Source organism: Desmodus rotundus, chromosome 6, assembly GCF_022682495.2.
Source record: "Desmodus rotundus isolate HL8 chromosome 6, HLdesRot8A.1, whole genome shotgun sequence".
Lineage (NCBI taxonomy): Eukaryota > Metazoa > Chordata > Mammalia > Chiroptera > Phyllostomidae > Desmodus > Desmodus rotundus.
Genome location: NC_071392.1, coordinates 114959818 through 115099788, shown reverse-complemented (window position 1 = coordinate 115099788; position 139971 = coordinate 114959818). Strand labels below are relative to the sequence as shown.

Here is a 139971-nt window from a genome sequence, read left to right as displayed (position 1 = left end):
GCACCCACAGAAAGGGGGTTCAAAGGTGCCCAACCTAACCCCACAGCTTTCATCAGGGGCTCTGCAGCTCCTATCATGTGCCCTCCTGTCGGCCCCATGTTGCTCTGCATCAGCACTCACTGCTCTTACCCACATCGACCTAATCTCATCTTCCGTCTCCCCTCAGACACGACCTGCTGATGAATCTCAGCATTACCTTGAACCTGCTTATGAGCATAGGCCACTCTCCCTCCTTGGGCCTCAGTCTCCCCATCTGTGGCATGGGAAGCCAGGGGAAAGCTGCCTAGATCAAAGATTCTCAGCTTTGAGGGCTAGCAGGAATGAAGGAAGTCTGGCAGGGAAATCAGGGGATGGGACCTTATCTCCCAAAGGAACAATCAGAGGGAATTTTCAAAATTTCACATGCCCAGATCCCAAGTTTGGAGATTCGGACACAGGGTTGTGTGTCTTCTGAAAATTCACCGTATCTCAGTGGTGCGTTCCAAGGCCTTACCTCACCTCATCATTACGACACTTCCCGGAGCTGGCTCTGTGTGCCCCGTGTAAAGCAGGGGGGAGGCGTCGTCATACATGCTGTTGGCCGAGTGAATAGGTAAGGCCTCATATCAATTAACTTGGCGGGGACATGAGTGGCTATGTGCGGAGAGGGTAACACCAGACTTCAGGTGTTGGAGAACCCTTGGACTCTCCTCAGACCACCTCCCACGCTATGAAGTCTATGCCTTTTAAGAGCCGCCTACCTGATGAGTGAGGACCCACTTAAGCCCAGGAGCTACTCTGCCTCTTTCCTCACAGTACCAGCCGGAGCCAAATATACCTGAGGCAGTATATCCGGCAGCTCAGAAAGGACCCCACCCTGTTGCACACCTGATACATTAGCCATTTGTGCCCACACCCCAATCCACTCGTGCTCTCAGACGTGAACTCATCATTCATCTATTCCTTCAAGAAACACTCACTAAGTCGCATCTGTGCCAAGCACTGCGCTTGACATCAGGCATGTGGACGTAAGTGAGATGCCTGGTATGTGTATGTTTGGGAGATAAGTGGGAAGCAGGCAGTACCTGAAATAATTACACAATAATGTGATACGAGCCATACCTTTGTAAGAGTGACACTTTGTGAAGCCAATCAGAACTCACTTTGAATCCCTGCTCTACGTTAATATTGTGTGACCTTAGCTACTTATGCCACCTCTCTAGATCTCGGTTGCTTCATCAATAAGGATGGGATGATAAGAGGGTTGTTGTAAAAATGGAATGATTCAAGGCCTACAAACACCAGACACAGTGCTTGACATGTAAGTGTCAATAAGAACTATTATTATAATTTTAAAAAATAGTGAGCTTTGAGAATCAAAGGGCTGCTGGTTCGATTCCCAGTCAGGGCACATGCCTGGATTGCAGCCCAGGTCCCCAGTTGGGGGTGCACAAGAGGTAACCACACATTGCTCTTTCTCTCCCTCTCTTTCTCCCCTCTTTTGTCTAAAAATAAATAAACGAAATATTTTTTTAAAATAGTGAGCTTATGTGAAGTCTTTCATGGGTATGGGCATCAGCTGGGCTTTGAAGGGGGAGAAGGACTTCATCACAGAGGTGAGCCCGCTGACGCAGACAAGGTGGAGGAGGGCCGTGAACAGGTGTAGCTGAAGAGAAAGTCTGTGAGTGGCAGTCGTGGGAGAAAAGCAGAGAGCAACACGGTCAGGTGAATTTCCTAGAAAGAATCCCACTGATAGTAGAGACTAATATGAAGAAAATCTGGAGGCAGGGAAGCCCACGACGTATTCTGGCCTCACCCAAGTCCTCAGGCACTTGTGGCTACAGCCTGGGAGTCCCCAGGCACAGATTGGCCCTGAGGCTGAAGCACAGGTGACGCATCTCTTGCCTCTGAAGTGGGTTTGGAGATGAGTTGTGAGCCGGAGCAGGACCCGAACTCCTGGCACAACCCTAGCATCGTGGGTCCTGGGGCAAATCCAAATGGAGGCTCATAAATTATACGTCTGAATATGGAACAGTTGTGAATCAAGCTCACAAAGAGAATAAGTAAAATGTATCCCAATCGCCTTTTATGAAATATCCTTTCACGATCACCTGAAGGGTCAGGTCTGACTCTACGATTCTTGGATTCTTCAGAGTTCCACGCAGGAATGTGGAAGCACGAGGGGGCCGGCTGAGCCCACAACCTGCCTCTCTTCTCGCCCACCCTGGCTCTGCCCCACACAGTGAGGAGGTTCACACGCACAGACGTGGACACTCCAGCCCGGTCATCCAAGCTCTGCCACAGCCCCTGACGCTCCTCCCGCCTAGGAGTGAAAGGCCCACGCAGTCCCTGGAAGCGGACACAAGGGTTCTTTGGGCAGGAAATTGCAGGTCCCAGCTACTCAAGGCATAGTCTACGAAGTGGGGCGGGGATGTAGGGATGCCACACTTTCTAGGTGAATATATCTCCCTTCTCCCATTAACCCCTCAGCACCTGGGAAGGGACTAAGCCTCGGGGAGGATCACGATTAAAGAAGGGGGAGGAGTCTCTCTCCCCAGAGTCTGAGGGTGGAAATACTGACTTGAGGGCAAATTGTCTGTCCAGGTCAGCGTGAACTCCCTGATCTGTCTCTGCATCATGCACCGGGCTTTACAGAACACTGCGTTCTCTGACCTCACCGCACGGAACACGGCGTTGTTCTCCTGAGTTGGCTAAATAAAGCCTAGAGAATGGGATCTAAGATAACAATGCCTGGGAAGATACTTCTAGAATCCTCTATATGCCCAATCAGAATTCCCAAACATTCCCCATGGGTGAGCCTTCTCCCAGGCGAAATTTTTAGTTCAAGTGAGACACGTTTCTATGGTCCTCGGAGTCTCAGGCCATTGGAAGATGCACAGACACAGTCCTTAAATGCCCGTGAACAAGAGCAACAGCCAGCATTTACTGAGACCTAATGTGTACTGGGCCCTGTGCTCGACGTGTTCCCACTTCGTTCTCACCCCACCCTGGGACAGAGCCTCCTACCCCAGTTGTACGGACGGGGACGCTGACGTTCTGAGAAGTGAATGCGCATGTCCCACATTGGCGAGTGGCAGAGCCGAGTTGAGTGAGTGAATGAATGAGACCATGAAAGAATGTAGAGAATGAAGAATAAGTGCATTTATAAGTTAGTAAATTCATGTATTTTATCTTTTTGTAGTACTGGGAAACTTTCTGATCCTTGGGACTGTGAGCTCTTGAGCATCAAAAGGCATCTCAGGCAGCTTACCCAGAAATCCAAGGATTTGGGCGCTACTCAGTCCCTGTTCACTCCTAGTCCTTTCACTCCCAAGATGGGCCAACTCTCCAAGCCCAGGAGTTCCCCCACCTCTCTAGGCATGAGCTGTGCCTCTCAGGCTCAGCTTCCCACATGTGCTCCTCAGTCCACTCCTGGCCCAATAGCCTTTCCTGCAGCTGGAAGATGAGGAACAATCTTCGAGACTGTAATCATCACTCCATTGTTGCGGCCCAGCCTCAGGGATGTCTCTCAGCTACCAATGAACCCCTATCTGCCATCTTCTCGCCCTCAATCCATCTGGAGCATCATTTCTCATGATCGACAGGCACAAGAAGCAGAATTGTGAGTTTTAGTGGAATGTGGAAACTAAGAAACTTTAAGTAAAGTCATTCCTAGCCACAATTTCCATTTATCTTCCAAGTCTGTGGCCAGGTCTGACCTTATGTTTCGATTGTCTAGTAGGCAGAGGAGTGGTCCAGGGGAGTATTCCATCAATTGTTACTGGTTCCATTGTTAAGTAACGGCTAAGGATACAGCACCGTTTACGATTTGGGCAGCGTATGACGTTCTCTTCATCATCTTTGCACACCAACCGGCACTGTCCATTCATCCAACAGGATACTATTGAGTACAGGAGCAACCATGTTAGTATCCCTCGAGAGGGGGGGCAGGAGGAAGCAGAAAAGGAGCAGAAGGAGCGGGGAGGAGGGCAGAGAGAAGGTTGAGTCAGTGAGGCTGGAACCAGTCCCAGGAAAGGAGAGAGAAGATCTGAAAGGGGAAGAATGGAGACAATTGTTCCAAAATTGGGAGCACCACGGTTTTTTTAAAACTTTTTTCAGACATTCCACCCTTCTGTCCTCCTAGCCCCCAGCCCTCTACTTCTAAGTTTGGGATCAATTGCTGCCATTGAGACTCAAACCGAATGGAGCTTGGGAATAATGGGAAAAGGACAAAAACACCCTATAACATAAGGGGATGAAGGGGACTCACCCACACTTCAACAGAGCCACCTCTCCATCAGTAGCCTGGCCCTATCTAACTTAAGCCCAACAAGCCCCAGCTCTAGCTACAACCCAATCTCCAATTCCCCTTAACCGCATATTCACCTAATTCAAACTCGAAACCCAGTCCAATCTTAATTAGAACTCCCAGCCTTACCCAACTCAATGCCCCTTGAGCCCCAACTCCAAGCCAAACCCAAATCTAAGCAAGTCACCAACCTCACCTCTGAGCAGTAGTCCCTCGCCACACTGCACCTCTAATAAACACCCTGCACCATCCAGCACCAGCTCCCAGCCTCAGGCCAACCCCCAGGCTAATCTCCAACACCAGCTTCACCCACCCAAATCCCATTCTCTCTCCAGCCCACCCCAAACCTTCGGTGCATCCCAGCCCCTCACCTTCAGCTCCTCCAAATCCTGCCTCTTTCTCCCTCCTCACAACTCACCCCCAGCCTTCAATTTAATCTCCCAAAGCCCCCCAAAGTCCCCAGCCTATACCCAGACTTTACCCCCAAGCCCACTCCCAAGATCCCACCAGAACACTACCCTGCCCCCAAGTGCCAGGTGCTCCAAACATTGGTCATCCCACCACCTTGGCCAAAAACATCAGGGAGAGATGTGGACATGAGGTGATAATGGGAAAACCTCCCAAAGCCACATGAAATGAGGAGAAGCTTCATATGCTGCCCACAGCGAGGGGGAAAGGGAAGAAGAGGAGCTCATGACTGGGATCCCAGATACTTGAGAGACCTGAGTTACCTGACACCACTGGTTCGATGGCCAGAAGAACGGCGAGAAACAGGAATAGAGGCTTCATGGCTGGCAGGTCACAGGAGAAGAAGGTGGCTGTGTTGCCGGGGATGGAAACAGAGCTCTGTGCAGTGAGGATGAGCCTTGCTTTTATTGGCAGGGCATGGGCAGTGAAGTATAGCGGGAGAGGACTTATATGAGATCAGCCAGGCCAAAGGACAGCGTGTAGCAAATGTGGCTGCAAAGCACAAGGGGAGCATGTGGGAAACCGGCCAGCCCCCGGGCCGAAGTGACTTTCCCTCCTGATAAGGAGACAGGCAGATTAAAGCGGTTGGGCTTTTGGAGACCCACAGGCACATTATTTGATTGATACTTAAACACATATCAAGAAACATTTAATTTTAAAAAAACAAAAGTATCCTCAGTTTTTTAACAGGAGGATACACCCATGTATCGTTTTTGAAGCTTGAACTTGCCAATGTCACTGGCAGTTCAGGAAATGTGTTCCTCCTGCGGAGTCTGTCCTTCAGCCCTTGCCATGGCTGGCTTCTGCTCATCCCTCATCCCACACGTCACCTCCTTGGAGAGGCTTTTCCTGGTCACCCTGGGTAATGGTGCTCCCACCTGCAGTCACTCTGTCTCATAATCAACTGTGTTGTGACCTTCGCAGATTTGTCAGTTCTTTCCAAATTTAATGTTACATGTTTAACCTTTGTCTCTCTCATTAGAATGTCAGAAATTTGCGTTGGAACCCCAGTGCCCATCACATCAGCTGGTGTAATTAAGTGTAGTTAGAATATAATTAAGATAGTCATTCAACTATTTTAACAAATATTCTTTCCCCAAGCAATAATTCCAAAAGGCAGACTTTGGTTTCTTTTTTTGCTTAAATTTACCATAGTCAACTTTTTAAATCCTCATCTGAGGATATGTTTATTGATTATTTTTTAAGAGAGAGGAACACAGATGTGAGAGAGAAACACTGATCCGTTGCCTCCCGTATGCATCCCGACTGGGGACTGAACCCGCAACCTAGGTGTGTGCCCTGACCGGAAACCAAACCCACACCCTTTTGGTGCAGAGGACGATGCTTCAACCAACCAAGTCACCGAGCCGGGGCCGGCTTGTTTTTTATGTAAAAGCCTGGGCAAGCAGCTAAGTGTAGCAGCTTCACCATTCAGCAGGAGCAAGAATTCTTCTGGCTGGAGGCTCTGCCAACCTCGACAGGCAGCTTCATTTGATGATCCAGAAGGGCTGCTCCATTTCCCACCGTCAAGTCCCCATTGCAGCCGTCGGGGAGGGGACAGAAGGAAACGAAGGGCACACCCTTCCCCCTGAGGGCCCCGCTCAGAATCTGCACCTGTCACTTCCACTCCAGGCCCCCCACCAGGGCTATGCCTCGCTGCACGGTAATATATATAATAAATGTCTTTATTCTGGGCAACCTCGGCTAGCTAAAATTCAGGGGTTGTCTTACTGAGAAGGGGAAGACAGCTACGGAAGAACAGCTAGAGGTTTCTGACACACCTGGCCCATTGCAGGTACTCAGTAAGCGTGTGTAGGCTGAATAAGTAACATACACTTAGTGAGGCTAAGAGAAGTGATCGAACAGGGCGTGACATGAGTCCTTCCAGAGTGTAGAGAAAGCACATGAACTGTGCCCCTTCGGCTGAGCTTCTGAAGAAGCTGAGTAAGGGCTGGACCTCAGGCAGAACTTAAGAGACTTTTTGAGGAAAGACAAAGGAGAGAATTCTAGTATCCTAAAATACCAGGATTAGAGAATAGGTTTTTGGTATCACACAGATTTGAACTTGAGTGTTGGCCCTGACCCTTAGTACCTGTTGACCTTGAATAAGGCAAATTTTCTGAGCTTCCTATGATAAAATACATATCATAGCTGTACCTGATTTACTAAAATGGGATAACTTATGTCAATTGCTTAGTACCTGACACAGAGTTGGTGCTGAATAATTATTAACTATTATTACTGTTGTTCTTCATTATTGTTATTATTGCCATCCTCATGTTTATCATCATTACCTTCAGAACAGTCCTCAGAAGTGGAAATCAGTAACCTCCAACTCCCGTATGATAAAACTGAGACTCAGTCAGGTGAAGCACGCTGCTCGAGGGCTTCCCGGCAGGGAGAAGAAAGGAGAACAGAAAGCGGGTTTCCATAGACGGAGGACCGGACAGCGGTCAGTGGACAGCTGTAGCCATGGCTATTTGTGACAGAAGGGGAGACATCGAGGCAGGTGAGGCAGACCGCGGATCCTCATGGGAAGGAGGGGCCGCCAACCCACGCTCGGGGCTTTGGAGTGCATCCTGTAAGAAACTGGCAGTAGGAAGTTCTTGCAGAGAGGACCATGGTGGCGTGGTCAGAATTTGTATTTTTAACCGAGAAAAATCACTCTGACTGCCGGTGAGGAAGATAATTACCAGGGCAGAGGCACGAGAGGGAAGACTAGTAAGGGCGCTGTTTCCCTGGCGGGAGAAATTGCATGCCTGCTTTGTAGCTGAGAGAGCATAGGTAAAGAATGTCAGAGAAGAAAAGCATCACTAAAAGCTGGAGCCCTCAGGGAGAGCCCTCCCCAGGCTGGGGAAAGTAGCCACAGCAGAGAGCCCGCGAATGAGCGCTGACTCTCTGCTAGGTTAGTGACAAGTATTTCACAGGAAGAGTTTTCCCCTGTTGTACTGATTTGAAAACTAAATTTCTGAAGTTAACCTTTTGCCCAGAGGACCACATGAGGAATCCAGGATTTGAACCCAGGTCCAACTGGCTCCCAGTTATGGTGCTTCTACCCTCAACTCTGTCTCCTGCAGTTTCTTCAGACTTGGGACAGCAGGGGCCTCTAGGGTTTCTTGCCTAGAAAAATGTGAGGAGTCCCCACAGAGAGAAGGGGGTACGACTGCAGTAACCCTGCTTTGTGCCCTTCGTTATTTTATAACGGCTTTATTGCAATATAATTTACATGCCATAAAACCCACTCACGAAGTGGGCAACGCAATGAGCTTTAGTAAACCTACAGAGCTGTACCACCACCCCTACGGTCCAGTCTTGGAACATTTCCATCACCCCAAACACCCCCCACACCAGTCTGTAGTCACCACCCCCTCCCGCCCCAGCTGTGATGGAGCTAGTGTTTATGATAATACCATCGGCTATCTACAGAGCGTTGTCTGGGGTTAAACCGCACCAGGAAATGCGCATGACTAAGCAGGAAACCGTGGCCAGGAGAGGCAGAATGACTGCACCAGGGGCACCGAGCGGGTCAGGATTCAAACCCAAGACTCTCTGGGCCCAGACCAAGGAGAAGGTTCTGAGGAAATGTGCTTGTAAAGATGTGAGAGATGTAACGGTATTGAAGCTGAGGAGAAATACACTGTATCATTAGAGATATTGGAAATATGGAAGAGGGAGGGGTTTGTGGATAGAGAAAAATCCGAGGGAAGCAGAAGGGAGTGGAGTCAAAGAATTACACGGGAACACTGGACTTCAGCAGAGGGGGCTCTCTTTTGAGAGGAAGGGGGTTTTACAGAATGACTGCACAGTGCTGTCCTTAAAACCTCCAACTTTTATGTCAGACAGACCTGAATTCAAATCCCGCCCCTGCTACCTGTGTGGCTGCTGTCGATATTTATCTGTTTTGTCTTGTGGTCTGTCCGCCATCCGTACCCACCTTCCCATTTTGGGGAAGCCCCCTCATCACAGCCACCTTGGGGAGTGGCAGCGCCAACTCGTGAGTTCAAGTACTCTCCCTCAGTCGCAGCTGGGACGTGAGCACAGGGCAGAGGCTCAGCCAATCAGGTGCCCCCATTCTGGTTTTTGAGTCAGGTGCCTGTGATTCCAGGAAGCAGGAACAGTGGAGGATTTATTTCAGCAAAAGAGCCTACAGTGGCATCCAGTGTCCAGGGCCAGCGGAGAAGTCGGGCAAGCAGGGGTGGAGCTCAATGTCCCAAGCAATGGGGTTCTGTGGCAGCTGTACCCTCCCTGAACTGAGTCTTTGGGTGATTTTTCACTCTGGCTCCCAACCCATTTTTTAAAGCCTGGCTGTGCATTCCCTGAGCTGCCATATAGCCAAAGGGTTCCTTTGCTAAGAACTCAAACTGAGACAGTGCCCATGGCCAAGTAGTTTAATTTGGGGGATAATAATAGTATCTGCATCGTGATTTCTTATGACCTTTAAGTGAGAACAAAATGTCTATCCTGTGTTTAGCACAGCGCCTGGAGGTAGCCGGCCCTCGATTCACTTTCGTTACAATTTCTTTGTATTGCAGGGGGAGAGAAGGGAGTGGGAACCTTGCATGGGTTCAACCTCTACTGTCCCAGTGAAAGTGGAACTCGGTTGGTTCCCCTGCTGGGCCAGGGGGTGGGGCTTGGAGAAAATGGACAGTCTAGAAAAGCTGCCATGGGTGACACGAGAGAATCGCAGACACAGACCTGAAAGAGCGAACCCTCTGACTGGGGCTGGGTGGCCCAACAGGGTACCGGAACGCGTGCTCAGGACCCCAGCAAGGCATGGGTCAAAAATAAAATCAGAACATCCCAAGAACTCATTTTAATTTCAGCCTACAAGAATGTTTTGTATCATTTCACAGAGGTGAAAGTTTATTTCAGAGTCGAGTGGTGGTGTGTTTTGAATTCCACTTGGGCAACACTATAAACCTCTCTATGTCAAAGTGCCCCACTGGAGGTGTTCGTGAGGGTTTGCTCTGTGTGCAGCGTTGCTGATCAGGACGGGGGAGTTTGGGGGCACTACCCACAGCGCCATGGAGGTGCCAGAGCCATGTGTCCTTGACAACGTCGTTCAGCGTCTGCAGGACTCAGCAGGGAATGATACAACGTAGCAGAATGTTGGCAAGCCTGTATGTCGAAGTCACTCTCCTACCCTTGTTACCTTGGAAAATTTAATGGACTCTGAAGCTGTTTCCTCAGCTATTTTATGGGGGTGATGATAGTCCTGACTTCCCAGGGTTGTTCACGAGGATCCAGTGAGTGAATACACATACCCAGAACAGCGCCTGACACAGAGAGACTGCAATGTAAGTGTCTGCCGTGATTACTGCAACACACCAGAAAAGACCTGGAGATCTCAGGCCCTTCCTTATCACAACTCTTTGCCATATTCCATAAGCCCCCTTCCAAATTCTTACATACACAGATCACCCAAGGAGTGAGAAATGGCCTTGACTGAGACAAGGAAAAGTGGAAAAAGATGGTTTAATTGCTATAGCACATTTATGTGCCTGGGTTTATATTTGTATGTGTGTAAATTTTTGCATATCTGTGTATGCTCAAATTGTGTGTATCTTATGTATATTTTGTGTACATGTGTTATTTGTATTTGCATATGTATTTCTATGTATGTGTATAAGTATATTTATACTTGCATGTAGCTGTGTGCAGACATGTATTGGTGCATGGGTGTGCGTTTGCATATTTTTGACTCCATAGCTGTGTGTGGTTTTGGTCTGAGATCATCAAATGTCACACAGGGCCTAGAGTTCTGACCAGTTCAGTTCCTTTGCTCCCCTCGAACCCCTACATTCTATGGCTTTGGAACAGGACGGTTGGTGGTGATTTTTCTCTTATGCTGGGAGATCTGGCCTAAAGCAAGGGAAGTGCCTGAAGAGGGAGCAGGGAGCAGGAGCTGCCACGGTGGCCAGTAAGCAGGAGCCACAGTGATAGAAGAGGCCAGGAGATAGGGAAAGCAGCAGACTTGGCCTGAGAGCCAAGCTGTACCCTGGTTACTATGTGATATCTCCGAGACCCGCCGAGACCAGAACAGACTGTAGTCTCCACCTTCGTAGTGCCTCCCACATGGGTACAGCCAGGCCTGGCCAGTTCTCTCAGACCGGCAGCACCCGCCCCTTGAAATCTGTGCAGTGGCATTTTTAAGTTCTTAAGGGGCCACTCACTCTCTGCAGTGTGAACTCCACAGTGGGGTCAGAAACTAGTTATCAAGTTCCCAGGTGTGTTCCACACAGGCCGGGTACTTTTCATTTTTTTAACAAACTTTATTGGGGGAACATCAGTTAAGAACATTATTTAATTTCATGCATTCAACTTTTTAGAAATAATTTTTTGATTTTTCATTTAAAATGGACATTCACTATTGTATTAGTTTCAGGTGTACAGCAGAGTGATTCGAAATTTATAACGTACAGAGTGATCACTCTGATAAATCGAGTGCCTTCCAGACGCCATACATACTTTTTACAATATTATTGAGTATATTGCCTATACGATACTTGACACCCTCTATTTTATAACTACCCATTTGTACTTCTTAATCCCTCCACCTTTTTCACACACTCCCCCAGCACCTTCCCATCTGGCAACCATCCAAATATTTTCTATATCTATTAGTTTGTTTGTTTATTTTGGTTTAGATTCCACATTTTAGTGAAATCATATGACATTTGTCTTTCTCTGTCTTTATCTTTAACCTTCGGCATTTTACTTATGATGTGTCTTGGAGTGGGCCTCTTTGCATCCATCTGGTATGGGACTCTCTGTGCTTCCTGGACTTGAATGTCTATTTCTTTCACCAAATTAGGGAAGTTTTCTTTCATTACTTCTTCAAGTAGATTTCCAATTTCTTGCTCTTTCTCTTCTCCTTTTGGCACCCCATTTATGCGAATGTTGGAATGCTTGAAGTTGCCCCAGAAGCTGCTTACACTATCCTCATTTTTCTGGATTCTTTTTTCTTCTTGTTGTTCTGATCAATTGTTTTTTGCTTCCTTATGCTCCAAATCATTGATTTGATTCTCAGCTTCATCCACTCTACTGTTGGTTCCCTGTAAATTGTTCTTTATTTTAATTATGTACACTTCATTTCTTACTGGATCTTTTTGATTCTGTTGAGATCCTCACTAAGTTCCTTGAGCATTCTTATAATCAGTGTTTTGAACTCTACATCTAATAAATTCCTTATCTCCATTTTGTTTAGTACTTTTTCTGGACTTTTGATCTGTTCTTTCATTTGGGCCATGTTTCTTTGTCTCCCCATTTTGGCTGCCTCCCTGTGTTTGTTTTTATGTGTTAGGTAGAGCTGCTACATCTCCCAGTCTTTGTAGAGTGGCCCTATGTAGTAGGTGTCCTATTGGGCCTAGTGGCACAGTCTCCCTGGTCACCTGAGCTAGGTGCTCCAGGTATGTTTCTTGTGTGTGCCCACCTGTTGCAGTTGAGCCTTGATTGCTGTTGGCACATTAATGGGAGGGACTGACCCTCAGGCTGATTGGTTGAGGACTGACCATGACTATAGCAGAGGAGCTGTTTTTTAGGGGCTCACCCCATGGAGTGGGATTTGCTGTAGTAGGGCTCTGGTGCTTGCTGATTCTGCCCTTTGAGTATGTCATCTGTAGAGGTGGTTGAGTGGTGCTCTGATGTTATCTGAAGTTGGTTCTGGGGCCTCTTGGGAGGTGAAGCCAAGGTCAGCTGCTGCCTGTGTCCTGCTCAGGGTCACCTGGTATGAGCTACAAAGTGATCTACAGATGGTTGCCACTAGTGTTGGACTTGGGGCTGCTTAGCAAGAGGTAAGGGGCATGCTGAGGCCAGATGCTGCTTGTTTGGGGTTTGTGAACCTTTGACAGATTTTAGAAAAATCTGCAGCATGAGCCAACACAGGCCATTTGTATAGAAAGGCCATGGGAAGCAGTTTGAATGGAAGACAAGTACTTTTTATCTCATTTACTCTTCCCTCTAACCTGTGAGGTTAATAATATGACAAGAAGGTAAAGGAAATGAGAACCATTATATCACAGCCTTTTATAGGCTTCTTTAACTTTGATACATTCATGTCATCTCTTCACTTTCCCAGTAAGGTAGGAAAATTATCCAGGTGAGGGTCTGTGGCACAGAGGAAGGTGATACAAAGAGCAAGCTTGTATGAAAGTGTGGTGAGGCTATCACAGAGAGCTGGATGCTAGAGAAACCCCAACATCAATATATCTTCAACTGTGTCATGTTTCAAGCAATGTTCCATGAACGAAATAGATGCTTTTGTATATAATAGCCAAGATATGGAAGCAGCCTAAGTGCCCATTGTTAGATGAGTGGATAAAGAAGAGCTGGTACATATATAAAATGGAATATTACTCAACCACAAAAATGAAATCTTACCACTTTCAACAACATGGGTAGACCTAGAGAGTATTATACTAAGTGAAATAAGTCAATCAGAGAAAGACAAATACCATATGATGTCACTTATATGTGGAATCTAAAAAGCAAAATAAATAAACAAAACAAACTCATAGACACAGAGATCAAATTGACAGTTGCCAGATAGAAGGGGGGCTGTAGGGATGGGTGAAAAAGGTGAAGGGATTAAGAATAAGTTGGCAGTTATAAAGCAGTCATAGGGACGCGAAGTACAGCATAGGGAATGCAGTCAGTCAATAATGTTGGAATAACTGTGTGGTGCCGGATGGGTACGAGACTTATCAGAGTGATCGCTTTGTGAAGCATGTAAATGTCTAATCACTATGTTGTACACCGGAAGCTAATATAATATTGTATGTCAACTATAACTGAAAATTAAAAAAAAAATTAAATAGATGCTAATGAGTGTATTTCTTATAAAATTCTTTGAAATTTTTCTGAAAGATTATTTATTTGTTTATTTTTAGAGAGGGGAAGAGAGGGAGAAAAATAGAGAGACAAACATCAATGTGTGGTTGCCTCTGGCATACTCCCTTCTGGGTCCTGGCCCACAACCCAGACATGTGCCCTGACTGGGAATCTAACCTGTGACCCTCTGGTTCACAGTCTAGCGCTCAATTTACTCAGCCACACCAGCCAGGGAAAGAATTCATTGAAATATTAATAGTCATATACCAGTGCTCCACCACACTCAAGCCTCGGGAAATGGAAATACCATATTCATTTGTATTTATTTTAACTTATCCTCCAAGATACCACTTGCAAAGTTGATGAGATATCTAATGTCAGTTATTGGGGCTTCCTGCTTTCCTCCACTTGATCCTACTAGGACCCCATGGCTCTGGAAAATGAGGCAAGGAAGAAACCGATCCTTATTCCAGAACAGTGATCCTCATGGCTCTTGCTCCTCATGGTCAGGACGTTGCTGATGGACTCCATCAGCTGTTCATGGAGTAATTCTGGGCAGCTGGAGAATTGCTCGTCACCATGACTCCACCACCCACAGGTCCAGCCATGGAGGTCTCTGCTTGCTTCTGCCAGGACCACAGCCATGGTGGCTCTCTCCACAGTGGATGTCTTCCATGCTGGCAACCCCATCCCAGCACCTGTCGCCTCGGGGTGCTTTCTCTAACACCCTTGGAAACAACCTCCCACCTCCTCTTGGAGTTGTGTGGAGACTCAACACCTCCTCTCTTGACCTTAAAGCAAAAAATCTTCATCCTGCTCCTTCTGAGACAATTCAGTCTAACTGCCCTACTCGCACCTAAGCCTCTCTAAGGAAAATGGGGTGGGAGGATAGGAAGTGTTGGAGAAAAGTTTCATAAAGTCTTACGTCTCAGACAATGGTAAAGTGGGAGCATTTGGGAAAAGAGACCTGCCTGGGAGGGAAAGTAACCTTCTTGGACTGTAAATATCCATGGAGTTAACAAGTCTGCATTCCATCCCTACTCTGTTCCAGGCACCAAGGGCGGGATGGTGAGCAGAACTGGTAAGGACCCTGCTGTCATGAAATCCAAATTCTCCTGGGCAGGTGGACAACAAATAAGTAAGTGAACATAATAATTACTGGTTTTTGAGAAGTGCTAAGAGAGAAGTTGGCAGAGTGATATAAAGGATGTCATTGTTAGATGTGATGATCAAGGATAACGTTTAAATCAGGGCCTGGAGGATGGGAGAAAACACCCATACAGATATCAGAGGAAGAGCCCTCCTAGGCAGCAGGAATGGCATGCAGCAACAGGCCGAAGCAAGAAAGGCTGTTGACAAGAACAGAAAGGATGCTCTCATGACCTATGCATAAGGAGGAAGGGAGATGCCACAGAGGTAAACACGGCCAGGCCGGCCAGGGCCTCACAGGTCATGGCAGGGAATCTAGACTTTATCCCTGGGGAAACAGGAAGCCATCATTGGGTGTTAGACAGAGTAGCAACAGTACGTAATTTACCTTTTGGCTGCTGTATGGGAAATTAATTAGAAGATTAAATGAAAAACCTGCTAGGAGACTATTGTAAGAATTTAGATTAAGAGAGCAGTGGCTTGAACTACATGGAAAGAAGTGGATGGGCCCGAGATGTATTTTGAAAGCAGAGCCACAGGCCATGCTGATAGATTGAATGGAATGAGGCAAAGGAAGGAACCAAAGATGACTTCTAGGTTTGGAGCAACTGGGTTCATGTCGTTAACTGTTTTCTGAAAAGGGAAATAACAAAGTAGTAACAAGGATTGGGAAGTTAGGGCTCCGCCAGGAATTCCATTCTGAATACATTAGCCATCCAAATGGAGATGTCACTTAAGAAGGTAAATATATCAGTCTAGAGGTTTGAGAAAATCTGGGGTTAGAGATAGTAATTTGTTCAAAGCATCTAGTGAGACAAAAAAAAAGAGAGAGAGAGAGAGCAAAGAGCCTGAAAACAAGTCCTGGAGATTAAAAAGGGAAGGAAGGGCTTGGCTGGAACCTGGAAAAGAGTGGCCTTGCCAATCAGAAGAAAACTATGAGTGTCTGGTAATTTAGAAGACAAGGGAAGGAAGCATTTCATGAAAGCTAGTGGCCCTATGTCAAATACCGCTCACAAATTAATGAGAGGAAAACAGGAGTTCTCTGTTGGGTTTGGCAATGTTGGACACAGTTGGTGACATTTACAAGAGAAGTTTCAATGGCAGAGTCAAAGCCAAATTGTACTGAATTGAAAAATGACGGGAAATGAGAAATAGGGAGAGTGAAGGCAGACAACGTGTTGAGAAATTTTTCTCTGAAGAATTGCAAAGAAATGGGGCATTGTCCAGAGAAGGATGTGGAATTAAGGGATGTTTTATTTTAAGATGGGAGGTACTAGAGCATCTTTACATAATAATAAAACTGGTCCAGTAGAGAATGGTCCAGTAGAGAAGTGGAAAAAGTAATTGAAGGTAAAGTCCTTGAGTAGAGGAGAGGCGAGGGAATGTGGACAAGTGGAGGGGCTGGTTTCTCTGGAGGAGGCACCGTTCTCGCTGGGTAAACGAAAGGAAGGCAGGAGTTGTAGGACCCGATGCAAGAGTATGTAAGGAGAAGGTGGAGTGGTTTCTGTTTTCTGAAATAGGAGGCTAGGAGTGCTACTTTAGAGAGGGGAAGCGATAGAAGATTAATGAGAAAGGAAACAGCATGCAATAGTCATTTCAGAGAGTGAGAAATCAATCTTCCGTGAAGAAAACAGGAGATTCAGCTGGGCAGTGTTGAATGCTGCTTGAGGTGTGAGGCCCTGAATTGCAGTGAAATCAGTGAAGCCAGTTAGATAATTTTCTCCAGAATAATTGGCTGCTAAAGTGTGCAAATGGAGAAGGCAAGCACTCCACCGGGTTGGGACTTTGACAGGCGGATACCGTGCAGTGCGGAGCATGGAAACTGAGAGCGTCTGCAAGAGAACTGTTATGGGGCTGGCTCGTGATGCGGCAGGCTGCGTAAAGAGGGAGGCAGAATCAGGAGGTTGAGATGATTCGTGGAAAAGCAGTGGGATCAAGGGCTTCGTTTCAATTTTAAGAATAATTAACTCTGGGAAGTAGGAGTGGGAGCAAAGTGGGAAAGGGATTCTTGACTTTGTACAGGCAGGGTTTCAAAGGAGAAAATTAGGGAGTGAGATCAGTCTAGATCCAATTTACATTTTTCAGGAATTGAATGTGTGCTAGACTCTGTACCGAGCACCTTCCTGTGTGTTATTTCATTCAATCCTTATGAAAACCCTGTGCCCTGGGTAACATACACCCTCATTTTACAGCTGAGAAAACAAAGCAAAGACTAAATGGCTTGTCGAGGGTCATGCAGTTGGTATGTGATCAAGCACACATCAACCCCGATCTTTTGATCCCAAGTTCAATGTTCTTCTTTGACAGCTTCAGCCACACTGAGACCTTGAGGCTGGAGGGTTTCATCAAAAACGTGTGCCGGGAATGACTGAGTGAAGCCACAAGGTTCAGCGTTTCCATGTGAAGGGACTGGATAGTAGGCAGGTGACACCAAACAAAACTTTCCAACTCAGGATGAAGAATCAAGTTCTTGTTGATTAGGCGGATGAATAGCAAGGGCTGGGAATACGTGGGTCCACGACCAAAGTCGTGGGGCCTGTGACGGTGAAATCCTGTTGTCCCTTTTCAGGATCTGTCCTGGGAAAGGACTAGCCAACAGTTCAATATGACGTGGCCCGACTAGGGGGCAAAGATAGAGATGGAGCAGGAATCCACACAGGGTCTGACGCCAGTTCTCTCCAAGAAAACTTACGGGATGGAATCCTGGAGTTTCTAACAGGACAGGGCCGCAGGTCTCACCAAGGGAGCACTGCAGCCTTCGGTGTGGAAGTAGAGATAGAGAGGCAGCAGGCTGATGGGTTCTCGTGTTCCTCACACAGTCTATCTGGCCACCTCGACCTCCCCTAAAATACTCAGACATTGAACCTCACAGCCTATCTCAGCCTCAGAGCTCCAGACCATAAACCTACACTGTCCAATCCAATAACCACTAGCCACAATTAGCTATGTAAATTTAAATATAAGTTAAATTAAATAAAAATTCAGTTTGCAGTCATACTAGCCACATGTCAAGTGCTCATTAGCCACACGTGGCTAGCAGGTACTATACAGGACAACACGGATGTGGAACACTTCCCTCATTGCAGCAAGTTCTGTTGTACTGGACTAGAAAACAAGAATCAAATGGATAGAATGAACTTTTTTTATTTCTATCATCTGGGACCAGCTGCAGGGGGCCTGCAGGCTAGGAGCTATGGGAAAGACTGAGATTATTACCTCCCACTGATCCGTCCTGTTCTCCTTAGTGCCCCCATACACCCTTCTTCCTTCTTATGTATTTATTGTGTCTGGATCTGCCAGACAGAAACAAGGTACAGCCGAGAATGATTTAATAGAACCGCGGGACCCAGAGATGTTAGACTCAAGGTTGCACGAGAGCCGTCAGACTGCAGAAGGTTATCTCTGGCTTCCAGTCGAGTTTGAGGGTTTAGTGTTGACAGGCACATGCTTCGGATCCACACAGCACTTAGCCTCAGCATTGCATAATATGTAGAATACCTCGCTCTCTTTACATATGACTCTGCATGTTCCCAGTTTACTCCAACACTTCTTCCCTGAAATTAAAAGGAAAGGAGGGGACAAGCTTAGTCTTGAAATAAAGCAGAGGGCTGGGGAATCGGAAGGCCAAAGTAGAGAAGTCGTAGGGGAAATAAGGAGACGTGTGAGACCTCACGAGGTGTCCTCCAGGTTTAGGAGAGACTATAGGTCACTATCCTTTCTTTTCCCACTTGTGTCCCCAGTCACAACCTTGAAGTCCTCCCAATTCAGAGTCCTGGAACCTACTAGGCAGCTTCTCCTGGCCAGGCTCCCTTGGATGAGGCAAGAGATGCCCCACTCTCTCTAGGGTTTCATCTCTCCCAGATTATAATGTGCCCAGTGTCAACTAGTTACCTTTTCCCTTTGTCCTCAGTACCCTTTCTGACCATGTCAATGAAAAAGGACAGGAATCTGAAATACACCCATCTGAACATTGGCCAGTCTTCTAGGGTATGTCTAAAACTCCCAAGAATGTCACACTTGCTTCTCCATAGCATCCTGGGGCTTTTTGCTGGTTTCAACAGCCAAGATAATTAGGAACAGTTGTTCTGGGAAGCCTACTACTTAAAGGAGCCCGGATAAACTGAGGCTGCATGAAAAGAGTGGAATCAGAATCCTCCAATAATCAGAAATTCAGGAACCATTTTCACAGAGACAATGAGAGATCAAAATTTAAATCCCCCAAGGAATGTTTTGGAAAAACTCCCATTGTCTCTGTACTCCATGCCCAAGTCTCTCTCCTCCTTGTACCCTGTCCCCAAGGTCATGTTCAACTTTTGCTAAGCCAACCAGAGAGAGTAGTTCAGGGTGGTCAAGTAAACAGCACTAGAAAGATTGGGACCAGAACTCAAACTTCCTCTTGGCTAGAGAGGTCATCCAAAGGTCTCTGGGAGCCCACCCCAGCCCGAGGTGTGAGAGCCCCCAGCACTCCCTGAAAAGGCATTAGTTTCCCTGGCCAACTGCCCATTGGGAGAGGTCCTGGTTACCTTTGGCGACCTGCACCAGTGGCAGGATAACAGTCAAAACCAGAAGAATGAGCTTCATGAATGATGGGAGAAGCTAGGAGGCTTCTGGTCTGGCAAGTTAGGAAAGGGTCTCCATTCCCAGCAGTGCAGACTGGTATTTATTGTCCCAAGGATCATGGTAGAGCCATGATCAGTGAACCAGAAAGGGAACAGTCATTTAAGATTAGATGGGCAGGGGCGTAAGCAACCACACTGCTTGAATGGCTGGTATCCAGACACCTCACCCTCTTCTGCACTTCCAGGGGAGGCTGAGAGCAGGGGAAGAGAAGTGATCCAAAAGAAGACACAGCCTTGTCTTTGAAGAGTTTTATAATACAATTGGAGAGCCAAGGAGGGGAGAAATGTGTTTATTATTAATTCATATCTGGTAGATAAGGAGGGGGAAAGAGAGAGAGACAGGAAGAGAGAGATGATACTTCTGTGTTCCTTGGGTTCTTTCTAGCAGTAAGGATATCTTAAGACCTCCCAAATGTTGGTGGTTCATTCTAAGAATACTAAAGGGCAGAAGCAGAGGGAAATACCCTGAGAGCTCCATAGCCATCACCACTGGAAACTGATTTCAGCATTTGTGGAGTCAGATGCGCAGGGAGGCCATTCGCTTTTCACGGCGCATGCTTATTAAAAACAGGTAGCATCCTCCTAGATGGCAAAGGAAAAGCCTTTTACTGCTATTGTGGCATTTCTCATAATGGATGGTGGACTGCATTATTGACTTCAGTTCTTCACCCTGCTGGATTCCACACTGAGGCCACTGTCTCATCCTAGGAGGAATGTCCTTCACTATCCCTTCGATTTTGTCGGGGCTGTGTGACTTCCTTTAGCCCGTGATATATGGGCGGAAGTGACAGAAGTGACCGCATGCCAGTTCTGAGCCCAGGTTTTAAGAGGTGATGACTGTTTTCACTTGCCCATTTGTGCCTCTGCCACCACCAGGAAAAGAACAGGCCCCAGGGGTCCAAAGACAAGGAGAGACACGTGGAGCAGAGCCATCCCAGACGACCTGCAGGTCTGCAATGAGAAGCAGACTTGCCCCGACACCCCAGCCTCAAACAGGGCAATCCAGCTAGACGCTGGTGTACCTGCGGGCACAGGAGCCACAGTAAAGCATTGCTATTTCAAGCCACTGAGTTTTGGAGTGGACTGTTACCCTGCGGTGGCATAAAGCCAGCAGGTGGGTCAGAAAAGAGCCAAACGCTTCTTTAGCACAACAATGGCAAGGTCTGTTATTCCAAAATGGGCCAAAACAAAGGCTTACTAACAGGAGGGATACCTTATTTCCGATATAGAAGATTATTGTCTCCAAGAAAAATAATGCTTTATACCAAGGGTCCTCCGACTTTCTCTGTAAATACCCAGATATTCAATATTTTAGGGTCTGGGCCATTCAGTCTCTGTCACAGCAGCTCAGGGCTGCATCTGCAGCATGAAAGCGCCATAGACAGCACATGACACGTGACATGGCTGTGTGTTCCAATCAAACTTTTATAGACACTGAAATTCGAATTTCACATAATTTTCACATGTCACTAAATAGTTTTCTTTTGGGTTTCTTTTCAACTATTTAAAAATGCAAAAAAATGTTCTTAGCTCCTGGGCCACACAAAATCAGGTGGCAAGCATCAGAAAGCTGAACAGCGCTCATGGCATCCGGAACAAGGGGACAGAGAAACGTTCGGTGCTGCTGGTGGGGTACAGATCAGAGGCAGAATGACTGGGGAGCTCTCACGAAGGCTCAGTGTTCCTCACTCGCGTGGACCCTTGTAAGTGCTGGGAATTCTAGAATGTTCTAGGTAAGGAGAGGAAGCCACGTTTCAATCAGGAAGCAATAGTAAGAGAGCATTTCCGGTAAATTGTCTTGAGAGATCCCAGCAATCTATTGTCATTCCTTAGCTCATTTTAAATAAATATTCACTTTGGGACTGTTGGAACTTTTGGGATGATGAAAACGTCCTGTACACAGATGTCAAAACTCATCAAAATGTACACCTTAAAATCAGTGCATCTTATTTTATGTGAATTATATCTCAGTAAGTCGACTTCCTGAAACACTAGTGCTGATTTAAAAAAAAATAAGCAACCGAATGAGGTATAAAACATAAAACAAATTATATGAAATAGAAGCACATGTTAAAAGGTACAAACTAAAACATTGGAAAAGTTGTCTGTGCAGGAGTTGGGAGTTGATTGTAGGGATAAAACTCAAGAAATCAGTAAAATAAAACGAGAGAAAGGCTTTGCATCAGACCAGTGGAGACAAATTTGCCATAAATCATTAACTCAACCCTCGGCTACAGAAGACTAAAGAGAAAACGAAGTGTTCTATCGCCAGGGGCTCACTTCTCAGGACTGCCAGCGGGGAAGCCAGCCCTCTGGACTGGAACTCATTCCTCTCCTTCCAGAAAGGGCTGCGGAAAACAAACCTGATGTGCACTTGAGTTCACACAGCCCAGAGCAAGACCAGAGGGCATACTGCATTCACTCTTGAGGAAGGAGATCATTCTAATTAGGAAAGCAGGGTACTGGGCTGAAGGTGTTGAAAGGCTGGAGAGAAAGAAGGGAGCAACTCACAGGGGCATGTGGCTTGCAGAAGCCTTAGTCTGGAAGGGACTCCTTTGCACGGCCAAGGAACCCTCAGCAGCCCGAGATTCTCCTGCATGAACTCCTACTCGGAGATCTACTTCGCCTCCAGTACAGAACTCCATCATAGCTCTCTGCCTGCTTCTTCTTGTGGATGCTAATTACCAGGATAAAGTGGCCTAATGAAAGGAGGGCCTGATTCCATTATGTGCAGTATTTTGCAGAATCAACGATGGTTTTAAATAGTAGAGGAAACTCCTTCCCATCTGGCACAAGGTACCACTGCAAGACACAATTCCTTGCTTGCTCTATAAGCTAAAACAGGCTTCCCCCACGCCTGAGCTATATTTATCTGCATCTTTGGGGTGTCTGAAGATTTGGCATCTCCTCCTCAATTGTACTTCTACTGATAGTCAACTGTTTTGCCACGGCTGTCCTTCAAAGCTCTCAAAGAAAATAATAGAATGGGCTAAAAAGAATCTGATTCATTAGCTAACAGAGGTAAACCTTTGTAAAAAGACAGAAGACTTTGGAATGGTCTACCTCACTGATACCTGCGAACTTGAGCTTTTGTTGTTGTTGCCACACACGAGCTATGAACTGGGTGAGGGGGTGAGCACCTGTCATTCAGAACAGAAAAAGAGCACAGGAAGTTATGGAAGCAGAGCCAGAAGAATAAGAAAGGAGTAGAGAATTGAGGAGGGAAGGTGTGCTTTTCAGCAAGATTGCAGAACTGGAAAGGAAGAGTCTGCAAGTAGCCCATTAGGAGAATAATCTGAGGATGTGGAAATGTTGGAGACATTTGGCAGAAAGGATTCGCAGCGATGAGGGGACTTTGTTTGTGAAGTGTCCAGGAGCCGAGGGCCCCGAAACTGACGGTGTGCTCAGTAACCTGGCCCTGAGGCCAGTCAAACACGCTCAACCCCTTTAAACAGGCTCCTGAAGTGCTGTGGCCCTTTGCGGAACACCGTTTACCTCTCCCTGAGCCTGAAGTGGGGACCACTACCGTCTCTGGCCTAGTGGCGGATAGGATGGTTCCCTATATTCAGACAGCTCCCAGTCTGTTCCCTGCCTGGCCATCGCTCTTGCTTTGACCCAGCGTTAACCATAAGCCTCCCTGGTTGAAGGATGCCTCACCTAGAAAACAAGCCTTCTTATGCTTCCGGTGGATTTAACCCATCTTGGCCAGCACCTTCCACGCCCTTCTTAGGGTTCTGCCACCCACTGCTTCCAGCATGGCAGCAGAGGAAAGGAAACACATCCACCTGTCACTTCTCTGTCGTCTTTGGGAGTGGGGAACATTGGAGGGTGTTGGGGAAAGGGGCGAAACTACTGGCCCAAATAAGCTTGGAATTTTGGGGGCTTTCTGTTACATTCCCACTCTCTGGCTCCTGGTGCTACATGCAGTTAGCAATGGCGATGAGTGCGCTGAGGCTTTTTCTTCAAGTTATTTGAAATAACTTCTAACCGTCTACCACCAAATCACATAAGCTTTGAAGCTAAACAAATTTGGATTAAAATCATGTTTGGATCAAAACCACTTATAAACCAAGTGACTGTGAACTAGTCAATGTCTCTGGACCTCAGTTTTTTCTTCTGTAATATGGACACAATACCACTAACCTCAGAGATTTGCTGTGAAGATTCAAGGGGGCAGTGCTTGTAAAGCACACAGACCAGAGCCTGCCGAAGTGGAGGCCCCGATGACTGGCAGCTCCTGTTATTACTATGAATCTCACCTTCTTTGACTCTTGGAGCACTTGACTGTTGACTTCTTTCCTCCCCGAAGCTCTCCTGACTGTCCTTCCGTGCCAATGCAGGCGATACTCAATAAAAGAGACAAGGACTGTCAGTGACTTAGAGACTCCTCTGCTCACTGTGTGTCTTCAGGTCAAAGTTGGAAATTTCAAAACTTTGAGTCTCCAGTCTGAGACCCAGAGTGCTCCCCCCGAATCCAAGCTCAAGGACAGACCTCTCTCCTCTGTGTCTGGAGTGCCCACAGTGTAACTCCACTTGAGCTCTGGTGAGAGCTGATAAAGAAGGTTCCTCACTTTTTATCAGCTTATCCCTGCTCCTAGCTGTCCTTGTGCCTCCCCAGGATGTCCTCACAGGCTTCTTATTTTACAGTAGTCTGAACTTCCCAGAAGCTGTTTTTTCCCTGAGTCCTTCTTTTCATGTGTCTACTTTCCCAGGAACCAGCCACTGCTCGGTCTGTGTCGGTCATGTTCTCATCCTTCTCGAATGCCCTTCTCTAACCTCCCCCTCCACTTCCAAAACCACCCAGGCCATTTTAAGTTTCCTGTGGACTGAAGATTAAGGTGCCAGGGAGGTGGTAGCAGAAGAACTGTCTACAAGGGTTTCAGTCCTTAAAACGCTTACAGCTTCCACCCTGGCTGGTGTGGCTCAGTGGAGTGAGCACCAGCCTGTGAACCAAAGGGTTGCCAGTTCAATTCCCAGTTAGGGCATGTACGTGGGTTGAGGACAAGGTCCCCAGTAGGGGGCGCACGAGAGGCAACCACACATATGTTTCTCTCACTTTCTCCCTCTCATCCCTTCTGTCTATAAATAAATCATCTTTAAAAAAAACTTTGAAAAAACACTTATAACTTCCCTAGAAAAATAAAAAGTAGGCATTTTTAAATAAACTTAATATCCTTCTAAAAACACTCAAGAAGTGTTGGCTAAATAAATTGAATCTTGATTAAGTACCTCCTAAGTGCAGGTGCTCTGTCGAGCCCCAGAAATAGAGAGGATGGTGGGTACAGTCCCCTAACAGTCCGCTATACTAGGACAACCAAGTCGTGCTCCAGCAGCAAAGGATCTCCGTGGGTTATAAGAACAAAGGTTTACTCTTCACGCGTGCTGCGTGTTCACCGCAGGCTGGCTGGAGACACCGCTCCCTAGCTTCTCATTCTGGAGCTCAGACTGACTCAGCAGCCACTCAGCTGTCACTCATCACCATGGGAGAGGAAAGGAGAGCCCTGGAGGGTCTTGAACTGGCCATTATATAAGCCCTGACCTTGGAAGTAGCGTGTAGCTCAGAACTCACTGGCTCCAACAGTGACATGGCCTCATTCTCCCACAAGAGGGCCAGGAAGTGCAATCCTGCCACAGGTCCAGAAAGCAGAAAGCCAGAAATACTGGATGAATAGCATGAATGATCTCCAAATATACAAGTACAGTGGTCAGGCGGAAAGGCCACATGAGTAAAAACAACTCAAAGTCACCTACGATGAATCAGAATTAAAAAACATATTGCGATAGAAGGAAACGTGGGGATAATCACCAAAGGCCAGGGTGGGTCAAAGAAGGCAGGTGGGTCAATGGAGGACCTTCCCCGAACCTTGAACGAAGATAGATTTCAGAGAAATGGCAAAGAGGGGGAAGGCATGAGAGCATATTCCGGTTAGAGGAGCAGTGTGACCAGAGGAGTGATGGAAGAAATGTTTGTAAACCGCTTGGGAACGAAGAAAATACCGCATGGCTACAGTTGGGTGTCCGTGCACCGTATGAAGTTGGAGAATTGACAGTGATAAAGTTTTTAAAGTCCCTGAGTGCAAACCTAAGCTACTTAGACAAGTCTCAGGTCAAAGTCAGGGGATTAAGGGAGCCAGTGGTGACCCCAGCAGCAACACCCACAGCAGCCGGGGGTGGGTGCCCGGGCCCATGCAGGAGTCTGGTCACGGCATCCACTACTTTTAATAACAATGGTGATAATAAAATTATAGTGTACATTGCAAACAATTATCATATCAGTTACATAAAGTAACAAAGCTTCTCTCCTTGACTAAACTCTATTCAGGCTGCTCTGAGCTCCTTTTCAACTATGTCTCAAGTTTGGGGCTTCTGTGTTTGTCTCTGCATTATCCAATGTGAGCAAGAATCCTGGAAATCGAGTTACTAATCAATCATGCCTGCATGATGAACCTCCCTAAAAACCTCTAAACTATGGAGTTCAGAGAACTTCCAGGTTAGTGAGCATATCCACGTGCCAGAAAGGTGGCATACCCCAGCTCCATGGAGACAAAAGTCCCTGCACCTCAGATCCTGCCAGACCTTTCCCTACACAGCTCTTCCATGTGGCTGCTCATCTGTACCTTTACTGTACCCTTTATTTTATAATACGCTGGTAAATGTATAATAAGTAGGTGTTGCCCTGAGTTCTGTGGGCCATTCGAGCAAATTGTCACACCCAAAGGAGAGGTCATGGGGGCCTTGATTCAGAGCTATTTGGTCAGAAGTGCAGATAACATCCTGGGACTTGCATTTGGTATCTGAAGTCGGTAGCCTGGTGGGCCTGGGGCCTTACCTTGTGCGGAGTCTTACACTGGCTCCAGGTGGATAGCATCAGAACTGAATTGAACTGTAGCACACCCACTGGCGTTGGAGAATTGGTCAGTGTGGGCAAAACCCACACATTTGGAGAGCAGAAGTGAAGCTGTATGACTTACACAGAGAAGAAACAGGGCTTTTTCTGTCAGCACTGCTGTTGATGTGAAGGTAAGCATTGTTCTCTTCAGTCTTGTCTCCCATTCCGTAGGTTGCCTTTCCATTTTGTTGATGATTCTTTGGCTGTGCAGAGGCTTTCTAGTTTAGTGTAGCCCCACTTGTTAATTTTTGCTTTTGTTGCTGGTGCTTTTGCTGTCATATCCATAAAATCAAGGCCATGACCAATGTCAAGGAGATTTAGCCTTAGGTTTTCTTCTAGAAGTTTCATGGGTTCAGGTCTTACATGTAAGTCTTTAATCCATTTTGAGTTAATTTTTAAAAATTTATCAGAAAACCTGCTAAACAGACTCAAAAAGCCATACGACCCTGAATGTTCCCGATCTCATCCGAGTTGACTTTTGCGCGTGGTGACAGATGGTGGTCGGTTTCATCTTTTGCATCTGACTATCCAGTTTTCCCAGCACAGACAGCCTTTTTTCCATTGAGCATTCTTGGCTCTTTCATCAAATATTAGTTAACCATTTTTGTGTGGGTTTATTTCTGGGCTCTTAATTCTGTTCCATTGGTCCATGTGTCTGTTTTTATACCAGTAGCATACCATTTTGATTACGATAGCTTTGTAATATAGTTTGAAATCAAAATGCAATGCTTCCATCTTTGTTCTTTCTTGGGATTGCTCTGAATATTTGGGATCTTTTGTGGATTCATATGAATTTCTACATCTGTAAAAAATGTAAAAAAATGGGCCCAGCCAGTGTGGCTCCGTTGGTTGGAGCATCATCCCATGCACCAAAAGGTCACAGGTTCCATTCCTGGTCAGGGCACACTCCTAGGTTGCAGGTTTGGTTCCCAGTTGAGGCATGTGCAGGAGGCAAACCAATGGATGTTTCTCTCACATCAATGTTTCTGTCCCTTCCTCTCTGTCTCTCAGGAATCAATAAATGTATATATTTTGTAAATGTCATTGGAATCTTGATAGGATTACACCTACTCTGTAGATGGCTTTGGGGAGTGCAGACACTCTTGCAATGCTAATTCTTCCGATCCATGAACACAAGATAGCTTTCCATTTCTTTGTGTCTCCTTCAACTTCCTTCATCACAAAGTCTTGTAGGTTTTCGTGTACAGATTTTTTACCTTATTGGTTAAATTTATTTCTAAATATTTCTTTGCTTTGATCCTATTGTAAATTGTGTTTTTTAAATTTCTCTTTCAGATAATTCATTGTTAGTATATAAAAACATAACTGATTTTTGTATGTTGCAACTTTGCTGAATCCGTTTATTAGTTCTAACAATGTTTTGCTGAGGCTTTAGAGTTTACTATATATAAGATCATGTCATCAGCAAATAAAATTATAATACTTCGTTTTTATGCCTCTTATTTATTTTTCTTCCAGATTGCTCCAGCTAGTGCTTCCTGTACTATGTTAAATAGAAGTGGTGAATGTGGGCACCCTTGTGATGTTACTGATTCCTGCAGGAAAGCTTTCCACCTTTCACAGCTGAGCATGACATGCTCTGAGGTCCGGGTTGGGGGGCTGCTTCTGACTGGGTTCCAATGTTGGATGGACCTGCAGTCTGGGCTCTGCATTCAAGCAGGGCTCCATGGGCAGATGGTACCACCAGAAGGCTCCGCAGTCCCCTCTGGTTGCAGAAGGTCTCAGGCTGCATTCCTTGGTGAGGTGGTACCACTGGTTTTACGCCACAATTGAGCACGGCTACACACTATGCTCCACACTTGCTCTTAACCAGGTAGAGGTCCCAGACTGCTCCCCAACCAGATGGTGCCACCATCTAGAGTCTGTGTTTCGGTGAGGCTGCAGGCAAGGCTTCACAGTCCAATGAGGCCTCAGGCTGTGCTCGGCAGTCAAGCAGGAGCAAGGCTGTGTCCCGAAGTTCAGTGGACCTAGAGGCTGGGCTTCACGATCAGGTAGGCCACTGGCTGTGCTCCACTGTTGGGCAAGGTTGCTGGCCAAGCTCTCTGGTCAGGAGAGGGCTCCAGAAGGGCCACAGTTGGGTGGGACTGGGACTGGGTGGGACTGTGCTTCATGGTGGGGTGGGGTTGCTGTTTGGGCTCACTTGTGGGACTACAGGCTGTGCTCTGCTTTGGGGTGGGGTCACTGGCTAGATCCTCTGCCTAGATGAGGCCACAGTCTGTGTTCAGCAATTGGGCAAGGCCATAGGCTTGGCTAGACTTCAGGGCAGGACTGTAGGCTGGGCTCCACTGTTGGGTGGTAACATAGGCTGAATTCCAAGGCTGTCCAGGGTCACTGTTTGGGCTGTCTGGTTATTTGGGGCCAGAGCCTACACTTAATAGCTGGACAGGGCAGCTGCTTTGGCTGCCAGGATGAGCTCTGGCTGACCAGGTTCTCTGGTTAGGCTTCCTGGTCAACAGGACTGTAGGCTCTACTCAAAATTTATGCAAGGCTGCAAATTTGCTTCCCTGCCTGGGCAGCCATAAAGTAGGCTTCCCAACTCGTTGTCTATGGACCTAAATCTGCCCCCTGAGCTCCCTGGCCAGATGGGGTCACCAGCTCAGCTCTGCAGGTGAGCTGCGCTGATGGCTAAGATCTCTGCCCAGGCTACATTGCAGTAAGGAGCATGGTCCACCAGGATCTGAACACTGGTTGCTGTAAGCCCTGTCTCCCTTCTCTATCTCTATCTGAACCCTGTAGTCAATCCCAGTGGATTCCCCCAGTGATTTCTGTGGTCCCTCTCCTATCCCAGCAGATAACTAGAGCTTTTTTTGTCTAAGGAGGCTCATTCAAAGAGTGTCTGGATAGAGGGACAAGGGACCAGATACCTCTGAGAACAGAGGCATTATATTGAACACAGAAGAGTTAAACGAAGATTTATATACTTAATGTTAACACCCAGCCTTGTTTCCCATCTCAGCTTTGAGGAGAGCAACAAGCAGGATGGTGGAGGATTCCTCCCAGGGAAATCTCAGAGGAAATGCCTGAAGGCACAGGTAGATATGTCTTCATCTGTTTGGGCTGTTATAATAAACTAGCGTAGACTTGGTGGCTTAAACAATAAACATTTATTTCTCACAGTTCTGGAGCCCAGTCCAAGATCACGGTACCAGCAGATTCAGTGTCTGGTGTGAGCTCTTCCTGGTTCATCTTCTCACTGTGTCTTCACTTTTTGGAAGGGGCAAGAGAGCTCTGTGGGGTCTCTTTTAGAAGGGCACTAATCCCACTTAGCAGGGCTCCATCCTCATGACCTAAGCACCTCCCCAAAGCGCCCCCTCCTAATACATTGGGAATTAGGATTTCAACATACCTTCAATCCAAAAGGCTTGTAGAGGATTCTTCCCCAAAATCTGATCAGTCCAAGGGAAAAAAAAAACCCTGAAGACGCAGGTGCTGTATGTTCTCTGATACAATAAACCAGTTAGTCATGGCCCTCTCCAAAATCTAAGCATGTAACCAGGAACTACTAACCAGATAAGGAAAGCTCTGACACTAAAAGGAGAGGGTGGGGGGAAGCAACTGAAAAGAAATAAATTATGCAGGAGATAATATCATCAGAAAAACTTGAAATTCTCAGAAAAATAAGAGAAGATATTGAAATAAGAACAAGATGCTATTTTCTTTTTTCTTTTTTTTTAAGATTTTAGTTATTTATTTTTAGAAAGAGAGAAAGAGAGGCAGAAAGAGAGGGAAATATCAATGTGTGGTTGCCTCTCACGTCCCCCAATGGGGACCTGGCCTGCAACCCAGGCATGTGCCCTGACTGGGGATCAAACCGGCAACCCCTTGGTTCACAGGCCAGCTCTCAATCCATTGAGCCACACCAGCCAGGGCCAAGATGCTATTTTCAAAAAAAGAAGAAAAATAAGGAATGAGAAAAACTTTAGAAAACAAAAGGACAAAGATGGAATTTCTAGAAATTAGAATAAAATTACAGAGATAAAAGTGGTTGAGAAAGTATAAGAAAATTAGAGAATAGGCTAAGGAACCCGACATTTGAAAAATATGAGTTCCAGAAATAGGGGACAGGAAAAACTAAGAGCAGGATATTACCAAAGAAATAAATCAAGAAAAAAAAATGTCTTCGAATTGAAGGACATGAGTTTCCGGATTGGCAGAGCCCATTGAATACTCAGTGAAATTGATTAAAAGAATCCTACAGGAAATTTAAGCGCAGGGTGTATGAGTTAACACCCTGTAGAGGAAGAGACAAATCTTATAAGCTTCCAGAGAGAAATAACAAGTCACATGCAAAGAGACAAGATTCAGAATGACTTTAGATTTCTCCAGCGTGACACTAGATGTTGGAAGACAGTGGAACAATGACCTCAACATTCGGAGAGAAAATCATTTGCAATGCAGAATGATCTACCAAACTACTAACCAATTGTGAGATTAGTACATCGACGTCAGACATTTTCAGGAAGCTGCCAGCAGGTGCTCTGCCACAATAAGGGAGTGTGTCAAGAAACACCCAGGATCCAGAAAGCAGGGCATTTCTCCCAGGAGAGAATCAAAGAGAATCTTCTAGATGATGTGACGAGACCTAGCACGGCAGCAGGTCACCAGGTGTAGAGATGACCAGTTCAGAGTGGAGCAGGTCCAGGTGCCCAAGAAGAGAGTCCTCCAACAAGATAAAAGTGACAAAGTGCCTAGTGGTTCTGAACATATTTAAAGGAGCCGAAAGAACCAAATTCTCATCTTCCATGGTAGGAATTTAATGGGTAATACCTCAAACTGAAAAACAAAAATTAAGAAGTTTAAGTTAGCACATTATTTATAGATATGGAAGTAAAATCCAAAGAAACAACCAAAAGATGTGAAAATGGTTTTCTTTGGAAAGCAAGAAATGGAGGAATGGAAATGGGTGACTCCTACATTTTATTATACTCATTTATTCAAAGTTGACCCTTAAAGCCATGTGGGTATATTGTCTTGAGGGAAATTTAAACTAAATGTGAAAAATTAAAATAATGTATAGAAAAACAACAGAGTAAGAATTAGGCCTAGGGAGAAACACAGTTTTCTGCTTAACTTTTCAGCTTCTGTAACAATCCCAGAAAATAGGGCCCCAGTGTAATGCTGTTTACCCCTGGCTTCTCATTTGAGAGACTCAAATGACTATAATACGCATTTCTATTTATATTAGCAATGGCCCAGGAGGCAAGGAGATAATTGCAGGTTTATATGCAGAGTGATACTTAATCCCAGCACCCCCTCAGGCTAGTTTTGTGACAGTGGGTAAATTGCCTCATGTCAAAACGTCACCCATCAAATCAGTGATGACAATATTGACCCCTCAGATCAGCTGAAAGAAATAGATGAGGTGACACAGGTGTAGGTCCAGTCTCCTCTCCTGCAAATCCTTTTTTACCCACACCTCTTCTGCTTGAGTTTGATTAGGTACACTGAGAGACACACACAGAAGTCAGCCAGAGGTGTTTTAATGAAACACAGGAATCTACGAGATCACTCAGGCCAGGGTTATCTTCATTTTTGTGCCCTCGGCCTTCAAACTTTAATCGGTTGCGGTGACTTATCTGGCTGGAACTTGGGCTTCACGCAGCAAAGTTTACCACTCAAGCAGAAAACATAGACCTTTTCGTTCTTGATGCATTTCTCACGGCAGCGGCCATGAAGTTTCCAGCATTTTTCAGTGCTGCCTGATACAAAGAGAAAAAAAGAAGGAAGCCAAAATCAGTCCTGAGGGGACCAAAGTCCTGGTTGGAGAAGACTAATGGCCAGGCCAAAGGTGGACCACAGAAGACGGAGGAGTCACCAGGCCTTCCTGAATGCTTCCTGTCACAGGTTCCGCGGGTCACAATGGCTGGGAGCGCAGAATGTTGGGACTCGTAGGCCTGGATTTGAAATCTGTCTACCCCACAAGCCAACGGAAGACCTTAAGCGGGTCATCACCCTTCTCAGAGTATCAATTTCCTCTTCTCTAAAAAGAAGACGTAGCACCTGCCTCAGAGAGTTGTTGCGGGCGTTAAATGAAATGGCCTATAAAAACCACCAACGAAATTCAGACGTGACGTGAGAGGACCTCAAAAAGAATTATACCCTTGAAAATCCATTCCATTAAGACTAACTTAGGAGGAACACAGGAGCAAATAAATGCAACAGATCATGGCTTAACAGGAATTCAAGGTGAGAAAGAGGACACTTTCATCGAAGAGGTAAAAAGAAATCAATAGGAAGTTACAAATATTGATGAGAAACAGAAGAAAGCCAACATACAAATAACAGGAAGCACTAAAGACGAAAACAAGATCGCAGCAACAGAATACTACAAAGCGTTCACTAAATTTTCCCAAAAGAGAAAAAGCTTTAAAAACACATACTGAAAAAGTATACAGCATACCTGAGAATATTGACCCAAAGCAAGGTATTTTCTAGTAAAATTCCTGGACATCAAAGAAAAATAACAACAAAAAAATGCTTTGAGTATTGAGGTTAAAAAAAAAAAACCCCACACAGTGATGTATGAGGGGGAAAATAAATTAGACTTTTTAATAACTTCTTTATGGCAGAAGAAGAGTGATGTCAGATATGCGAGATACTCGAGGAACGAAAAAGGAAACAATGTTGTGTTTGGCAAAACTGACTTTTAAGACAAAGGACAAAAGCAAAATATTACCAACAAAGTGAAACTCAAGAAACAGTGTTCCCATGAGCCCTATCTAAGGAATCTACTAGGGAAAGAGCTCTTTTTGGACAACCCGATGAGAGAGGCTAGGAATGAATGTGAAATATATAGTTGCTTGTAGAGCTAGAATTAAATGAGGGTGAAAAAGGAGGGAGCAGAGTGTGGAATGGAGACAATTCTGACAATAAGACAACATGAAAATGAGAGAATAATGGTGAGAGTGTGTGCAGAGATGTTTTTATTACTTATGTTAATTTATTTTTTTATTGTTGTTCTATTACAGTTGTCCCAATATCCACCCCCCCGCCATTGCTCTCTGCTGCCTCACCCAATCCCCATTCCCACAGTCAATCCCCCCAAATTTTTATTTTAGCTACCTTGAGTAATCATGTTTTTGTGGAAGTATTGGTATTATTATGCTGAAACTGTTGTATATGTAACGAGGGATAAATCAAATGAGTAATTAAGGGAGAGTTTAATTCTATCATGCTCTATGACCTTGAGAACCAGAAATCTCAGTACAAGAAAGAAAATACTGATGCGACATAAAAAAATTTGGTTCTGAATTGAGTCCTTCATTGAAATTGAAAGTAGACAGGTATTTCGACAGATAAAGAATTTTTTCCAACTCTGGTCATTGAAAAACCCTAGAAACACCGAACAGCTGGTAGAAATTATTATCCCTAGCACCCATATGGTAGTCTTAAAATACCACTCCCCAATAAAATAAGAGAAACCAGGGCCTCTTAGACATGTGGCTTATTTCAGTGCTTGGCCAGGAAACTGCAACATGAGTGTAAACACGTTGTCATACGAGAAGCCTGAACTGAAGAATCCCTCCCCTGTCAAGAATAGGAAACGTTGAACTTCACTAGTGATCATTGCAATAAATTGGCCTCCTGGCTTAGAACCGTGAGTTCAAAATAATATTCAGGGGAAAACTAATTGCTCGCCCTCAGAGACTGACAGAAAACAAATTCATTCTCTTGTAAGCTGATAAGCACGGATAGAGTCAAGCATTTATCCTTCCCTGTCCAAACTTCTAAACCCCAAGGTAACCAAGGAGATGAAGGGAAGCATCTCTTTTATAAATAGTGCAGCTGATAAATGAATGCTGTTCCCAAGACATCTGCACGGCTCACCCCCTCACTTTCTTCAAGGCTTTGTTCAAATGCCACCTTCTCTGTGAGCTATTCCCTTTTCAGATTGTACACTCATCTCCCCTGGTACTTGCTCTTCCTTTCTTGCTTACTCTGCTCATTGCCTGCCCCCAGATTTTGTTTGTTTGTTTGGTTGGATGGCTTGGTGAGGGGGTGGGAAGGGGGATGGGTAGGTGGTTGGTTGGTTGGCTCACTGCGCTATCTCCAGCACCTATCACAGTGCCTGGCACATGGAATCCACTCAACAATATTTACTGAATCAATGAATTACTTAACTAAGCAATGACATATCCACCGTGCCCTAAAGCCGGCTGCCATCAGTGGAGGAGAATGGGATGGGGTGGAAGGAAAAACACTGAGAAACTAAACATTTACCCAAAGCAAAATGAATTTGTCAAAAAGACTGTTTCAAACCAGAAAAGATTAATATAATTATCTGTGGAGTCTATGTATAGCCCTGTGCCCTTTCCAACCTCCAACTTCCCGCCAGCAGGACAGAAATTCCTGGAAAAGTTCAGATGAGGTCTAGAGAAGCTACATTTTTGCACACCAAAAACTTCAGTGTATTCAATGTTGACTCCTCAAGCTAACATCCTATTCCAAATTGGGACATGAATAAAGCGGGACTCATAGTAACCAAAGAGAACAGGTCTAACCCCAGGCTTGGAGGTTCTTCTCTGCTCCCCAGGCGGATGGTGCTTTATGCCTGTGTCTACCGTGAGCAGGCACAGGGTGGGAGGCCAGAGTGTTTCCAAGCAATCCACTCACGTCCTCAACTGTGGAAAGGTTAGAGAGATGTCTGAGCAGGGGCTGGTGTTAGAACATTGGCCTGGGCAAGTATGATGAGGGCCCTTCTCTACTTAAAACTCTTCCGTGGCTCTGACGCAGGGTCTGGTGCAAACAGGTGACTGCAATGGTGAGATTCTGTCTCCCTAAGGCTGCTGTGAATAGCAAAATCCAATTGATTCCAGGGGCTATTGGCAGAAACGGTCACTATTTCCTCCCCTCTGTCCCGTTTTCCCTGCCCATCCCCACTCTTCCCCCACACCCAACCTCCTGTTTCTGATCCCTGGTGCCGACCGAAGAAACAGGGTCAGGGCGGGTAGCTGAGGGAAGGGCTTGGGGGGCACAGCTGGTTCCTAAAATCTGGCACCTGCTCCTGGCTAAGATGGCTGTCTGGGTGCCACGTTCCTTCTCATGTGAACTTGGAAACTAAAGAAGCTACGTTTGTTACACACCAAAATTCCAGTGTGCTTATGTGGATCCCCCAACCTGATTTATTATTTCAAACTGATAAACGGGTAAATCAAAACCAGTTGGAGCCAAGTCATTTCTGAGGCATCACAGAGCTAATACACGGTGGGACAGACTCTAACCCAGGACTCGGGGCCCTTCCCTCTCCCCTCGATGAATGGTGGTACCCATTGCTGCCTGCCAGCCTGTCCTCCTAGGCCCTGGAATGCCCTGACCAAGACCCACACTCCACCCCCATCCCTCCCCTGGAGAGGTCCAGGTTACCTGGAATGACCTGGGACAAGAGCACCAGCACAGCCAAAGTTAGCAAAAAAAGCTTCATGACTTCTGGTGGCCAAAGGAGTAGTCTCAGGGCTGGCGAGGTGGCAAGCAAGGGGTTGAAAGCTCTAGACTCTGCTCACTCTAATCAACCAGGACACAATCAACGGAGTCACGTGTGACTTCAGCTGCCCACGGGTACAGCCTGGCCTGAGGCAGCCTGCCTCCCTCACACTCCTCAGTCCCTGTCCCAATGCCTCCGCACCCACCCGCCACGCCCCTGTGCTGATGTATCTCCCTTTACCCACCTTCAGCTTTTAAGGACCAGCAGGGAGAAGTCATACAACAGCCAGAGGGATTAAAAAAAATGTTTTAGCCCTTATTATAACTCAAAACCCTCCAAGACTTCACATCACACATTGAAAAAACACGTGCACTCTTTACTATGCCCTACAAAGCCCTACCTTATCTGGTCTAGAGGTCCACCATTATTGTGCTGTTAGTGTACGTTAGGCAAACTCCTTTTCGAAATACAATTTTCCGTTCTGAGAGCGGAGTAGTGAAAGGAAGACATTCACTCAGACCTTGGGAAGCATGTGCCTATCTGGTTATTTCCTCTCTAAGAGAAAAGTCCCTGCTGTCCGTGTAAAACACTCAGCTTTAGGAAGGATTTTGTCACTGAGAGAGGGAAAAGTTGAAAACACTCGGCTCCTTCTGCTAGCTGTGCCGCTCACTTGCTGTGCGACCTTAGGAGACTCACTTTCCCTCTCTGGGCTTTGCACCTCACCAGTGAAGCAGACTGGAACAGATGGGCTATAGCATGTTATGGTTCTTTGGATGCTGAAAAGGCACAGAACGTGGAGTGCTGCAGACCTCCACATTTTCGCCACCAACACGAGTGAGGCCACTTGAGTCTATACCTAATGATTCTCAAGGCTGCCCTCATCAGGCTCCAACTCCCTTTACATGCTGAGGTCAGAGGCCCCTGCCCTCGGCACTGACATCCGATACGCTGTCTGGCACTTGCAGACCCCAGTCGCACTCTGGGGCTGCGCCTTGTGCAGTCAATGCATGAAGACCTGCTCTGGTTGTTATAAAACCTTAATATTCCCTCCAGGACCCTTGGATGGGTCCCACCACACCAGGCCGTTTTGGGGTAGGGTCCGTGGGACACCAGTGAGGAATCAGAGAAGACCCTGTTTCCAGGTAAGTCACATTCACCAGTCCTTGGGGTTAGGGTTTGAACATGTCTTTTGGCCGGGGGGGTGGGGAGATACAATTCAACCCACAACAGATAGTTTTTTTAATTCCCTAATAGGAGTGAAAATGAACATTTTTGTCATATGTTTAAGAACCTTTATCTTTTTGTGAATTGTCAGTTTATATCTTTTCTTCATCGTTCTACAGGATTTCTTTGGTATTTCTTCTCCTTTGTCCTATTTTCTCTTTTCCATTTCTGCAATTCTTATCTTGCAGTTGTGGGGCTCCCTGGACTGATTCCCTAATTGTTTTTAGAGAATCACTTTCTCTCCTGATTTCCATTCCTTTGGATTTTTTTTCCTTCAAGTTTTTGAGAAATTTTAACAAATATATCTTCCAACCTTTCTTTTAATCTTTATTTTCTTTATTTTGCTGTTGTATTTTTAATTTCTAAGAGATCTTACTTATTCCTTGACTTTTCCTTTTTATAGCCTCTTATTCTTGTTTCATGGTTGGACTAGCTTCTCTAATTGCTCTGAGGATTTGAGTGACATTTTGCTCCCTGCGTAATCTATTTCCTATAAGATGTTGGTTGGTCATTTTTAAATGAAATGTTTTTCTCTAACTAAGGATCCCATGACTAAGGATCCCTGACTATGTACTCCTGTTTAAGAGTGTGTCCCTGCAGAGCTTATGAGATACCCCATGAGTGTTTCGTTCTGTTGGTTTTGGTCTCTATTTTTTATAAGAGAGACTTGGATGATAATATGTATTTGTTAATATTTAAAAGTGAGGAGTATCCAACATGGTGACAGAATAGGTGGATATTACACTCGCCTCCTCCCAGGACCAAACTGTAATCGCAACTAAAATATGGAACAATCAAGCTGAATAACCAACTGAAGACTAGCTGAGCAGAGGTCTTGTAACCAGGGACTTACAGAAACCACATCGAGACTGGTAGGAAGGGCAGAGAGGTGAGAAGGGCCAGCCCTGCTCCCACAGGAGGCAGCTGAGATTCCAGAGGATATCTCAGATGGAAAAGTTTCCCCCTGAGGAGCTGGGGCCTCAACCTCGCGCCAGGCTTCCCAGCCCGTATAACATATGGCTGTGAATATCAGCAGGGAGTCTGTCTGCCACCAAGGGACAGGAGTCTTCTAGAGACACAGGTGCCCTCTTAAACAGCCAACACACAAAATCTCATTCACAGCCACTCACCCTACGCTCCAAGTGGAGCGAGGGTGGAGTGGACTAGAGTTGTGTGAGGAGAGACTGGAATTTATGGCTCTGGGGAGAGAGCTGAAGGGACAGCAACCAGGACCTCTGTGCTGTGTCCCCTTTCCACACTGAAGATATTATCTTTCTTGGGTGGAGCACTGGCATCAGCCTGGGAGAATACAATAGCACCACCCTTTGCACTCCCTGTCACCCCACCCTGCAGAGCTCACACCCCACTGAGTCAGCTGCCTGGGTTGGAGTGTAGTGGTCTGGCAGACTCAGGAGGTGTTAATGATTGAATGCTGTGGTTTGGGGATGGAGCCATTCCCCTCACTTTATCATGAACCTGACTGGTGCCTCCCCGTCATGGGAGAACCTGTAGCCCTACCGCTAAGCTCCCAGTGGCCCCACCTTCTGGACACCTGGTGGTCCTGCCCTGCTGCGGTCTGGGGAGAATCTGGGACAGACTAAATTGTGTGGCTCTGGGGCAGGAGCTACTCCTCCCACATTCCCCCAGCTTGACTGACACCTCCCCCTCATGGGAGACCCACTTGCCCCACCCTCTTGATTTCTAACACCCCACTGACATCAATGGATAGATATTCCAGACAGAAAATCAAGAAGGAAATTTTTTGTTGATACACTAGATCAAATGGATTTAATTGATAACTTCAGCAACAGAATATACATTTTCACATGAACATGGTCTATCTTAGGAACTGTTCCTAAGATAGGAATGTGTTAGGACATAAAACAAGTCTCAATAAATTTAAGAAGACTGAAAGACTATCAAGCATCTTCACTGACCATAATAGTATGAATCTAGAAATCAATCACAAGAAACAAACTGAAAAAGACACAAACGCATGGAAACTAAATAACATGATACTAAACAATGAATGGGTTAACAATGAGATCAAAGCAGAAATCAAAAGATACCTTGGAACAAATGAAAATGAAAACCCAACAACCCCAAATTTTGGGGGCACAGCAAAAGCAGTCCTAAGAGGGAAATTCATAGCATCACAGGCCTATCTCAATAAACAAGAAAAATCTCAAATAAACAACCTAACTTTATACTTAAAGGAACTAGAAAAAGAACAACAAAGCCCAAAATGAGTAGAAAAAAGGAAGTAAAGATCAGAGTGAAATAAACAAAATAGAAGCTAAAAAAAGTACAAAAGATCAATGAAACCAAAACCCAGTTCTTTGAAAAGCTAAAAAAGATTCACAAACCTTTATCCAGACTCACCAAGAAAAAAAGAGGGAGGACCCAAATCAAAAAATCAGAAATGAAAGAGGGGAAGTTATGACTCCACAGAAATACAAGATAAACTGTAAAAATAATTATGAACAACTATACGCCAACAAATTGGATAATCTGGATGAAATGGATAAATTCCTAGAAACATACAATCTTCCAAAACTGAATTAGGAAGAATTAGAAAATCTGAATATACAGATTATAAGTAATGAAATTAAATCAGTAATCAAAAAACTCCCAATAAACAAAAGTCCTGGACCGGATGGCTTCACAGGTGAATTTTACCAAACATTCAAAAGAACTAACATCTATTCTTCTCAAACTATCCCAAAAAATAGAGAAGAGGGAGACTCCCAAGCTCATTTTATGAGGCCAGCATTATCCTAATTCCAAAACCAGATAAAGACACTACAAAGAAAGAAAATTATAGGCCGCTCTCCCTGACGAACATAAATGCAAAAATCCTTAACAAAATATTAGCAAACTGGATCCAGAAATACATGAAAAAGATCATACACCATGACCAAGTGGGATTTATACCATGGGTGCAAGGAAGGTACAATATATGCAAATCAATAAACATGATGCACCACATAAACAGAATGAAAGCTAAAAATCACATGATCATATCAATAGATGCAGAAAAAGCATTTGATAAAATCCAGCATCCACTTATGATAAAAGCTCTAAACAAAATGGGAGTAGAGGGAACATACCTCAACATAATAAAGGCCATATATGACAAACCCACAGCCAACATCATACTCAATGAGTAAAAAGAAAAACATTTCCCTTAAGATCAGGAACAAGACAGGGATGTCTGCTTTCTCCTCTGTTATTCAACACAGTACTGAGAGTCCCAACCACAGCCATCAGACAAGAAGAAATAAAAGGCATCCAAATTGGAAAGGAAGAAGTAAAACTGTCATTATTTGCAGGAGAAATGGTACTGTATATAGAAAACCCTAAAGAGTCCACCAAAAAACTACTGGAACTGATAAATGAATTCCGGAAAATAGCAAGATGCAAAATAAATATCCAGAAATTAGTTTCACTGTTTTGTTTTTTTTTAAATCCTCACCCAATTTTTTCATTGCTTTTAGAGAGAGGATGAGGGAGAGGAAGAGAGGGAGAGAAACATAAACTGGTTGCCTTCCATACATGCTGGGACCAGGAACAAACCTGCAACGTAGGTGTGTGCCCTGACTGTGACCGAACCCACAACCTTTTGATTATAGGAAAACACTACAACCGACTGGCCCACACCAGCCAGGGTGAAATTAGTTGCATTTTAATATTTTTATTTGTTTTTATTTTTTTATTTTTTAATCCTCACTCAAGGGTATGCTTACTGATTTCAGAGAGAGAGGAAGGTAGAGAAAGAGAGAAATGTCTGTTTGTTATCTCTCATATGCACCCCGACTGGAGACCGACCCCGCAACCTAGGTGTGTGCCCTAAGGATCAAATCCGCAGCCTTTTGGTGTACAGGACGATGCTCCAAACAACTGAACCACCTGGCCAGGGCCAGTCGAATTTGTACATACCCATTATTAACTATCAGAAAGGGAAACTAAGAAAACAATCCCATTTACAATTGCATCAAAAATAAAATAAATAAAATACCTAGGAATAAATTTAACCAAGGAGGTAAAAGAACAGCACTTGGAAAATTGTAAGACACTGAAGAAAGAAACTGAAGATACAAATAAGTGGAAGCATATACTGTGTTCATGGAGGGGAAAAATTAACATCATTAAAATGTGCATGCTACCCAAAGCAATTTGTAAACTCAATGCAATTCCTATCAAGATACCAATGGCATATTTCACAGAACTAGAACAAATAATCCAAAATTTATGTGGAGCCACAAAAGATCCTGAAAAGCCACAGCAATATTGAGAAAGAAGAACAAAGTTAGAGGAATCACGCAACCTGGTATCAAACTATACTACAAGGCCATGGTAATCAAAACAGCATGGTACTGGCATAAAAACAGACACATAGATCAATGGGACAGAATAGAGAGCCCAGAAATAAACCCACATCTTCATGCTCAGTTAATATTTGTCAAAGAAGGCAAGATCACACAACGGGGTAAAGATAATCTATTCAATAAATGGTGTTGGTAAAACTGGACAGATGCATGCAAAAAAATTAAGTTAGACTACCTTCTTACACCATACACAAGAATAAACTAAAAAATGGATTAAAGATTTAAACATAAGGCTTGAAACCATAAAACTCCCAGAAGAAAACTTAGTAAAACCTCAGGCATTTCTCACAGCAATTTTTTTCTGATATATCATCTCAGGCAAGGGAAACAAAACAAAAAATAAACAAATGGGAGAATGCATCAAATTAAAAAGGTTTTGCACAGTGAAGGAAACCATCAACAAAATGAAAATACAACCCATCAAATGGGAGAATATCATCGCCAATGATACAGCTGATAAAGGATTAATACCCAAAATTTATAAAGAACTTGTAAAACTCAACATCAGAAAAACCAACAATCCAATTACAAAATGGGCAAAGGACCTGAATAAGACACCTTTCCAAAGAAGACATACACATGGCCAGTAGACATATGAAAAGATGCTCGATGTCACTAATCACCAGAGAAATGCAAATGGAAACCACAATGAAATATCACCTCATACCTGTCAGAATGGCTATCATTAATAAGTCAACAAAAAACAAACGTCAGCAAGGATGTGGAGAAAAGGGAACCCTTGGGCACTGTTGGTGGGAATGCAGGTTGGTGCAACCACTACGGAAAACAGTATAGAGTTACCTCAAAAAATTAAAAATGGAACTGCCTTATGACCCAGTGATTCCACTCTGGGAATATATCTGAAGAAACCTGAAACACTGATTTGAAAGAACATGTGCACTCCCATGTTCAGTGCAGCGTTATTTACGACAGCCAAGATATGGAAGCAGCTCAAGTGCCCATCAGCAGATGAATGGATAAAAAAGCTGTGGTACATGTATACAATGGAATACTACTTGGCTATAAAAAAAGAAGGGAATCTTGCCTTTTGCAACAGCATGGACGGACATGGAAGGTAGTATGCTAAGTGAAATAAGCCAGTCAGTGAAGGACAAATAACATACGATTTCATCTTATGTGGAATCTAATGAATAAAATAAACTAACAAAATAGAAATAGATTCATAGATACAGAGAACAGACTGACAGCTGTCAGAGAGGAGGGTTGTTGGAGGCTAGGAGAAAAAGGCGAAGGGATTAAGCTAAAAAAATTCATAGGCAGATAACAGCATGGTGATTGCCAGAGGAAAGGGGGTTGGGGGGACATAGAAGAAGGTAAAGGGGGATAAATGGTGATGGAAGGAGACTTGACTTTGGGTGGTGAACACACAATACAGATGATCTAGTATAGAACTCTACACCTGAAACCTATATAATTTTATTAACCAATGTCACCCCAATAAATTCAATAAAAAAGAATAAATAAATAAATAAAAATAATAAAATCTTCTACATAATCATTTTAAAAATCTGTAGCTGCTATAGCTTAAGTGGGATTTGGGAAGTGAATTATTAAAGGTGTATGTATTTTACCCACTATTTTTACCCAAAAGTTCAATAGTGTGTTTTTTAAATTATTTTTTTTTACTTCTGATGCCCAAAAATGCTATTAATTTTTGTATTTGATTTTTAACCAAAACTATTAATTTTAAATCAAACCTGCATTCCTGGTTTAAACTCAATTTAATCACGAAGTGTTAACATTTTTATATATTTCCTGATTTTCTTTGCCAAAATTGTGTCTAAGAGTGCACCTGTTTACCCTTCCCCATGCCCTTCTCGTCTGACAACCATCAGTTTGTGGTTTTCGAGTCTGTTTCAGTTGGGTTTTGTTTGTGCCTTTGTTTTATATTTAGATTCCGCACATAAGTGAAATCATGCAGTATTTGTCCTTCTCTGACTTATTTTACTTGGCAGTACACCCTCCAGGTCCGCCCATAGTGTGGCAAATGGCAAGATTTCATTGTTTTTAGGGCTGGGTAGCGTTCTATCGTGTGTATGTACCGCATCTTCTTTACCCGATTTTCTATGGAGGGACACGGAGGTTGCTTCTATATATTTTTTGTCTTAAACATATCATTTCATTTGCTAAATTTCTTCTCGAACCTAAGACCTTTCAGATATGATTATTTTTCCTTCTGCATAAGGTCCATCTTTTAATGTTTCTTTTAGTAAAGGTATGTCTGTACCAGTCTTGATCAATTTTTGTTTGCTGAGAAATGTCTTTATTTTACTGTGATTCTTAAAAGATTTTTTTTCTCATTATATAGCTCTAGGTGGACATGTATTTTATCTCAGCATGCTGAACATATCATTCTACTCTCTTCCGGGTTCCATTGTTACTGTCTCTAAAAAGGCAACTGTCAGCCTAACTGTTGCTTCCTGAGGGTTATCTGTCTCTTCCCTCCGGCTGCTTTCAAGATGTTTTTATTGGGGGGGCGGGGGTGCACGCATGCGCTCTACAACTTCAGAATGGTATGTCTAAAGGTTATTTTCTTTTTATTTATTCTGCTTGAGATTCATCGAGCTTCTCGAATCTGTGAATCTATGTACTTCAGCAGTGCTATAAAATTCTCAGCCATTGACTCTCCAGAATAACCTTGGAGCCCTTCTCTCTCCACCCCTTCTGGGAGTATGATTAAATGTTACATTAAATGTCTCTCTCACACACAACCTGACCATTCTAGTAACTGAAGTTTGTATGCCTGGTTCCTAGGGCTCTTGGTGATGGCACCGTGTTTCTCTGTGTGCTTCATAATCTTCGAACACGTACTATTACTTGTCCTTGAACTCATTTGTGATGTGTGGGGGATGTAGACAAGCTGCCTTCCTTTAGAGGGCATTTGCATCGCTTCTGTTGGATGCCGGGAACATCACCAGTTTGGGAACATTTTCAAACAAATTCACAATTCGAAGGCTTGGGATTTTTTGTCTTGTTTGTTGTTTTACGATTCATTTGATACTGTACTGGAGCTACAAAAACCCTTGAAAACTAGCTAGTAGTTATGGCATCCTGATGACTTTTCTGTCCTGCTGTGCTTAACAACAAGAACAGCACCCAAGTCGGGGTAGGCAGGCGTGCCTGTGGCTCAGCCTGACTTTCAGCGTGTGGGCCTGTGTAGTCCCAGCTCAATGTGAGGGCCCTGAGTGGGCCCTGGCTTTTGAATTCTCTTCCTCTCACCTCAAGACCATCCAAACAGCAAGATTGCGGGTGCCCCCAGGGCAAAAGCAGCTTCAGGGTTCTACCCACCTTTCCAGGCTCCCATTGTCCCTTCAGTGTGGGTGGGCTCTCCTTGCCAATTGCCAGCCCCGCTGGGCAGTGGCCCCAGGCCGGGGCCTCCCACTAAACACTTCTCTGCTAAGTCTTAAAGAGACACCAGCCTCTCCGACTTCCAAGTCAGCCACCTCAGCAACCCCAGCACGGCCCATGATAGATCGTTACCCTCCAGCTCTTCACAATTGACTGGAGTCTGAATCTCATAAAGTCCTCATTCTTTAATACTGAGCGTGGCTTTTCCAATTGAGCCTTAACTAACACACGTTTGAAAAAATGAGCCTCCCTCAGGAAAATGAACAACCCCATGAGGGCAGATGTCTAGGCCCCGAGTCCCTTCCTAGCCGCTGTCTCTTCTTCATCCTGAAGGTTTTAGAAAGGACTGTTGACACGTGGCAGCCTCACTCTTTCACTTACCGCTCAGTCTTCAACCTCCTCCATGTATTATCTGCACCTACAGAGACGGTGCTCGACGTTATTTTGTCTCATAAATCCTAACGCATTTATACCCTTGACCTCTGAGTCAAGTAGGGTCCAGTCAGGAAGTGGAAGCCACACAGGAGACTTAATATACAAAACGGGTTACATTGTTGTTGGAAAACTGAAAGAGCAAAACGAGGACCCGAGGAAACAGAAACTGGTGACTGTGGGATGGGCTTACCACCTTCGGGTTGCGGGAGCTAAAGGGAAGAGAATAGATTTTCGAAACCTGAGTTCCGAGGAGAAGCCCCGATAGCTGGTTTTTGGATCTCTGAGAAGGGGCGCCGCCTGGTGCCCAGAAGGCAGGACCCTGAGGGTACGTCCGTCTAGGGCGGGGTTAGTACCCAGACGGTAGGGGGCTGTGGCGGCTGGTACTGAGAGGGCACACGGCCAGGCTGGTGCTGGGAGCTTCATCCCTCACCATCATTTTCCTTCCAGTTTTAGCTCGTTACCCACATTTCTCATTTTCAACAACACAAGCCTTTGTCTAGACCTTCCTCTGCCTGGAAAACCACCGTTGGTTCATCTGGCTGGTGCTTTGGCATTTATTCCTCAAAACACTGCTCGGGTACCTTCTCTGTGAGGTCTACACCCACCCTACCCCACCCTACCCCACCATCACCCTAGATTCCGTGTACATAGCGCCCCCTTGTGGTCCCTTCGTTTAGAGCTGGGTGGAAGGAGGTGTGCAAATGTTGCACCCAGGATACTGTTTGTGGCCCGACCTCTCCCAGCTGAGCTAAATGACAAAAGAAGGAGGGCCAGCTGAGGAACAGGGCTGCGCATGTGCGCTCAGGGGGTGCGGGGGCTGTGCCCGTGGGCAGCTGAGGGCACGTGTGGGTGGCAGCTGTTAGGATTGGTCAAAGGGAGCGCACGCCAGAGAGGCCAGAGCGCTCCCCCATTAGCTTTGCCTTCACATCGGACTCACCTTGGGCCGCTTCCAGTCATGAAGCTCCTTTGGGTGATTTTGACCACGCTGTTGCTCTTGTCGCAGCTCACTCCAGGTAACCTGGGGATAGAGGCCTGATCACGGAATCCCAAGGGTAGGGAGGACAGGCTGCCAGGCCGCAGGTCCCATTTCGGAGCCATGCAGAGAGGGCACTCCCACCAGCAGCAGGCGCCAGATCTGGGGTACCGGCTCTGACATCCAGAACTTCTGGCCAGCCACCCCATCTCTGCTGGCCCAGGGAGCGTGCCCAGGAGGCCTAGGACCCTGAGAAAGCATGGGAGAGGTGGCCAAGAGAAGCAGGAAGAGGAGAGGACAGTTGTGACCCTTTTACAAAATAGTCCCCAGAAAAATCTAGGCTGTGTTAAGGTCACAACTGCCCCAACAGGAGAGAAAAGCTCCGTTTACTATTGTTGTCTGTGTGCCAGACGCCGAGTTGGGAGCCGGGATCACGGAGATAAGTGACATTTACAACCCAGAGTGACGCGAGCTGTGCTAGAGGGGAGGCGGGAGGCTGGGGTGCACATGGTGGGGACCAGCCCAGCCTGAGGGCCAGGGGAGTCCTCCCGGGGGGGTACTGGGCGTCCTGAAAAGTGTGTGGAAGTTAGAAGGGGAAGGGAAAGAGCTGGAAATAGAAAGGGGGTCCCAGGCAGACATCAGCAAATGCGAAGGTCCAGATGTGGGAGAGACCATGGTGCCTTCAGCACAAAATGGAAGTGTGGGTTCAGGGTGTGGGTCGGAGGCCCAGCGAGGGCTAAAGCTGAGGATGGGCCCTGAATGCCGGGCGAGGGAGCCATGGGGAGGCTTAAGCAGAGAAGGACCATAATCAGACTTGCCTGTTCCTCCAACTCCAACAGGAGCTACCTGGCCCCTCCTGCTCAACTGCCAGAAGCTTCTGCCCACCCCCAGGCTTTCGTCTAACTTTTCCAGGGTGTCAGTGTGTGAATTTCATTAAACAAGCCAACCTCAGCCCTTGTGTATCTGCCTGTGGGAAATGCCTGAAACTGTTCTTCTGGGGTGGAGAGGAAAGTCAAGTCCCAGAGCCTGGGTTAGAAACCGCCCCAGCATTTTCTAACTCTGTGAACCCCACCCCGCCCCCGCCCCCCACCCTGACCCGGCAAGCAGCTCCGCTGCTCAGAGTTTCAATCTCCTCATTCCTCAAACTGCTACAGCAATAACTGGTTAAGGGGAAAACAAAGAACACATTGAGATTTTGGTGTGAAAAAAAATGTAGCTTCTCTATTTTGTATAGCTCATCTGAATTTTCCCAGGAACTTTCATCCTGCTGCGGGTGGGACACAGGAACTGTGGGTAAACTCAACAGTTAAATAGTCATCTTTTCTGGTTTAAAATGGTTACCAAGTTCATTCTGTCTCTTTTGAATAAATATTCAGCCTTTTAGCATTTCCTCTTTGTCATGCTCCCCTTCTCCTTCCAGGATAGCAGCTGGGTTTAAGAGAAAGTGACTTGATATATCGTAATTTCATTAACTGATTCATTCAATAAACACGGTTGAATGGATTTCATGTTCCAAGTGCCGTGATGGGTGCAGGAGGTAGAGCTGTGAACACATCCAAACAAAACGACATAAGCAAAACCTCTGTCCTCTTGGAGCTTACATTCTATTGAAGGAGACAGAAAAAATTAAAATAAATGAAACATATGCAGTGTCATATGACGAGTATAATGAACAGAATAGACAGGAAATGGGGACAGCAAATATGGAGGGGTAGATTTGCTATTTTAAAGGTATGCTCACGAGTGGTTCATTGTGATCTGAGCGAGGATAAGGGGTGAGCCGTGTGGATTTGTGGGGAAGAATATTCAAGCTGGAGGAAACATCAGGTGCAAAGGCCCTGGGGCAGGAGCATAAGGAAGTGGGATAGAGCCCTGTGCTGGACCTGCACTAGCTTTTGGGACAATGTGCCTCATTGCATCAACATGTGGTCAGTGAGTGTCCTTCTGGCACCTGCTACTGGGTCCCATGGCTAATGAGATCTCAGTCTTGTCGAGAGTCCCACTGACTTCGCCTTTTTTTCTCAGCCAAATCTTCCATCTGGCCCTTAGGTTTAGGCTGTTCACACACCTTCCCGCCGTCTTATGCATGGGGGTCTACTCTTGGCAACTCCCTCTGACCCTTAGTTTCACAGTGCTTTTCCTACCTCCACCAGAGACGCAGGGAACTCAGGGATCTTCTGGATCGAGTTTATGCCACAGGAGGGCAGAGGGAGATGCTCAGTTCTAATTATTATTATTTTTTTATCCTCACCCAAGGACATTTTTTTCAGTACTTCTCGGGGGCGGGGGGCATGGAGAGACAGACAGAGAGAAACAGTGATGTAACAGAAAAACACCAATTGGTTGCTTCTGGTAGGCTCCCTGACTGAGGATTGAACCTGCAACCTAGGCATGTGCCCTGACCAGGAATCAAACCTACAACCCATCAGTGTCTGGGGTGGCACTCCAACCAACTGAGCCACAGTGGCCAGGGCCCCAGAGCCACTTCTAGTCCTCCTCCAGGGGGCACCATGGTGCGCTGTGTTCTGGCTATCAGCAGTTGCTGTGCTATACTCTAAGAGGCAAGGGGTAAAATGCTGGCAGTTTGTCCAGACCTATCTGGGTGTTTGTAGCAAAATACTCTCTTGCCCCTGCTTTTCTCATATTAGTTAGCCATACATCCTAGGCCGACCAGCAGGCCAAGAGTGGAGAAGGGGTGGAAAGCCTTGGTTCCTAGCTTGCTGGTGGGTCCACCACCAGCCTGGTTGGCCAGGGTGAGGCATGAGGTTCTAGTGGAGCCTCAGGCCTGCAGCTGCTGCTGTTGCTGCAGGAAGTGATTTAAGCGCCCAGTTTCCCCTAGGGAGAGCGTCTCCTTTCTCCTTTCTGTTGGGTGTGATGCTGGTAACAGAGATTGAATGGAAGTTTCTTGAGTCTCATCTGATTCTATCGGGCTCACCTAATAATAGGTAAAGGAGCTCTTTGACATTGGAAATCCTGGCTCTTCTTGATACATTTTGGTTCTTAAAAATTTTCTTGCTATAATAGAAGAAAAAAGCAAACAACCAGAGACATTGAGGTTGGGAACAGTCTAGCAGTGGCCAGGGGGGATGGGGTGGGGACAGTGGGAAGAGGGGATTGCAGGAACTATTATAAAGGACACATGGACAAAATCGGGGGGGGCATGGTGGAGGAGGGGGAGGGAGGTGGGTTCAGCTAGGGTGGGAGGGAGGGAAGGGGAGAAAAGGCATACAACTGTAATTGAATAACAATAAAAATTTAAAAAAAATAGAGACAGAGAAGAAAAAAGAAAGAAAAAAAATTTTTTCTTGCTATAAACTAAATCCACTCAGCTCATTTAAGCTGAGCAATGAGTTTGTCATTCTAACTGTTCTTTACCACTTCTCCAAAGCCCAGAAACAGCCCAGTTTTGGTTTTTGGCAACCAAAGTTAAAGGGGAATGAAATATATATTACTTTAATGCTTTGAAAATATTAAAGTTGGGTTAATAGTGGAAATTCTGGACATGTAGGTGAAGCCCAAGAACCCAGAAGGTATTAGGCTTAGGTGGGACGTGTCACCTACTTTTCCATTGTACCTCCTCGTACAGCACCCAGAGTCCTTCCTTTATAGCACTCATTATAACTAGTCAACCAAATGTCTGGGAAGCTGTTTCTTTCACAGCTGTTTCTCCCCCTCTCTCCCTTCCCCCACCACTAGACTGGAAATTCTCTGAGGGCAGTGTCCACCACGAACTTGTTTCTAGTTGTATCTCCAGTGCAACTATATTCTCAGCCTATGCATGTATTTCTCTAGGATAGACACCTACAACGAATTGCTAGGTAAATTCGGTGCCCGATTTTAAAATGTGTGCATCAGTGCTAGGGAGCCTCCAAAGAGGCCGAACAAGGTGTATGAGGCCATCTTTCCTGCACCCTCACCCACAATTCATCTTGACATTCTTGAATTTAAAGTTGAGATTTTATTGTTAAATGGTGAGGGGGCTTTCTTTTGTTTGTTTTTTTTGTTGTTGTTGTAAAATAAAATGCAGCATTACAGATTAGGAAAATCCCATGAGACAAATGCACAGCTTAGTACACTGTTATAAAGCACACAACCTTGTAACCATCCTCAAGGTCAATAAATAGAATGTCGACAATCACCAAAAACCAAAAAACCCACCTACCGCCCATCACAACTGTATCCCTCCCCCAAATTAAGCAGCATCCTGGCTTTTATAGCAATCAGTTCTTTGCATTTCTTTGTAGTCTCATTGCTAAGGGTGCATCCATAGGCACCCGATTTTTGTCATGTCTGCTTTTAAAGTCTGACATCGTTAAGATTTTTTAACTTATTGGTTACATCTTCATCCCTTTCTTGTCTTTATAAGGTATCTGGTTTTCTGGTGTGACAAGATATTCTAGGATCATCTTGTACAGTCCTTGCCACAGATCTCGAAAGCCATTTCTTTAAGAAGCTGGGGGTTTTTTCAGTTGGAAAGTGGTATTGCAAGACTATGGTCTAGTTGCTAGAGATATTCACTGCTCCTAAATTGGTCCTTTCCTCATCTTTCAGTCGTCAGAGCTAGGAGGGAAAATCAATATATTTAAATGTCTATAAAATACCTCATGAATTCATATTGACAGTTTCTATTGCATTACAAGATTTGTACTTAAAATATTCCATATTCCTTCTACATTTTCCTTCTTCCGTACCAGCATTCCCAGGGACGCTGTGCACGCTGGCATTTTCAACTCGTCTTTCATTTAAAGAACTTCTTAAATTATGGTTTGAGTATTTTTCTGATATCTTGCTCTGTTTTTACCTCCTCTGGGTATCTCGTTGTCTGTGTGTCGAATCTCCTTTGCCAGCTTCAATATTTGTCACTTGCTATTGAATTTTTCTCTTATTTCTTTTTTTTTGATCAGTTTTCCTGAGTTAAAACTTATGTAAAATGAATGCCCACATTTTAAGCATACAGTATGAGCTTCAACCAACGCGTCCATTCGTGTAACCACCACCACAATCAGTATAATTCATTTCCGTCATCCCCAAAAGGACACCTCGTTCCCCTTTGCAATCAGTCACCTCCCGGTCCCCCCAGCCACCAGCAACCACGAGTCTATATTCTGTCACTTTAGTTTGGCCTTTTCTAGAATTAGGAAAGGCAAACAACAATCGCTTTTTAGCCACAGGAAATGCTGTTGCTTTCCAGCAAGGAAAAGCATCTAGTCCTTCACAGAAAAGGCAGAGAGTAGGAGAGAATATTCAAGTGCTTGAGATTTAGGGGGATGGTGGTTCTTTTCCATGTGCCTCCTTCACTGTTTTTCCAGAGTAATTAAATAGCTGCTGGGGCAAATACTGGAACTAGCCTCATGGCTCCATTAAAGCTTTTCCACCAATGTTTTCTGAGAATAGTTTTCTAAGTGTTCTTCACTGTGATGGGTCAGATTTTTCACCACACTCCATTTCGGAAAGTCCAGAAATACCAAGTGTCTTTATAATACATCTGATGGAAGTAAGCACCCCAATTTCCCTCGATATATTCTTTCAGAGTCTAGTGCTTATGATTTCAGTTTGCAAGGTTCCAAAGGAGTTTTAAAGGTAATTAAAAAAAAAAAGTAAACCCCTGGCTCTCACAACTATATAAAAATAAACACGTGTTAAAGATCCCGCTAACTCATAGTGAGAGTCCAAGGCAGATCTTACAGCGGGGTCAAAGCACAAATGTATACGTGGAGGGAAGGAATGGTGCAATGAATTTACCCATAGGTTTTTAAAAACTGTCTTCCCCACCCCCATGCCGACGGGGAGGAAGCCTATCCAACCTTATGGAGCACGGCATCCTTGCATAGATGTAGAGAGTCATTATTTCGCATCACTATCATTTATCAACAGTTCATGAAGGTATAAAATAATTCCCACAAGATCAAAATCGGATAACTCTGGAGGCTGTAATGTATCTAGACCAGGGCCTCACGCCACTGTTGGCACATCGTGACATTTGGGTAAGTCAGTCTTGGTTGTGGCTGTCCTGTGCGTGGCAGGATGTCCAGGAGAGTCCTTGGCCTCCACCCCTCCACCAGCTGTGACACCTAAACCTGCCTCCCGATATTTCATTGCCAAGCATCCCCTGGGGATCGAGATCGCCCCAGTTGCAAGCACTGCTCCGGACAACGCATGGTTTTCCACTGAGCACAGATATTGGTCAAAAGATAACCTCAAAGAAAACTTATTCCTGATCACAAAATAAACCTGGTCTAAACCTCTAGCAGAAAGAAGGAAACAACAAAGAGTAAATGACAAATTACTGAAATAAAGAATGGCCACGGCACTAACCCGTCTAAAGAAGACAGTTTAACAGAGACAAACAGGGGTTACCGTCTTTGTGCAGCTAGAGGACATCAGCGAGCACCTGCAGGCCTGGAGTTTCTACAGAACAGAGAAAGCGGGACGATGCCATCGTTTGGCTCCAGTAGCAGATTGCACCTTCAACTGCTGCAAGACTTGTGGTTGGAATAGTCGGGGACTGTCCCAGACGTTCGGGCCTCTTGGTTGATGCCGTTGGTGCAATCCCACCCCCAAAACTGTCAGAACAGTTCTTTCGAAAGCTGTTTCTGCAAGCCTTGTAGGTTGTCGGTTAGTCAAGATTCTGGGACAGGAAAAGAATAAAAAACAATATGGGTGGGTTGTTCCCTGGGGCTGGGGGAAGCGGGAATGGGGAGTTATCGTTTAATGGATACAGAGTTTCAGGTTTACAGGATGAAATAAGTTATGGGGATGCATGGTGGTGGTGGATGCAGAACAGTGTGAATGTATTTAATACCACTAAACTGTCCACTTAAAAATGGTTAAGATGGTAAATTTTATGGTAAGTGTATTTTACCACAGTTTAAAAAAAAAAAAAAAAAACCCCTAAGTACAGCCACCTTCTTGAAAGACCTTGGCAAAAATAAATAAATAAATAAAAATAAAATTATGAAGAGTGATGGAATGTTAACAAAAAAACCCAAAAACTTAAAAAAAAAAAACAGTATGGTCCTGACCAGTGTGGCTCAGTTGGTTGGGCATCGTCCCATAAAGCGAAGGGTTGCCAGTTCAATGGTTCGATTCCCAGTCAAAGCAGATGCCTGGGTTGCAGCCCTGGTCCCTGGTTGGGACATATGCGAGTCAACCAATCAATATTTCTCTTACACATTGATGTTTCTCTCCTCTCTTTCTCCCTCTCCTCCTCTCTCCCTAAAAAAATAAATAAATAAATACAATCTTAAAAATATAATACGGATGAACCTTAAAACCATTATGCTAAGTGAAAGGAGACCCAAAAGGTCACATATTTTATTATATGATTCCATTGGCATAAAATATCCAGAGTAGGGCAGTCTGTAGAAAGGAGGGCGAACTGGTGGTTGCCCAGAGCTGGGGGGCGGGGGCTGGGGGAGGAAATGAGAATACAGAGTGACAGGGTTTCTGTCTGGGATGACTTTGAACGAGACAGTGATGATGGTCACACAACATTGTGAATGTACTTAACGCCTCTGAACTACATGCTCTAAAATGCCTAAACTGGTCAATTTTATAGTATTTGCATTTTACCACATTTCTTTAAAAAGAGGGGAAGAAAAAGAAAGAAAGGAGGCCAGGGACGAAGGCCAGGGAGACTGAGGGTCCTGTATCACACCTGTTTTAACCTTTTTCTAAGCCTTTCAAGTCCAGAACCTGCCTCTTCTCAGGACTGACATTGTCTCCACTCTGCTGTCTTTTTTCGTGTCAGGTGGCACCCAAAAATGCTGGAATCTTCATGGGAAATGCCGCCGCGCATGCTCCAAGAAGGAAAAGATGTACGTTTACTGCACAAATAGTAAACCATGCTGTGTGAAGTTCAAGTTCCAGCCCAAATTACCAAGGCCATGGTCACTCTGAGTTCTCTGAAGCCTGAAGCCATAATAAAAATGCAGATGAAGCTATTCTGCGTCTGACCCACCCCCTAGAATTCCTCAGTTCTATCAATAAACACCTCTGGCCCTGAACCAGTGCGACTTGGCTGGTTAGAGCGTTATCGTGTGGCCGAGGGGTTTTGGTTCGGTTCCTGGTTGGGGCACAGGCCCGGATTGCAGGTTCAGTGCCTGGTCTGGGCAAGTGTGGGAGGCAACAAATCGATGCTTCTCTCTCACATCGATGTTTCGATGTTTTTCTCTCTCCCTTCCTCTCTCTGTAAAAGCAATGAGAAAAATGTCTTCCAGTGAGGATAAAAAAAAAAGAAGAAAATTAAAAATAAATACTAAGCTTTGATCGGTTGGGTGTCCTCTGGCAAGGTGAAAGGTCACAGGTTCAATTACGGGTCAGGGCACATGCCGGGGTTGCAGTTCCCTCCCTGGTTGAGGTGGGTAAGAGAGGCAACCCATATTTCTCTCTCACATCGAGGTTTCTCTCCTTCCCTTTCTCCCTCCCTTCCCCTCTCTCTAAAAAAATAAATAAAATATTTTTAAAAAATAAAAATTGAAAATAAATAACATAAACACCTCTAGCTGATTCCCGTGTTAGCCTGTCAATCTACCCGTCCCTCCCACTCCAGTTCCATGGAGGTCCCCTTTGAAGTGGTTGGTGAAGTCCAAACTATTTTCATAATACAAATAAAACCTTATTCACCTCTTTCAATCTCACTCTCTCACAAGGGTGCAGTGGGATTTTCGGGACTCTGCATGACGTATGATGATGCCATTGTTCTGGCAGCTAATGAAATGTGTGCTTACACATTCTTACGTTTCTGGGATTTTTTAAGGTAGAGAAGGCTAGCAGGGGTGTCCAGCCTGTGGCCCGCAGGCCGCATGCAGCCCAGGATGGCTGTGAATGCGGCCCAACACAAAGTCGTAAATTTACTGAAAACATTGTGAGATTTTTTTTTGTGATCACTTGTCACAGCGTATTTAATGTGTGGCCCTAGACAACTCTCCCTCTTCCCGTGTGACGCAGAGACGCCAAAAGTTTGGGCTCCCTGGGCTTAAAGTATATACGTGTTCACTTGCAGAGATTAACTCGGTTGTTCTCAGGAACTCTGCTGCGCTCTCACTAGCTGTCTTTAGTTACGTTATTCGTCTCTGTACCCTCATTACCATCAAAGAAATTACTACTTCGGAATTTTAAAATTTACCTCCTATCTCTCTGACACACTACGAGAACCAGGAACATTTTGTTGTCTAGGTTTGCGGAGGTATATTCACAGCCAGCACCAACTAACAGAGGAAGGAGGGTATGCTCTCCCTGAGTGAAAACAGTCATTATTCTACTCTCTACGGTTCTTTTAAATACAATTTATGGCACACAAGAATGAAAGGCACGCACAGAAGGTAAATGTTGTTAAAAGACATCAATCGCAGGCTCAAGAGGCTTAGGGAACTCCAGGCAGGGTGAACGCAAAGAAAACCCAGTCCAAGTGCAGCTACGTCAGACCGCGGACTGAAAAACAAACAGTGTGCCCCGCGCCTGTGAGTATTTCAAACGAGACACGTCCAAAACCGGGATGGAGGAGATGAGAAGCCCTTATTGAAAGACAATAAAGAAAGCCTAAATTAATAGAGATACGTGCCGTGTTCATGAATTAGAAGACTCGGTATCTTAAAGACGTCAAGTTTATACCGTTTGTTCGCAAGATTCAGTGAAATGCCAACCGCCAAAACTGTGCACATAGGAACAAGTACTTTGTTAGGGACATAGACATAGATGACAAAACCACCAATAAAGCACAAATTTAGGCTAATGGCTAACTCTGAGAATGCCGGATTGGAGGAAGCAGTGCTGATATCGTATTTCTTTATCTGGATGGTAGAATTAGAGATATTTGTTGTCTTATTGTCATTTATACTTTATATTTAAAATATCTTTGCCTTCTCAGTATATAAAAATCAAACTTTAAAAAAAAAAAGAGAGATGAAAGCTATGCACATTACATGCCTTAAGAATTGTGAGACCAGAAAAAATGAAAAAGCTAAATCAGTCAAAAAGGCCTAGAAAAGAAAATATTTGAAAATTTCATGTCCTATACAGGATATTTTCTTCAAAACATGTACAAGACCCTCAAAATACAGTAAAACAAATAAATAAACAACAACCCAGTAACAACATGAGCAAAAAGCATCGAACTGACACTTCACCTAAAAAGCTCCCTATGTGGCAAATAAAAACATGACTTCATAGATGTTAGAGAAACGCAAGTTAAAATTACAGTCAAATACTACTGCGCTCCCATTAGAGGATCTAAGTTAAAACAATTAACCGTAACAATAGTTGGTGAGGAACAGTCAGGGACTGGAATTCTCACACGTTGCGGGTGGGACTGTGCAGTAGAACAGCCGCTTGGAAACAACGGGGCGGTTTCTGAAAGAGTTTAACCCACCATGTGTTCTAACCACAACTGCACTCCGACGTCTGCGCCACGACAAAACCATTTGATGGCCCATTCCTCAGAACGCGTCCGCATTCTTAAGTGACGCGCGACTATTGGGAAGCTAAGGATTTGTTTACCATGTCCTAAGGTCTACTGAACCATAGTAAAATATACATTCACTTGTTCATTCAGTCATCAACAAATTTGTATGGATCATCTATTATGTGCTAGGCACCATGTTTTTCTCTAGGTATGCAATGTTAAATGAAGCAAACCTGGGTGTTGCCATTGTGGAGGAAACTATGGAGGAAAAGCATTAAACAAGAAATAATTCCATGATGTGAAAAGGCTATGGAGAGTATAGTAATTCAGAACAGGGTGGGGGATGATGAGAGAGGTAGATCTCCATGAGCTACCAGGATAACACTCTCTGAGGAGATGGCATTTGACCTGGGATTTGTAGGGTGACAACTCATGTTTGCGAAGAGTTGAGAGGGAGTTTGCAGAATATTCCAGGTAGCATGTGCATAGGCTTTTTCAGGGGAAGATGCCTTGTTCCAGAGACGGAAGGAATGGGGTGTGGCTAAACCTGGTGTGCAAAGGGAGAGGGACCCAGGACGAGATTTGCGAGGCAGCGAGTGGGGTAGACCCACTACACTTGGGCGTTTGGATTGAAACACTTCATACTTTATGCATTAAAGTAGAGGACGGTCCGCCTCACCTCTGATCGCTTCTATTTACTCAGAGCTTCTGCTTCCTCAAATTGTACTTTCCGCCACCCCTCCTCCCACCACCCACCAAAGTCTTCAACCTTGACTTTTACTAAAGCAACTTTTCAGGTTCGACTCCAGTTATGACCTACTTTATTCTGTCTATTTCCCAATTCAGATCCTCATAACAGAGAATCTCATTGATCAAGTTCAACATTTTGTACCAACCCATCTTGTGTGTAGGTCACCAGCCAACCTACGGGATTAGCTTGGTTTGGAGAAGTGCCCACCTCTTTTCCAATCCACTGTGTCTGGGGCATAGGGGAGAAGAGGTTCTGGGGTGCATATACCTGTCATTTCAGCCAAGGCTGTTCGCAGGGCTAGAAGACTATAAATGGAAGGGACATGCACAGTGTCCTGTGTATCACTCTTCCGTGTACCCTTGCCATGAACTCCTACAGGGAGGAAAAGTCTGCTCCCCACCTCAGGAAACCCTGAGCTCCTATACCTAGAGGGAAGTGGACCTCAGTAAAGCCTGGGCCCTCTTGGTGGAATTCTGAGGAAGGGGACAGCCCCTCTCTCCATCTCCTCATGTCCCACTAATCTGTTGGCGAGAGCTTGACATTCACTGGGTCCTACTGGACCCAGCGCTTCCTTTTCATAACAAATATTTTAATGCCCCCTTTTGGTCTCAGAATGAGATTCATAAATATTGTAACCAATCTACTCACATAATTTCAAGAAAAAAAAACAAATGAAAAGCTAACCGTAATAGAAGGGAGAAAATAAACTTTTATAATAATATGTGTGCTGACCTGTAAGTCCACTTAAAGACTGAATGAATAGTGAGATCTCACGCACAGCAGGGGAGTAGCAGCTTACGAATGCAGGCCTGGAAGGGCGTGAGGTGGGCACAAGTCAGATGTTACCCGAAGTGTTTGCTGTCTGTGGCCTGACTTTCCACACCAGCGGGCATCTTGGGGAAAGTTCTAACCAGAACAAAGTGTAATCACCCCTGGATTTACAGTTTCATTTCAGGAAAATTCAATGTGCAACAAATACTTGCAAAACAACCTTAGATTCTGGGCTCAAAGAATGTTAAATGGGTTTCTCACCTATATAACTGTCTAGCAAGACATTTGAATCTTGTTTGGGAGAAAAATCAATACTTCATTTTCCAGGACAGTCACACATTGCATGCCACCTAGCATCCCGGGTCCCCAACCTACTAAATTCCAGTAGGGGTCCCATTAATTTTGACAATTAAAAAAAAAGGCTTGGCTGGTATGATTCAGTGGATTGAACACCAGCCAGAGAACCCCAGAGAACCAAAAGGTCGCCGGTTTGATTCCCAGTCAGGGCACATGCCTGGGTTGCGGACCAGGTCCCCGGTTGGGGGTACGCTAAAGGCAACCACACACTGATGTTTCTCTCCCTTTCTTTCTCCCTCACTTCCCCTCTCTCTAAAAATAAAATCTTTTCTAAAACAAATGCCACCAGCAAATTCCCAAAATAACCCCTAGATGGCAGTATCTCCCCTTTGATTGAGCCTTTAGCACACTCGGGTCTTTCTGGACAGTAGTATTCTTTCTGAGACGGGAGATGCTGCATCACCAGCACCGATAATTTACCCAAATTCAACTATATGTGCTGAGAAAAATAAAGAGAGAGAGAAAAATTTTCAGAAAATTTAAAAACTTTTTTCTCATTTTTAAAATCAACTTAGTTTTGCCTTTCTTAAACTTCATGTAAATGGAGTGATTCGGTGTGTACACATTTATATTTGGCTTCTTTGATTTAACATAATGTTTTTTAGATTAATTCATGTTGCGTATCAGTAAATTGTTATTGTTGTTTATTGAATAGGATTGTACTGTATGAATGTAACTCAATTTATCCATTTACTTGTTGGACCTTTGAGTTGTTTCCCGTTACGGGATATTATAAATAAAACTGCTATAAGCATTAATGAAGAAATGTTTGTATATCTGCATTTCTACTTCATTTTATAAATAACTCTGCAACTTTTTTCCCAAAGTGGTTGTCCACGTTCCATTTCCATTGCGCTGTGTGAACATCAGTCCAAATAAGCCAACGCAGTCCCTCCTCGAGCCCCTGCCTGCGGAGCGCAGATGGGAGTCGTCCCGGTTCCCGGTGTAGCAGAAGCACCTGGCAATGAAGGCATCACACTTCACTGTGGGCTATTCCACTGTGGAGAGAGATTTGCTCGTCACAGAAATGGCCCCTACCGGTAACCAATCAGTGCCTTTGCTTTGATGCGCTCCATTAATGGAGGGAAGCTTGCTGTGTATGTCAGTCTCCATCAAAGCACATTCCTGAGCAATTTTCTAGGGTAATTCGAGCCGTAGGTGATTGTTGCCTGGCTCTCAAACATAGATACAGCCCTGGTGCAATGAACAAGTCCACTCAACCCTCTGCCATCAAAAACCCAGGTGGGAAGGATGTGAGCAGTCGCCACACCCTACCCGGAACCTCCTATGCTAACCACTGTCGTAGCCCCCTTGTTCTTTTCTTGTGAGCCCAAAGGGATCCCCCTGATTAGCAGAACGAGAAATTCTCCTAATCTCCAACAGAAAATGCCTCAATGCATGTGAAAAATGCAATAATAGATATATATGTAAAATATGTCTCTAGAGAGACATCGATATATGAGTATATCTGTATAAGTATAGACACCTATATCCATATAGATATATTACACGTACACACACAACAGTTTGTACATTTAAAATGTATCTGCATATGCATATACAAAGTCAAAATTTGAGTCAAAAATTTACTACAATTATTGACTCCCTCAAAATATAACTACTAATAGCCTACTGTTGGCCAGAGTCTTACCGACAACATAAACAGTCGATCGACACATATTTTGTATGTTGTGTTATTATATACTGTATCCATATGTAAAATAACCTAGAAAAATGTTATTAAGAAAATCATAAGAAAAAATATATATTTACATATTTATTATCAAAAATCCACATATAGCCCTGACTGTTGGGGCTCAGTTGGTCGAGCACCATCCCACAAAGCTGAAGGTCACTGGTTCAATTCCTGGTCAGGGCAAATGCCTGGGTTGCAGGTTTGGTTCCAGGTTAGGGGTGTGAATGAGAGGCAACCAATCAATGTTTCTCTCTCACATCAATGTTTCTCACCTGTCTTTCTCCCTCCCTTCCCCTCTCTCTAAAAATAAAAAATAATATCTTTTAAAAAATAAATAAAAATAAGAATCCACATATAAGTGGACTTGTGCAGTTCAAACCATGTTGTTCAAGAGTGAACTGTATATTTGATTGTACAATTATTAATTGTCTAATTGTATAATTATTAATTGCATAACTGTATAGTTAGAGATTAGAGATAGAGCTAGAGACAGCTAGATCCACCCTGACAAATATGTGCTAAAAGCTAACAGGAATTACGAGACCGTGGTGAATATTTTGAAGCTTATCTATGTTTTATTCTGCACAATGTGTTCTAAATGTATTACTCAAGTAATAAAAATTGGAAACTTTAAAAGAAATTTCAAGAGATAGTTTAGGGCTGAAAATCTTGTGTTGGAAGAAGTATAGAAAAAATATAGAGTTTGATTCCATTTTATTTGTAAGTGACATTTCACATAATTTTTTATTTGTGGGCATGTATGTGGAGTGAAAGTACTGATGACTTTTGCTTTCTTAGTTGTGCTTCTCTGTCTTCTAACTTTTCTCCAGTGAACATGGATTGCTTTTAAAATTAGAAAAAACGTTACTTTAAAACAAAGGTGAGTGTGAAAGACAAAGTCAAGTGCCCAAGGACAGCAGTGGTGTCCCAGTGCCTCCACTTACTGAGCATATGACCCAGGCACCTCACTTAACTGAAAACTTCAGTTGCCTTCTGGGAAAGGAGGGGATAATATTATTACATGATAATGTAATACTATTACATTATGGTATCACATAACTATAATGTAATAGTATTATATTATACTATGAGTAATATAGTATATGTTGTTTAACTTGTTGAATTAGACCAAGCAGTAGGTGAGTAATAGGTGAGATGATATATGTAAAGCAGTTAGTGCTTACTAAATGCTAACTGATATGATTATTATCACTAGCTCGGCCATTCACCAACTCTTCGGGGAATGTCTGTGCCCTGAAACAGGACCTCTGAGCACCTCTGCAGAGTCCCTCCTCCAGCATCCTGCACCCCGGTGCCAGGGAGCTCCCTCTCCCCCAAAGCTTCCCCTGTCCTCCCAACTCGAGACTATTGCTATCCCTCAGAAAAAGCCTTGACCTGAGACCCAAAGATGTAAGTCCACGTCCTGGCTGTGTCTCAGGCACTCGGTGGCCTTGGACAAGTCCCTCTCTGGGCTCGGGAGCCTGATCTGTGAAGTATGTTGAGGAACCTTCCAACCTAGGGTTGCCTTGTCTTGTTGGCATGTTAGGCACAGACTTAGGACTTCGGAGGTTGGCTACAGACTTAGGTGAGGGTCTGTTGGGGCACTGGGCGGAAACAACCCTTCCCATGGGAGGCTTGCGCTTCAGAAAACTGTCTGGCCGGTTATGTCTGGGTTCTGCCCGCAGAAGGACAGCGGCTGCCTCGGCCATGATGCGCTGGGAGGAACACGGCCTCACAGCTGTAGTATCCCGCCCAAAACGCCTAAGTGAACCCAGTCACGAGGACACATCAGACAAGCTCACACCGGGGACAGTCCACAAAGTCGCTGACCTGGGCCCCTCGCAAATGTCAGTGTCATGAAAGACCGAAGAACTCTTTGAGAGTGAAAGAGATCAAAGACACGTGGCCACTGAAGGGAGTGCTTGTCCCGGGGATTTTCTGTTGCTGAGAAGGACTTCAGAACGGCTGGTAGAATCTGAATAAGGTCTGAAGATGAGATAATAGAATTTTGTCGGCCGTAATGCCCTGTTTTTTATCATTGTACTGCGGTTCTATCTTTTTTAAATGCCTTTGTGTTCAGGAAAAACTACTGAAGTATTTAGGCATGAAGGGATCGTGTCTGCAATATATGTTACTACATTTTAATGTAATTTTATATATATATATAACTACATATATATAGACTACATATACTATAAACTATATACACATATAAACAAATATAAACTACATGTATAGATAGAGAGAGAGAAATGGTCTTGTAAAAGTGGTGAAATGTCAATATTTGGAAAAACTGGATGAAAGGTCTACGGGATTCTTTGTATTGTGCTTACGGGTTTTCTCGAAGTCCGAAGTCACACACAGAAGGCTAGTGGCACGCCTGTTGCTCAGACGTGGCAGCAGGTGCGCACTTCACTTACCGAACACTTACAAAGCCCCGATGATCTCATCGGCCCCACGGCTGCCCTAGTAAGAGCTGTCATTGTGCCCATTTTGCAGAGAATCCCGACATCAGACACAGGAAGTGACTGGCCCTGACTGCATGGCCTGTGGCCTGTAAGTGGCAGAGCTGGAGTGTGAACTGGAGTCTGTCTGACTCCTCAGTCCCGGAAATCATCACCATCTTCCCTGCAACAAGGTCACACATTTCCTCGAACTACGTCTGAGACTGCGCAAAGAAAACCTAGCTTCTCTGCTCTCTGTAAAACAGCTGACAGGGGAGGGGTCAGAGGGCAGAGCTAAATTTAGTTCAATCCAGTTTAAAACTTGGTCTAATTCAACAAGTTCAACATTCTCTTGAGGCTTCTTGAGTTCAGAGAGACTTGGTCTCTGGTGTAATTGCTCTGTCTTTCAGATTCCTCCTGTCTTCTTCCGGCCCCTCTCAGTATGCAGGCTGGGGTAAGGGTGGGCACACTCAGTGGCCGGGTGCAGCTGGCATCTGCCGGGATCTGGGTGGCGTGGGCCTGTCACTGGCTTTTAGCTATGGCTGGTTGCTGGCGAACTGGCCTGGTCTCCTGTGGACTCACTGAGGACTAGTGGAGATACCAGACTAATGTCACCGCGTGTTGGGTCTCTGTGATTCTGTGTCCGTCTCTTGTCCTGTTTCTAGGCTCCAGATATCATGACCACCTCGCCCCGACCAGGTGGGGTCCTAAAACAAGGCCCCTGGCTCTCAGCTCAATGTCTGCTCCCCACTTCAGAACCTAAGGGAGGTTCAAAAGTAGGATTAATATGCAGGTGCACGCTTTGTTATTAAAATAATTGAATGCTTTCCTCTTGGCTGGTAAAGGGCAGCGGCCCAAGCCCCTTGCGTCTCCCTTCCTCTGTTCCAGATGTCTCTGGCATATGCCCAGGTCCCTCTCATAACAGAAACTGAAGGGTTAACACCTGGCACAGCAGGTCACCTCCAAAACTCTGCTCCAGCCTCAGGCTCATCATCCCTCCTGATGGTAAGTATTTGGAACTTCACCATTCCTTTCTTTGCCTGGCCATGTAGGGTCCATTCTCTTACTCCAAGGCAACCCCAAACTTCTCCAAAAAGTCTCAAAGGACAGTGGACATGAGCCCCTCTGCCCTTGGAGTTCCTCTCAACTTCTCCCACACACTTGCCCCCTTCTGCGCTCAACCCCAGGGGGAAGGGGGGCCAACTCTGAGGGTTTCTCAACTCCCTTCCTCCCAAGCTCAAGTCTATGGTGGAGGCTGGGACAGCTACGTACTTTCTTTCCCAGCCTTCCTTACATCAGGAGTAGCCACGTGCCACCATCTGGCCCATGGAAGGTAAGTGGAAGTCTGCTGAGGGAGCTTCCAGGGCAAGCTTTGCTTTCCTGATCAAAGTGAAAAGCTAGCCCATGCCAACCCTCCCCACTTCTTGCTTTAAACAATTATGAGAGGCCTGACGTTACGAGATCCAAGAGGACCCATGAGACACTTGCCCTGACATGCTTGCTACCGACCTCCCGACTTCTTTTTACATGAGAAAAGTAAGTTCCTGAAAATTGGGTTTTCTATCTTTTCAGCCAAGCACGATCCTGACACAGGGCAATCAGAACGCTTGCCTGTCTACCTACCTCACCAGCTCTGCTCATGATTTCTCCCCGACTCGCTGTTCGCACGGGTCCTTGGGCTTGGAAGGGGCTGAGTTTTCCTCTCTCACTCCTCCCTGTTGATACGAAAACTTTGCTTTCATGAAATCCTTACTTTCCACCTATGCAGGCTGTTAAAATGCTGACATAAGAGATAAAGGAACATAGAAAAATTCTTTCACTCTTAATGGGGTCTGCCTATCAAGCCCCATGCATCTCTTTCTCAATGCCAGAAATGTGTGTTTAACTCTATTATTATTAATTCTTATTACGATGAACTCATTATCAATTCTCATGCTTATTACAATTAACTCCTATCATTAACTCTACCTTCTATAAAGTCCTAATCTCCTGATATTATAACTTCCCCATTTTATGGAGGAGGAGACTGGGGAGGCTGACGGAAATTGAGCAATTTTTCTGGAGTTGGATACACAGCAAAAGTGATAGAGGCAGGACCGGAACCAATTGCAATGGTCATGAATGCCCACTCTCTTCAGGTAACTTCACTCCCTCCACCAGCCCTCCCTCCACCTCCCCCACACCGTGGACCTCCCCACCCTCCCCTCCCTAGCCCTGGGAGACTCTGGAGTAGAGGGACTTTGAGCAAACGGCAAGAGGAGATGAGGGGCAGCAGGTATTTTATTGGAGAGCAAGTGTGCCAGCCCCACAATCAGCTACACATTCTCTGGCTTAACAGACGCTGAAGACTTGAGTCCATAGGGGAGGCAGCAGAGGGAGCCATCTGGGCACAGGTGCATGTAGGTTTCCTGCCTCGTGCAGTAAGTCCGGCAGGCTCCTTGGCCCTTCCAGCACCGTTTGAACTCACTTCCCCCTGTGCAGGGCATGCAGAGGAAGACTGCAGGTCACACTGCAGCCCAGGGGCTCCAGGTGAGACCGCTGGTCACAGATTTAACCACAGATCCATCTGTTGGGTTCTCTACTACTTTTTGTTTAGGTTTGAAATTTTCTCTAATAAAAAGGTTTCTTTTCACCACTCACATCATTGCATGATTCTCGATTTTTGCATGCTTCAATTCTTCCATAATAAAAAGTGTTTTAACGGCTCATCTTGTTCCTTATTCTCTCTACTTTCATGTGCATTTGAAATAAAACTTTTTAAAAATCTTATCAGAAACCTTTCAGCTCTCCCACCACCCCCTGCACACACAACACTAACCCCTTGCCCCGCTTTTATTCTTCTTAGCACTCTGATCACCTGCAATATCATGTTTATTTGGTTAGTTTCTGTCTCCAATAACTGAAATATCAACTCCAAGAAAGCAGGGACCTTCTTTTCTTCCCCTACTGGGCCCCCAGCAATTGTAACAGTGCCTGGCACACGGTATATATTTCCCGATTGAACATTTGTTGAATGAATCCCATTGTAAAGCTTAGGAAACCGAGGTGCAGGCTGATCTATCAGCTCGCTCTAACCTGCCCAGAAAGCCAGTGATGGGGCCAGAATTTAAACACTGGTCTAGGCCTCCTCTGTCTCCCCGGAGCTGAGCACCTATGTCTCATTCTCTCCTCTCTCTCTCTCTCTCTCTCACACACACACACACACACGTGCGTGCGCGCGCACACACACACACACACACATGAGATTACCTGGCGGCACGTGACCCAGGACCAGGAGAGACACAATGAGCAGAAGCAGCTGTGCCATGCTCACGGGGCTCCTGGGAGGCCACTGGGGGACAGAACACAGAGAAGCGGAGCCAAACGCATCAAGCCCAGCTGCCTGCAGCCCAGCCTTTATTGAGCTTCAGGTCACAGCAGGGGTGTGGGCAGCGGGAGACTTAGTGGGAGTCTGGGGCCCTGTGGTCCCAGGGATGCAGCTGGACCTCAGCCAGCCCTGTGGGGAACTGGCTGCCCACACCACCCAGACTTCGCTGAGCCCTGAAACTGAGGGCAGAATTTCCTGAAGCGACGCCTGGGGTTGGAAACTGGACAGCGTCTCCACCTGAGAGGATTGGGAACGTCTTGGCTTCAGAGAGACCTGCTTCAATGCCAGCGACTCCCTAATGCCTTGTGATACCTTGGACAAGTCACTTAGCCTCTCTGAGCCCCAGGCTGTAATCTAGAAAATGATGACAAGCCCCTCTTGCAAGCTAAATACATGGAAGATTCCCTTCCTGATGCCAAGGAGATGAAACCACTGGCCTGTTCAAACAGCATGCATCTAGACCTTCACAGAAAATGAGTAAAAGTAGCCTGCCACGCCCCCCGGCCCCCACCCCTGCTCCGAACAGACAGTGATGGCAACCTAGCTCATTCAGAAGATGAAACAAAATAACACAAAGTGTGCTACCCAGACCGCAAGCAGCAGCAATAAACACCTGGGGCTTGTTAAAAGCAAAACTTCTCAAGCGCTACCCGAACCTACTGAATCAAAAGCTCAGGAGTGGGTCCCAGCAAGCTGTGGTTTCAGAAGCCCTCCCACTGATTCAAACACACTGCTGAAGGTTGAGAACCGCTGAGATCGTGCGTGTACAGAGCCTAGAACAGTGTCTGCTGCACTGGCATGTGAACGGCATCTTGAAGGATGAGCAGAGGAAAGGGTATTCCAGGCAGAAGAAACAGAATGTGCCTGAAAGTGTGGGGCACGCCCACAGCAGGGAATTTGTGGGGAGGAGATTGGAAATGACCCTGCAGAGGACAGTTTCTTCTTAAAACTCATACCATTACATTATTCTGTATTTTTGGTTCTTTACATTTTTTCTGTAATAAAAAGTTTTTTAAAAGCTCGCCTTGTTCCTTATATCATTCACTGATTTTCATGTCCATTTGAAATAAAAACTTTTTAGCCCTGGCTGGTGTGGCTCAGTGGATTGAGTGCCGGCCTACAAACCAAAGGGTCACCAGTTCAATTCCCAGTCAGGGCACATGCCTGGGTTGCGGACTGGGTCCCCAGTAGGGAGCATGCAAGAGGCAACCACACATTGATGTTTCCCTCCCTCTCTTTCTCCCTCCCTTCCCCTCTCTCTAAAAATAAATAAAATCTTTTTTAAATGTTTTTTAAAAACTTTATCAAAAACCTTTCGGCTCTCCCGCCACCGCACGATGCCCACACCACACTCACCCCTTGCCCTGCTTTTATTCACAATGGGCCTTGAATGCCAAGTTCAGGCTTTTGTGTTGCAGACAATTGTAAGTGTTGTAGCAAGGGTGTAATCTGTTTAAATTTCAGTTTTAAATGAAAAAACTGAAACCCAAAGAACAGAGGTGACTTGCCTGGAGTCATACAGCAACTGGGTTGCAGAGCCCACCCCAAACAAAGCATGACGCTGCCCCACTCCCAGCGCATCCTGTAGGTGGGGAGGGGAAGCTCAGAGGGCCAAGCCACAGAAGGAAACCAGGCGTGAAGGGGTTCAGCTAGTCGACCAGGCTGCCGTGGGAGTTGCTCTGAACTGGACACCTGGACCCTCTCAGCCAAGACAATGAGCCCCGCCCACAGGTACAGCCTGGTCTCGGGGGGGGCCCCACATGCAACCTGCCCCAGTCCCTCATGACCTAACAGGAAGCAGCCTCCTCCAGAGCCCGGATCCTGGCCTCGTGGACTGCCGAACTCAGCAGTTCCCTAAAGCCAACTTCTCTTCTGTAACTAAGCTCAAGGTGTCTCTCTCATTCTCCAGGAAGATAAAAGATTAAAAACCAGACAAACGAACACGGGTTGTGATAGAAAGGGCCAGTGGCAGGCTGAGAGGCAGAGACCCTGAGACCAGGCCCAGGTAAGCCTCAGTTCATCATCATGTTGTGTCAGGACTAAGTGAGCTACTGATCCGGGCAAAGCGCGCAGACCACGCCGGGCACAGCACAAGCACTCCATAAATATTAACCGAAGCGTGTACAGCCGTTCTTCCAGGCACAGGACAGCCCTAGCTGCGTAAACGGGGCTTAGCCTGGAATGTGGTGAATGACTGAACGATGCTAAAATAAGATATTCAGAACGCTTCAGTGCTGACTTCCTGGACTCCCCTCCTCCCCTCAAGCTACACCCCCCCCCACCAAATTAATTCTCCATCCATTCGAAGCAGAGTTTCTCGAAGTGGAGTCCACGAAGTCCACCTCAGGATCGCTTGGGCCCTTGTTTAAAACGCAGATGCCGAACCCCTCCCTCTCCCAGGACTGCTGAATCCGCCTCTCTCGGAGGGGAGGATCTGGGAGTCTGACATTCAACGAGCTCCCCAAGTGGTTTCTGTAAGGACCAAGGTCGTTGGGGCGCCCTGTTGCTGGAATGGATAGATGTGGGTGCACAGGTGGTCCAGCCCCAGGAATTCTCAGTCCCCTTTCTTCCTCCTTCTGGCCCCCCACCCTAGACAAAGGACGTGAGCAGGCAGGTCAGCTGACCCCTGCGCGAAGTCTTTCAGCAGCCAAGGCCTTGGGGCGGGACCCCGGGGCTGCCCTGCTGGGGCGGGGCTGGACGGGGCGGGGTCGCGGCTCCTCCCCCGCCGGGGCGGCGGGGCGGGACGGGCCAGAGGGGTGCGCGCCGAGGCGGTGCGAGGCGGTGGTACAGCTTGGAGCACCCGGCAGCTGCGGGCCGGGGACGCAGGACCCCTCTCCACGCCGAGGTAAAGGCCCGCGCAGCCCGCTGCCAACTTAGTCAAGTTGGAGCGGAGTTTGCCGGGCGCGTGCATGGTGGAGGGAGGGGGTCTGCGACACAGGCAGGGGCGAGGAGGTCCTCGGACTCGCATCCCAGGGATTAGAGCCCTTCACCTGGGTCTCCGGAAGGCAAGGTAGCTCCCGACAGAGAACCCGCCCGGATCAGGGGTCTCACGGCCGAGACCCCGGGCTGGGCAAGTTCGGACTCTGACTCCGGGAATGGGGCATGCGCTCCCAGGCCCCGTAGGTGTCCTCCCCGTCCCTTGCCGGGACCCGGTCGGGTCACCAAACCTGGCGCGTCTGCCTCAAAGCCCCCGCCCCGCAACAGCCGCGGGAGGCAGCGCCAGCCGCTGCTGAATTTTTCACGTAGGGGGCGGGCGGGACACGCCGTTCCCATGGCGCCGCGGTGCTCAGGTTACCGCGGAGGGAACCCCCAGACCCCCGTGCCCTTCCGGGTTCCACCCCACGCATTCCTCCTTTTTCCTCAGCCCTCTTGAGATGGGGCAGCGGAAGCGACCCCCCAGGGACTCTTAACCCTACTCCACATCCCCCAACCCGCCGATGGTGGGGAAGAGACCTGTGGGGAAGGGGAGGACGCGGTAATTCAGATGCCTTTCAGAACGTGCGTGGGTTTGAGTTGTGAATGGGAGGGGCAGGTGTGGCACACAAGTGCGTGCGTGCTTGTGTGGACATCCCACCTCGCGGCTGCCCCTCTGTCTGTCTGTGTGTCCTGGGGGAGTGAGTCACCCCCAAGGCCCAGGAGCCAACCTCTGGTGTGCAGGCACGTGTGTGTTCACAGCTTACCCCCTCACCCTCCCAGCCCGGCCGGGGCAGGCCCTGGGCCTGAAGCCAGAAAGCCCTCGCCCCAGGGACCCGAGGCACCTCCTCCTCGCATCTGAACAAGAGGAGCTCTGGAGGAAGCTATCTCAGCAACTCATCCGGACCCTACAGAAGAAAGGGCTCAAAGCACCTGGCTCACCACCCATCCCCCTTCTTACTCACAGAAAGAAGGGAACAAGGAAGAAGCCAAGTCCCCCCACCCAAGGATGACACTAAACACCCAGCAAGAAGCAAAGACCCCCCTGCGTCGGCGAGCCAGCACCCCACTGCCCCTGTCCGCCCGGGGCCCCCAGCCTGGCCTGAGCGCAGTACCTTCCACTGCCACGCAAGCCCAGCATCCACGGCTGGGCCAATCAGCCTCGCTCAACTCTCCCACCCGGCAGCCTTCACCTGCCCCCAACGGTTGGTCCTCTGACTCCAGCGACTCTGAAGGCTCCTGGGAGGCCCTCTACCGCGTGGTACTGCTCGGAGATCCTGGTGTAGGGAAGACCAGCCTGGCCAGCCTCTTCGCAGGGAAGCAAGAACGGGAGCTCCAGGAACAGCTGGGAGGTAGGGACCCTGTGGGCTGGGCTGGAATGTGGCCGGAGTGGAAGCTGTGTCATCCGGGGCACAAGGCTGTCCAGATCAGAAGTACAACTCAGGCACTGCTCAACTCAGAGGGGCATCATTCTCACAGACTGTGAAGTGAATAGACCCCCTAGGGCTGGGCAGGGCACCGCCTGCACAATCGTCTGTGGGAGGGGAATTCCTGGAATAGTGAGAGTCTTGCCAATTTTTCGTGGGTGAGAAGTATGGGATTCAGTGTCAAATGTAAAGATGTGGTGGACTTCCACCTAGCTCACTCCCCCAGACTCTTGGATCATCCCAGCTCCACAGACAACCATCCACGGCCACCACGACCTGCAGCAAAACTAAGATCCTGCCTGAAATGGAGACTCTCAGACTCAAGTTCTAGGCCCTGGGTCCCTTTATTCCCAAGAGACGCAGTGAACTGAGAGGGTCGGGGGCCCTAGGATGATGGGGGATGGGGACAGGACAAAAGAAAAGGAAGGTGGGTTTTTGCAGGACCAGCTGAGAGGACACAGGTGAATGGGTTGGGAGCTGGTTAAAAGCAGAGAGAAGTGGGGACACACTGGCCAGGCTCTTTCACCAGGCCTCGCCCCTCTAAGAGTGAGAACCCATGCAGGAGGTGTGACGAATGGGGAGGCTGAGGCCCAGAGAGCGTAACTGGACCTGCCTGAAGTATACGCTAAGCCAGGCACAGAACAGGACTGGAGCACTCCCGGCCCAACGTTAACCTCACCACCTCACACTCATTCATTCAATCAACCAAAAAAACAAAAGCTTCCTCAGTACCTACTGTGTACCACATACTAAGCTGGCAGCTGGGGACACATGGGCTCCTCATGGAGCTTCTTGACCTGTCAGGGGAGACAGACATCACACAGCGTGGTGAACACTTCAAGGAGAAGTGGAGGGATGCAGTGGCCCTAAAGAGGGACTAGGGAAACCCACGCCCTCCCCAGGCCTGCCCCTCCTCCCTGAGATCCAGCTCTCCCTCCCTTACAGAAGATGTGTACGAGAGGACTCTCACAGTGGATGGAGAAGACACCACGCTGGTGGTCATGGACACCTGGGAGGCTGAGAGACTGGTATGGCACAGCAAGCAGAATCTGGGGGCACGGGTGCTGAGCCTAGTACCAGGTTCCTGTCTCTTTCTAGGACACTGCAGAGCAGGGGCCCTTCTGAGCACCCACCAAGCCTTTCCAACCAGAGACAGAGCCTCACGACCCTCACCCCCTTTTCTCACCCCGCTGGTCCCCTCTCCACAGCCATCGCAGGGTGCGCTTCTTTCCCTGCAAACCTCCCCTCTTCTTAGCGCCTGCATCCCACTCCACCCCCCCACACTGTGCAGAGGAGGGGACACCGAATTTAGCATCAAAATGCCTGAGGTTGAGCCCCCCTTTCTTTTTCTTACCAGTTGTGTGGCTTTGTGCAGTTGACTTACCCACGCTGAGCTTCAGTTTTCTCACCTGACAAATGGGTCGATCATTCCTGCCTTCCTTGCCAACTGTTTTATTTTTTTTTAAGTTCTTATGCAATTTCACAGAGTTGAGCACAATTTGGAGCATGAAAAAAAATGCTGAACACAGGTGCAGAATCGTAAATAATGATAATTGTCATTCATCGGAACTTGGTAGCTAGTAGCAAAGGAAACCGAAGGGTGTCCTTCCCTAGCCCCCACCAGAGCAGGAAGAGAGCAGCAGGCAGGGACATGTCCCTACTGTGTTTTTCTCATCTTAAGTGAGTCTTCTTTGTTTTTCTTGCTATACAAGTAATACATGCTCACTACAGAACTTTGAAGAAATACAACTAAGCAAAGAGAAGGATCTAAAAATCACCTGAGATCCATCTCTCCAGGCGTAGGTCCTCCCTAACACAGGAAGGCTCAGGGGGCAGTGCAGTGTTGGCGGTGACAGCTCCAGTGACAGGCCCAGAGGCTAGGGATGAATGAGCTGTGTAGCCCAGTCTTTTACACAAGCTTTAAAGGAACCCCAAGTCCAAATGAGCATAACAATGGTGATGATGATTCTCTTAACAGCCACTGACATTTAGGGACACCCTCTTCCTAAGTGCCAGCCCCTGTGCTAAGCACTGGGCATTTATTACGGCATTCAGTCAAGAAAAAAACTATACACTGAGTGTTCCTCTGATTCCTATTCTATGAAATCAGAGCTCAGAGAGGTTAAGTGATGTGTCTAAAGTTCTCAGCAAATGAGATTCAAACCCAGATCTGTAAGACCCCAGAGTCTGTACTTTCATGTACTAGGATTACCCCTTCACCCTCCCTGGGAACCCCACCTTCTGAACCTCCAGCTGAGGTTCCACCGCTTCACCCATTTGTTCATTAAGAAACACTTGCCGGGTGTGTATCATGGGCCAAGACACTGGAGACCCAGAAGTGAATAAGGCAGCCATGTTTTCTGGAATTCACAGGCTGGTAAGGGAAGGGCTGCTTTTTGGATGCAGTTGAGAATCCTGTGGGGAGGAGTCCAGTGAATTAAGAAGAGTGATCAGCCTGGGAGTCCCATTAGGGAGAGTAGACGGCAGGAACTGCAATTCTGTGCTCATCTGGCTGTGTGGCCTTGAGAAAATTTTCTCTTCTCTGGCCCTTGTTTTTCCTACAAGTGAGGTAACCAAACCAGTTTCCCCGGTCAGTGACTGTGAAGGCAGTTCTCAAACAGCGCCCACTCGGTAGCAGCCTGTTGGAATAAGCCTCCATCCCTTCCATCCTTAGCCTAGATGGTTAGATGTCCGAGAGGAGCATCTGACCAAACTGTGTGGACCTTTGTCATCCAGTCATGCTCTAGCTTGGCTGACCACCAGGTCACCTAGAGAGAGTTAAAAATCAAATTCTCAGGCCTTGCCCAAAACCTAATGAATAAGAACCTGTATAAGTGGAATCCTGGAATTATATTTTTAATCACTCCCCCAAGAGACACTTGCCCACCAATCATGCACCAACCTACTTTTGTGATCCTATCGGTAGCAAACCCTCCATAAATATTTGTGCAATGAATGAATGCATGCTCAAGACCCACCCTCTCATTCTGCAATTGAGGAAACTGAGGCCCACAGGGAGGAACCTGGCCATAGTCAAGGTTGAGGACCCAGAGTGGGCACCTACAATTGTCTGGCTCAGCCCACAGTTGTTCGGCCTGAGGAGGGATCGCTATGACTGTTGAGAACCTGCTCCCGTTGACAATGATGTTGACCATGGATCCGATGCTCTCCTATTCATCTATATTATTTGGTCGTCAGATAACATTTCTGGCTTCTTTTCCCCTCCCAAACAATTCTTCCAGTACAGTCAGTATTTCCCACTCCTGGCCCACTCCCTTCTCTCCTTTTCCACCTGCTCATCCTTTCAAAACCCACCCACAGGTGCGCTGTGAAGCCTCCCAAACTCTGCCAGGTTGAGTTCTTCTGGCCTCCCTCCCTCACCCCCATGGCTTCTCCGAACACTTGCATGTGGGTGCTCATCACACTGCACGGTATCTCTCCATTTCCATAGTATCCCTTCCAGACCACGAGCTTTTGGAGGGCGAGAACTGTGTCTCATTAAACACTTAGAAGGTTGTTACCCAGGTGGTCCAGGCTCAGAGTGCTGTCCCTGACAACAAATCACCATCTTAATGGATTATCAAAATCACTCCAGTTCTTTCCATTCCTTGGTCAGTTTGCAAGGACTTCACTTTCTAAAATGGCCCAAGCCTCCGCCACCCACTTCCCTTGCTCCCCACAGTTGCTCCTTTATCTCTCTCTTTAAAACCGTCCTGAAAAATGCCTCCCCTTGAAATCAGCCTCCGTCTCACTTTTCTCCCTTCCTCTTTTCTCTTTTGAGAAGACTGCAGAAGACCAAAAGAACTGTCCGATAGGAGTGAACCTGCTAAGCAGGCAAAGCCAGAACAGCTGAACAGCAAACCTCCTTAGCAGGAAGAGGAACCACATAATTTTGGGGGGGGGGGGGTCTCCAGTGCCCAGCCAACAGAAGGAATCAATGAATGAGAGAATGTAGTGAAGTAATGAGCCCGTTTTCTCAAGCAGAAAAACAGGCCCAGAGAGGGTCAGAGTGTCACTACTTTGAGAGGAGAACAGGGAACGATGGCAGAATTTGTCCCCCAAACCTGCCCCAAGCATAGATGTCAGCCCCATCCGAGACCACCCCAGCCCCTTTCTCAACCAGGGCCTAGGTGTCCTCTGAGCATGGGCCTGGGTGCCTCCCCCACAGGACGAGAGCTGGAGCCAGGAGCCGAGCCTGCAGGCGGGCAGTGCCTACGTCATCGTGTACTCCATCGCGGACAGAGGCAGCTTCGAGAGCGCCTCCGAGCTCCGAATACAGCTGCGGCGCGCACATCAGGCGGACCATGTGCCCATCATCCTGGTGGGCAACAAGGCGGACCTGGCACGCTGCCGGGAAGTCTCCGTGGAAGGTGAGCCCTCCAGTCCACCCCACTTCTCCACATTCCTCCCAGGCCCCTGTCACTGCCCCTCCTCCAGGGCTCTTCATCTCAGGACTGCCAGCCCCCCGCCCCATGCCTAAGCTGCCTCTGCTGGCCTGCGTGGGAAAGCCAGGGACCATTCCTGCCTCCTCCCTCTGTCCCCAAACCAGTCCCCAAATCCCATCAGGCACACCTCCCTTATCGCCACATTCCCTTTCCTCCGTTTGACAGCCGCTGCCCCATCCCGCCATCTCCAGTTTAGCCTGGGCCAGCCCCGCTGTACTTCTGTGTCCCCCCTCAATCGGTTCTCCTCAACGGCTGCCAGAGTTTCCCAGAACCACACCTGTCCTCGGCACTTCTTTGCTTAAAAGTTCCCCTTTGGCTCCCCCATACCCCTAGTCGGGGTCACTTTATCCAGCGGGCCCCACGGGCCTAGTCCTAAGGGCTTGTCTTTCCTTACTGAGTTTATCGGGCTGACGTTCGTTCCCAAAACCACACAGGCTTCAAGTGCACAGCTCAACAAAGCGTCGTCTATGTGCACGCTGCATCGGGTGCCCGTCGCCCCAGCAAAGTCTCCTTCCATCCCCATTTCCCCCGCCTGTGCCCACCTCCCCCTCCCCCCCTTCCCTCTGGCTCTCACCACACTGCTGTCTGTGTCTTTGCATTACATTTTGTTTTATTTTTATTTATTTATCTTTTTGCTTAATACTTCGCTTTCCTTCATCAGTTCCTCAATCCTCCTCCCCTCTGACGGCGATCAGTCTGTTCCATGTATCCACGCCTGTTTCAATTTTGTTTGTCAGTTCAATTTATTCGCTAGATGCCACATATAAGTGAAATCATATGGTGTGTGTCTTTCTCTGACTGGCTTAGTTCACTTAGCATCATGCTCTCCAGGTCCATCCATGCTGTCACAAAGGGTAAGATTTCCTTTTTTTATGGCCATCTGAGAAATTATTGTCACCAGCCTATATGAGAAATTTTTACCTTCCTAAAGCTTTAATTGTCTACAAAACATGATAGTGTGCCATCTAGCAGCTGCAAACCAAAACGTTTAAAGTTAGTATATATAAATTATATGTAAAGTGGGATGGGGAATATTTTAGTATATTTGACACATCAAGTGGGACCCAAAAAGATCTTGAAATGGCCCTACTTACAAGGAACAATCCAAAAATTGTGGAATCGGAGACCCAACAAGGGTAAGCAGCTCCACAGGGTCACTGAGGACTAGAACCCCAGTCCCTGCCCCCCAGCCCAGTGGCTTCCTGGAGATGGGAGACCATATGAGCAGGCATCCCAAAATTCCACAGCATAATCCCAGGAACCTGTGTTAAACTGCAGGTTCCCGGACCACATCCCAAACCTACCAAATCAGAATCTTTCCCCAGGTTATTCTGATGCACACACATTGGACCCCTTACTTGGCATTCAAGGCCCTTCCCTGCCTAGTGCCAGCTTCCCTGTCTTCCCAGCCTCATTCTGAACCAGTATCAGTCCCCAACCTGTGAACTAATTCCTCAAGGCCAGATCCGGTTTATTTCTGAGTCCCCTGGCACCCCGCACAATACAGTGAGAGAGGAAAAGGTGCTTCCAGTTGAGACTGAACATGCCCTTTCCTACCTGTGTCTCCTCCTCTGCCCCGCCACCCCAGAGGGACGCGCCTGCGCTGTGGTGTTCGACTGCAAGTTCATCGAGACCTCAGCCACGCTGCAGCACAACGTGGCCGAACTCTTCGAGGGCGTGGTGCGCCAGCTGCGCCTGCGCCGCGGAGACAGCAGCGCCCGCGAATCGCCCGCGCCCCGACGGCGGGCGAGCTTGGGTCAGCGAGCCCGTCGCTTCCTGGCCCGCCTGACAACCCGCAGCGCCCGCCGCCGGGAGCTCAAGGCCCGCTCCAAGTCCTGCCACAACCTGGCCGTGCTCTGAGGCTGCCCTCCCTCCCTGAGGTGGTGGGACACTGGGGTGCGCTATGAGCTCCACCGAGGGGCGAAGGCACAGTGACCTGGGGTGCGCATCGTGGGCCTTACCTACCCGCTGCCCAGAGGACCAGAGCACCTCCCGGGAAGCAATGTACAGACTATGCGGCCGAAGCCCAAGCTGGACAGAGAGTAGGGTTTTTTACACCACGCGTACCTTTTTGTAAGACCTTTCCTCGTTCTTGGGCTCTGGCCAACCCTCAGAAACACTCCCTGCCCCCGCTCCGCCTCACCTCCCCCTCCTGCCCCCCTCCAATAAACCAGACCAGAAGAATGTCACGTCCGAATGTCTAGACTGCTTCTTTTGGGTTCATGCAGGCGGCTCCACCCCCTACTCTCCCACCCACACTGGCTACAGACCGGGTTAGCCTGCTGCCCTGCGTCAGGGTCAGTCAGTGAAATCATGGAACAATTTCGTGTCTGGGCCTTCTCCCAGCCGCTGGGCAGGAGCCCTGCCCCAGGGTTGAGGGCGACCCAGTGGGGCACAACCACAGTGAAGTGTGACGACCCCTATTTTCTTGGTGGCCCATTTTTTTAGATGATAGATTCATATGTTATCCGGAAAGAATTTTAGCGCTCATCCCAGCAATAAAATAGCCAGGGTTTGTTGGAAGCTGACTGTGTACTAAGCTGCAGCAACTATTAATTAATCTTCACAACCCCTATTTACTAATTAGAACACTGAGGCACAGGGCAGCTGAGGCTTGCTGCTGGAGACCACACCGTTGCTGTGACTGAGGTTGCCAGGGTTCCAGTCCAGGCTTGTCAGGCGGGACAGTGTACCCAACTTATCCAGTCCTCTTGGAGAATGTGACAAAGAGCTATAGGGTCCAGGGGCAAATGGACTTTCAAGAACAATTTTGCACACAATTTAAAGAAGGGGGGTAGACTTCATAAAACTCAATCCATTTTTCCCCAGGATGGACCCCCAATGTAGTCTAACTCATTCATTTTTCTGAATGTAGAAACTGAAGTCCAGAGAGGGGACGGGAACACCCCAGAGACGCCCAGCCAGTGAGGATGAGGACTAGACCCCGGGGCCCAGCCCCCGTCTGTCTGTGCAGGAAGTAGGAGGCAGTGAGGCGTCCAGGCTGGCTGGGGATGAGGCCTTGGGGTCAGGTCAGGAGTTTCCAGCCTAAGGTGAAGGGGTGTCACTAATAGGAGGACAAGATGCAAGCGGTTTGGACTGTCATGTCCCTGATGCCTGACACAGTGCCCCCAAACAGCTGCCCTTCCAGATGCCAGAGCCTTCCACGGGTCCCTGTCCCTGCCGCCGGGAACGTGGTGCCGAAGAAGAGTAAAGCACAGGCAGGCAAGTCACAGCCTCCAGCTGTGACCCCCCCAACCTTGCCAGCCAGGCACGGATGGCACTTCTCTCCCCATCCCAGCTCTAGCCAGGGGAAGGGAAGAGGGGGAGGGTCTTCCCCCACCCCAAGCTGTCCTCGGCCCGTGGTCGTGGGGGAAGGGCTACAGTTGTGGAAAGTTGGCAGAGGCAGCCTGCAGCAGCCGGGAGAGTGGAAAAAATGATATCAAACCCGGAAAAATGCAGGCCGGATGGAGGGCCTGAGTCGGCCCTGGGAGGTGAGAGGGAGGGAGGGAAGGAGGGAGGGAAGGAGGGGGCCCCCCAGGCTGAGAAAGGAAGAGGGGCCAGGGAGAGAGCACAGGAGCCATTTCTGAGGAAACCGAGGACTACCGTGTCGTTTCTTTCTCCATTCACAAATATTTATCAAGAGCCTACTAAGTGCACAGCGCAGCGCCAGGCTCTGGGGACAAAACCGTGAATAGATGGAGTAGGGTGCTGCCTCTGGAGCTCACAGTCTGGGCGGGGGAAGGGGAAGGGGAAACAGACTGGAAAGAAAGTAAATAAATAAAATAATTACAAACTTAAAAGGGAGCTAAAATCAGGGTGGTAGTGGAGGGCCCTGAAGACAATCCAATCCAATCCATTCCATTCACAGATGGGGAAACTGAGGCCCAGAGAGGCAGAGGGCTTCTCTGAGGTTCCTCGGAGTGTGAAAGAAATCCTTGTTCCAGGATTGGGGGGGTGGGGGGTGGAAGAGAGGAAGGGAAGAAAGAAATAGTGCAGATCAGGGTAGGAGAAAGAGTATGTAGCCGGCACAGCAGGGCAGCACCCTGCTTGAGGTCCAGGGCATCTGCTGTGTTCACGCCTTGCTCCCCCTCCCCCTCCCCCTCTGTGTGCCTTAGTTTCCCCGTGTATAAAATAGGATTCATGAACAATTCCCTCCTCGGGGCTGATGTGAGGATTAAATGACTTGCAGTGTGTAAAGTACTTAAAACAGTTCCTGCGTCTAGGAAGACTCAGTGAGCGTTTGCTCCTGCGATCACACAGTGAGACCTTGGGGGAAACTGGGGCTTGTTAAGGGTGGGATATTCTGAGACAGTGATGAAGCCTTTGGCCCTGCTGTGGCACTGGAGGACTTTGGGAAAATGTCCTTCCCTCTTGGGCCTCAGTTTCCCCTTCTGTAAGACAAAGGGGTTGAATCTGAACTTGTCTCATCTATTCCTGTGCTCATGGTCAATGTCTGCCTCCCCCATAGGAAGGAAAGCTCGCTGAGGGCAGGGGGCCCAGTGTTGCCCCCGACCCCCGGGCACCTACAGCAGCGCCTGGCTCGTTACACGTGATCGGTAAAGGTTTGTTGAACCGATCAATTCACCAGTCCATACGAGGCCCTTCCACTCCTGACCTCCCTGATTCTAGGGATCTGTGAATAAGGCATGGCTGGGAAAGCATGTGAGAAAACCACAATATTCCTCCCAGGGACACAGCCAATTATAGTTTAAGAAGTTCTTTCTCATCCATAAAAACAAACTGGAAAAAGAAAAAGCTGACTTTGTTTTAGCTCTTTCCCTGTGCTAGGCCCCTGGCCACGTGCTTGGTTCACATTCTCATTTCATCGTCGCCACGGCCAGCAACTTAACAGGTACCATTTAACAGGTGAGCAGATCGAGGCCAAGAGAACTCACGAAATTTGTCCCAGGCCACACAGCAGGAAAGGGTAGTCAGTGTTTCCTCTCAGATCATGTAGAAACTACTATCTTCATTACTTTCTTGTACAATATTCTTGGGATATTGTACAACTGGGGAAACTGAGGCCCAGAGAAAGGAGATGAATTGCCCAAGGTCACGTAATAATAACAGCAAAAAGTTACATCAATGTATCAGTTGCTGTGCTAAGCGCTTTTCAGATATTAAACCCTCAGAACTGGTGCATGGTATCACCATGCCAGTTTTCGGAGGGAGAAAGAGCAGAGAGAGGTTCAGTACCCTGCCAGGACTGCACAGTTAGCGAGCAGCACAGCCAGGATTCGAAACAGAGAAATCTAATCCCACAGTATTAAGGGCTCGTCTCTGTCGCACTGGTATAAAGAGGGAGGTGTCCTTTGCCCAGCAGCCTGCTGCCTGCGCTGGGGGCAGGGTGGAGAACAAAAGCACTTTGAGAGGATCCTCAGCCAGCAGCTGGGACTTTCCACCTTGAAGGGAGAGTCGTGTTATGGAAAAAATGATAAAGCTCTGGAAAGATGAACGTCTCCCAGGGGCCCCAAGTTTCCTTACAGTCCTCCCCCCTTCCCCAGCTGTGAGGGAGTGCCACAAACTGTGCCGGCCTGATCCAGCTGAGATGAAGGACACCTGGGTCCCGACGCACCCCCGCCAGGCTGCTCCCCCTCCCTGAGGATCACGGACCTTGATGGAAAGCTCCAATTTCTCAGCCAGGGACACGAAGCTTCCACTCGGGGACCCCCACGGGTTCAGGCTGGGACTCCCTGTCCTTGGATGGCGGGAAATTCACATCTCACAGGACAGCTCAGTCCCGCCTTCACTCAGCAAGGGAAGGGAAGGAAGGTAGAGAGGGTCACAGCTGGCTGTTCATAAAGATTAAGAATCTCTCAGCTCCACCGTGAATGTGTGAGATTAGGCAAATCAAAATACAGAGTGGAGGAGTGAAGGTAGATTTCTCTATGTGATGCCCTCCGTCCCAAGAATATTTGAATACTCCAGTTCAACAGCTTGAAAAGATATACAAGTTCAGTTTCAGTTTCAGCAGTGGTCCCTTCTGTTCGGTTCAGGGTTCAATTAAAAATAATACTAATGATGGGAGGGGACCTCTGGGTTCAGCAGTGTGTACAGTTTTCCCCAGTTCCATCTGGTTCAAGTTCAAGGCTTGAAGAGATGGCTGTTTCAGTTACTATGCTGCCAAACAAACCACCCCAAAGCTTAGTGGCATAAACACAATAATTTTATTACCCTTACATATTTTGAGAGTCAGGAATTTGGGCAGAGCAAGATGGGTACAGCTTCTCTCTGGGGCCTCAGCTGGAGCGACTAGGATTACCCCACAAGTCTGGTGCCCACACTCACAGGTCTGGGGGGCGATATTGGCAGTAAGCTGAAGTGTCACCGGCACACGGCTCCTCCGGGTGGCCTGGTGTATTTATTTCCTCCGGCTGCTGTAACAAATTGCCATCGATTTAGGGGCTTAAAACGGCACAAATTTATCATTTTACAGCTCTGTCTCACCGGGCTAACATCAGGGTGTCCGCAGGGCTGCATTTCTTTCTGGAGGCTCTAGAGAAGACTCGATTTCCTTGCCTGTCCCAGCTTCTGGAGGCCACCGACTATCCTTGGCCCATGACCCCTTCCTGCATCTTCAAAGCCAACGACGTCAGGCTGAGTCCGTGTCATGCAGCCACCTCTCGGGTTCTCCCCTCTCCTGCCTCCTTCTTCCACCCTGGTGATTACATTGAGCCCACTCAGTTAATTCAAGATAACTTCCCTATTTTAAAGTCAGGTGTTAGCACCCCGGCTGGTGTGGCTCAGTAGATTGAGTGCGGGCCTGTAAGTTGATAGGGCTGCCAGTTCGATCCCTGGTCAGGGCGCATGCCTGGGTTGTGGGCCAGGTCCCCAGTTGGGGGTGCACATTGATGTTTCTCTCCCTCTCTCTGTCCCTTCTCCTCTCTCTATAAATAAACAAAGTCTTTTTAAAAAATAACTCAGGTATTAGCAACCTTAATTCCATTTACGACCTTAATCCCCCTTTGCCATGTAACAGAACACTTTTGCAGGTTCCAGGGATTCTGACATGGACCTCTGCGGGGTTGCTCTTCTGCCTACCATTGCAGGACAGAGTGAAGGATGGGCGGGGTCATGGCTGGGTCTTCTCTCTCCACACACACACATACTCCATCTTGCTCTAATGAATGGAAAGGGCCCTAAATTAAAGGGTGAGCCCCTGGTGCGGGGTCAGGAGCTCTGGGAGGCTACCGCAGAGTCTGACCTGACTTCCTGACTTCTCTTCCTCAAGCCCACGCTTCTCTGCAAGGCACCAGCTTCTTCCGACCTCCAGCGGGCAAACCTCCGCCTGCCTTTCAGGAAACCCTACTCCCTACCCACAAGTGTAAGCCTTGCCTCCGAGTTATCTCCCTCCCCCAGCAGGACATCTTCACAAGTCCAGGGCAGTGAAGCTGGAGTTAGACTCCAAGTGACCCAGCAGGGCAGCCAAGGGCGCTCTTAGCTCTTCTAGTCTTACACAACAGTCCAGAGTGAGTGTGACACTCCAAATCCAGTCCTCTTCAAGGTTTGCCCACCCATGGATGAGGTCAGTGGCCCTTGTACATGGCCACTCGTCTGGAATGTAACTGTCGAATGTTACACACAAATGCACACATGCATTGATTCTAAAACCTAAACCAGGGGACACTAACCCAGATGCTCACAGTATCAGACAGGTACTAGAAATCGGTGAGGTAGACCGGGTGAAGGGCATTAGGGAGCGTCAAGGTCTATGGCAAATTGGAAGCACCTGTCCTGCCCGTTAGGACAGCAACAGAACTAAGCTGCCCATTTCTGCTGTTAGGATGTGAACCCAGTGTTGCCAAATAGTTTGGGTTTGTTTGGGTTTTTTTTTAAAGGCTGCAAGCCAGATATTTATGTGAAGTGTCCCAATTCTTAAATCATTATTGCTAATTCCAACTTTTAAAAACCCTGAACAGGAGAAACAAAATATTTCCTCCAGCCAAATTCTGACCAGAGGCTGACAGTTTGGAACCTCTGATCGAAACCCAGATAGTAAGAGAGAAATGTATTCTCGGTCACCCCCCAAGTCTTCAAGGCTGCCCCTCATACCGTGAAGTCAGTACTTAATTATACAGAACAGCTTGTTCCTTTCGTCCACCTCCTCCCAGTCCCCTTTCCAAGAGCCCCTCTTCAGGCCTATTGGGATTCCCAAGGCGCCCATGCCTGGTGATATATTTTTTTTAATTGAATTTTGAATTACAGAAATAATACATTTATAAGAATATGTAAAAAACAATGGGAAATGTATGGTACGAAGTAAAGATGCATTTGTCTGTTAAGCTGCTCTCAGCTACACATGACAGAAATCCTTATAAGGATATTTTCTACAAGAGCCCAGAGGTCGGCGATTTTACGGTTGATTCATCAGCCTTAAAATGCCAGGATACAGGGCGTGCATTTGCATCATTCTCTAGGCTTTTCCCCATGGTTGCATATGGCTGCAACAATTTCATATATCACATCCTCACACCAGTATCCCAAGTAAGAATGGAAGGGGAGCCCTGGCTTGTGTGGCTCAGTTGGTTGGGCATCGTTCTGCAAAGTGAAACACTGCCTGTTCGATTCCTATTGAGGGCACATGCCTGGGTTGCTGATTCCGTCCCCACTCGGGTTGCGTATGAGAGGCAACCAATTGATGTTTCTCTCTCATATCGATGATTCTCTCCCTCTCTTTCTCCCTCCCTTCCCCTCTCTCTAAAAATAAAATAAATGGTTTTTAAAAAAAGAAGGAAAGGGGAAAGGTTGAAAAGAAGTTTTCTTTTTATCAATGAGGAAATTGTTCTCCCAGAAGTATCCCCTCATAATTCACTGGCCAGGCTGAGTTCCGTGGCCTCCTCTAGCTGCAAGAGAAGCAGGAAAAGCAATTACCTGGCAAAAATGAGTGAGACTGCCACACCTGGCTTGGGCCAATTAGGATTCATCCCTTGTTGCCCTAACAAGATGGCTTTTGTGAGCAACAGAGAAGTGGGTAAGGGTCTTTGGAGAGGCAGCTTGGGTATTTGCCACAGAAGTCCTTCCGTTCCCTCCGACCCCCAAGTCCCACTCCTCTCCCTGGAGTTGCCTGCCATTAGCATTTCAGGGTCACAGCTGCTGTTTTGCTGTCGTTCTCTTTTTCATGGGTCAAGAATAAACCTGATTGCTCTAAGCCAGAGATTGGCTTAAAGATGGACCTACCACCCAGCTATGGTCAAGAGGCGTGAGGGAAGTTGGCTGGAAAGTTCTAGAAAAAGTTTCTTTGCTCTCACAAAAGTGAGAAACTTTTTCTTCTACTGGTCATTGAAATGTATGGTTTTGATGCCTGGAACTGTAGCCAACATCTTGCAATTATGACAGAATCTAGTCAGGAGATAGCAAAGCAGAGAAATGAGAAGTACCTGAGTCACTGATGATGAAGTCAAGCACTGAATTAACCATCCATGAAGCTGCCCCACCTCTGAACTTATGGTTTTGCAAGGTAATATGTTTTCAATGCTGAGCAAATTATCTTGGAGATTTCTGTACCAAAGTCAAAATCATCTATCTGACATGTGTGTATATAGGCTTATATTTTGTTTGTTTGTTTGTTTGTTTGTTTGTTTTTTCCCATAAATGGGATCACAGTTATATGCATTGGGATTGAGTTTAGTTGCAAAAGATAAAGCTCAAAATAGCAGTGATTGAAACAAGATAGAAGTATGTTTCTCTCTCATGGAAAAGAGATTCAGAAGCAAGCAGTCCAGGGGTGGCATGGCACTCCACAGTGCAGGGATCACGGCTCCTTCTGTCTTTTCAGTCTACCGTCTTCCATCCAATATGCTGCTCAGGCCGCAGCCGCCACATCCACATTCCAGCCAGCAGGGGGTGGTGAGGAGCCAACCTCGCAGAAGATGCACACAGTACTGCTGCGTACAACTCATTAGTCACATCACCACACTTAATCGCAAAGGGGTCTAGGATACTTTATTCTGAACAGCCATGTGCCAACTCAAAATCAGGGATTCCATGTTCAAGGAAAGATAGAATGGACACTGAGGGGCAGCAAGCATTATATGTCTGCCACAATACTGTAAATACTAGACATATTTTGCTTTTTTTTTCACTCAGTTTACTCTTTCTATCCAGGCCAGTGCATACAAATTTACCTTGTTATTTTGTTCTTCTTTTTTTAAATCACATGAGAACTTTCTTCTTTTTTAATATACACATTTAAAGCTATATCAGAAAAAAAAGCTATATAATTTATATAAAGCTATAAATTTCCCTCTAGGTACTGCTCTAGATGCATCCCATTCATTGTGGTGTGTTGTAGCTTCACTATCATTCAATTTTAAATATTTCCTAATTCCCCCCGTGATTTCTTCTTCCCATAGGTTACTCAGACATATATTGTTTAATTGCCAAATATTTGGGGTTCTATATGTCTTTTTTTCATTATTGATTTCTAACTTAATTTTATTGCAAATTTGAGACCTGTCTTATAGTTCAACACACAGTCCATCGTGATCCATGTCCCATGTGTACTTGAGGCTAATATGCATTCTGCCATTATTGGTTACAGTGTTCTAAAAATGTTAATTAGACCAGACTGTTCAAGTCTTTCATACACTAAGTGGTTTTACGCTTTCTTGTTTGATCAGTTGCTGAGAAAAGAGTGTTGAAACCTCCAATTGTAATTATGATGTGCCTATTTCTCCTTTCAGTCTGTCCATGTTTTTTCTTTTTCTTGTTCTTTTTCATTGCTGCAAAATATTCCTCGGTGTGGATCTACATTATTTCCATAATGTAAAAGGACTGCTTTTGTTTATATTCACACCAATAGTGCCCTGAGGGACATTTAGGTGACTGTAAATGGTCTGCCCTGACAGTGTGGCACTGAGTATTCTTGCACATTTAGAAATTACCAGATTGAAAATTACTAGGTCAAAGGGCATATGCATGTTACATTTTGATGAATACTGCAAAATTGCCCTCCAAAAGGGCTGCTTTTTTAAAAGATTTTATTTATTTATTTTTAGACAGAGGTCGGGGGGAGAAAGAGAGGGAGAAACAGCAATGTGTGGTTGCTTCTTGTGCACCCCCTACTGGGGACCTGGCCCACAGCCCAGGCACGTGTCCTGACTGGGAATCGAGGTGGTGACCCTTTGGTTCGCAGGCTGCTGCCCAGTCCACTGAGCCACACTGGGCAAAAGGACTGTTTTTGTTTATATTCACGCCAATAGTGCCCTATTCCCCACACCATGACCCACATTAGGTATTACTAGCTGCAATATTATAATTTATAAGAAATATATATATGTATTTGGTCACTCAGATGACCAAAATATATTTCTCAGATATATTTGGTCTTCCCCCACACAGTTCCTGGCTCACTCCCTGAAATTTCCTGAGTGATAAAGTAATGGGAGCATCTTTTAATATAATAATTTGGCCTCTTGTCCTCAGTTCCTAAAGTCACTTCTGAGTCACAAAGGTGAAATGGGTGTCTTGTTTTTCATAACAAGTCCTTTTCCACTGCCCCTGGATTTATGGTAGTGAAACTGATTTTTTGGAAAGCACGTGAGGAGGGGCTCTGGTGGCCAGAGGAACCAACCATGAATTTCAGGGAGGGAAGAAAGTCTTAGAAGTGAATCAATCACCAATGGCCAACGAGTTAATCAATCATGCTTCTGTAATGACGCCTCCACAAAAACCCAAAAAGGAGGGGTGTAGAGAGCTTCCAGGGTGGGGAGTCAGAACACTTCCATAAGCCACCATACAGGGCCCCAAGCTCCACAAGCACAGAAGCTCTTTTGCTTGGGACCTCACCCTATGCATCACCAATCTAGTCAGTAGAGGGTTTTCCTGAGTTCCGGGAGCCGTTCTAGCAAATTAATCGAACCCAGGGAGAGGGTCATGAGAACCTCTAATTAATAGCCAGGCTGGCCAGAAGTACAGGTAACAACCTGGACCTGCAATTGGCATCCTGAGTTGGAGGGGGTCATTGGAACCCCCTATTCGTACCTGACCAGGCAGAAGCACAGGTAACCACCTCAGCTTGCAGCTGGTGTCTGAACTGAAGGGCAGTCTTGTGGGACTGAGCGCTTCACCTGTGGAGTCTGTTGCTATCTCCAGGTAGCTAGTCTGAGAATTTCTGGTTAGTGTAGGGATGCCTACACACACACACACACCCCTCTGCAGGAACTGGGCTCAGGAGACCAAAGACCAGTCTTATCTCATTGGATATTCTCTTGGAAACGGGATGAGGGAATGTTGGGGAAGAAGTGCCTCATTGCTTACTTTTCATTCCCCTAATTGTAACAACGTTGAGCAATACTCCTCTCAATGACTGTGCCCCTTAGCTGCCCCAAATCCCAGCAAAGCACTGAAATTACAGTTTCTAGGGTCTGGATTAAATTCTTAGCCTAGGCTATTCCACTCTTCATTATCTGCCTAGAGCAGACGGGTGGTTTTTTTTCTTCCAGTTACCAGAGCCTTGGTTGGAACAGGAAGTCTGGAATCAGCCAAACCTAAGTTGGAATCCCTCTGCCTCAGCCGTTTGACAGCTGTGTGACGGAGGGCAAGTCACGTAGCCTCTCTGAATCTTTGGACCCTCAGCTTTACAAAACAGAAGACAAACATTTTGCGCAGGTGTTGGATGGATTAGGAAGGAGGTATGTAAAGAATTTAGCACAACATCTGGCCCCGAGTAGACACTAGTAACATATATTAATTTTTTTAATAGGTATTCACTGAGCACTTGCCATGAGCAGAGCGCTGAGTGAAGCCCTTTTCTCAGATTACTTCCTTGGTCCTCACAGCAGCAAGAGACAACATCGTCTTAGAGATGAGGGAAACTGAGGCTCCAACTTGTCAAGTATCACATCCAAAGCCACACAGTGGTCAACAGAGCTAAGAATTAAATAAAAAATGGCTGACTCCTCAGCCTGCTTCCCAGGGTAGCTAGCTCATTCCATAGATTAAGAAACTGAGGCCCTCCCTGGCCAGGTGGCTCAGCTGGTTGAAGCATCACACTGTACACCAAAAGGCTGCCAGTTCGATTCCTGGTCAGGGCACATGCCTTGGTTGTGGGTTCAGGTCACGGGTGCACGGGAGGCAACCAATCAATGTTTCTCTCTCTCTTTCTCTCTCTCTCTCTCTTCTTCTTCTAAAAACCAAAGGAAACCTGTCTGTCCCTGAGTGGATATCAAAAAAGAAAGACAGACCTTGAGGCCCAGGGAGATAAAATTACATATAAAATTAAATGGTGAGTAAGCTGCAACCAGTTGACCAAGTATTTTCCTTCCTGGGACTGGGTGACCCGCTGCAGAAGAGACTGGCGGGAGTGGAGGCAGGGACAGCCACCCAGCAGAGGAGTCAAGAGCATGGAAAATGTCTCTTTCAGCCAACTTTCCTGAGGAGCCCTGGCTGAGGCTCAGGGCTGGGAATGGAAAGTGTGTGGGGAGGAGGCAGCAGCCGTGTCCATCCGGAGAAGCTGTTTGCAAAGTCCTGCTGAGAAAAGCAAGGAGGGTGGGGCATGCAAGAGGAGGGGTGCTGGGCCTGGAGGTAGGGCAAGAGGAGTAGATCTGGGAGGCTGAGGGTTCTGGCAACTGCCCAGGGCCTGGTCTCCTGGGAGAAGAGGAGCAGGCATCCCCAAGCTTCCTGTTTCCTCCTTGGGCTCCCCTGCTCTGCCAGCTCCTGCTGTGCCCTGCCCACTTGTCTGGGCATCAGCCATCCTGAAACTGAGATGCTGGCAAATCTGACTCTCTGGGGACTGTGCACAGCTGACTCAGGGAAGTACAGTGGCCAGGAAGAAGGATTGATCCTTCTCTTGGAGATCTTGACCAGGGCCAGGCTTGAGAGCCATCTCTCTGCTTCTTCAGCAGCTGGATCTCTGTGAGCTCAGTGTGGTCCCTGTGCTCAGAAAATCCCCCTTCACTACCCGCAGTGCCTGTAATTCCACTATGGTACACACAGACAAGGCTAGCGTTCTGCCACTGTGCAAAGGTATAGCCATACCAGTTGGCCAAATGTTTAGACACACTCTAACCACTTGTTAATAATCCTTGTTCCAAGTTTCCTCTAAGCATCCTCCCAGCATCATGGCCACTGCTGCCCCTCCCTCTGGGACCACCCAGACCTCCTCACTAACAGGCATTAAAAAATTAACAGCTGCCAGAGCAGGGCAGTCCAGGTCTTGTAGATAGGTCCGTGAATGACAGTCATAACAGCTGTCATATTTTCTTGGAAACAACCCTTTGGCTTAAAACTTTGCCTCTTGTTTCAAGGCAAATTAGTAGAAATTTAGAGGTGAAAGGGCCTTGTGCACGCTCTTAATTTTCCAGATGAGGAAACTGGGGCCTAGAGAAGAGCAGAGACTTGCCCAAGATCACCATGCCTGTCCGTATAAGAAAACACTTGTCCTTGACACCTGACACTTCCCTTGGGTGTCAATTTGTCTGGCCTCACAAACACTGAACTTTAGTGGGTGATGGAAGGAGGTAACCAGGAGGAATCTGTCTCAATGCAGAACTGATAGCCAATCACTTGGGTCCTGTACCTTGTCATTGTAGTCATGGCAACAATTGCCCTGGTCACTAGCTCCACTGAGATGGTTGTCCAGGCAACCACTACTGGGTGAGGGAGTGCCAACTTCCTGACACTGAGAGCTTCAAGATAAACCCAGACATGAGTCTGTTCCATAGGGCTGACCCAGATCAGAGCTCCGAGTAGGAAAGAGACTTGCCCGGCACCACGCAGCAGGTTGGTGGTGAAACCAAGCTTCCTGAGTCCCCAGCCCAAGGCTCTCACAGCTGCGTCACCCTTTCCAGGGCTGACACTGCCCCCATTCTGCTGCCTGCCTCGGTGCTTCCCACATTCCTCCAGCCCTCCGCCAGGATCTCCTCCTTCCCACGGCATCTCACCCTTGGCTGCCTGTCAGCCAGTTCATCCTCCTGGGAACCGGCTGACATGAGCTGAGCAGAGGACTTGTCCCGGGGGTTTTCACCATCGACTGGGGCTCCCTGAAGACCAAAAAGCCTTCAACACCCTTTACCCCCAAAAGAAATGATCTCCAGTGGTGGAATTTCAGGCACTGAAATTAGTTCAGGCCGGAGGGGCCCTTTTGGGCAGTCAGGCCGTGTTCTCTGTGTAATGTCAAAGACAGCAGCTGCCTGTTGTGGAAAGGGCTCTGGGCTAGGAGGCCAGCGGCCTGGATTCTGGCCCTGCTGAATCTGATCAAGAGTTTTGCTTTCATCAAGTCCCTTCTCCTCTCTGGGACTCGGTATCCCCACCAGAGAGACTACGATGAGAACACTTCACTGCCGCACCACCATCATCGCTGCTGGAGACCAGATATGACCTAGCATTTTAGCATTATTAAACAGAGGAGAGCTGTGGTTTAAAGACCTGGCCTACCTTTCTGGTATCTCCTTTTAGAATAACAGAACCTCAGGATTGGTAGGGTGGTTTTTACACAGGAAGAGCTTGAGCAAAAACAGGGAGGCTGAGAAGACTCTAGGAACTTATGAGTACTCAGTGCACTGAAGCGCAGGGTGTAATGCTGGAAAAACCAGGCTAGAAAGAGAGGCTAGAGGTAATTGAAAAGGATCGCTCACCGGTCCCAGGGGTGAGGACATTGTCCCATGGGCCTCAGGGACTCACTGAAGGCTCTAAGACAGCCTCCTGCCTGGGTCTGACCCATGCAATTTTATACTGCGGCACGCCACTCTGAAAGATGAGGGGCGGCCTGGTGGCAGGAAAACACAGTACGTGCCAGGGAATCATTCACTCATCCAGTCATTCAATCAATATTTATTAGAGCCCTGGCTGGTGTGGCTCAGTGGCTTGAGCGCCGGCCTGAGAACCAAAGGGTCGTCGGTTCAATTCCCAGTCAGGGCACTTGCCCGGGTTGCAGGCCAGGTCCTCTGTAGGGGGCACAAAAGAGGCAACGACACATTGATGTTTCTCTCCCTCTCTTTCTCCCTCCCTTCCCCTCTATGAAAATAAATAAATTAAATCTTTAAATAAATAAATAAATATTAGATACAACCCAAACTGTGTGGCTTTGGACGGCTTATTTAGCCTCTCTGTACCTCAGATTCCTCACGTGTAAAATGGGGGAGAAAAGATGCCTGCCCGTAGGTGGGGGGTGTGAGGGTCAGATGAGCTGGTTAATGCATGTAAATGGTAAGCGCCGTGCATGGGACTAAGTGCTCCATGAATGCATGTGGTAATTACCATGCTGATTATTGAGCATCTACTATGTGCCTGGTGTTCTGTAGATGGTACCTAGACAGTGTGAACATTGGGGAACAATGTACATCGTTTTGTCCTCAAGGGGTTCAAGTTCTAATAGGGGAGAAAAACCTAAAAAAAGACAATGAAAAGAACAGAAATAATAAAAATAATTACAAATGTGTTATAGCAAGTGTAAATCTTAGCCCATCCTCCCTAAAAAACATTCTCAAAAAACAAATTAAATTCTGCCCCCATCCTCCATCCTTCTGGACCAGAGGGAAACTCAATCTCCATCCTCACTGGAAGCTACTCCCCATCCGGGGACGCGGAGGGAAACCAGGGGCTCTCCCGGCACTGGACCGTGGGAGGCCTCTAACCACAGTGCCCAAGCCCTCAACAGCCCCTGAAGTCTAGTAGCCCCCACTTCCAAGCCAAGAGAGGGGCTTGGGACTCTTGCTGGAAGTTAGGATCACTGAGCCCGGGTCCAGCCTCCCTAAGTACATCATCCATCCATCCATCCCCACAGAGTCGGACCACCCCTTGGGGCACTGCCAAGAAAGGGATAGAAGACCCCCCAATCCCAGATTCCTCCAACATTCCTTCCCTTCTAAATCTCCAAGAGCTCCTTTCTCTCCCCTGTCCTTCCCCCAGAAGCAATGAGCAGCCTCTTTACACCAAGGGTTGGCAAACTCAGAGTCTCCAGGACCCAAGAAGGTAACAAAAAAGTGTGAGGCTTGGTGACCAGAGAGCACATGACCCACGTGTAGGGGTCAACACAGCCCAGCTCACCAAAATGCTATCAGACAGTGTTTCTTCCTGGTTAGAAGCCCACACTGTAGACCTATGCTGCCTGGGTTCAAATTCTGGTGCTGTTCTTTACTGCCTGTGAGTTCTTAGGCAAGTCACTTCACCACTCTGTGCCCGTTTCCTTAACCACGAAAAGGAATAACACTTGTGTCTACCTGCATGACTTCACGTAAGAAAGCACTCTGAGCAGCGCCTGACCTTAGTAGGCACTCAATACACACTAGCGCTCATCACATGAAAATGTAGGGCTCAGACTGCCAGACCCTCTAAAAAATTCAGGAGAACACCAAGAGCCAGCATTGTATTTTGAAATTGCTTTTTTCTTTTCCTTTAGCAACCGAGTGAAAACGGTTGTAAAACCACATCTGTGAGCAGGATTGGGCCCATGAAACTGGCAGTTTGCAATATCTGTTCTATTGAGACTTATTGAAGATGGAAGCCAGAAAGGAAATGGAGGCAGCCTTTGCTTTGAACCCTACGACCAAACCTCCCCTAGGCAATAGTTACACAAAGGGAAAGAGAAAATAGAGAGAAAAAACACGAATGACATATCAAATTATCTTGGTATATTGCACATCGAAGTGCTATGAGGATGTTTTTAAGTAACTGAGATAAAGAATAGAAAAAGCAGTTAGGGAAGGTGACATTTAAGCAGAGACCCATGAGAAGGAGCTAACTTAACAACAACAACAACAACAAACAAACAGGGAGAGAGAAGACCAGTCGAGGAGGAAGAGCCTATGCAAAGGGCCTGAGGCAAAAAAGAGCTTGGTGCAAAAGAAGTGAGCAGTAATGGCTGAGCTGGATAGTTAGGCAGGTGCAGCACATATAGGGCCTCGAAGATCATAAAATTATCTTGACGGCAACGTGGAGCCATGGAAGGGTTTCAAGCAAAGAGGTGTGAGGTGGAGCTGACTTTAGGAGCTAATTAGGAAGCTGTTGAAATAGCCCAGGAGAGAGGCTGTGGCCTGGATTGACCAGCAGCCTTGGACATAGACAGCCTCACATTTCTGTGTTTTGATCGACCTCTAAGTCAAAGGCTGGGTTTAAGCCCCAGAGCTTTTCTGTAAGGCCTGCAGCAGCCTTCCCATTGCCAGTGTTCCTAGGCCCATCTTAGACATGCCACCAGGTCTGTCTGTTGACTGGCCTAGGCTGCCCTCTGCTGGCAGAAGAGGGCCGTCCTCCCAGGGCAAGGGGAACAGCAGCCTCTGAAAGAACACAATTCCAGATTGAAAGAGAGAGGAGCACCTGGCTCCCACCAATCTTCCCCATCTTAGATTATGGCATTGCCATCATCCAGTAGCTCAATTCAGAAACCCAGGACTCAGCTCCTCTTCTTCCCTGACTCCCCATCAGGGAGTCCCGTTGATTCTATTTTCTAAATAAAATCCTAAATCAGAAATTTCCTGAATAGATATTAATCCCATCCACTTCTTCCCACTCGCACTGGGCCCACTTTAGCCGAAGCCACCACCATCTCTTCTTTGCTCTATTTAGTCATTTTTACTCTTGTCTTGACCAATCCGTGTCCCACTCAGCAGCCAGAGTGCTCACAGCATCCTCTGATTCCACAATCCTCGCTCCTCACACCAACCAGTGTTGGACCAAACGTCCGCACAGCCCCACCCACCCAGGGCACTCTGCAAGCATGGAGAACTACAAAGATGCGGGAGAGCAGGGGAGCTCCCATCAGAGCCTCACAAACAAGGCACTTGGCCTCCCCACCCCTCTCCCCCTGTGGTGTCCCAGCCTCCTCACACCCTCTCACTGGCTCCTCTCCTTCCTCTCTCCTCCCTCATTTTTATCTGTCTCATTCCCCCCTCCCGCAAAGTCCAGTTCATTTCTAATGCAAAGCAGATTGGCTATTTCTGTTTCTTTGACACCTGCCATCCAGACATCTTAAGGAATCACATTCCCCTCAGGCAGATTGTTGAGATATCATTCATATATATATATGGTTCCCTCCCTAGAAAAAAATACCAATGACAAGACAGTAAAGTTTTTCACCCTTGAGTACACTGTGGTGCTGACATCCTATGCCTCTAACGTTCCATTGTTTCAATATCCTATGGACTGGCCCGAGATCACAGAAACCCTCACTGACCCCAGACTCAGACTGTGTAACGGAAACCTCACCCACCCAGAGGCCTTGAGACAGTGAGCTGGACACCCTGACCACACTGAGCCAAGGAGGCTCATGAACACAGGAGCCTCAGGGTTTCTGATGTGACGGAACCCAAGCAGTGGGGATGGGGAGGGGGTCCTGATGCTCGCCACCTTCCAGGCAAATCTCCAAAGATGGAGTGCGGTGGGAAAAAAGAGAGTATTTTATTTAATGGCAAGTTTCTGCCTCAAATATCTGGGTAAAGGAAGTAAGGAAAAAACTCAGAGAATGACATCAAAAATAGCTATTTAAATCTTTCTTATTGCAACTACTACATAGGTTCAGAACTGAAAATAACACAAGAACAAAAAGTCTGTGCACAGTGCTGACTGTTATCACCCAAAGAAACACCGCCCTGTTGCCGTCTGCCAGCTCAGTTCAGGTTGCACCAGGAACCCCTTTTCCCACCCAGAAGTGTCACAAACGTGGGTGGTTTAACTGGTCTCCAGTCGCTGTCCAGCTTCAGGCATCTTTCAGAGTCTGTGCCCCCAGGTCTCCATTCACAGGCCCACACTAGCCACGGTTGGTGGCCTGCTGGCAACGACACGCCCCCTTCTGCGGGAGGGGAAAGAACCACCTGAAGTTTTGCTTCCCGAGGAGAGCTCAGATTCCAAAGTCCTCTCCCAGGATCCCTTGCGTGCGGAGAGCCAGTGGGAGGGTCCAACCTTCCAACCAATGAGGGCCAGTGTCAGCCATATTTGCGGCTTCTGCTTTTCTGGCTGCGTCATGTAGCTCTCGGGGGCGCAGCTTCTAGTCCCACACGCTCAACTGAAACCCTACCCCCAGTGGAGGCCCGTCCTCCGTTGTACGGAGGCAAATCATAACTTGTTAACTCAGATCACGAAGACTGCCATTTGTAGCGCGCAGGTTTTCTGGGAAGGAGCGTACAGACGGTGTGCAGAGAAGAGCAGAGGACGTGTAGAGAGAGGATCCTGGCGGCGTGGACGCCATGGCTTTGCGGGGTAACTGAGGCCCAGCTCCGTCCCTATCCCTGCCTGTCCTTTGCAGGCATTTGGTTGTTCACCTCTTTCTTGGAGTTCAAGAGCTGATACATTCCCACCTTTGCCAATGCAGCCCGTCCCCAACCCAGCAAAGACAAAGGGAACTCTGAAATGACAACTTTGTTTTCAAGTCTTCAAAGATTTTTGTTTACTTTTTCTAATGTCAGGAGCAGAAGGATGCGTCCGCGATTCTTATTCCTACTTGGTAGACTGTCATTGCTATTTTCTGCATATTTTTAGGTTTTAATTTCCAGTTCCCATGCTCATCACCGTCCCTCTATAGCAGCAATTTTCAACCGACTTGCAACAACATTTTTTAAAACATGCAACAACCTGACTATTAGTCAGGGGCACTGACCTCTTTTTTTCTTAGATGGTCAAATTAAAAAATGATAACAGCCAACAAAACAATAGCCGTCTGATGTAAGTGAATGAAAATTATACCTATTTTTTGTCAGATCAGCAAAAAATCTATTTTTTGGTGTGCTGCGGAATTTTAGTAATGAGTTTCTGTGTGCCATGAGATGAAAAAGGTTGAAAATCACTGCTCTGTAGGCAACCATTGTAATGGACTTGATATGTATTCTTTGTTATGTAAATATTCTTCTTAGCCTTGCGATGTTGCCGTGTGATATGTACTGTTAATTTATATAAATCATATAGCACATTTTTCTTAATGCTCAGCTCTATGTTTGAAACATCTATACATGTTGATGAGGGTTAGGGGGATCATGAGTGATGCCTCACCCAGATCCCTTTTACCAGACACAGTGGCTGGCCTGAGCCCCCCTTGTGAGTGGTGGCTGCAAGCCACTCACAGCTGTCACCTTCTCTGGAGAATTGCTCTTGGTCAAACAGAAGTCAACCAGCCAGGGACACAACCCCACTCCGCCTCCCCTAGACGGAGACCAGACAGGTCCAGGGGTAGGAGAGGACTAGCCTCAAGGTGGGAACAACTGTGGGCTGCACTGTGAGCCCCAGAGCTCCCCCTGGGGTCAGGCTGAAGTCAGTCTCTGGCTAGACCCCCTCCTCACTTAGCCTTTTAGTTCCTTAGCCATTCCTTCCTTCAAACCAAGGCAGGAAGGGGAGGGAGACATGTCTCACCCATTAATTCCGCAGTCCTGAGCCCAGTCAGAGAAGATTGCCAGGTAAAGATTTCTGAAAGGCACAAGAAAAACCATGGTAGTGCAGAAGGAGGGGAGCCTTTGAAGTTCTGTGTGTATCATTTCTACTGTCTAGGACAGAAAGCCTTTGAAACTGCATATTAATCCCAGGGTCCAGAGAAGGGAGGACGAGGGGGATCCTAGAAGCTAGCTACAAGCATAAAACCCCTAAAACCTCAATAAGGGGGGCACTCAGACTAGCTGGGTGCCCACTTGCCGCTTCGTGCTCAAGTGTATTTCATAAACTTAATGTCTCATTTCCACTATATATGTGGTCTCGCGCCTGAATTCATCTGTCAAAGCGAGACAAGAACTGAGGAGGGGGAGCCTCCTGACTTGTATCTCCCCAGTAACACTCCTAAGTACACTTTCCCCCCAAATCACTGAAACAAGAATCCCCACCTCAGGCTCTGCTTCTAGGGAACCTGACCTATGATGGTGATGGTACATTCTCATCCAAACTGGTACGCTTTTAAGAGTGCAAGAGGTTCTGTTAATAATTAAGCCAGGACAAAGGGCAGAAGCCACAGTCCTCCTGCCCAACCGGGACGTGCACGCACTTGAGCACGCACTGGGCTTGCGCTTCCTGTTGCTACCTAGTGTCTGTCCCACGGTGCACATCCAGCACGTTCTGTCAACTTGTTGCCCAGGGACACGCACCTGGGTTTGCTCTAACTCCCCGCTAACAAACAACAACCACAAAAAACTGTTCGGGAAATCCTTGGATATGCCCTCTAGTAGACCTGTTTGAGAATTTCTCCAGGGTTGTGGAGCCAAAGGCACAGAGCACCTGAGCTGTTTTGGCCTCCAAAAACATTTTCCCAAACGAGGATTCCAGCCCTGATGCAAGGAGGTACGGGGCTGAAAAAGTGTTTCCGCCTGTTTCTTCTACCTTAGTAAAAGCACCTTGGCATTTAGTGGGGGCTCCGCCCTGCCAGAAACGCAGGCGTTCCCTGAGGTTCCCTGAGGAGAGGACGTCTGACTCAGGCTCTGAGGGGTGAGTTGGGGTTCACCAGGGTTGTGGGGTGAGAAAAAGGTTAAGTGGAGGAAACAATCCTTTCATTCATTTACATATAAATATTTATTGACCACGTATATTGAAAGGTCCTGTGGCCTCAACAGATAAAAGAACAGTAAATATTTGTATTGAGTTTTACTTCTTTCAAGCCCATTCTCTCACAAGAACCAAAAACCCAGGAACCCCCGGGCTCATGAGTCAGAATACACCTTCGGCGAATAAGGAAGTTCTGCACTGGCGTTGCTCAAACTAAACGTGCGTGTGGATCACCTGGATATCTGGTGGGTGTTGGGGGGAGCCTGAAATTATGCATGTATTACGGGCTCCCGGGTGATGCTGACGCTGGCGGTCTGGGGACCACGCCTGGATTAAAAAGGGCCTACAGAACCACCATGCCATTGTCACATCCAAACAATCCATATTCTAATTTTCCCGCCTGTCTGAGCATTTTCTTTCTAAAAATGCTGTGATCTAGGATCCAATCAAGGATGATACATTACATTTGGTTTTCCCCTCTCTCCAATCTCCATTCATCTACAACAATCTCATGGAGTTTTCTTTTCTTTCATGGCCCTGACATTTTCTAAGAATCAGGCCAGCTGTTGTGTAGAAGATGCCGCAATGCTGATTTTTCTGATGTTTCCTCACTAGTAGATGCAGGTTAAACACGTTTGGCAAGATCGCACAGGTAATCTGTCCTTCACATTGCGTTCATCTTGCCATTTTGTTCCATCCTCTCTGCTGATGCTAAGTTTGATCATTCTGTTAAGGGAGTGCCCACCGGATCACTCCATTGTAAAGGAAACGTCTTCCTTTTATAATTAATAAGTAATCTGTGGGGCAACACTTTAAGACTGTGAATATCCTGTTCCTTAACAACAGCCTTTCCCTCAATAGTTTTATCCATCCATGATCTTTGCTTCTTATTTTCAGAACTATTTAAACATGTAGCCCTGGCCGGTGTGGCTCAGTGGATTGACTGCCAGCCTGCGAACCAGAAGATTGCTGGTTCGATTCCCAATCAGGGCACATGCCTGGGTTGCGGTCCAGGTCCTCAGATGGGAGCGTGTGAGAAGCAACCTATCGATGTATCTCTTGTACATTGATGTTTCTCTCTCCTTCTCCCTCCCTTCCCCTCTCTCTGAAAATAAATAAATAAAATCTTTTTTTAATTTTAAAAAGAACTATTTAAGCATGTGATACTGTGTGCCGAGTATGTGTGTATATGTGTGTGAACACATGAGGAAAAAACTGGAAAATGCTAAATCTATTCACAGTGACTGGATACAATATTAAGTGAAAAGATGTGGGAAAGAACTGCATATTTCTTTAAAATTTGTATTTATATATTTATTTATTTTTAGAAAGATAGGAAGGGGAAAGGAGGGAGAAAGAGAGAGAAACATCAGTGTGAGAGAGAAACATTGATTGGTTGCCTCTCACATGCCCCAAACTGGGGACCTGGCCCACAACCCAGGCATGTGCCCTCACTGGAAACCAAACCAGTGACCTTTCAGCTCGCAGGCCGGCACTCAATCCACTGAGCCACAGCAGCCAGGGCTGCATATTTCATTAGAACAAATATTTGGCAATTTAACTACCCCAGGCTCTAAACAACCTCCATTCCTGATATCAGTTCAGATCTCTTGGAAAAGTAGCCTCCAACAGGAGACTTTGTCAGATAAGCCTCAGGCGCCCACCCTCAGACTGCCCTGTCCTTATCTCTGGACAATATCAGGACAGGTAGACTCTAAGCCAGAAATCCAACCCCTGACAAGAGCTTTCTGAACTTGGGTCAACCCCTCAATTCTCTGGGTCAGATGCACAATCTCCCACTCTGGAGTGTAAAGGGAGATGGCCGGATCAGCCCTAGGCCAAACTAAATCAAGGGCTCAGCCTAGCATGAAGCAGGGGAGTCTCTGATTTCCAGCCATTTGCTCTCAGATGAGGAGGCTCAGAGCCGCCAGGACTGGTTGCTGAGTGAATCCAACAGCCTGAATTATTGATGGATGAATTCATCAGGCACACTGCCTTCACCCCCTGACTCAGGTCACATCCAGCTTATTGGGAAACAGAGCCTGAAAGTGTACACCATCTGCCCAGAACTAAGGTGCCCTGGTCCAAACTCCTTAGCCTTCTATGTAGCTGGAGTGTTGGAAAAAGCAGTCTTTGGAGTCTTACAGGCCTGAGTTCAAATCTCTGCTCTCCCACTGCCAACTGTTATGACCTGGACTGGCTAGTTTACTTCTGTGAGGCTTAGTTTCCTCATCTGTAAAATTGGACCAGTCATCCCTTACAAGTATTATGAGATGAAAGAAAACACACATAACGTTATTAGTACAGTGGCTGGAGTATACTAAGCAAACACCTCTATTATTCAAACGTGTATAAACTGACTTCATGTCTTTGTTTCCCCTTACCGTGAATCCCATGCTCCAGCTCCACCTCACCACCTGCTAAGCTTGGACCAAGACATGTGATTTTACACCATCTGTGCCATTTTATTGCCTCTCAGTTCTAAATCCACTTTTTGCCAGCTCTGTGATAATGGAGCTGAGCCTTGTAAATATTTCTCCTTTGCCAGCTGACATATGTTAAGCCTTTTCAGTAAGGTCTACTAGAGGGACACAGGAAGAGAATGGACCTTTCCTTCCTGGTTCCAGGTTGCCTCACTCTCTGGGTTCCTGGAAAGCATGCTTTCTTCTCCACTGCTTGGCTCAAAGGTTCTCAGTGCAAAGTGCCTTCAAGGTGCAACTTTCTCTAGTTTGTCTGACACACACTTTCTCCAGCTCTTAACTAGGGCAGCAGTAACATAGCCAGGAGCCCCAGACAGCATGGGCCTGCACCCAAGTCCAGGTCACTCCTGCCCCCACCCTCTCCTCACCCCTGGGCACACGTACACTGGGAGACCCACAGGGCTGCTCGTCTGCAGAGCCAGCCACCTGCACTTCATCTTGTGGAACTGGCTGGAACCACCCTGGCCCAAGCCATAAACAGAAGTGCGCTGGGTTCCCAGAGAGGTGTCTCTAAATTACCAATCTCCATCAGCTTATGCTATGTAACATAAAACTACACACTAGCACCCTATAGACTTTATATTTTATTTTTGTTCATTTTATTTATTGTCTTCCCAACACCCCCCATTCCACCACACTAATGAGGGCACGAACGGACTTTTGCTTGCATTGCCCCTCTTCTCTGTCCTCAGAGCCTCGGACAGTGCCTGGCATATAATGGGACACTCAAGTACTTAAGGAGTGAAGGAACGATGGAATATTGGATAAATGTATGCATGAGTAAACAAATTCTTAGTCATGAGGATGAGGATCTGTGGGACAGCCTAGGAGGAGGCGACTGGGTCTGAGAATAGGATCCTTCGACTGCCTCCGGACGGATGCCCACTGCAGTGGTGGTGGTTCTCTCCCGACCTCTTCCAGCAGGTTGCTTAGCAACCGGCCGAGGAGGGGCCCTCCGCCACCGCTAGAGGGCGTGCGGGCGGGGAGACGTGAACGCGCACGCGTGCGCGGCTCGGGCCGGCTAGGGAGGAACGTCACTTCCTGTTTCTTTAGGGGAACGTGGCTTTCCCCGCTGCTGCTGTCTTCCCTTCTGCGACTCTGTTGCAGTGGCCGGAACTGGAATTGGACTCTGAGCGCAGCGTGGTGATGGACTCGGCCCTCAGCGACCCACATAACGGCAGCGCCGAGGCTGGCAGCCCAGCCAGCAACACGACGCGGCCGCCTTCCACGCCGGAGGGCATCGCGCTGGCCTACGGCAGCCTCCTGCTCATGGCGCTGCTGCCCATCTTCTTCGGCGCCCTGCGCTCGGTGCGCTGCGCCCGCGGCAAGGTAGGGTCAGCGGCAAAACCGGGTGCTTTCCACCTCCCTCCTGGGAAACGGCTGACACGGACTCGCCCCCGCCCGCCCTAGAAGGAGCCGACACCTCCCTTCCCTGGACTGACCCTTCCCAGCCTCCATCACCACCGCTTCCCCACCCCAGGCTCACATCCCTCGACTAGCCTTAGGTGGTCCAGGATCGGGGCACCGACTCGCGAACCAGCTACTGACATCTTCCTCTAATAGGGCTTGGTCACTACCCGCTCTCAGACCCTGACACATCCCTCCTTCTCTTCATCGAACTGGTAACACTGTCAGCTGACCCTTACACTGTGATTCCCGCACTAATTGTTCTAAGCCAGCTGGACCCAGCCAGACCAACCCCACCCTCAGCTCTGGCTGTTCATCTGGTCTGAGACAGTCACCCCTTCCCAGGCTCTGGGTTAACACCAGTCTGTCTGTACCCGATGGGGTAGTGGTCCTCACTACTCCTGAATGGTACAATCTTGTGCCATCCCTCCATTAGAAACCCTGCCTCACCCCATCCCAGGGCAGATTCTGGCATCCAGGCCCATCCCTAGACTCTGGCACCTGTCTGACTGGAATCTATGGCTTGTAGTGTGCTCCTCCAGAATCCCCAGAACAGGCCCTTGCCCCTGCATTAAAAAATAAAAATTAAAATTAACCCAGGAATATAGCCTCCAGTTTTTCACCTCACTTTCTGGAACCAGTTTCAATCAGCTAGCCTCTCAGTACCTGGCACCTTGGTGCCTCCCTTCTGAACCAGGCATAGGCCCCTTATTTAGCTGGTTTCCTCTATCTGACAGTCAGCCAACTTTATCTTACCTGTTCTACTCTTGAGTCCAGACCCTGTTCTAATCCCTAACCCTATTCCCACTGCAGCCTGTGAACCTACCTCAAAGTCACCTTTCTTCCTATGCCCCCAAGACAGTCTCCCCCAAATTGGTCCTTCCAGCCAGTAACTGAGCTGTTTTGGCCTCTCGGGTGACACTGGGCCAGGCCCCATCCCTGGCCTTCCTCAACATCTGTCCCATTGGATGCCAAAGAGAACTCTAGCACCTTCCACCTCTCCACTTCCTCCCCCCGTCCTTCTTCCCTATATTAAGCCCTCTCTAGCCCATTGTAACAATGGCTTCTCACTTGCTGGCACCCAGTCGCCTCCTCCACAACCTCCTGATCTGCAGCTCCCTGTGGCGCCTCCCCACCCAAACCTGAAGTTGAACCTGAACGGAAGCTGTGTTACCCAAAGAGGGCTGGCCCACAAAGCAGCTGCCACTTTTGAAACTGCTCAAACCCTCGTTCTCACAACATTACCCAACTTGAGCAGTGGCTGAGGCCTGCCACCTTCCTTCCCCAAAATCAGAGAACTGAACAGCTGGCTCTCTCTATGGTCAGGCGCAGAGAGGAGTAGTCAGGAAGGGCTTGGGTGGCCCCACTTACCTTTCTGTTCTGCCTCTTCTAAGCAGAACTCAGGTGGCCTTCAGCCTCCCTGCCATACCACTCGGGCAGACACTTGGTGCAGGGAGAAATTCTGGAACAGATCAGAACAGAGGAGGTGAGGGGCAGCAGGTGTAAGCCGGGCAGTTTCTCTGAGGGGCTCCCAAAACTGAGTAATTCTTGGCACCTCCTGCATATGGATCACTGATCTCTTCAGAAAACACCTTCCAGGCGGCAGAGTTTCCTGAACCTGCACTACTGTCTCCGGTGTGGGGACGCTACAGACATGAGCGGGTCAGAGCTCTGTCACCGGGGAGTGTAGGTGTCTGGATGAGGGTGGTGAGCAGATCTGCGATTGTAATACAGGTAGTGCTCAGGGTTTAGAGAGAAAGGCTGAGCACACCCAGGGCAGCACAGGGCGATTTTGTGCTGGAGGGGGGCTTGAGCCTCGATGTGGGAGACATTCCAGGAATGAGGAAACCAGGTAAGCAGGGGTGTGAGGCAGAGCAGAAGATGATGCTGGAGCAGAGGGCCTGGACAGAAGAGAGCTTTAGATCCACTGTTGCCTCTAAATACCTCCCCCCCGCCAATCCTACCCCCAGCATCTCCTGGGGGACAGCAGGGTTGGAAGACTGCAGGAAGTTGCAAAGGGCCTGGTCCCTAGTAGCCTCCTGCCACTAGGAGAGCATAACATTTACAAAGCCTTCACCCTCTTCGATTCTCCCAGCAACCAAGTGTGACGGGCAGAGCCAACTTTATTATACCCGTTGTAGAGAGAAAGGAACTGAGGGTCACAGAGATGACTTCTCAGGATCACTCTGCCAATTAGGGATAGAACCAGGTGTCAGTCCTAGTCTGGGGCGCTCTTCTTGATATACAGGTGCCCTATGTGATACACAAGTGACATAGTGACCTAGGGAGAGGACAGGCCAGATGACTTCCTTTTTCTGCCCTCAGCCGTGCTTCCCTGGTCCGTTGGCAAGAAGAGGGAAAAGTCAGCACGGGGGCCCGAGAGTTTGGATTTTCCCACCAGTGTTAAACCCCAAAGCCCGTTGAAAGGGCATGTGAGGACAGAATTCTCCCTGGGGCCCACTTGTCCATGACGGGCAGGAAGAATTGTGAAATCACGGGGAGAAGAAACTGGCGTATCCAGGAGTGTGTTAAGAAGAAGTAGCACAGGAGGAGAAGTCTTAGAGGGCACCCAACCCTGCCAGAGACTCGTGTTCCCAGAAAGAAGAAGATCGCAGGTCCAGCAGCAGCTGCACAGCCCATTGCTTCAAAGGCCCTTGGCGTGTAACTCAGAGGAGCCCCTCAGCCAACAGGACTGGGCTGCTGGGCTGGTACCGGGGTGCCGGGACAAAGAAGGCCAAGCCCTGCCCTTGCAGAGTTCAGTCACCAGGGAGAAACCGATGTGTGACCGGCCACCCAAACTGCATGCTGATGTGCCTCCTGGAGTTGGCAGCAGTTGTCTTTGTGTGGGTGGGGGAGAGTTCAGCAGGCGGAACTGGAAGCAGGGGCGGGGCCGGGGGGGGGGGGGGGGGTGCCTGGGACCACAAGGTGTGTTCAGGGAGGCTGGGAGCAGTGTGATGTGAGCCCAGGACAGGGGCTTGGATGCGGCGACAAGAAGATGCTCGGGGCTTTCTGAGGTACTGAATCCTGAAGGCAACACGACAGTTCGTCTTCATAATGACAAAATTACCGCACACCTGCCCTGGGAAAATAGCAGGCGGTGCAGAAGTATGAAGGAAAAGCCTCCCCAGTACCACTCCTTGGAGCTAATGCTGTTTGGTGTGTAAGCTTCCAGAAGTTTTTCTGTGTTTATACAAACACATGTATGTGCCCATGTGTGTACCCATAATGTAAATTTGTTTTTATGAAAGTGAGGCTTTATGGGCATACTGCTCTGCAGTCTGGTTTTTCCCTGTAGCAGTGTCTTGCTTGTCTCCCTGGGTCAGCACACGTGGATCTACTCATCGCTTTATGGCAGGGAGGGCGGGTAGTGCCTGCCCGTGTGTGGAATTCCCGAGGCACGAGGGGTGTGCAGGGAGTCGTCCTCCCGCCCTGGCTGCCCAGTCCCTCCGCAGAGGCAGGCCCTGGTATCTGCCTCTCGGATGACCATCCGGGAGACCTGTGCCTTTACAAATACATAACCGTGCTCTTCCCCACCTGTGCTGTACAGCTGTTCTATTTTGTTGTATATGTGCACTTCTTTTTCACACCTTTCTTTTTTTCATCAAATGGATGTTGGCGATAAATATGTCGATACTTACGGAGCGGTCGTGTTCTCCTCTGATAGCTGTTCCATGTCCCACCTGTGCCCCCAAAGTGTGGCTCCTGGACCAGCGGCATCGGCATCCGGGAACTTGTGAGAAATGCAAAACCTGAGTGAGAGACTCAGGTGGGCCCGTTGCCCTGGCTGCTCTGACAGTGCGCTCCCTCGGGAGAGCCCTGGCTCTGAGTCCTCCGCTGGGCGTGCAGGTCGTGCGCACGGTCTTTTGCCATTGTGAGCCATGCTGAAATTAGTCTCGTACAGTTATTTCACACTTGTCTGTGTATTCGTAGGATAAATTCCTTGAAATGGATTTACTGGGCCCAAGGCGATGGGAGTGTTTTAACTGCACCAAATTATCCACTATAGGGGTGGTATCAGTTTCGCTCCTACCAGCAGTGACCTCGATTCCCGTGTAGTAGCTGCTTAGTAGCTCATTCTCCAGAGGGTTTTGAGCGGGTGTGTGATACCGTCGGTTCTAAGCTTCAGAAGGCACTCCTGGCAGGAGGGAGGGAGAAAAGGGGCCAGGGCAGACGACTGAGGTGTGGGATTAGCTCAGGGAATGCTTAGGAAGCAGAACTGCAGCCCGCCGGGCGAACGATCGAATGCTATGGTAAGGAGAGGAGACCCCGGGATCTCCAGCTGGAGCCACAGAGTCGGAAAACAGTCCCCAAATCCAGAGCGTTTCTGGGGCATGGCCTGGAAGCCGCACTCCCCGAGCTCGCGCCGAACCAGTCGCTTGCAGCCTGGCCTCCATCTTCCCCCACTGCTTTTGCTTCTGCCCTGGTAATGAGCATCCAGAGTGTCACTGGAAGCTGAATTCATTTCTGCTGTTCGTGTCAGCTTCCCCCCACTCTGTGATTACGTTCCGTGTGTCAGAAGCTATTGCATTAGCACAGGAGCATCTGGTTTTAAAAAAAAAAAATCCAAATTGAATTAGGAGAGAATCCTAACATTTAGTATTTTTGTAACTATGAAGAGTAACTGTTCTGTGATCAGGAGTCTATTCCTCGGAAAGGTCCCAGGCTCCCTGAGCATCTTGTCACAACTGTCCAGCAGAAATTTCCAGATAGGAAAAGTAGAGGGAGTCCAGGGGATAGTAGCCTAGAGGTTGAGCCCTGGGACCAGACAGCCTCGGTGTGAATCCTGGCACCGCCGCTTGCCAGCTGTGTGACCTTAAAGCAAGTGACTGCGCCTCTCTGAGCCTCAGTGTTCTCGTGTATAAAGTGGAGCTGCTGGAAGTACCTGCTCCGGTGGGTTTCTGCAAGGGTGAAATCGTGTAAAGCGCCTGGAACAGTGCTCGGCCCCTAGGAAGCTCTCGGTAAATGTCATCCTCATTACTGTTATTGTCAGGCGGATTTCAGGTCTCCCGTTCTGACTCAGCATCCCAGCGTCGGGTATTTATAACAGTCGCCCACGGAGGGGACCCGATTGCTTTGTGTGCCAGCGCATCTGTTCAGCCTTGGTTGGTCATCAAATAATATTAAGCCTCTTCCGCCTGGGGTACTGGGCTGGAGCGAAAGGAATGTGTGGCGGTGAGCCCTAACATTGATCGGCAGGTGAAGCTGGAGTCCCCCGTGTGCTTTCACACCTGTGTGCTTGGCCTCCGAAGTTTTGCTGAGAGGGCGTCTGCGCAGCCACCTCTGGCACTCCCCTAGTTCCCCGCGGGAGTGCGTCCTGTTGGCCACTCGTGATTCCCATGTGCGTCGTCATAATACAGCTCGTTCATACAGCTGGAATGTCGTGTTCAAGGCCCAGCACTAACTGCTTCCAGGGCAGGAATCGTAGACGCTTGACAACTGACATTGCAGCTGAGGAAATTGAGGCCCCGAGAGAGAATCACCCCCAGCCCCACCCCCACCGCTGGGGAGGCAGGCCCGGCTTTCTGACACCGTAGCCCTTTCTCAGCCCTGTGGCACCCGTACCGTGTACCCCACCAGTAGACGTGTCTTATTTGTCATGTGTCCCGGTGTACTGTGATGTTCTGTTTGCTCTCAAGGTTTTGGCCTGCCTGCCTGTGAACTCTTCGAGGTCAGGAGCGAGTTTGGGGGGGTTGTGTTTTGTTTGCTCTTTGTGCTCACACTACCACTACACTGGGAACAGAAATTGTGCAGGTGCACATAGGGGGTGAGGAACCTGCCCAAGTCCCCCTGCACACTCCTGCCAAAAGCAGAAACCAAGGGCTGGGAGAGGAGAGGGGAGGAAGATAGCCCAACCTCTCAGTGTCATCGTTGCCCACACCCCCCCCCCCCCCCCCCCCCCGCCACCTCCCCGCAGAGCTGCTCGAGACTGACTCACGCGGAGCTGCTCCTCCCTGTGCCTGGGCCTCTCAGCCGTGCCTGCGTGGGGCTGTGATGGAGGGGGACTGCCTCCCTGATAATCACAGCCCCTCAGAGGTCACAGCGCTGCACAGTTTGCAGGCTCTTCGACATCCGCATCTCGTTTGGTTTAAGGCCCTTGGCCCTCTCAGATGTAAGTAAAACTAGAGGTTGTCATCTGTTTGACAGGTGAGTAAATGATTTGTCTCAGTCTCCCAGCAGGCCATTGAGAGAGCAGCAGATACCTTGGCTATGCTGTATATGCATCATTTTCACGAGTATGAATTATGTCTGTAGGGAAGACTCCCAGGAGTGGAATTGTTTGGTCAGAGGGTACGTGCGTTTGTGATTCTGACAGCTACTGCCAACGTGCTGTCCACAGCAAGACCAGAGTGCCCTGCTGACGGCGTGTGGGTCAGCTCCTGTGCCCCACCGCCTCGCCAGCTCAGCGCGTTGTCAGGCGTGGGTGTCTGCTGTTCTGATGATGGAAAGTGGAATCTCAGTGTACTGTAATTTGAGCTTCTCTTGTTAAGAGTGAGGATGAACATCTTTCCTGTGGTTAAGAGCCACTAGCAGTTCCTGTTCTATGAATCTCTGTGTATCTGGAGCATGTGCGGGCTATGGCTTGGCACACCTGCCACGTGGTCCTCCCCAAAAGGCTGGACCAGTTTGTACACAGTCGCATGCCATGCAGGCAAGCACCCCAGTTCCCCACCTCTCCGTCTCCTACCGACCATTCATGGGCCTCCTGCACTAAGCCCCCGTCTCCCTCCGCTTCCGCAGCCTTCCACCGTGGTGCACGAGGGCCTCCCCAGGCCAAAATCGACCTCTCCAGGCAGCTTCCCCCTTAGCTTGTTTTGTCCTGTTGGTTTTTAGGAGGCAGCTGTGAGCTAAAATATTAATGGACTCTGCGGCTGAACATGACCCCTTCTCTCGGGGGTGCTGATTCACAGGATGGACGTGATGGCGGAATCTCCGGCACTGTGACGAGTCTGTGGCTCTGGGGAGAGAACTGCTCTTTGGCTTCAGCAGAAGTCTGACCTGGTGTTGGTAGGGCTTTCGGAAGCTACAGTATGAAATAGGATTAGACATAAAATGTGGTGAGAATTGCAGTTGTGAAGTAGGCTTATCCCGGTGGGGGAATCTGGAAAAGCTTTGGGAAAGCTTCGTGGTGGTGACGCTCGCCAAGTCCTTGAGGACAGACGGCTCTGCCTAGCAGGGGGGGGGGGGGGGGGGGGAACCTCATGGTCCTGGAAGCTTCCCGCTCTGGGTTCTCAGTGCACTGCTACTGATGGGTTTTCATTAGCAAGTCTGTTGCTGTGAATTCTGTGAAGAGTTCCCATGTTTAATTCCTGTGTTGCACTATCAGTCCATTTCCGATTCTTTCCGTGTTTATAATGCTGAAATTGTTTTGATTGCATTCGGTTCTTTTTCATGTAAATATCCTCTGTCAGCTCCCTACCCAGACCACATTGTTACCAACCACAGCATCTCCCATTGTAAATGTAGGTGTGGCTTTCACTCTTAACCAGATTCAGTTTTCCCAAATTTCTTAAGTTTTAAGTGTCGTTAGGACTTGCTTCTCGCTGTTGGTGCCTTCCGCTGTGCAGGTTCAGCCATTGCCAGTTTTGTTTGTCGTTGGTTTATTTCCCCTCAGTGTTCACCACCTACTGGGTATAAAAGATTAACCATATTTACCTCTTAGCTAATCCGCAAGAAAATTGGAAAGAGTTCTCATGAGTTCTGGGACAGCTCTGTTGTTACCAGTTTCCGGGGTGGTTTTGTTTTTGTCTTTTCAGTTACTCTACACCCTGACTGTCATAGCCCTCTCTGCCATAGCTCTTCTCCCTAGCCATGCCACCCACGCCTGAGGTCCTCCCTGGGGGTGAGAATATCCTCAGTTGCACGACAGTAGGATCAAGGGTCTCACCCCAGGGTGATTGGGCAGCACCCTTGGCCGAGGGAACAGCCTCGAGACAAAGCCTCGAGTTACCAAAACTTGGGACCCCCTGAGGCACCAAATTGAACTGGGGCTTAGAGCGGGTGGAGCTGTAGGGGCGTCCAGTTCTCATCAGGGTCCAGCCCTCGGAGGCCAGAATCACACCGCTGCTCAGTAGGCGCCTTTCTTCTCCCCTCCAGAACGCCTCGGACGTGCCCGAGACGATCACCAGCCGGGACGCCGCCCGCTTCCCCATCATCGCCAGCTGCACGCTCTTGGGGCTCTACCTCTTTTTCAAAGTAAGTCTTTGCCGCCTGTTGTGTCATTGTGTTTCAGTAACTTTTTCTTTTATTTTTGCCATCACAGGAGACATGCATGTTGGTTTATAGCAAACAGAGCAGAAAGAAAATCATAACAATTCACCCCTCGACCTACTACCCAGAGACCACCGCTGCTGGTGCCTGGGCCTCTACCCCTGTCTTCTCTGGGGCGTGGAGCTTTGTGTTTTGTTTCCGTAATGCCCGGCTGGTCTCATGGTACTCTTCATGTTGGGATGGGGTGCAGCTTGTGTCTCAGACATACCTTGGCTATACTAATCGCTTTATGTGTTTTTAATTTATCGAGGTTGAGGTTTATTTTCCCAATAAAAGTTACACAGGCACAGTGTTGAGAACCTGGAAAACACAGAAAAGTAAAAAGGGGAAAACAGCAGTCATCCAAAACCCCACTACGAGAGGCAGCCACAGACTCCCTTTGGAGGTGTGTCCTTCCTCTCTTCCTCCTGGTGCATGGGTTTCATTTCCCATTCATAACCTCATTAGCATCTTCTCATGTTACTGCAAACTCTCCTTAAACCTCTTTTTAATATAATATGTCTTATTTTTTTATTTTATTAAAGATTTTATTTATTTTTAGAGAACGGGGAAAGGAGGGAGAAAGAGAGGGAGGGAAACATCGATGTGTGGTTGCCTCTCGCACACCCCCTGCTGAGGACCTGGCCTGCAACCTAGGCATGTGCCCTGACTGGGAATCGAACCAATGACCCTTTGGTTCACAGGCCAGCGCTCAATCCACTGAGGTACACCAGCCAGGGCTAACATGTCTTATTTTTTAATTATGAAAGTAGTGTACACAGAATACTTAAAGAAAAGGAGGGGAAAATATCAAGAGAGGGAAAAATGCACAAAGGTAATCCCTTACGACATTTTGGCCATCTCCTTTTGGGCTTCTAATAAGCATTTTTTAGCATAATTATAATAATCATTTTAACGGTAGTGTGTCTTTTTTTTTTTTTTTGATAGTACGTCACAAGCACTTTTTTCCTGATCAAATAAAATTCCTCAAGGACAACCTTTATTTTACATTTTAAAAATATTATGTACATGGTTAAAAACGTTTTTCATTCTAAGGAAAGGCGCAAGTGAGCTGTAACCCTGTCCCCAGTGTAGTGTCTATAGTGTATATGTTAAAATTTAAAAATGAATACATGTCTCAAACATACAACTCTCACCACGGAGGTATTTTTGTATCGAGACAGTTAAATCTGCCCCAGCCTTTCTCACAGCCACTCGTGGTTCTGTTTTACGGATGTGCCCTGAGGGGGGCGGGGTCAGTGCTGAGGCATCACAGCGGTGCTGCCGGACCCTGTTCGTGCGCATGGGTGGGCACGCACACGTATTTACAAGTGTATCTGCAGCATCAGGTAGCGTCTCCATCTGTAATTTGGGCACATGGCGCCACGTCCCTCCGAAGGGATCATACAGCTGACACCCCTCTAACAGCCACAGGTGTGCTGGCTGCCCTGGGTTCCCGCCCACACTGGGCTGCGTCCCGAATCTTTGTTCTTACCAGGCTGCCCGTGAGTTGGAAATGCAATTGCTAGTGCCCGTTTCCCATTCCTTCGCTCCTTCATGGCTGGGTCAGAACCACTCTTCTTTATGGTTTCGGTCTCTCCCCGCAAGCCGAGAAGCTGTGGTTGACTTACATCATCCCCCGTGCTTTACACAGAAAAAAATCATTCTGATTTTTCACTCTTATCAATGAATAAGAGTGCATCGAGTAACATTAGATATTCGTTGGTTGTTTTTTATTTTTTTTCCCTGGACCTCGGGGGAAGAGTTGACTTTACTAAATGCTTTGGCTCATAAGCACACCATCATCAGTCCATGCCAGGCCCCCCTCCCTGTTTTTTCTCCTGTCTGCCCCTGCTGCCCACCTCCATCTTTCGCCTCGACTTCCCTCTGTGCCAGAGGCGCCTGCCCCAGTGGTTTGGTTTATGTCTGTAGACGTGTCTCCGTATAAAATACATGGTGTTGGTGCATCTGTGTGTATTGAACGAGGGTCCGGTTCCCAAAACTAGAATTGTGCAATGCCTCTCCTCTGTTTCCTTTTTCTTTCCCCTGTACTTTTGAGATCTCCTTGTGGCTGTGCGTGAATTGAGCCCGTTGCCTCTGACTTGGCCTTTAGCGGGTATTTCTCAAGTCTTTGCTGTGCTAATTGCCAGGAATACACACACACCCAGGCCCTTGCCTCAAGATCTTCTAACATTTTTAGTATTTAGGATTCCTTCCTTAGGCTAGATGCCGCAGAAAGGAATTTCTGGCAACAGAGGGTATGCACATTTTTATTTAAGGCATTGGATGCCTATTACTCAGCCTGCCGTCCTCTCCTGGCAGGTGAGGCCCAGCCTGCCTTGAGCCAGAGGACACAGCATTCCTCTTCCCCACGTCTCCAGAACGGCCGCATTGACATTGCTGAAAGGCAGCTGCCTGGGCGACAAAGCCACCAGACTCCCCCTGAGCTCCAGACCGACGGCTGGTCGGTTGGTCTGCCTGACAGTGGCCTGTCTGCCTCTCCTCCTGAGTGCAGCACTGGAGTTTGTACCGTTTCTTAAAGTCATGAGGTTTACTTTAGCCCTTCTCCTCTAGAACTGAGTGCTTTGGGCAGCTCATAAAAACTAATCTTTCCAGCAGTCGCGGCACAAAGAAAGTGAGACTTGGTGCGCAAGGGCAGGCCCGCCAGATGCTCGAAGGGGCGGCCAGAGAGCAATTTCCCGAGGGCCCACGTTGCAAAGCACTATGTGAGAGGCACCCCACATCATCATGAGGAAAACACAGTCCACAAGCCTGTGTTCGTAGGTCTTTTTCTCTGTAGGCAACAGATTTGCTCATCCGTTCATTCACTCTTCCCATAAACATTTATTGAGTGCCTGCTACACACCAGGCCCTGCGCTGGGTGCTGGGGACACCAGAGTGAGAAAAACAGCCCACCCGTTCCCACCCTCAAGGAGTTTGTGTTAAATGGTGGCGACAGACCCTCATTAAATAATCACATAGGTAAATGGCAAGGTACAGTCCTGGGTAGTGCTGTGAAGGCAAAATCTGTCGCACCAGAAAAGAACAGAAGAACCATGCTGGAGTGAACCCCCTCTCCTGCCCAGACCCCCCCATATTAGACAGCAGCGCCTCCGTCCACCTCACTGCTCAGCCAAACACCCCGGGGGCCATCCTGCTCCCTGCTGCTTCTCAGCCTTCACAGCCAGCCCCTTGCACACCCTGCATGTCCAGTTCCAGACAGATCTGGAGTCTGACTGCTGCTCGTCACTTCCCTCCCTCCCTCCAGCCCAAGGCACCGTCCTCCCTCCACTGGATTTACACAGTGCCCTCCCCACTGGCCCTGCTTCCACTTCTACCCTGCACGGGGCAGCAGACAGACCCTCCCAGCCATTGCATCATAGCCCCCCAATCCCAGCCTGTCTCCCCCAGATGAATCCAAAGCCTTTCCACAGCTCTGCAGAGTCTGTCTCCCTCCCACCTTCCCAGCCTCATCTCCTGGCACCCTCCCCTTGCTCTCTCAGCTCCAGACTCAGGCCCTGACTATTCTTTGCACACATAAGCATGTACCCACCTCAGGACCTTTGCTCTCACCCATCCCTCTGTCTCAAATGCTCTTCCCCCACACACCCTCACAGCTGCTCCCTTTGTTAGGGGTTCTGTCCTGAATGAAGTGTCGGGCTGTTGGGGGGCTTTCCCTGGCCACCTGTCTGAGTAGCAGCGCTCCCCGTTTCTCTCTCTCTCTCCACTTGCCCTGCTTGCTTTTCTTCTTGACACCCTCACCACCTGACAATATATTGCATATTCATTTCTTTGGAGATTTCTTTTTCCGCCACTGGCACATGAAATCCATGAAGGCAGGGACTTTTCTGCCTTATTCCTTGCTGAATCCCCCACGGTTAGCACACTTCCCTGCATGTAGTAGGTGGTAGGCAGTAAAAATGAGCCGCGAGCAGGAGCATGGTGAGTAGGGTTGGCCTGGGTGAGGAGAGGAGAGCGTGCAGGCAGCATTAGAGCGAGCACAGCACGGTACGAGCTACAGCTGAGGAGACCCGCAGTGGTCACTGCGAGGGCCGGAGAAGCCGACTGAGGATGGAGGCCGTGAGCTGTGAGATCAGAGGGGAGCGGCTGAGAGGCTTTAAGCAGAGGAGCAAGGTGATCAGTTGGGCAGATTTAAACAGACTCCAGAACAGCCCTACCTGGGAGTACCCAGTGTCCCTGTGGCCCATCCATCAGCACCTGACTGCCTCCCAGTTAGAGACCCCCGTGATAGCAATGTCAGAAGACAATGCAGTGAACATGGCAGAGCGTGGCAGAGCCTTCCCAAAGCCTAGAACTAACAGCAGGTGACAGCTGGCCCTGGAACACTGAGAGAGCGTTTCTCAGTTTCACCTGACAACACACGGTAAGGCCAAGAAGCAGCTGTCAGGCTGGCTGTCATAACTTCCAGCTGGGAGGGCTGTCCAGAAGAGCGGGGTGTGGAGAGTGGGGCAGGGTGCAGATGACTTGTCACCAGCGTGCTCAGGGCCTTGGAGAAGGACGCTGTGAAGCGTGCGTTCTTAGGTCCAGACAGCTGTATTTGGACTCTGCAGTCCAGGCCCCCCTGCCCCACGAACCACAGCATTGCCCATCCCCAGGATCCGAGCCGCCAAGCGCAAACCCACCGACTCCTTGGGGAGGTGCATCTGGTGGTCCTCTCTTTCTTCCCTGTAGCCACAGAAACCAGGAGGCCTCTGTGCTGTCGGAGATTCTTCCTGACACTGTGCGCCAACTCCGGAGGGGGGCGACTGACCTCCAGAAGAGGAAGAGTGGGAACTCTGGTTTCCTCACAGCCACCGGCAACCCTGACTTTCTGTTTCTCTTTGTATTTCTGCCTCAGATATTCTCCCAGGAGTACATCAACCTCTTGCTGTCCATGTATTTCTTCGTGCTGGGGATCCTGGCCCTGTCCCACACCATCAGGTCAGAAGGCAGCTTTTTCAGGAGCCAGTACAGGGTCCTGGATGAGAGCATGACCTTTGGCATCATTCAGAGCCAGGTTTGAACCCTGGCTGTAAAACCCAAGGGAGTCTTTCCTCTGTGTCACACCGTGGGTGACCTGGGACACGAAGCGTGACCTCTCTGGGCCACAGTTCCCTTGCAGGGAGTGAGAAGAGTGTTCCCGGTTGTTGGGAAGGTAATACTTGTGAGCAGTGCTGAGCTGAGTAGCTCCAGTGCCCCCTGCCAGGTGCTGCAGCCCGCTGCGCCAGGCGCCGTGCGAGGCACCTCACGTGTGGTCTTAGTTCATGAGAGAGGGGTGGTGCCGTGAGGAGTTAGGAGGGCAGGCCCTGGAATTCGGCTACCTGACTCTGACTCCAGACTCTGCCATTCAATAGCCCTGTGACTCTGGGCAAGTTACTTAATCCGTCTGGCCTCAATTGCCTCCCTGAATGTGGAGGAGAATGCTAGCACCTTTCCTCATGGGTCATGTGGAAAGCATTTAGCACAGTGTCTGCTACTGAACGCGCTCAGTAACTGCTAACTCTTGTTGTTATCATCATTGTGTTAACCTGCCAGATAGCCTATTAGGTTAGCTTCTGCTTTAATTCCTGCGTCACACTGGAAACTGAAGCTCAGAGAGGTTAACAAGTTTGCTAATATCACACAGCCGATAAGCAGCAGAGCCAAGATTCAACGGCAGGTCTGTGTGGCCCCAGGGCCCATCCTTTTTTCCACTGTCACCTGGTCAGATTGCCACGTCTTCTGTCGGTTCAGTGGGAGTGAAGGACCCAGACCAGAGACCCTCAGGTAGGACTGCTGGTGGCATTTTGGACCTGCTGGTTCTCTGTGCACAGTAAACACTCGGCGTCCCTAGCCCACTCACCACGTGGGCGTTGTGCCCCCAGCCCAGCTACGAAAGTACCCCCATCTGTTTCAATCTGGCCTCTTGAAGTGCTGCAGTCTCAGGCCGAGGACAACTGACAGAACAACCTTGAGATGGCCAGCAGACCAGGGAAAGTTCCCAAAACGGAAGAATGCAACTTGAACTCAGCCTGGAAGGGTAGGAAACCTGGAAGAGGCAAGGAGAGAAAGGCCAGGCCAGGAGCCGGAGGGTTGTGCATGTCGAGGGGCAGTCAGAATCTTCCCGTAGCAGTCAGAGAGCAATCTAGAGAGAAGGAGCAGGGTCTGCTCACAGAGGCATTGAAAGCCGAGGTGAGTTGGCCTCATCCCTCTAGGCATGCTGGCAGGCAGGCGTGTGAGCTCGAGAGGCAGATGGCCCTGGAACTGAGGCTGGCTGGGCCGGCTCCATATTTGTGTTAGCTACTCAATCTCCGCACACCAGCTTTTTTACTCACCAGGTGGAGATCCTCCAAGTACCGCGGGTCGGGGCGCCGGGCAGATCTAGGCACGTTGCAGACCTGAGCACAGTGCCGAGTGTGCCATGGGTGAGCTGCTGGCCCGAGGCCACAGCTGGGACTTGAATTGTCTTCTGACTGAGTTCAGTGTTGTTCAGCTCTACCTGCCTTCAGTCTAGCCACCTGGGGAGTTCTCATCCAGCTCCCGTCCTACAAAATCAAAGGCACCTCTGATTTGGCCCTAGCAAGATAGTGACAGACCCAGTCACCCTTCCTGAAAGACGGATCTCTCCCTTCCTCATGGACCCAGGGTGGGGCGGGGTCCAGAAAGTCACTGCCAGACACTGGGACCCACCCTTTCCCGTCCTGAGTAGGGTCTTCCCCCAACCCAGCCCCCACTCCAGTGCTCAGTTATTCCACCCCGGAATCTTTGAGAGGCTTGAGACCCCTCCCCATCCCCACAGCCCAACCTCCCTCAGAGAGTGAAAGAACCCAGTACATACTGAAAGCTGGTGTCACCTGGTGGCTCGGTAGGCCCTGTGCTGGGCGTAGGTTGATTCACTTGTTCCCTAACAACCGCGCAAGAGCTGCATCCAGCTGCCCAAGCAGAATGTTTTGAACCTGTCGTTTTGACGCCAAAGACATTTTTTTTTTTACTTTAGTACAGTAACTGAGGGACCTAATCCCAAATTTGTCATGGATTAGCTAAGAAACAGTTGTTCGTCTGCCTTTTAACAAATTCATAGTTTTTACTGATAGAAATTAACAAAACAGAACCAACAGCAGCTAAAACTGCACATGGCGATGTTTGCGAGTGACTGAAAACTATCAGAAGAACCATTTTCTTGGTAAAATTCAGAGCACAAAACTTGACCCAGGAAGATTAGACCTTATAAAAATAATGGCTAGTCACAGGCAAGAAGAGCTGTCCGCCATGCAGGGTCAGAGCTGTCCTCTGAAAAATACGAAATGGACTAGAAACTGTGAGATGAAGGAAATTGTTATTGTAAAACTTACATGGAAAAGAACTGGCTGAGTATAATTTTAATTTAAAAAAGAGGAGGAGGAAGAGGGCATAATTTGATCATGCTATTTAAAAAGTTGGTCCAAGGATTAAATATACCTTTATTCTTCAGTCAAATTGAGTTGTGTAAAATACTTTCTCATAGGAGGTCTATGGGGGTGGAATTCTGGTGAGCTGATTGAGAGCCAGACCCTCCTCAGGATCCGACAAGGTCTGAAGGTTTGATACGGAGAGACCGGGACTCAGAGACCACCAGGGTCCACAGCTGGTGGGAGCAGAGTTGGTTTCTCAGCCCAGATCTGTCTGATTCTGTGGCCAGTACTCTTCCCAATTGTGGCAAAAGTGAAGGGGGGAAGAGAGAGCTTAAAGAGGGGATCGCCCAGCCACTGTCTCCCAGGGGGCCTGAGATCTCCAGGGGACTGGCACAGGAGCAGCCTGCAGGAAAGCTGAAAGACCTGAGCCCCAAAGCCTGTAGGGTTCCTTCCACCTCCGCCACCATTTCCTCGCCCACTGCAGGCCTCTTTGGAAAGAAACCGCAGGCTGGGGTTTGGGCAAGGCGGGAGCTGCAGGCCGCCTGGAGCTACTGCCTGCCTTTACCTTGCACAATCACCGAGACTCCAGCCCATGCCAGAACCCTTCCTGCCAAGGAACCTCAGCGTATTTTTATCACCTGTGAGCTCATACCCAGCTGACCTTCAGAGCACTGGTCCCCAACCTTTGTGGTACCAGGGACTGATTTCATGGAAGACAATTTTTCCATGGACCAGAGGGTGGGGGGATGATTTTGGGATGATTCAAGCGTATTACGTTCAAGTTCACTTCCTGCTATGCGGCCCAGTTCCTAACAGGCCTGGGCTGGTACTGGTCCACGGCCCGGAGGTTGGGGACACCTGCTTTAGGGGAAAACAGTCCCGGAAAGCCCAAATTTGCCACTCTGGGAAGAGGAGGCCATGTCACTAGTGTCACTGAGCCGTGCCTTCCATGCCCAGTGGAGAGCGAAGCAGGATGTGGTTTCCCAGCAGGAAGCAGTGACCTTTAGCTTCGATGTGGGCCACTGAGGGCCAAGAACAGTCTGCATTCAGAGGCATTCAGTCAGGCATTTGCCAGCAGCCTCCTGCACCAGGCCTGGCATGGGCGGGGTGACAGTGATGAGACAGGACCCCTGCCCTCCAGTGCAGGCTCATACCAGCCAGGTTGCTTGACTCTTGCCCTGTGTTGCCCAGCAGCCCCTCTTTTCTTGGGGATAACAAAGATATCAGTGTAGAGGCTTCCTACTTGAAGCTGAAACTGCAATTAAACTTACAGAGTGCCAAGCATTCATTTAATCTTCTTTGTAAGGCTATGAGGAAGATATTGTAGTGTTCCAAATGAAGGAATCGTTGCACAGAACAGTTAAGTAACTTTCCCAAGGTCACACAGCTAATAAGTGGCAGATCTGGGGTTTGAACCCAGGAATCTACCTCCAGAGTCCGTATTCTGAATCACAGCATTCTACTGGTTGAGAAGCCAAATACCGAGCTTCTAAGGAAGAGGCCAGACTAGAATGAAGGGCTTAGTTCCTTAGGCCTTCTCTCTGTCTCTGCGCATACACTCTGGCCTCAGACTTGCCCAAAAGTGGTTCAGCAAACTGAGCTGAAAGTGGCTTTCAGCCTCACTCATCCCAGCTTCTGCCTCCCACCTGCTCAGAGCCTGCTGAGGAAGCCCACTCCCGATCCCATCCTCAGGCCTGCCACCCCTCGTCCTGCCACAGCCTTGCAGACCTGGAGGGGTTGGCTGTTTGAAAAGTGGGGAGACTGAGGCCAGAGATTCTTCTTAACTCCACATCTTCTTTCTCTAAGCCCCAGGCTCTTAGAATGAGGGCTCCCTTTTCCCCGCATTTCCACTGTGCCCTGGTTCCCTCCTGGCCTACTTCCCTTTATGCATCATTAGAAACGCCGTTCTGGATTTGCCTGCTCCATTAGTCACGTCAGTCCGTCAGGCCTTGCCAGATGCTTTCGGGCTGAGGCTCAGGACCAGCTCCAGTGAAGAAGGGGGCTCACAGTTCCTACATCCCTGCTGTGGGTCCAGCGCTGGGCTAGCTTCTCCCCTGCCCGCTCCCCTCTCTTTACAGCAATACCTGACACAGGTGGTAGTATCCCCACAGGCAGACAGGCCACTAAAGGGACTCATCCAGGGCCACACAGCTGCTGTGTAGCAGGTTAGGCTTCGGGGCTGGGGCACCCAAGCTTGTCACCACTCCACATTCTGCCACCCTTCGGGACCAAGTTGGGCCAAGAGGCCTGATACGCTCGTCTTGTTCTATAGGTGATCCAGGAAAGAAAGTCTGTTCCCTGCCTGGCCAGGAAGCAGTGTGCGCTGGGTAATGAGGGAAGAGGCCAAGCCCATCCTGGTGTTAATGAGGATATTTCTGCCCTAGGGGCTGTGATTCATTTGGCCTATCAAGTCCGACAAGTTTGTAGAAATCTCAGGCCTCCCAAGTCAAGGGAGTAGGTGACCGTGAGGTCATCTGACTTAGTGGGTCTGGAAGGGAGTCCCGGAATGTGTGTTCTCGAGGGAGGGGCTCATACAGACAGTGCCTGGACCAGACCAGGAACCCACTGCTCTCCCGCAAACTGTTTCACGTGAAAGTCTGCCTGTGTGTATTTCTTGGGTGGTGACCAAGAGGCATTATGGAAGCCCTGGAGTCCGGGGCCCAAGGCTCATGTCTCAGCTTAGATGCTGGCTCCCTGGGTGACCCTGGGCAGTCACTTACCCCTCAGGGCCTCTGTTTCCAAGTGTGTCGAATGGGCACAATAGCACCTGCCACCAGGACAGCTGGGAGCATGCTGGAGGTCACAGCTGGAGACGGGGGCTTGTGGGGCCTTCGGGGCTGTGGCTGCTCTTGGGTGCACCACGTGCCAATCCGCTTTGTCTTTTCTTCCAGCCCCTTCATGAATAAGCTTTTTCCAGCCGGCTTCCCAAATCGGCAGTACCAGCTGCTCTTCACGCAGGGCTCCGGGGAGAACAAGGAAGGTCAGCGCTGCCCGCCTTCCCCTGCCTGGGCTGTCTCCCCTATCCACCCCCACCCCACCCCCCCGCCACCCCCACCTTGGTCCCTCTGACATTGGGACTCCTCGGTAGAGCGAATGATGGATGGGGAAGGTGGGCTCTGGGGTCACCCTGCCCGGGTTCACATCCCAGCTCTGCCACTGCCTGCAGAGGGGATTCTGGGTGAGCACCTTTACCTCTCTGAGCCTTGGGTGTTTTTGTGGGGCTTTTTTTTCCCATCTGTAAAATAGAAATGACGATCTGTTACCTCCCTTGGAGGCAAGCTGTTAGGACACAAGTAGGCGATGAACAGAAAGCATCGGCACACTGCCTGGCTGTAGTAAACGCTCGTGGAAGCTGCCCGTCGTGGCTATTTTTATCATGTAACAAGAGTACTTTCAGTGTGATCACTTTCCCACCTAATTTGAAAGGGAGGTTCCATGGATTTTTAAAGATGAAAAGTACGGAGCACTGGGGAGAGCCTGGGCTTTGGAGATTGGTTAGGATGTGTGTGCATGTGCTGGAGCCGGACTGTCAGTGGCTTCACAAAGGGAAGGTGTTTCTCATAACAGTCTGGGCCTGTGAATGTCGCGCTCTCTTCCTGGAGCCTCGCGCATTCTGTCTTGCCCCTAGAGAGCAGCGATTTTGTATGATTATTTTTCGCATCTCTAGTGCGTCTGTGCCCAAGAAATGATTGTTGAATTTTTTTTTTTAAGGCTAAGCTTGCGCCACAGTCTTCAGGGTCCCAGGCCTTACCTGTCCTGCTCTGCCACACTCACTGGCCCTTGGGTCTGGGATGGTGCAGCGTCACCCCAAACCCCCTCCACATGGAAGGAGAGGCAGCTGAACCACAGTCCCATTCGGCAACAGGGAAGCTGGAAAATGTGGCCACGAGCTGGTTGGCCTCATGTCCAAATAAAAGTCATCAGGGTGCTGTTACCACAGAGGAAAGGACAGAAATGGGGCCAACCAGCGGTCTGCTACCCGCTGGGATCTGAACAGAGCGACTGCGCTCTGCTCTGTGGCCCTGAGCAAGGCCCGCCTCTCTGGGCTCCCTGAGTAGGAAACGTGGAAGTGATGGAGACTGGTCTCTCCCACAGGAGCTGACTCAGGGACTCCCTTCTGCTTCTTCTCCAGGCCCCATCTCCTACCTTCTTCCTCCCCTGCTAGTGATTTGGGGCTGCCTGCAGCCTTCTTGATTCCTTTGGTGGCAAAATAGAAAGATTCCTGAAAGTACTGGGACCTTGCTAAAGACCCGGGCTCAGTGGCAGCTGGCACTGATGGAGCGCCCGCTGTGTGCCGGGCACTTTGTAAGGACCATCTCACTTGCTCCCCACAGCAGCCTATCAGGGAGGGGACATGATCCTCATTTTACAGATACAGACTGAAGCTCAGAAAGAGAACTGCCTCCCCCAGTGTCCCCCACCTTTAGGTGCAGCCCCTGTGCTTCCAGCCCCTCCCACTGACCCCGCACACCATAGCAGTAGGCCTGTGTTCTCTCTGAGCTTCCGTTCCCTCTAGGAAAGTGGAGGGGCTGGGGGTGGCTCCCGTGAGCACCCCCTGCCTATGAGCCTCTGACAGTGCCCACAGCCATGCCCTCCTCCGTCCAGGGGCTGACAGGTGGGAGGGGCAGCCCCGCCCCGGGGAGTGGACTTACCCGGCCTCTCTGCCCAGACCTCATCAATTATGAGTTTGACACCAAGGACCTCGTGTGCCTGGGCCTGAGCAGCATCGTGGGCGTCTGGTACCTGCTGAGGAAGGTCAGTAGCCCGGGCCTGGGATGAGGTTCACGGGGGAGCAGTGGGGGACTGGATGGGCAGGGCAAGGGGGCACAGTGGACTGGTCTCACTGCCCTCCTCCCCAGCACTGGATTGCCAACAACCTCTTTGGCCTGGCCTTCTCCCTCAACGGGGTGGAGCTCCTGCACCTGAACAACGTCAGCACCGGCTGCATCCTACTGGGCGGCCTCTTCATCTACGATGTCTTCTGGGTGAGTCTCCACCTTCTCCCTTTCTCGGGCCCAGGCAGGAGTCACCAGGCAGAGGGCTGCAGCTGTGGCCTGGAAGTCAGGGCCCCAGAGAAGGTGCCCCGTGGGCCCAGTTGGCCTCACCCACAAAATGGAGGAGAACGCAGGTCCCCCACTGGCCAGGAGCCCACCCTGTGCCCAATGCCGTCAGCCACCTTCCTCTCTCAGGGTGGCCCTGGCAGGGGTGGTTAATGCTGAGTAACGGGCCAGCACGGGCCCTGAGCGGTGAGGACAGAGGCTGCTGTGGTCTGCACACTCTGGCTACACAGCCCTGGGCCAAGGGGCCTACCGCATTCTCGCCGAGAGGCATTGCTGTGGGATCGTGGTCCACCTTCCTCCAGCCTCAGGCAGCCTCTCCTCCCTTTAGTGGATGATAAAGGAAGGGCATCGCTGGGAGAGGCAGAGCCCTGGACAAACATAGGGTGCCTGGCCTGGGCCATCGGAGGCCTTTTTCTGACTGCTTTGCGTTGCCCCCCTTTGCTGCCCAGAACCAGGAGCCCCGTAGAGTGTCTGTATGACCGGTGTCGGTGGCCACCTATTCTCACCTTCACGTCTGCTCTGGAGCCCCTCCCAGTTCCCTGCCCTCTCCCTGCAGATCCCACACAGCAGGACACTGGGGAGCCTGAGGTCAGCCCTTCTGTCCTACCCAGTCCCTACCTCCTTCCAGACTCTTCTCTTCTCCTTCTAGGTGTTTGGCACCAATGTGATGGTGACAGTGGCCAGGTCCTTTGAGGCACCAATAAAATGTAAGTGACCACCCCCACAGGGGGAGCCCCTCTGCCCCCTCCCCACTGACCCTTCTTCCCCTTGTGGTCCCTGTTTTGGTTATAGCCGTCCCTTAGCTCTTCCCCACACACCTCATGCTCCTCTAAGCTCTCCTCTGTCTCCAGCCTGGTTTCCTTGTCCTCATTGATGCATTGGGCTGTGTTCACACCCAGCCACCCTCTGCCCAAGTGCTGGCCTCCAGCCACTAAGTCACAGAGCAGTGTGCTGTGGGGTGAGCTGGGACGCAAGCGAGCATGGAGACGGTGGCTGAAGCATCTGTGGCAGGGCATGCGGAGGCACTGCAGAAGCGGAGGCCTGACATGCCCCTCGCTGGATCCCTTTGGCACCTGGCTGTTGGGCACTGTCTGTCCCACGTGCCTCATGCTGCTCCAGTCATATTTTCCAGTTTATTTACAGTTTATAAATATTAGAAAACCCAGCTGCAAGCATCTTTAAACAGTGTGGGAGTTCTGCTGTTGCACACGATAGCAAGCCCACTGGTGCAGCGCCTCGGGTGGGTCATTGACCCTTGCTGGAGTCACCAAGGGCCGAGGTGACTTCCTTCCTCCCTCCCCACCATCCTTAGCATGCCTGCCTATCCCTTACACTCATTCCTTCGTGGTCCCAAGCTGGCCGCCACCGTTCCCAGCATTGATTCCTCACGCAGCCATGTCCAGAAGTGGAAAGAGGGAACTTTGTCTCTCTCATCAAAGAGAAATGCTTCTCCCTTCAGCCTCCCTTATATTTCACTGGCCAGAACTGGGTCACAGGCCCAAATCCAAACAGTCATCAGCAAGGGAGATGGGGGAAAGCATGATTAGCTTAGAGCTGAAGCCTTAGACTATTCAGGAGTGAGCTCCTGGGATCAGGAGACCCAAATTAGAAGCCGTCCCACACAGGCATGGCAGGAAAGACGAAGGGGAGGGTCCTGGTGGCAAGGCATGAATAGGGAGTGAGCTCCATGGGAGGCATTGGCTCACAGCAGTCAGAGTGAAGTCAGCCTTGGAGGGTCAGTGAGTAGCTGCCTTTCCCACAGTCCCATTTTCCCCTGCAGCAGACAGGACCTCTCCGTGAGCTGGACGGGGCTCGTGGCCACACTGCTCCTAAAGGTGACGGCCCCAGTTCAGTGGCCCCGAGGAAACAAGTTCTCCCAGCTTTGGCTTAAATAAATGTATGGAGCCTGCCCTGGCCCAGGAGCCAGGCACTCCCGTCAGGGAGACGGAGGGCCAGGATGAATGGGCCTGGGTCACTGTTCTCCCCCGTGCCTCGAGGCCCAGTGTTTGCATTAGCAGCCACCCAGATCCAAGGGTGTCAGATGAGGACGGTTCCCCAGAGCAAGAGACCAGATGCGGGCAAGCCGGGCGATAGGCGTTCCCTACGTGCTTCGGTGGCTGAACCCAGCCCAGGTGTCAGAAGAGCTTCCCTGAGTCATAAAGGATGACTACACATTTAGCAAGCATGCAGGGGCAGTGTGGGCATTTGAAAGGCAGCGTGAGTGCAGCTTCCGCAAGGGGCTAGAAGCGGAAAACTATGAAGGGCCCTGGGAGCAGAGGCTCAGGGAGGGAGTGTGACTGAGTTTTGGGGAGCAGCAGAAAAGAAGCCAGATTGGGGACAGCCAAGGCTATCGTGCCAGGGGTCTTGGACACTCTGCGGTAGGCAGTGATGAGCCGTTGGAAGGCTCTGAACAGGGAAATGGCTCTGCCATAGCTGGCTTCTGGTGCCTAGAATCTGGCTTTCTGGCTGGGGAGAAGGCCAGCTGCCCTCCACTGCAGGAGTAGAGCTCGGAGGTGGTGTGGCAGAGTGGTTAAGCGCACTTGTGTTGAAGTCACTGGACTTGACTTGGACTTGAGTCCCAGATGTGACACTTGTTGGCTGTGAGGCCTTAGGAAAGAGGCTTATCCTGCTTGGACCCTGATTTCCGGATCTGCCCCTGAGAATTGAACGGCTCCAGAACTGAGAGGATTGAAGGAGAAGACCTGTCAATCACTCTGATTGTGCATTCAAAGCAGGAAGAAATCAGCAGGGAAGGGCAGCTATACGCTTATTAGGGAAGCACCAGCTTACCCACAACCCCCAGTGTGCCTCTGCCTACAACCATTGGCTTGAGCTGGGTCACATGACCACCCCAAGCAGCGAGGGAGGTCAGGAATTGAGGGACCAGGTTGTCCTGACTGTGTGTGCCCCACAGCACACCCGATCCATCCCCCGCAGAGGCTGCTGCGTGCACATGGAGTTGGGACTGGGTTAGGAAATGAGGCGTGAGGGGCCAGTTAACGACATGCCGGACCTCTAATTCTCACTGCAGCCCTGCGGGCTCACTTCTGCTGTTGTACCTGTTTCACAGGTGAGAAAACCAAGGCACAGAGCCGTTAAGTCACCTGTGTGGGTCTCGCATCAGAGCCAGGGTTCTGACCCTGGAGCCCACACCTAACTGCTCTTCTGCTCTCAGGGCCCTGAAGGTGATATCCAGTTGGGATGGCTGCCTCTTGCCATAACCAGACCAGAGACACAGGTGTGAGGTGTGTCTCTCAGTCTGCATTTAATCCGAACAAGCCCGCCAGCAGGGTTTCTGAGTGAGAGACGTTCAGCGAGGAATTCGTAGGTGTGGCCTGTTCTCCCGAAGACACAGAAAGAGCCTCTGGCCCAGGCTCCCCTCCTTTCGAACAAACTCCCCTGTCTGTCCGGACCCCCGTCGTACTGAGTCAGAAAGCCGTTAGATGACAGCACTGTGTGGGCTCTTTCATATATTGCACTTGGCTTTAGGGTCGATCCCACTTCACCAGAGGGTTGCGTTGCTATATAACTCGATAAAGTCATTGCGCCTTTGACCTAGATGGTCCTAGCGTCTTCCCCACTCTACCAGCTGTGGTTTCAAGTAAAGACATTGCCCTTCAGCCTCTCAGCATCCTCTCATCTCCTTGTCCGAACCCCCCACCCAGAAATGCGGCTGTGTGAGCTCCCTACAACAGAGGTAGGGGCTGGGGGTCAAAGTAAGCTGGGCTGTCACCAACTCCTCGCCTCCCTGCCTCCCCCTGCAGTGGTGTTTCCCCAGGATCTGCTGGAGAAGGGCCTTGAAGCGGACAACTTCGCCATGCTGGGGCTCGGCGATATCGTCATCCCAGGTGACGGGGCTAGGGTTGGGGGGTTCCCTGGACTGAGGAGCAGCACTGTGAAACAGACAGCCTTACCCCACGGGAAAGGGAGGGAGGAAGGTGACCCCGCATCCCGACCTGGGCTCAGCCCAGGGTTGGCTGAAGGAATCCCCCCAAACATGTGCTCTAGGGCCCCATTCGAGTGCCAGGCCCTGAGCTGGGCGCCAGGGGGAAAGCAGTGAGCAAGAGTATCCTCCCGGAGCTTCTGGCTGGGGTGGACAGACCTCACTCAACAAAAATGAGTGTGTGTGACAGACTGAAACACACTTAAAAAAACAACACTTTTCACGACAGTCTGAAAAGAACCTGACCCCTCTTGCACATCCACTCCTCTCACCGATGTTCCCAAGTGTACAGATGCGCCAGACTGCCCGGGGCCCCTGGTCCTCCCCTCCCAGTGCCGAGAGGGCTCTGGGAAAATGTGCCGGCGTGCATAAATGTGGGGGTACCGTGGGTGTGGGCTCCTGGGTCTGCCCTCTTGGCGGAGGCATATGTGCACACGCTTTCTCGTCTGCACCAGCTGACCCTTGAACCCATTACCAACGTGTGGGTGCTTGTCAGTGCACTTGTGGGAGTGCACGCAGGTGCCCTTGGATGCAGGCCAATCGTGGGCACTCCTCCCTGGGGGCCACAGGGCCTTGCCTCTTCTCGGGGCACCAGCGGCTCAACGACCAGTCAGGAGACTAAGGGCAAAGCTGAGCTGCCACTCAGGGCAGCCGCAGTGGCTGAGGTCTGGGTATTTGTGTCCGCAGATCTGGGCCTGGCGATGGGCCTGTGCACATCCAAAGGGCACACCCGTTCCCTTGGTCCCGGAGGGTTCGAAAGGCCCCAGTGCTTGCTCATAAGAAGGAAATCTTACCTTTTGTGACGGCATGGGCAGAGCTGGAGAGTATTGTGCAAAGTGAAATAAGCCAGCTAGAGAAAGACACGTACCATCCGATCTCACTTACATGTAGCATCTACCAAACAAAAGAAACTAACAGAGGAGACAGACTCATGGATACAGAGCACAGACTAACAGCTGTCAGAGGGGAGTGGGGTTGGGGGACTGGAGGAAAGAAGGGGAAGGGATTAAGCAAAAATGTATGTTTTATATACATACATGTGTATGTGTGTATTATATATAAACATCTATGTTTTATATATATACAAAACACATAGACACAGACAACAGTGTGGTGATTGCCAGGGGGAGGGGTGCGCGATGCCGTGTGCAGAAGATGTTTTGATGAGTTGTACTCCTGAAACCTGTGTGGTTTTGTGAGCCTGTGACACCCTGATAAATTCAATTAGATTGATAGAGAAAAATTACAATAGCTGGGAATAAGGCATAGAAATATGTGCAAAAAAAGAACGTTTGCAACAAATCGAAAGCCAGTTTGTTTTCCACTGCAGGAAGTAATAGCGAGTCTCGTAACCTGGGTGTTGTGATGCTTTCCTTTTGTGATACTTGCATGGTGGTGAGGCGGAGACTTTCTCTCTCGTGCCATCAGGGAAACAGGCTCAGGAGCGAGGGGACTCCCCTAACTTGACACACTGTAAGCAGCGGGGCCAGGACTGGGACCAGGTCCGTCCGACTGCCAAAAAAGGTGACGCTGTCAGAACTGCTGCTGAACAGTCAGTATTACAGCAGTAAGTCCCTCACAACAGCGACCGTTAGCTGAGCACTACGCTCAGTGCTGCTTACACGTCGTCGTCGCCACTCCCGGCAGCCGATGAAGTAGACGGCATTTCCATTTCGCAAATGAAGAGCCCGAGGTTCAAAGAGACTAGGCTGCAGCCGTGGAAACGTAGAGGGTATGGTCTTGAACCCAGGTGTTCCACACCTTGCAGTGCCGTGGGGCAGGGAGACGCGCTTCCCCAGGAAGAGGCAGCTCCAGCAGGCAGGAGAAATTGAGTCCTGTAAAGCATTCGTTCACTCTGCGGGGAGGTCTGTCCCAGGCCCCCACACAGGCTTCCCCGGGGTCCTTGTTGGTTGTAGTCTGGGCCTGAGGCCTTCACGGGACGTCTCTGCAGTTCTGCATGCACCCACATATCTCTAAGTTTTTCAGCAGTCACAGTAAATGGAAGTGAATTGTACCTCACAGAACCCGAGGGCTACTCTTCACTTGGGAGCAGGTTGCTGGAGAGCATCGTTTTGAGGACCAGATGCATCGGGAATAGTGAAAGCTCTTGGCAGAGCTCTGACCCCTGGATCAGTTGGAGAACAGTTGCAGAGTTCAGCCACCAGGGGGCACTAAACTCCCCACTTTGTTTCCAGAAAGGCAGCATTTGTTTGCTGTCCACTCAACCAACTCTCTACTCACACACAGTCTACAGTGGGGACTAACTCATTTCCCTCTTTAAAATTAAGCGTGTGGCCCTGGCTGGTGTGGCTCAGTGGGCTGAGCACCAGCCTGTGAACCGAAAGGTCGCCGGTCTGATTCTCGGTCAGGGCACGAGCCTGGGTTAAAAGCCAGGTCCCTGTTTGGGGGTGTTCAAGAGGTAACCAATCAGTGTTTCACTTGCACATCGATGTTTCTGTCCCTCTCTTTGTCTCTTCTTTCCCCTCTGTAAAAGTAAAATCTTTTAAAAAAATATATAATCAAGCATGTGTTGCTAGTCGGTGCTTCTAATCGGCAAAGAATGTTTTGGTTCTTGAGAGCTTGCTCTCAACTAAATGAGATTCACCTGCTGAGCGCAAAGACCAGTGAGGGAGAGAGACGCAGACTGGCGTGTGTGTGTGCAACATCCAGAGGCCGGAGGGTGTGTCTTAGGGACTCCGAGGCTTCAGGGTGGCGGGTCTGGGTATTGAAGTGCGAATAGGGGTGCAGAGGGTGGACGGATAACCACCCTCTCCTGAGTCCTCGCAGAGCCCCCTAACTGTCTGTTTACTCCTGCTCTTTCTCCCTGCGGGCACCACAGGGGTCTTTTCAAATGCTCTGGAGTCGTTCTCCCACTTAGAGCTCTTCCAGTGTGTCCCCTTGCTCGGGATAGAGACCCAGCTCCTCCTGCCCAGTGGACCCTGCACGGCTGGTGTAGCCCCGCCATCTCCTGTTCTGGGCTGCAGCCTTACCGGCCCACCTTGGCTCCTGCCACATCCCCCAAGCCTTCTTTCCTCAGGACCTTTGCACATGCTGTTCCTTCTCCCTGGCAAGTGTCACTTCCTCAAAGAAGCCCACCCTTCTGCCCCCTCTCCCCCTAGCCTGGGTCTCACCCTGCCACACCTCCTACACCGTCCCAGGATGCTGGAAGCAGCCTCTCACAGTTGCAACCTTACACTGGCCGGTTCTACCCGAACTGCATGCATACCCCGTGCCCCCGTGGCTGAGCTCTGAGGGCGCCGTGGTTCGGCTACCCCTATGGCCTGCAGGGCCTGGTTCCAGCCATGCTCAGTGCACGTTTGGATAGGTGCAGCCAGTGTGACAGTACAGTGCTCCGAGCTGCCAGATCAGCGTGGTCCCAAGCCAAAGCAAACTCCTGGGGACCACACTGTTCTAGGCCAGATGGTAGAGAAACAGGATTTCTGCTGGCAGCTGGCAGTGTTGGCCGCTCCCTTGGCCCCATCGATTGCTCCATGACTGGGAATAGCAGGTTGGGGACCCGGTTGTGTATTGGTCCCTCCCTGGCCCAGGCAGGGGGCACATCTCCTGAAGTGCTGGCTTCCCTGCCACTGTCTAACGCTGGCTTTCTCCCCACAGGAATCTTCATTGCCTTGCTCCTGCGTTTTGACATCAGGTGAGCTACCTAGGACCCCTAACCCTCAGGCCCCATGAGTGAGCGGCCTTCCCCTGGCGGGGTTCTCCAGTGGCTTTCAGGGGCCCAGACCCTGCACCTCCACAGCAGCCAGAGCAATTCTGATTTTATCTGCATTTTGGATTTTGAGGTTCTAAGTGTTCAAAGAACCCATGTGGCCAAAAAAAAAAAAAAAAAGTGAAGACTCACAGGCCAGAGAATTTAAACACACAGCGCTTCTCCCTCTGACCTTGGCAAGTGAACCGACCTTTTCCAGACAGTTTCTCATCCTTACATTAGTGGTAAACAAGAGTTCCTCCCTCAGGAGTATCGAGCGGATCTGGAGAGTGCTGGGCACAGGCTGACCTCAGTAGCTCCCGGGGAAATCCAGCTGCAGTCACGGTCATTATCTTTTTTTTATCAGCCTGGGGTCAGGTCACCATGGCCCAGCTGCTCTGGCCATTCCCCACTCTCTCCTTACGCAGATTTTCAGTCCACTGCAGAAAGTGAAGTGAGCACAAGGGGGAGAGAAAGGGGCCAGCCTGACTCGCCAGTTAAAACACAGGAAAGGTTGCACTTGAGTCAATAATGCACCCTGGCAGCTGGACCTGCCACCAGCAGGTGACATTCAGTCATCGCAGTGGAGGGCTGCCGGGTGTGCACTTGACTTTGAGGCGGTTTATGAACTTCATTTCCTCATGCCCAGTAATTGCAAAAGCAATCATTGTATTGACAGCGATAATGAGAAACTTGGTACCAGCATCACTGACGTCCAGTTCGCACGTGAAACTTAGCCTTTTCCCGCTCGCGTCCATCTGGGTCATTGGCGCAGTGCCACCCTGGACCTCACGAACACAGCCTTTGGAAAGGACCTGGCCAGTTTGTGAGTTGAGGCCCATCTGTGCCAGCCAGCTCTGTTCTTGGCTATTCAGAGGTGACGCAAAGAGAAACCCACAAGAGTCATTGGACTGTTTGCTGGGGACACGTATTCAGCTGCCAGCATCCTCAGAGGCAGAACCTCACTCCCAGCCTGGACTTGCAGGATAAGCAAGCCCTTTAGAGCTGGTTCCAGAATGTGTGCGACATTCCCAAAGGGAGTCAGTTGCACCCCAGGCTTCACAGCAGAATAGCTCTCAATGTGCTTGCAGCTCAAGGCTTAGAAACAGCCAGAGCAAGGGGGTCAGAAGTACTTGTCCACTTCACAAATGTTGCTAGGCATTGTCCCAGGTGCTGGGGACACGCGGAGGCCATGAGCTGGCATGGTAAAGGAAAGTCATGTAATGGCAGTGCCGGGCTGCATGTGACGCAGCTGTTCTGAGGCTGATCTTGGATGAGTCACCTCCAGGAAGTCACTGGCGTTTGCCCGTGCAGTCAGCCAGCATCTGCGCAGTATTCACAACGGGTCACTGAACTATTACTTGCACTGCTTGCATTTAAAAGTTAATAACTTAGCTTTACAGTTTCTCTAAAAGCACGGTCCACCTGTATCAGATTCCCCTGGGTTTTTCCAAAATGTGCACTCTCGGACCTTGCTTCAGACCTGTTAGATCAGGGAATTGGGCCTGAATTCTGGTTTTTGGGTTTGTTTGGTTTTTTTACAAGTTTTCCAGGTGATTTTTATGGTGGCTAGAATCTTAAGCCACTGTGCTAGGTTAGAGCATTTGATATTTAGAACCACCAGAGGGATAGCTGTGGTTTCCCCGTTCTGCAGGTGAGTAAACAGAGGCTGGAGAAGGAAAGTGACATGGCCAAAGACACATAGCAGGGCAGTTCCAGAGGGCACACCCACCCCTGGGCTGTCCCAGCCCAGAGCTCTCAGCCACCTCACAGCCTGCAGGGTCTCTTCCCAGCTGCCCCTCAGAACGGAGGCCTGCATCTAACCCTCCTCCTCTTTCCCCCCACCGCTTCCCTGAAGCTTGAAGAAGAACACCCACACCTACTTCTACACCAGCTTCGCGGCCTACATCTTCGGCCTGGGCCTTACCATCTTCATCATGCACATCTTTAAGCACGCCCAGGTAAGCAGGGCCGCCCTCTGTGTCTCAGGAATGCTGCACTGCGGGTAACAAGGTGTATTTGTCAGATGCAGAGGTAGGCGTTACCCAGAGACGTCAGGGCAAGTGTGTCTGATTACCTTGTCCTGTCACTTGTGGCTGTTGCGAGAAGACCTCCTCTGCTTCAGGCAGCACACTCACGAATGGCAAGAAGGAGGACGAACACTACCAGCCATGCCTCTTGCCCTCATCGAAAGGGCAAAACCACCCTGGCTGGTGTGGTTCAGTGGATTGAGCACCAGCCTGCAAACCAAAAGGTCACTGGTTCGATTCCTGATCAGGGCACATGTCTGAGTTGTGGATCAGGTCCCCAGTAGGAGGCATGCAGAAGGCAGCTGATCGATGTTTCTCTTCCTCTCTTTTTCTCTCCTTTTCCCTCTCTCTAAAATAAATAGGCAGATTTTGCCCATATCTCATGGGCGAGGTCAGTGTCACGTGGCCCCAGCTGCAGGGAGTCTAAGAAAGAGAGGGTGTGACTTCTCAGCCTCTGAGGGGAAGACAGAAGAATGGGGTTGGGGTGGGTGTTGGGTATGTCAGCCCAGTGCCCGCCCTGCCGGATGAGTGATGGAGTATTGAGGCCCCTCCCCCCAACTCCCCAAGCTGACCAGGCTCTGCCTCCTTGTCTCACCAGTGTGGGTATGGAGTTGCCACAGAGTGAATTGGGGTGGGGTGGGGGCCGGGAGCTATTGGCAGTGTGACCCGGAGAGGGGAAGACTGGAGGGCAAAGTAAGCAGACAGCATTACTCTTTACTGGAATAAAAGCACTTCCCGTGTGCCAGGCTTCGCTCGGGACTTCAGGAGGGTCGTTGTTAACAGGTGAGGAAGCTGGAGTTCAGAGGCCAGACAGCAAGTACACGGTGGAGCCGCGATTCAAACCTGTGTCATGGGGAATCTGAGCCCCGAGCTTTGGGGAAGGCAGTGCGGCGGGGGGGCGGGGAGCCCTGGTGGGAATCCAGACCCCTCCGTCTGCTGGCTGCAGGACCCTGGGCAGGCTGCTGGCCTTACACTTGATTTTCCTCATAGGTGGATAAAACCAGGAAATGAGGGTAAATAACAGTAGCCACCTTAGAGTTGCCTGGGGATGAAGTAAGTTAATATAAGTAAAGTGCTTAGAATCATGCTCGTCCCCGGTAGTATTAGCTGTCGGTGTTGTTGCAGTTCCCCGCCCCCCTCCACCCACCAGGGCACCAGCTGCAGAGGAGACACCTTCAGATTAATCACAAGAGCTGTTGAGTAGTTACTCTGTGCCGGCACCGACGTAAACCCTTTCACCTGCTCACTCATTTAGTTATACTATTTACATATCTACAGTACTTATTAGATACTAGCATTATTTTACCGAAGATCCAAGGTCCTCTACCCCATAGGTGAAGAAACCAAGCACCAATGGGAGCCACCTCTCATTGTCTTCTCTAAAACAGCTTTGGGGTCTGTGCAAGCTGAGAGTCACCTGTACTTTGCAAGGAGGTCTCAGGGAGTGACCGAGCCTGGATCGGGAAGGAGCTTAGAGGGCTGTTCTCCAGCTCTCTCCAGCCAGTTCCTTTCAAAGCTCAGAGCCATTCCCCCAGCAGCCACCAGGTGGCAGGCTTGCCTTCTGCCATGGCTAGACACTGAGAGGATTCCTTTGGGAGCTCTTGCACAGCTGGGCAGAGGCAGGAGAGGTGGCCCTCTCCTTGTGGGGGACACTGAAGCTAAGACAGGAAAGGAGACTTTCCTGGGTTACCTAGCAAGTCAAGCTGGGCCCCAATTGGAGCCTGGAGTTCTGTCCCCTGGGCCCAGGCCTGTGCTGCTCCCCAGCAGCAGCCAAGCCATTCTTCCCAGTCATCCCTGTGGGCATCTCCCTAGAAATCTTGGGAAGGAGATCCAGGACAGGGAAGGGGAGCCTGTTCTGTGAAGTCCCTCTCCCTCTTCAAGACACATACAGTCCCAGTGCCAGTGGTTCCCTTGGTAAGGATCTCCTACCTACACGGTCCTCAACCCATTGAATCTCTATCAAAAAGCCACTCTAGCCCTGGCCGGGTGGCTGTTAGTTGAAGCATCATCCCATACACCAAAAGGTTATGGGTTCGATCCCTGGTCGGGGCATATGTGGAAGGCAACAGACCCATGTTTCTCACATCTCTCCCTCCCTCTCCACCCCCCTCACGTTAATAAACATGTCCTGGGGTGAGGATCTTTGAAAAACAAAGCCACTCTAAGCCAGGGGTCTAGAAGCCTTCTAGAACAACCCTCAGAGGTGATCGGGTACTCGCATGGTACAGAGACAGAGGAGTGGTTCAGCTGTGGTCACGGCAAAGCCAAGGCAGGACGAAAAGCCAGGAGTCCCGGCCCCCTGCTCACCAGGGAAGCTTAGGAGAGCTTCCCTGGTGCCTTGAGAGGAAAGAAAATACTAGGCTTGTGTCCTCCTGATAATCACAAACTTGCTGCCTCCCAAGGGAGCCCCTCCCATCAGCTGTGAGCACTGCTTTGGCTGCCTCTCATAAGGTTTGGTGTAGACCTTTGTCACTGTGAGTTCTGTTGCTCTTGACTCAAAGCCTCACTCATAGCAGAGATGTGATGCAGTGGGAGGAGGTCAGCTGCCCAGGTTCAAATCCGAGCTCAACCACTTACAGACAGTCTGTGTTACCTTTGACAAGTTATTGCCCCTGTCTGAAACTCAGATGCTAGTATTTATGCTGTTATTAGATTCCAGGGTAATTTAATGTGATGCTATGGTTCTCAGCCAGAAAAACGTTTGCCAAAGATGATCTGAGTGTCACACTCGGCAGGGCTGTGGACCCCAGTTCGCTGGCTAGGGGCTGGCTTGGCCTTAGGAATAGTGTTTCTTCACCCAGTCATCTCCAATGCATCCTCTTAACTCTGTGAGCATCCACGAAGACACCGTTTGCTCAGTGTTTACCTGGCTCCCTTCCGAGGGCCAGGCATCCAGCCGTGAACAAGACGGCTGTGATGCTGTCTGCACGAGTTCCCAGTCCAGCAGGGGAGAGGCTGCGGTCTGCAGTAGCACAGGGATGTTCTGCTCAGAATTGCTGGAGCACGCTGCGGAGATTTCAGGGGGCCCTGAGAGTGTGTGACAGGAGGTCCTGATTCCATGCGAGGGAAGGCTTCCCCATGGAAGTCACAGCTGAGCTAAGTTCTGAAGGAAGGGGATCTAGGCAGAGGGGGAGGGGCTTCCTCAGGCTGCATCGAGTACACATGCAGGGGTCCTGAGGCTGAAGGTGGCAGGGCCGAAATGAGGCCCGTGTGGTCAGGTGGAGGTAGAGAGGGAAGCTGGGGGCTTCAGGCCGAGAGCCTTGGGGCCATGGAGGGTTGAAGAATGACATCCCACTGAGATGCTACAAGGGAAAAAATGGCTTTAGAGTCTAATGTGCCAGAGTTTTGATCCCCAGTTAACCATTTAACCCTCGAAGGCCTGGGCTGTGCCCTCCCCTCCCAGAGCATCAGCCCCCCTTCCTGTGCACGCAGAAGGCATTCCGGAGGGGTGCACAGATGGACTGAAACAGCCCCTGGGAGGCCTGAGCTTGGGATGCACAGAGGCGCTCCGTGAATAAGCACTCTTGGAACCACTGCTGTCCTCCAAACCCAGGTTCACAAGGCAGCTCAGCGCCGGCTTCGGGCCCAGACCACCTGTGTGTGCTGAATCTGGGAGAGCCAGCGACCAGCTGGGTGACCCCAGGACAGGGCACAGCAAGTGCCCCACCCATCGCATCTATGTCATCAGCTTCGTCATGTTATTGTTTCGGCGTTTCCTGAGGCTTTTGTTAAAAATGCGAACCTCTAGCCCCAGACCTAGGGAAGGAGGGTCTCTGGGAATAGGGCTAAACCAGGAGGTCGCGTGGTAGAACCTAATGTCCTAGGTGACCGAGATGCTGCCAGCTGGACCCCTGAGCACCCTTCATACTTGAGTTTCTTTGGGTTTCTTGCCTTCCCTCCAAGGGAGGGGCAGCCTGGCCTGGGAATCGGGGAGCCCCAGATTCAGACCCAGCCACTGACTGGCTCAGTGAACCTGGTCAGTGCTGTCTCTGTCGTGCCCAGGACAGGGCTGGGGTAATGTTCTACCCAGCACCACCTCACCAGCCCGTGTCCTCTTACAGCCTGCCCTCCTGTACCTGGTCCCTGCCTGCATCGGTTTCCCTGTCCTGGTGGCCCTGGTCAAGGGAGAAGTGACAGAGATGTTCAGGTGAGTGGGGCAGGGACAGACGTTTGCACGGCACGGCCCGCCTAGGCAGCCAGTGGGGCCTGCTGGGGCTGTTCGCACACGTCTCCGGGGAGCATTGTCCCACCACCAGCCTTGCCACCCGCGTGTGGGTGCGTGACCCGTGGGCCCCAGCAAGAACCTTTCTTTGGGCCAGGAGCCAGGGGAGCCAAGGACCTGGGTCTCTCCAGACAGCCCCCACAGCCAAAGGCCAGCTGTCTTGAGAAGGGACTAGCTGGTGTAGAATGCCCCCCACCCCCCAGGCTGCCTCACTCAGGCGTCCTGAGTTGCCATCTACTGTGCCACCGAGTGTGTGACTCCAGGCATGTCCTTCCCCACCCCTCAGCTTTCACGTGGGAGTGAAAAGGGGGGCCTCCAGTGAGGTGGGAGGGGTCCCAGATGAGAAATCAAGTGTGGGTCCCTGTCCAGGCACCTCTGTGCCTGTAACCCACAGTTAGCTGGTTTCTCTCAGTCACGTACATACCCCTTCCCTGTGGCCATGTGGCACACCAGCCACACCCCGGGCACAGCCCCACCCACACTCCAAAGCCTGCGTGACTCTAGCAGGTGTCTGCTCCCCAGCACCACTGACCCCGCCTGCCAGGGACCCAGAAATAGCTGCCAGCTGCAGTTGAAGCTGCCCACTCAGGCCTTCCACCCAGCTCCACCTGCCTGGCCTCCAAGTTGTCCCTGGAGCGCCCGCCAGGGCCTTCTGTGCACCTGGCTGCCTCCAAGGGAACCTGTGACTCACCCCTCCCCCGTACCTGCCCTGCCTAGAGGCCCCAAGCTCCCAGCCTGACTGCCCTTATCTCTTGGCCTGGCAAGGCCTTGGGGACTCTGAGACAAAGCTGCAAGTGAACTTGGTGTCAAATCTGGGGGCGCTTTGGAGGCAGGGGTAAGACCTGATCCCTGAGCTCAGCTCCTGCCCTCACCCTCTGGCTCTCACCCAGTCCAGCCCCAGCCCTGCTGTGTCCACATGGGGTCAAGCTCTGGACCCCAGCTGTGTAGACACTTCACCCCGTCCTTCCGCCCCCACCCTTCAGGAGGTTCTTAGGTTGAAGTGAAAAAGTAGGTGGTCTCTCTCGTCTCTTTCTGTCTCTCCCTAATTCTCCACCCTACCCTTTGCTTTACTTTCCCTTTGTTGGCACTCCCCCTCTCTTTTCAAATAGGCAACACACTTAGGTGGTTCAGAATTCCACGAGCGGGACAACACCCTCAGTGCCCCAGCCACCCCCCAGAGGCCAGCTCTTTCACAGTGTGGCCTCGTTCAGAGACATCTTTGCACCTAAGACCAAGTGTGTGGGTACATGTTGCTGCACCGAAGGTGGCGCTCGGAGCGTCCGCGTCTTGATGTTTCACGCGACAGCGTGTCTGAAGGGCGTTTCCACAGCCCGCAGACCTCTAGCGCCCGCTGCCTCGTGTCCCCTTGTGTCGGCACACCTTTCCTTTCTCACTCTCCGAGTAGCAGTGGCTTCTTCCCAGAGAGCCTCAAAGTGCAGAGAGAGAGACAGACAGACACAGTTCTGCTCCCTGCGCCCGGGAAGAGACGTCTCTGTCCTTTCAGTCTTTCCCTCGCCATCTCTGTTTTCTGTATCTCTATCTGTCTCTCGCAGCTACGAGTCCTCCGCGGAAATCCTGCCTCATACCCCGAGGCTCACCCACTTCCCCACGGTCTCGGGCTCCCCCGCCAGCCTGGCCGACTCCATGCAGCAGAAGCTAGCTGGCCCTCGCCGCCGGCGCCCGCAGAACCCCAGCGCCATGTAATGCCCAGCGGGTGCCCACCTGCCCGCTTCCCCCCACTGCCCCGGGGCCCAAGGTAGGGCAGACACCCCAGCTCCAGTGGACAGGGTAGGGACCGTAGCCAGGGGCAAGCTGCAAGAGGCAGCTCCTCCACAACCCTCAGGCAGGCCAGGGAGCAGGGCAGCCCGGAGCTCAGTGTCCTCACCGATAATGGAGGGCTCTCGTGAGGGAGTGGATGTCAACGGCCCTTGTCATAGAGCGGCAGAGACTGTTACTAGCTGTACATGTATAATCTTGGGCAAGTCACTTTCTTCTTTCAAAGTTTCTCTTTCTTCATCTGTAAGTGGGTGCATTCTGCCTCACAGGGCCGATCTGGTGAGGAAATACGGCTATTGTCCTTGGCGTGAACTCCATTGCTCAATAAGTGGAGCCCATAGTAAGAGTTGAGCCAGGGCGTCCGCCTTCGAGAGTGGCACCTTGCCGCTTGCCAGTAGAGCAACCGCCTCCCGTAGCCTCGTCCTGGCTGCCCCTTTGTTTCCCCACTGTCGCCAGCAGAAGAGTCAGGAAGCCAAAGCCCAGCCTGTCCTCCATGTGCCACTGCCCTGGGCACCGCGGGGCACTGGGAGAGCAGAGCCGCCTGTCTCAGGAGGGCGCACAGTGGGGCGGGTACAAGTCCTGGAGGAGGCTGGGTGGTACGAAGGGTGCTGACGTTCCTCGTGAGCCCAGGGGTTTTCCTGGACAGTGGGATGGCCGGTGGGGCACGAAGATCCTGCTCTCCCGCTCCTCTAAATGTGTTGTTTTTATTGTTTTGTGTGTTTTTTTTGTCAGTTACGAGGAATCAAATCCTAAGGATTCAGCAGCTGTGACAGAACCCAAAGAAGGAACAGAGGCCTCAGCATCAAAGGGGCAGGAGAAGAAGGACAAATGATGTGGCCGCTGCCTGACCCTCGGAGGACCACACCAGGCAGGCAGGGACGGACCAGCACAGGCTTGCACAGGCAGAGGGCGCCAGAGGCCTGGCAACTCTGGGGAGGGGCGGGGGCAGCAGGATCCTGCTACCCGTTTCCCTCTTCCCCTTCTCTGGCCTGTCTCTAGCCTTCCTCTGCCCCTCCCTCCCCATCACCTGAAGGCAAAGGAAGCCCCCAACTTCTCCCACTGCCCCAGGTGCCAGGTGGGAAAAATGGGTCTGATTTTTAGATTTTTGTATTGTGGACTGACTTTGCCTTGTATTAAAAACTCATCCCATTGCCCAGGCAGACCATTGTGCTCCTAGAGGGGTCCTGGGTTCTCTGCACCCAGCATCTCACGTTGGGCCTACTGGCTCTCACCCTCCAACCCAGAAACTCTCCTGTAAGCCTCTTCCTAAGGACTGGACTATCACAACCTGGGAGGAGGCCCTGATCACTGGGCCCCTCTGTCCTGGATACCCACCCAGTGCCTGGCCAGCCTGCCAGCTCAGCACCCCAAGAATGACCTTGGGCCAGCAGAGGGGGCCCATGAGCCCTCCTCTCCCACCAGCCATCCAGTTTTCCTCACCACCATCCTCACAACACCAGGGGGAGCAAGGTCCTTGGCCACGTGCTGGATGTATCACCTCTCCACCCACCCCATCAAGGGAGATGAGGGGTTGGTGCCAAAAGGCTGGCCTCACCTAGCAAAGGGACCAGTGTCTGTAAAGCCAGAGGAGTGGGCAGGGCCTCGTGGTCCCCGGGGAAGAATTTAGATTTTATTCCCGGGTTGGCAGGAGCCAGCCTCCCTGGTCTCATTGTCAACGTGGCTTCAGCTGGAGGGCACCTGGACTCTGTTGCCCTGGAGGCTGAGGCCACATCGCTGTCATTCCCAGGGTTCTTCCAAACATGACTACTGCAAGGCCAAAAGGGTCCTGAACCTAGGAGCCACCTCCCCCCCCCCCACACCGGGGACAATTCTGGTCACAGCACAAGGGCCAGAGCCACTGGAGCAACTGAGGTGGGGAGGGAGCGGCCCAGTACTTCTAAGAGGCCATCCATGCCCAAGGTTTGCAGAAGACAGCAGCCCTGGCCTGCAGGAGAACTCCCGGTGGGTCAGGCGAGGAGTGGGCACAGCCCTCATGCACCTGCCTGGTGTGGGGTGACTGGGTGGAGAAACAGACGGGAGAGGGTGCCCACTGGCCCGAGTCTCAGTCCTTCAACTCCCAGTCCCTTGACCAAGCTTCAGGTTCAAAGACTGTTGATAACAGGGACTTCCAGACAGTTTGGAGGTGCCTAAAAGACAAGGACGAGCTAAGAATCAGAAGTTCTGCGATAAGCTCGCTAGGTATTGAGCTGTTACTTGTACCAGGCACCTCAGTAGAGGATGTCCCTTGGTTCTCACAGTCTTAGGCTTGGGTGATATAATACGAGCCCCATCGTGTAAATGAGAGGGTTGACGCAGCTGGCCCGTAGGCATGGACTTGGCCTCGTGCAATCCGAACCAACTCCCAGAGCTCCCTGAGGACTGCGCAACTCCTTTCCACTTCCTGGGCCTGAGTCACTGTGGCTGGTGTGCTGGGCACCTTTGAGCCAGCCATCCAACTTCTCTGGGCCTAGGATTTTATGGGAAGAAAAGAAAGGGTAGGAAGTGTCAGAGGCCCCTCTCAGCTGGATGGGGGGTGTGGGTTCCTTTCAGGGCCTTCTCGGATCTCTCCCACTCTCCCTGCCTCCAGAGGGAAGGCCGTGTGGTCCTGGAACAAGGCCCCTCTGAGGGCGGCAGATGAGGCAGGCAGCCCAGGCACACAGTGCGGTTGGCTCTGCGGCCCAGGGTCCACAAAGGCCTC

General features: G+C 49.1%; 6 protein-coding genes and 1 long non-coding RNA gene across 16 annotated transcripts in view; 4 read left to right on the top strand and 3 right to left on the bottom strand.

Annotated features, from left to right (window-relative positions):
- Positions 1 to 5195, bottom strand: part of LOC112303701 (beta-defensin 119) — an 8524-nt gene extending 3329 nt beyond the window's left edge. The window contains exon 1 of the mRNA XM_024559245.3: positions 5020 to 5195. Within this exon, the coding sequence (XP_024415013.2) occupies positions 5020 to 5077 (58 nt within the window). The 5' untranslated portion in view covers positions 5078 to 5195. The remainder of the gene's footprint in view (positions 1 to 5019) is intronic.
- A 12679-nt stretch (positions 5196 to 17874) lies between these two features.
- DEFB121 (defensin beta 121) lies at positions 17875 to 23936 on the bottom strand. 3 transcript variants are annotated; one of them, XM_024559246.3, is made up of 2 exons: positions 19258 to 19315; positions 17875 to 18288 (listed from the first exon to the last, which is right to left on the bottom strand). In XM_024559246.3, exons 1-2 carry the CDS (start codon positions 19313 to 19315, stop codon positions 18131 to 18133), a joined length of 216 nt encoding a protein of 71 aa, XP_024415014.1. In that variant the 3' UTR covers positions 17875 to 18130. The 3 variants fall into 3 exon arrangements, 1 of the variants encoding a protein (XP_024415014.1); XR_006655348.2 differs by lacking the exon at positions 19258 to 19315 and adding an exon at positions 23613 to 23936 and having other exon boundaries at positions 18158 to 18288; XR_006655349.2 differs by lacking the exon at positions 19258 to 19315 and adding an exon at positions 23497 to 23620 and having other exon boundaries at positions 18187 to 18288.
- Positions 23937 to 46055: 22119 nt separating this feature from the next.
- DEFB123 (defensin beta 123) lies at positions 46056 to 53972 on the top strand. Its single transcript, XM_024559247.2, has 2 exons — positions 46056 to 46113; positions 53824 to 53972. Exons 1-2 carry the CDS (start codon positions 46056 to 46058, stop codon positions 53970 to 53972), a joined length of 207 nt encoding a protein of 68 aa, XP_024415015.2.
- Positions 53973 to 64809: 10837 nt separating this feature from the next.
- DEFB124 (defensin beta 124) lies at positions 64810 to 65801 on the bottom strand. The gene is made up of 2 exons (XM_024559248.2): positions 65744 to 65801; positions 64810 to 64967 (listed from the first exon to the last, which is right to left on the bottom strand). Exons 1-2 carry the CDS (start codon positions 65799 to 65801, stop codon positions 64810 to 64812), a joined length of 216 nt encoding a protein of 71 aa, XP_024415016.2.
- A 2771-nt stretch (positions 65802 to 68572) lies between these two features.
- REM1 (RRAD and GEM like GTPase 1) lies at positions 68573 to 76826 on the top strand. 3 transcript variants are annotated; one of them, XM_045194700.2, is made up of 5 exons: positions 68573 to 68706; positions 69558 to 70126; positions 71147 to 71229; positions 74370 to 74571; positions 76235 to 76826. In XM_045194700.2, exons 2-5 carry the CDS (start codon positions 69784 to 69786, stop codon positions 76504 to 76506), a joined length of 900 nt encoding a protein of 299 aa, XP_045050635.1. In that variant the 5' UTR covers positions 68573 to 68706; positions 69558 to 69783; the 3' UTR covers positions 76507 to 76826. The 3 variants fall into 3 exon arrangements, with proteins under 3 accessions (XP_045050635.1, XP_024415600.1, XP_045050636.1); XM_024559832.3 differs by having other exon boundaries at positions 68604 to 68706; positions 69742 to 70126; XM_045194701.3 differs by lacking the exon at positions 68573 to 68706 and adding an exon at positions 68788 to 68871 and having other exon boundaries at positions 69742 to 70126.
- Positions 76827 to 97098: 20272 nt separating this feature from the next.
- On the top strand, positions 97099 to 98050 carry LOC128781163 (uncharacterized). The gene is made up of 3 exons (XR_008427058.1): positions 97099 to 97277; positions 97585 to 97684; positions 97930 to 98050. It is a non-coding gene; the product is annotated as an uncharacterized lncRNA (long non-coding RNA).
- A 2498-nt stretch (positions 98051 to 100548) lies between these two features.
- HM13 (histocompatibility minor 13) lies at positions 100549 to 138435 on the top strand. 6 transcript variants are annotated; one of them, XR_002974670.4, is made up of 13 exons: positions 100549 to 100841; positions 109014 to 109112; positions 114025 to 114107; positions 119428 to 119516; positions 121206 to 121291; positions 121396 to 121521; positions 122246 to 122303; positions 125361 to 125444; positions 129155 to 129191; positions 131104 to 131206; positions 135337 to 135422; positions 137051 to 137253; positions 138006 to 138435. XR_002974670.4 is itself a non-coding variant. In XM_024559152.3 (13 exons), the coding sequence occupies exons 1-13, from the start codon at positions 100659 to 100661 to the stop codon at positions 138103 to 138105; spliced, it is 1281 nt and encodes a 426-aa protein (XP_024414920.2). In that variant the 5' UTR covers positions 100549 to 100658; the 3' UTR covers positions 138106 to 138435. The 6 variants fall into 6 exon arrangements, 4 of the variants coding, with proteins under 4 accessions (XP_024414920.2, XP_024414921.2, XP_045050504.2 ...); XM_024559152.3 differs by having other exon boundaries at positions 137051 to 137197; XR_006655276.2 differs by having other exon boundaries at positions 100552 to 100841; positions 121152 to 121291.
- The last annotated feature ends 1536 nt before the right edge of the window (positions 138436 to 139971 follow it).

What these genes read in the sequence shown, in the direction of transcription:
- DEFB121 (XM_024559246.3), bottom strand. Translation starts at nt 19,315, where the DNA reads ATGAAGCTCATTCTTCTGGTTTTGACTGTTATCCTGCCACTGGTGCAG. An exon ending in ACTGGTGCAGGTCGCCAAAG is followed by an intron (nt 18,289 to 19,257) that starts GTAACCAGGACC and finishes TTTTAATTTCAG; the next exon opens with GGAAGAAGTGTTGGAGTAAA.
- DEFB123 (XM_024559247.2), top strand. Translation starts at nt 46,056, where the DNA reads ATGAAGCTCCTTTGGGTGATTTTGACCACGCTGTTGCTCTTGTCGCAG. An exon ending in CTTGTCGCAGCTCACTCCAG is followed by an intron (nt 46,114 to 53,823) that starts GTAACCTGGGGA and finishes TTTTCGTGTCAG; the next exon opens with GTGGCACCCAAAAATGCTGG.
- DEFB124 (XM_024559248.2), bottom strand. Translation starts at nt 65,801, where the DNA reads ATGGCACAGCTGCTTCTGCTCATTGTGTCTCTCCTGGTCCTGGGTCAC. An exon ending in CCTGGGTCACGTGCCGCCAG is followed by an intron (nt 64,968 to 65,743) that starts GTAATCTCATGT and finishes TGCCCTGCACAG; the next exon opens with GGGGAAGTGAGTTCAAACGG.
- REM1 (XM_045194700.2), top strand. Translation starts at nt 69,784, where the DNA reads ATGACACTAAACACCCAGCAAGAAGCAAAGACCCCCCTGCGTCGGCGA. An exon ending in GCTCCAGGAACAGCTGGGAG is followed by an intron (nt 70,127 to 71,146) that starts GTAGGGACCCTG and finishes CCTCCCTTACAG; the next exon opens with AAGATGTGTACGAGAGGACT. An exon ending in CCGGGAAGTCTCCGTGGAAG is followed by an intron (nt 74,572 to 76,234) that starts GTGAGCCCTCCA and finishes CCGCCACCCCAG; the next exon opens with AGGGACGCGCCTGCGCTGTG.
- HM13 (XM_045194569.2), top strand. Translation starts at nt 100,659, where the DNA reads ATGGACTCGGCCCTCAGCGACCCACATAACGGCAGCGCCGAGGCTGGC. An exon ending in GGCTCTACCTCTTTTTCAAA is followed by an intron (nt 109,113 to 114,024) that starts GTAAGTCTTTGC and finishes TTTCTGCCTCAG; the next exon opens with ATATTCTCCCAGGAGTACAT. An exon ending in CTCCGGGGAGAACAAGGAAG is followed by an intron (nt 119,517 to 121,151) that starts GTCAGCGCTGCC and finishes AGGGGCTGACAG; the next exon opens with GTGGGAGGGGCAGCCCCGCC.